Source organism: Agelaius phoeniceus, chromosome 3 (genome assembly GCF_051311805.1).
Source record: "Agelaius phoeniceus isolate bAgePho1 chromosome 3, bAgePho1.hap1, whole genome shotgun sequence".
Classification (NCBI taxonomy): domain Eukaryota; kingdom Metazoa; phylum Chordata; class Aves; order Passeriformes; family Icteridae; genus Agelaius; species Agelaius phoeniceus.
In genome coordinates, this window is record NC_135267.1 from 93,899,267 (window position 1) to 94,002,292 (window position 103,026).

At 40.9% G+C, this 103,026-nt stretch overlaps 2 protein-coding genes across 3 annotated transcripts in view; both read right to left on the bottom strand.

Moving 5' to 3' along the window:
- Positions 1–3,634, bottom strand: part of NEK2 (NIMA related kinase 2) — an 8,575-nt gene extending 4,941 nt beyond the window's left edge. The window contains exons 1-5 of the mRNA XM_054630347.2: positions 3,068–3,634; positions 2,694–2,911; positions 1,411–1,648; positions 650–732; positions 272–398 (exon numbers count right to left, since the gene is read on the bottom strand). Coding sequence (XP_054486322.2) covers positions 272–398; positions 650–732; positions 1,411–1,648; positions 2,694–2,911; positions 3,068–3,478 — 1,077 coding nt within the window. The 5' untranslated portion in view covers positions 3,479–3,634. The remainder of the gene's footprint in view (positions 1–271; positions 399–649; positions 733–1,410; positions 1,649–2,693; positions 2,912–3,067) is intronic.
- A 28,270-nt stretch (positions 3,635–31,904) lies between these two features.
- LPGAT1 (lysophosphatidylglycerol acyltransferase 1) lies at positions 31,905–92,970 on the bottom strand. Of its 2 annotated transcripts, XM_054630487.2 has the most exons (8): positions 92,840–92,970; positions 91,847–92,114; positions 64,963–65,081; positions 59,802–59,897; positions 57,447–57,720; positions 48,712–48,838; positions 41,383–41,489; positions 31,905–37,923 (listed from the first exon to the last, which is right to left on the bottom strand). In XM_054630487.2, exons 2-8 carry the CDS (start codon positions 92,082–92,084, stop codon positions 37,772–37,774), a joined length of 1,113 nt encoding a protein of 370 aa, XP_054486462.1. In that variant the 5' UTR covers positions 92,085–92,114; positions 92,840–92,970; the 3' UTR covers positions 31,905–37,771. The 2 variants fall into 2 exon arrangements, with proteins under 2 accessions (XP_054486462.1, XP_054486463.1); XM_054630488.2 differs by lacking the exons at positions 91,847–92,114; positions 92,840–92,970 and adding an exon at positions 90,759–90,953.
- Positions 92,971–103,026: the final 10,056 nt, after the last annotated feature.

Here is a 103,026-nt window from a genome sequence, read left to right on the forward strand (position 1 = left end):
AAGGCCTCAATAAGCATGCAATCAGGAAATCCCATGTAAGCCAATATTGAGGCCACCTTTTGGCATCCTGTGACCCTGGCATGACACTTGAGCTGCTGCCTCTGATGGACTCAGAGCAAACTCCTCCCTCCTTCCTCTACAAGTGACACTGCCAGTGACAAGGTGATAACTACCACTACTTCAGGTAGGCTTGTTTCATGATTGAGAAGAAAAACTAGTATTTCAATGCTAGCTCAAATCATAGGTGGGAAAATTAGTAATTGGTTCTTACCTTTACATTCAGCATGTCCTTGAGAAGGTCGTTCAGCTCCTCTGAGTAACGATACGGTATTCGCCTGACCCTTCCTTCCCTTATCTTTTCTGCCAGCTCCTTTTGGTTGAAAGCTGTAAATGGAGGCCTGAAGAAGAAAATTTTTCTTGGATTCTTTCAGTAGTTTTACAGGACTTATTTGCAGGGAAAAGAAAGTATCAGACTATGAAAAAAAACCTGCAGTCAAGGTTTGTTTTGACTATCTGATGTCAAGACCAATAGAGAAATAAAAATCTAGGACTAGTCTCTGAAAGCTTTAAGCTTTCATCTACACAAAGTATAATCACACCTACATTAGCAGTTATGTTTCCACATTTGTTACCACACTACCATACTTACGAGAGAGCACATAATTCATACACAATACATCCCAGCGACCAGATGTCAGATTTCTCATTGTATGACAAGTAGTTCATTTGTTCCTAAAGAAAGAGAACAATCTTGGGTTTATTAACAGAGACATGGTTCCACTATTGCAGGATAATCCATGGCTATTCAAACCTGAAATAAACTATTATATACTGGAGCAACTTCTAATATTCCATCTTAATTAATATCCATATCTACTCTTACTAGAAGGATTTTAACTATTAGTGGCACTGTAGAAGACTGAAGTGTTGCACCAATCTTTAATTGGTGCAACTCTCAGTCAACATTAATTTTTCCCACACAAAGTGCCCTGTATCAGGGAAAAAAGTAATTCCTGCTCATTTCCACTACAACTTAAAATCCTACCATTAGAAGGTAATTTAATAAGCTCTTTACCTTAACAGTATGAAGCATAAAAGCTCTCTAACTTCCCTGTTCCTTTTCAGGAACAATATACTCCAACACTTCTAGTGTCTGAAGAATATAACAAAACTTATACAGCAAAGAGCAACTGTTATTAGAAGGAAGCTGATTGTGTCGGGAAGAAAGGAGATGAAAATGACTGCAGAATACCCTTATCTCCAGAACACACATACTTTATGAAAAAAGTGACCTGCATTTAAGGCCAATAAGGATTCATTAAAACCTCCCAAATATTCATGGACTCTGAGACCAACCGAGCACACCTTGGAGGGGCAAAGGGAAGATAATGTATAGAAGGGAGGTCTTACTGGAGACATGTAATATGGAGTGCCAACAAACGTTGTGGCAAAGCTGGTGTCATGGTGCAATATCCTGGCCAGCCCAAAGTCTCCAAGTTTCACATTCTGTTGGCCATCTAGAAAGACATTTGCTGGTTTCAGGTCCCGGTGCACAGTGACCGCACCATCACTCCGTCTGTGACACTCCTTCAGGGCCAACGTTAACTGAGTCAGCACTCGGAGAACAAAGCTTTCATCCAAGAAATGCCTGGAAAAAGAACACATTGTTTAATGGATTTTCTGAACACACATCAGTTTGATTAGTCGCTGCCACTTTTAGTTTCATAACTTTTTTCATAGTACTATCATAAAACACCACTCAAATAAGCACAATCAGCAACAGGCATCTATGTATTCTACCTTTAAAACTGTTTTTTTTAATAAAAATCACTACAAATATATTAGATGACATTGAGGCTTTCATTGCAGAATCCCTGCAGTATTTTCTTCCTCCCCCATATCATCTAACAAACACATAGCATTTTCACTATTTACAAACATCAATTTGATGCTTTTGTGATGAGATCTGTCCCTTCGATTACTTAAGATAACAATATGTTGTCACTTGTTAATAATGAGCAACATACAGTAACAGCCAAACAGGGCTGATTGTTCAATACAAACTCCCTTAAATAAAAACAACGATGCTGGTAGGCAGCTGCACAACTGTTTTAGACTACCCTCAAAAAGTAATAGGTGGTGTCATGTACTTGTTTGACCTAAGAATGTGAAAACTGACACTATACTTAAGTAGGATGCTAAGTCTAAGATTAGACCAAGGTGAGGACTTATCAACTTGATGTCTCTCCAAGCTTTACATATAGGCAGACAAAATAGCTTTTCACAGTGCATGCAAAATCACTCCTCCCTTCCACATGCTTTGGCGTCCTCATAAATTCCAGGGTCCCAGGAGTTTTACTCATGGGGAGAACCATGCTGCCTGTCAAAAGGAGCTGTAACCTCCTGGCTTATGTTCTTAACCCCATTTATAGCCAGAAACCCCTCAACAGCTTCTGCCTCACAGAAGAGCTCGGGGTTTCTTACTACTTCAGCACCAACACCCAATCCGGTGATGCAGCCAATAGCACAGTTCCCATCGCTGCTTTAACTTTGTACAAAACCTTTCACATTTGAGAAGAGCTGTTGAGTCCAAAGTCTTAAACCCGAAACTGCTCAGAAGTTACAAAGTAAGTTTCCCTTCTCTCCGGGCTGCCCAAGCCCCATGCCAGACACTCCAAACACATTCCACATGCCTTTCTTTGGCGCACTTGGCGATGAGGCTGGCCAGGTCTCCCCCGTCGCAGTACTCCATGACGATGTACAGGGTGGTGCTGCTCCTGTCGATGATGCGATCGTAGTAGCGCACGATGTTCGGGTGCCGCAGCTCCCTCAGCAGGTTCACCTCCGACACGAGCATCTGCTTCTCCGACTCCGTCATCGCGCCATAGTCCAGCTCCTTCCATACCAAGATCTGCGGAGGCACAAACACCCTGGGGAGTGACCGGGACAGCGGCCAGGCCCGCGCGGCTACCAGAGCGGCTCGCGTGTCGCGGAGAGCCGCCAGCACCGGGCAGGGACGCACGGCAGCGGCAAAGCTGCGCTGCCGCCGGTTCCGCCTCCTGCTCACCTTGCCGTCGGCCTTGCGGCGCACCTTGCGGCACTTCCCATAGGAGCCGGCGCCGATGGTGAGCAGCACCTCGTAGTCGTCGGGGCGGCCGGGCATGGCGGGGAGCGCACGGACCGCGCCGGGCCGCGCGGGCCCCTGCGCTCGCGCCGCGCCGTTCAAACGCACCGCCCCGCCCGCCCATTGGCCGCACCGCCCTCGCGCCGCGCCCGCCCATTGGCTGCGCTGCCGTAAACAGCGCCCGCGAGGCCCGGCGGGTACGGCCGTTACCGCCGGGGGCGGGGCCAGCGCCCATCGCGAGACCGGGGCGGGGCCAGGCCGCCCCTCTGGCCCCGCCCCGCGGCCGAGGGAGACGCCCTCGGCTGCTTTGCCGGCTGATTCCTCTTCGTTTCCGTGACTTTTTCTCTTTTCCATTTTTCTTCCCTTTCCTTTCTTGTCCTTCCCTTCTTCCTGGTTAGAAAAATCACTGGGCCTGCAGGTATCAATAAGTCACATATTCATAGCTCCTCAGGAAGGGGCGGCATTTTTCCATCAAAAATAACAGTAAATCATCACGTTTCCTAAAATGTTTATATTTGTTGGATAGATAATGATAGATAATTTCAATATTCAGAAATGCTAAAAAAACCCTTAAGCTGTTTAAAATAATGTAAATCTAGTCTGAGTTACATTACTTACTGATTTATTGCAGTCTACAGCTTCTTCGTGAGGGGAAGAGCAGGGGCAGGCACTGATCTCTGCTCTCTGGTGCCAGTGGCAGGACCTGAGGGAATGGCCTCGGCTGCTTTGCCGGCTGCTGCCCTTTCTTTTCCTCGACTTTTTCCCTTCTCCATTTTTCTTCCTTTCCTTTCTTCTCCTTCCCTTCTTCCTGATTAGACAAATCACCGGGCCTGCAAGTATCAATAAGTCACATATTCATAGCTCCTCAGGAAAGGGTGGGTTTTTTCCATCAAAAATAACAGCAAATCATCGCCTTTCCTGAAATGCTTACATCTGTTAGATAGATAATGATAGATAATTTCGCTATTCAAAAATGCTAAAAAAAACTTAAGCTGTTTAAAATAATGTGAATCTAGTCTGGATTTATTGCAGTCTACAGCTTCTTCGTGAGGGGAAGAGCAGGGACAGGCACTGATCTCTGCTCTGTGGTGACAGCGACAGGACCTGAGGGAATGGCCTGAAGCTGTGTCAGGGGTGGTTTAGGCTGGGTATTAGAAAAAGGTTCTTCACCTATAGGGTTCCAGCTGGCCCCTGGAACAGGCTCCCAAGGGAAGTGGTCACAGCACCAGCCTGATGGAGCCCAAGAAGTGTTTGAGCAAAGCTCTGAGGCCCATGGTGTGACTTTTGGGTTGTCCTGTGCAGGGCCAGGAGTTGGACTCGAAGATCCTTGTGGGTCCCTTCCAACTCAGTATGTTCTGTAAAAATCATCCTTTAAAACTAGTGTGGAAAATTTCCTCAAAAAATTTTCTTCAAAAATTCACTGATTAATAACTACCAAAGTCATGGCAGCTCTCCTGTCCCACCACATATGAACAGCCATGCTACATCATACACAAACCACCTGCTGAAAACAAACCAAAGCATGTAATGACTTAAAATTTGGAAAATGCAAACTGTGGGTCCACATCCAAACTTTGAGCCAGCAAATACTATGGTTACCTTAAATGGCACTGAGTAACACCACAATCTACGAATGGCATTATATACATTTTAAGAAGAATGTAGTGTATTTTCTAGCATCATTCATGATAAGGAATGATACCAAGGTGCAGTTCTGGATGCAATTTAATCTCTATCCATGTGGCAGTAGCTGTGACTGGAACAGCAAAGCATAATTATCGTGGCCCGGGCTGGAAGGGACCCTGAAGATCATCTTGTTCTAGCTCCCTGCCATGGGCAGGGACATCTTTCCTGAATCAGGTGTGAAAGGGAACAGTTGTATGTCCTGACCTAGAAATTCAGCAATAGGACTGAGTAGTTCCTCATTTTGCATCTCCAAGTGGTCTCAATTATTCCCAATTTTGTTTCAGCTTTGAAATAGGTTTGAGTAGGTGTCATGCTATGACTGAATATTTATGAAATATTCTTCTATTAGTCTTTAGAAAAATCAAAACCTTTACTTTTGTCATCAGGAGGCACAAAAACTCCTGCTGGCCATTATAAAAATTGTATAGACTTCCATCTGTAAGAATAAATGGTCATTCCAGGAAAAAATGAGCAAATGAATTCTACAGTGTAAAGATATTTTGGTTTTGTAATTAATGAGTAACAGGGTAATCAAAAGGGTTCGTGTTTATTACTGATTTCAATTACCTTGAAAGAAAATCCTCACCTGCACCATTAGCATAGTGAATAAATTATGGCATTGCACAATAAAAGAGACAAGCAGTGCAGGATGTATTATTCAGGCTGTAAGCTTCATTACTGGTTTCAAATATCTCCATTTCCAACTTCTGTATGTTCAAATTAGCAAAAGGTCATCATGCATTCCCACTGGTATCAATGGGAGCCTTTCTATTTATATTTCAAAAGAAATAGAGTAGGATTTCAATACTGTGTTTTGTCTAGGCACTATCTTAAAAGTTTCTTTAGAAATGTTGGTTTGAATCAGAGAAATGTCAAAATGTCATGCTTCAAAAGCCAGCAGCAGAGCCATTTTATTTTTGGCTAATTTTGAGAAAAATGCATTTCTAAAAGTGGTTATTAGAATTTTTGACAGGGACTCCATTTTCTGTCTTTCTGATTTTCACGCTTATAAAAATAAGATTTTTTTCCTTTTTATATATGGACAAGTGAGCCTAGACACAGAATAATCCCAAAACTATGTCTCAAGTTCAAAATGGGGGCCTCTTTTGTCATGTTTTTTCAATTCTGGTCTCTAGTTCAGGAGCAACTCTCAGATTTCTAGTCCTGAAAATACATGTGCTGACTCCAGGCCCTCAAAAGCCACCAAATAGTTCTCAATAACATATTTATAATGTTGCTTCTAATATTATATCCTGCTTTTTAATTTTTTAACATCAAATTTCACAAATTATTTCCCAAAACTTAAACAAAATAAAAGTACTCTTTGGTAGTTGCCCACCAAAGTTTTCCAGTTTTGATGACATCTGTCCTTTGTGCTGTAAGGAGTACATTTTCTCTTTTTCCAGAACCTAGTTATCTGACAAAATACTAAGTGCTGAAGATAAATAGTATGGTAGGCAATTTGATTTTTCTCCAAAGATACTTTCTTTTTTGCACGTGGAAATGGGTAAAAATAAATGTGTAACACTTTGCTGTGAAAGTCCAACACAATATAATTATACAGACTGATAGTAAAAAAATTGTGGTAAAGTACTGAAGGAAATTAAGTTCTGTTTCTGGCAGTGTTTTTTTTGTTTGTTTGTTTGTTTTCCAATCAGAGAAGATTGCACAGATTCAGAAAGTGAAAATAAGCTCAATAGGAAAAGTGCTTAAAATGAAACCATAACAATTATTAATAATGAAAAATAAATGCACTTTATAAAAATAATTAGAAAAAACAACGAAGATAAATGTTGGCTTTTTTCTTTTCAAAGAGGTGAAAGACATGTAAAGTCATAGTCCAGGATCTCAGAAATGTACCAAAGTCTTCTAGCAAAAAAAGGAGGAGTTGAGTATTCAATATTAGATAGGTAAGAGAAATATTTTTACATGACAACAAGAGGACTTATAAATACTGGAGTGACTGAGACAATGAGTGTTTTGAGTTCATTTTCACCACAGAAGTAGTTTGGGGTTTTTAACATTCAGTTGCATTTGTTCTTACTTATCTTTATGCACATTGGGTTTTTCCCCCTCACTTTCTCTCATCTCTGTCCATGCCCAGACATTTTACATTTACCCAGGACTGTTGTACACAGATGACATAATTTTTTGGTGACATTATATTTACTGACTTTAACAACAAAAATCATCCACAAGATCAACAAAAACATATAAAATATTGGGATATTAGATAGAAACACTCTAAAAGGTACCAGAGGATAAAATTTCCCTCTATTGATTTATGAGGGGAACAAAGAACATGTTCATTGAAGAAATTCTGCACAACACAGCCATGGACAGGACAGCAAAGGACCAAATAGAGCAGCATTAATTCTGGTACTTGAGACCATGCTATTTTTCATCTTCTGTAAGGCTTGGATTCAAAGGCAACTGGGACTTGAGAGCAATGGGTGCAGCAAGGCAGGCTCCAGTGAGGGAGTTTGTTGCAGCAGCTCTACCTTGAAGGTTTTCCATTACAAACCCTTCAGATGGGAAAACATAAACCCCCATGAAATAAATTCAGCAGCAGGTCAAGTCTTTGCACAGAGGACTGTAAAACTGACAAGCTAAGAGGATGGGAAGCAATGAGGAGGAGACCGAGGAGGAAAGACACATTTTTGCATTTAGAGAGGGGAGCGTATGAATTCTACTGACTCCAGGTTTTAATATCCATTCCTTATGTTCTGTAAAGTAATATTTAAATAGAGTCCACGGCTGGACATTTTGAAAGTATGTAATTACTTACTCTCTTTCTTGTAATGAAACTAATAGCCCTATATGTTATGTATTCTTCATATATATGCTAATTTTCAAAATAGTATTCATTAACCTCAAGAACAGAAAGTGCTTGAATTGTCTTTAAGACCACTATTTAAACTGATTAAAAGACTGATTATTTGATGTGTATAGAACTTCAAAAATGAAATTACAGAGTCTTCTTAAATCCTTAATAAGTCAAAATTTAAAGACATGGGATTGTCTCTAAGGAAGGATTCCAGTATGATCATCCATGATTTCTGTTGGCTTGCTTACCAAGTCATTCCTAGGAAAGCAGAAAAGTTTAGGATCTGTGCCTCAATTTATCCTCTTTTGAAAGGGAAATTTTTCTGATTAAAATTCATATCTAGGAGCTCTCAAAATGCTCAAAAAATGCTTTAAGTGATACAGTAAGTAAATATTTTGCTTTAAGTGAAACAGTAAGTAAGTAAAGCTGCTTAATTTTTTTTAAAGCAACAATATTAGAGTTTCTTATTGTGGAACAGCTAGCCTCAAATGTTTTACCATGAATTTATTTGTACTTATAGTCCCTTCAAATATGTTGGGAGAATTTCAATATATTTCAAGAAAGTTTTTCAACCATCACCAGAATTCGATGCACCATTATTGTCACAGATATTTTCATTATGAGGTCAGTCACTATTTCTCTAACTCCCAATGTCTACAAACCCATGATATAATCCCAATAATAAGATTCCTCCCTGCCTTGTTTCTTCTTTGAGAGAAAAATGCACAGAATTCACATTAAAGTCACACCATGAGCAATGATGGCAGAATCTCTTCCAGGTTCTCTCCCAGGTCATCACACCTGCAAAATGTGGTGCAGCTCCAGCTTTCCCTGAATGCAGCACCTTTCTGTACACCCGGAAGGGATGGTCCCAAGGCAGTGTGGGAGTGTGCAGAGCCTCTGGGAACAGGTAACACACACAGGAGCTGATGGCAAATGTAGTCACCTACTTTTGCTGGGAGCTCTCACAACCATCCTGGGGGCAAGAGGCCTTCATTCTCAATCACATGATGATAAAGTTGAAAATACAGGCATAAAAAAATTATTGGAAAAAAATAAGTGGCTTGAGATTGTGAAATATTTTTTGAAAGTTTGAAATGTTGTGCTGATTATCCTGTCACCAAAATTCTGAGATAGATTGTAGCCAGGGAAATGTTAGGAATTTGACAGCTTGGGAAAATCACTGACATTTTATGCACTCTGCACGGTATTTTGCCTTTTACATTTTAACAAAAATGTGTACTTAGCTAAGGACTATTCTCCTTGCTTCCATAAGTGGCAGAGCAGTGTCAGGGAGACTGTCATCAGGGTTTTGTTTACAGTAAACAAAGACTGATATTCATCCTTCTGTTACTCTCTTCTCCCTCTCAGAATCGTCTAGTTTGAAGAGTCTTTTCCACTATGCTGTTTCTGTTATTAAGCTTCCAAATGAATTGTTGTATTCATCAGTGGGAGGCTTTATAAATAAAAGAGAGAAGAGTAGGAGGAACAAAAAACGAAAGAAAGCTTTCTAGCATTTTTATGTTGATAACCTATGTTTTCAGGAAAGTACATAGTAAATGAAGACTTACACTGCATAAAATCCACAAAAACTCTGTGGGTTTCCTAAACCAAAATGTTGTTAAATCAAAAATCTGTCATGTACCTCAGTAGTGTGCAGAAAACCATGCTGTGAAAGGCCAGTGTCCGCAAAGGAGACAGAGGAGCCCTGCAAGGATCTGCCTTGCCTTGCCTTGCACTCGGGAAAAGGTAAGCCACAGTCATGACAATCAGATCATGAGACCTCTTCAGATGGCAAAGATTTATATCCATGGATTCAAAGTCACAGGGGAATCTGGGCTGCTTATTTCTTAAGTCTGAAGTTCTGCTTTGCAGTCAGTGAGTTTTGAGGTGGGAGAAGAAAGAAGGATTTCTTACAGATTCTTTTTTTTGACTGTATAAATAAGGATATTTTAATGTATGTGAATATAGTCATTCTTTTTTCAGTTGTGTTGAGGACCTTGAGATCTGTGACACAAGGGATTCTCTCTTAAACTCAGGGACTGACAAAATATTGGGACAGGACAAGAGGAAGTGGCTTTAAACTGAAAGAAGTCAGGTTTAGATTAGCTGTTGGGAAGAAATTCTCTACTGTGGCAGTGGTAGGGCACTGGCACTGGTTGCCCAGAAAAGCTGGGGATGCCTCATCCCTGGAAGTGTTAAAGGCCAGGATGGATGGAGCTCTAAGTGACCTGATCTAGTGAAAGGTGTCCCTGCCCATGTCAGGGGGGTTGGAACTGGATGATCTTTAAGCTCCCCTTCCAACTCAAAGTGTCCTGTGATTCTGACAGGATTGTTTGGGTGAGTAACACTGAGCTCACAAGCCAGAAGTTCAGCACTGTCAGTACAGGGACGTTTGGTCAGAGCTCTCAGATGCATTCCCTGCTCTCTTGGGGAAATCCCCAAAGGGACCTTGGCACCTCTGATGAACAGAGCTAAAAGTACATCCTCTGCATGAGTTGGTGGCAGTGGCACCAAGTGTGCATCCCTGTGTCTGCTGGCAAGAGAAACTGAAGTGCCTTAACAGTGCTGATACTCACAGGGCTTCCAGTCACCTGCAAGAGGAGTGGGGCAGCTTGCCCCTCTCTGAGCCACCTTCAGTCTGTGGGATCTCAGGAAACCTTCTTACCACAGTGACACAATAGTTCTAATTCTATTTTGCTAGTCTCTTTGTCAAAACATATATTTTTCATTTTTTAATGCTTTCTGTGGGAGTTGTTTAACAATGACAGCTGTCTAGGAAGTCTTAAAATGGTGCACTGTTGGAGACTATGGCAAATGAGCCACATCAGTACATCAGTAAGTTCAGAGTCTTCACAGAAGAGCTGTGGCTTCTGAGAATGAAGGAGACTTTTTCTTCTGCAGCTATATTCACTGCTTTTTAAGCTGGCTTCACAGTTAACCAGGATTTCTCTATCTCAAAACCTATTTCATGACGCTGGGTTTCTAGGACTTTCTGATTTTTAAGACACTTAGAGACTTTCTGGGTCAGAAGACCAGTCCCAGCTTTATCACACTGCAATACTGGATGTGGTAAAAATCCCTAAAACCGTAAGTGAAAAAAACAAAACAAAAAAACCCCACTCATCAGATAAAGCAAAGGAAAAAAAATTTGATTTACAATCTGCTTCTGCAGAAGGCCTCATTAATCCTATATGTGTAATTAATTATTCAAATAACTTGTTGAAAATTGATATAATTATTTCTAATTATTCTTGGTTAGAGTCCTAGAATTATGTGATTACATCTAGATGCATGCATTATAAATGCAGAAGGTACAGCCTAGATGAGGAGGAAATGTCATTTTATTTTTCAGTTTATTCGTTTTTACTAGATAAAAAATTCACAGTTTAATTTTCATAATCATAAACAGAGGTTCACTGAACTTATCTTTATTACATTTGTTTTGGTAAGTTAAGTGGTAGAACCTCTGCAGGTATGGAGGCAAAATTCACTGTTTTTTTAATATTTAGGAAGGTTAAAAGCACCTTAGAGTTGAGTGATGGACATGGAAGTAATGTGATTGTGTGTTTCCTTTCTACAAAACCAAGCCTGTAGTGTTAAGATAAGTAGGTTATTCCTAGGAGAATATCACTGGAGAAGCAGCAGTTGATTCAAAGTTAGTTTGTTTTTAATCCATCTCAGTCTTTGCCTTTCTCTCATGACACACATTTGAATTTGACATTTCTTTCTACGGTAAATTCAGCTATGTTCTTATGATTGTCTTGCACAGGTGCTTAGTAGGTTTCAATAGGTATCAGATAAGCATCTGAACTTGATTTTTTTTTACGTCTTTATTAAAAGCCATGACAAAGCTCTTTGATCTCATTCTGCAACAGCAGAGTAGTGTAGGCTAGGATTGACTGCTGAAGTGAAATCATTCTGCAAGCAAAGTGCAAAATTGATTGTAAAGGTCTTTAATTAAGACCACATTTATTAAAAATGTGCATTAAGTTTACTTGTGTTGTGTCTAAGAAGATTCTGTCTTCTTATGTGAGGGAATGCTACATCTAAACAAAATGGGTCCTGTCCACCAGCAGCTTGCACAACTGGATAAATTCCTACTGAAGCAAGTAGAAACTCCCTGTCAGTTTAAGTCCAGGTAGGAAGTATGTTTTCTGGAGATGAATACCAGTTCTACATATGTTCTGATGCCAGAGGATCACCAAGTGAACAGTGAAAAAGATTTCAACATGCTGGAAAATAGGGGCATGACATCTGGTGGCTGAGGAAAGTTCTCAGCAGATTTTCATGCTCAGAGCAATAATACCTCAGCTGTAAAGCACTTTCTGCCATGAGACTGCTCACTAACTCATGCTAAGCAAGAGGACAGAGCATCCATTTGTGAAATCTCTCATTCTCTTCAAGTTACTGAAGAACCTCAGACACAAATTTTAAAGCCTCATCTGGAGATACCACATCAAGCCCAAATCACATCAATACCATTATTCTTTTTCCTATCTAAATGACAGCAAATACTGTTAGACACAGCAAAAAGTGTCTCTGAAGTAAGGCAAGCCACAGAAACACAATCTGTAATTTATGTATGGCCATTAAATAACAATGGAGGAGAGTTCCAGCTCCTTTTGGCACAATTTTCTAAAGTCTTTGATACAAAGCAGCCCAAACTTAACAAGACACTGTTCTGGTCCTGATGTACCTGAAGATGAGAAATGTTCCCAAATAACCCCAGTGAAAGAGGCTGCACAAGAAGAGCCAGACAGAATGACAGCAAGATCCTCTTGTCTTATTGTAAAATCGTCTAACAGTGTTCAGAAATTTTGAAATCACTCACCAGTACCAAGAATAAGGATTATAAGAATATGTTAATACTTTCATCTCTCAGTCTTATTGGAGAGCAAATGGAAATTCCTGTCTTTAAGGGAAGTGCTCTGATTATCTTTAATGGTCAAGTCTACCTTCTGTATGTAATGAGACATGAAGATTTGTCAGCAGAAATGGAAATAGCTGGCCACCACATGTTGCTTATGAAGACCATGGCTTGGCTCAATCCATGTGGTAATCTAACAATATCTGTAATCTAACTTTCTAAGTTCCACATCCAGTGCTGTCAGGGGAGGATGCTGTGAAGCAGAACATAAAATGTCTTACAACCTGTGCTACCTACACACACCAGGAGAAAGCATCAAATGAAACATATTTCTCTTCACAAAGGATAACTGCCATCTCTCAGCCCAAGGATTGGTCATATATTTTTAAAAAACAGCTGCCAGCAGAGACTCAGTGTGACTCCTATTCCTATTGTTTGGACAACATCCAAGTTCAGTCCTCATCAGTCCTACATTTTGCTTACTTAGGAGCAAAAGGAGAAGAGAAAATGATACTTATCTATTACAAGTAGAATACCTGTTTCAGGTGTGGTTTAAACTTTTATGAGCAAGCAAGAGGTGGGCAGTGAGGCTTGTAGGACATTGTCATCAATGGAAATAATAGAAGGGAAGGGCATCTAACTCTTTAGGAAACTCACTGCCTCATCCCTCCTGTAAGGCAGGACCCATCTATGCCTCTAGAACATTTCCACTTGACAGATACATTTTAGCAAATTTTGCTTTCATGTTCATATGAATTAGATATTTTCAGCTGTCCTGATTTGAAGCAATCAGCAAACACTGTGGGTAGACATAAGTATTTAAAGAGGAAGGTGGCCACCTTCCTTCTTTTTTCTCACAGTTTTTAAGCTTTATTTCTTTAGGAGGCTTCCAGGAAGACACTTAATGACATCAATATAACCTCTTGCCTAGGTAGCAAGGGAAGCACCAGCTTTTGAGGGGAACTCATTATAGAAAAGATAGGCACAATACATTCAGGTTAATAGGAGAAAGCAGGGAGCCAGCAATTGTAGGACTGGTACAGCCAATATAAAGCTTGTCCTTTGCTTCACATTTTGTTCATATAGAAATACTTTGAGAAGGGAATTTCAAAACCAGAAGTATATACATACATACTTACATATATCATTTTTATATATATAATTTTTTTAAGACTGTTTCTTAAATCTAGCAGAGCCCTTTACTGAAGGAGTCTCCAATAGGCTCAGTGTATTTGCCTGTTCTGTATTTCACCCATGATCCTGAATGCCATTCTGTAGCACAGCCTGATTTATCCCCTCAGAGCCCACACAGATGTGCTGACTGGACACACATTACCCTCACTGCAGAGGAGAGGTGTGAGGCTGGGACTGGGAAAGCAGGCTCAGAATGCTTCAGTGAGTGAGCTAAGGACACCTATGATCAGAGATGAGGAACTTTTGCAGTTCCTGTGTAGCCACAGGCACCAGGCGGGCTCAGCACTAAGGTCACAGCACTGTGCCATGGTGCCTGTCAAAACGTGCCAAACACTGAGACTCAGCTGCTGGTGGCAGCACAGGAACTTCAAGGCTGATCTTCCAAGTGGAAGAGAAGAAATAGATCATGATTTTACAGGTCACTGAAGCTGTTCCTGTCATGTTCAAAGGGGAGTTATTCTGGCACTCAGTGAATCCAGCAACAGAAAATGTCAAAAGCCGCTTGGAAATATCTGGGACCAGAGGGAGAACCTGTGCATGGAAGATCTCTACTCAGGATTTTCCAGGGGAATTACCTGTCAGTTGGATTATTTGCCCTCTGTGACAGCTCATAGAGGGAAAAAAAGTCACTGCAATAGAGGGTAGTTCTATATTTTTATCTGGCTATCTTTTGTCAGGCTTTCCTGGAAAGGCTGAACTGCACTATCAGAAATTAAAGGCACCTCAGAGTGCTTAAGGAAAATGCCCAATAGGAACAGAACTCAGTTACAGGTTATGGCTATGCTTCACTTGTCTGTGCACAGAGTGGACCCTCAAACAAAGCAAGGGCACCTATAAAATGAGCAGGAGTGCCTAAAGAGGTTAAATGCATCAGGAATGACTCTGAATTTTGAGAGAGGACATGCTCCTAACACAGCAGCCTAAACCAACATCAGTCCTTGTCATTCAGGGCTTAATGTTTGAGAGAGCATTATGTCAGAATCATATCTGATTGTTACACACATTCCAAACCCACTGCCAAGGACGACTGAGAAACATGAACAGCAGTTCTGGTCTGGCTGACTGTGCCTTGAGCCAGCAGCACTCTGGGGTATGAACAACCACTTGCTGATGGTTTTGGTCTCATGGTGTTTGCCAAGGCTTTTCCTAAAGGATCTGCAGATCTCCTTCCTGAGTCAGACTAACTGCACTGCAGGCCCCTTCTGCAGTTTGCATGGCTGGCACTCCATCAGAAGTTGACTTGATGGGATCTGTGGTTATTGTCACAACCCAAGCTCTTTCCCACAAGAAAGAGTGGGGCACAGCAAAATGCTTTTGCAAGACACCTAAGACATTTCTATTTCCAGGGTAACAATTTCTGAAAACTTCTGCAAAGCACAGTTTAAAATAGTCCTTAAAATGAGGGAAAGAGAGAGTGGGAAGGAAGGACAGAAGGAAGGATGGAGAGAGGAGAGGAGAGGAGAGGAGAGGAGAGGAGAGGAGAGGAGAGGAGAGGAGAGGAGAGGAGAGGAGAGGAGAGGAGAGGAGAGGAGAGGAGAGGAGGGGAGAGGAGGGGAGGGGAGGGGAGGGGAGGGGAGGGGAGGGGAGGGGAGGGGAGGGGAGGGGAGGGGAGGGGAGGGGAGAGGGGAGGGGAGGGGAGAGGGGAGGGGAGGGGAGGGGAGGGGAGAGGGGAGGGGAGGGGAGAGGGGAGGGGAGGGGAGGGGAGGGAGAGAGAGAGAGAGAGAGAGAAAGAAAGAAAGAAAGAAAGAAAGAAAGAAAGAAAGAAAGAAAGAAAGAAAGAAAGAAAGAAAGAAAGAAAGAAAGAAAGAAAGAAAGAAAGAAAGAAAGAAAGAAAGAAAGAAAGAAAGAAAGAAAGAAAGAAAGAAAGAAAGAAAGAAAGAAAGAAAGAAAGAAAGAAAGAAAGAAAGAAAGAAAGAAAGAAAGAAAGAAAGAAAGAAAGAAAGAAAGAAAGAAAAAGAAAGGAAGGAAGGAAGTCCCTGTCCTTGGGGGAATTTCATCCCATTTAAGTAGTCTTATTGCTGGAAAAATTGATTAGTATTTCTTTTATCAGGATTATTTCATGGCCTGGCAGAGTCCCTTTAAATGCTAGCAGTAATTCTTCATTGCCCTTGCTGTCTGCCACCTCCAAAATACTCATCAGCAAGTGCAGCTACCTATCAGCTGTTACACAACCATCTGTGCAGCTTTTGATTATGTTTTTTTTTTTCTTCCAGATCCAGATCCTTCTGGAAAGAGAGAAAGAGACAAAATGTTACAGTGATGCTACACAACAGGGCGATACATTGTGAGTAGATACAGTATACATGAGACAGTTTAGGGTACTGGCTGCTGACACCTCAGGCAGTCCACAGCCCCCAGGTCTGCAAAATTAGGGTGATAACAATTATTGTGATATAGGGTGATGCCAATTATTGTGGCATGTGACAAACAAATTCCTAAATCCATGGAGAACTGCTCTTTCTCAATGTGAAATCTGATTTCTGTGGTACTTCATTCAGTTCTGGAGGGGCTGAAGATCAGAATCTGAGACTATTTTGTTTCCATCTTGGTGATTTCAGTATCATCTTGAATTTACCTTGAAGCCTGGAAATGTGTAATAAAAATCTAGATTGGAATGAATTTTATGGATTACACCGATCTGTAATTGCCCTCTCTTTTTTATTTAAAAATAGAAAGAAAACTTTACTTGTATTGTTGGGTAAAACTAATTTCAAACACCCTGATTACTTCTGTCTATCTTTCTGCTAGAAGTTTATCTCATCAATAAAAAGTATGAAGAATTTTGTAGAAAATAGATGCAGAGTTTCAATGAGAAAAAGATGCAACCCTGATGTAGGTTTGCAAAGCCAGCTAAAAATAACATAACATTTTTGTGGTCAAATGCATGTTTAGCTAATTAGATCATTTGATTCACAGAATATTAGTTTGAATAAATACAGGGCTCCAGAGCTCTCTGGAGCTCATTCCCTTTTGTCCTCAGGGAAGTACCCACATGGTGTAATCCTAGTGAAGACAGCAGCTTTGCCTGGGTCCCTGGGGCATGGTGCTCATCCCTCAGCACACTTGAGTGCATGAAGCCCCTCACTGGCTGCCATCCTGAGAATCTGCTAATTCAATTTCTCAGCGACTTCCAGCATTCTCTCTGATCCTGTAAGTCCTGAGAGTGCAGGGAGTTAATGTGTTCTCTGCAAGAGGTGATTATTGTATTAATTAGTCACGCTCCAGAGCTTTATATGGATGAGACTGAAGCATTTAAAAGTCAAAAGTTACAATGCTACTTCCTAGAATTATGTCTAAGTGACCCCACAAAAAAAATCTTCACTGGGATTGCTCAGGAAAAGCAATTCTCCCTCTGGCCACAGGGAGCCACACGGCCACCGCTGTGAGCCCAGGAAAGAAAGCAAGGGAGAAGGCAAAATCTGTCGAGTCTGTAAAGTCCCTGCCAGAGGAGTTTGCAACAGGGGTTGTTCTCTCCTTGAGATTACCCCACCAGTTACACCTGCTTTCTCACCAGCACCTGCTGGGACCTTGCACTGTTGTTAGCCTGGCACACAGAATGCATGGATAGCAAAATACTTGCACACAAACAGAGTAATTAGTGCAGACTGTTGTTGTAACTTCTAAGTTCATTTTTGACTGCAATTTTAAGGTCACTTTGCAAGATGGAGAACGACCACTAATCTGTGAAGCCCTAAGTAACAGCAGCAGTTGCTTGACCCCAGAGAATAATCCAGATTTTGTGTGATCACCCCAAGTATACGACTCTTAAACATCTAATTCTCTCTGTACCAGTAGCATTCTCACCAGTAACATCACAGATCAGAAGGCCTGGTCATTATTTCACACTCCATACATCTAGAGTAGTTCTGGAATTAATGTACAGTTCTGGTAGCACTCAGCTTCATTGTGCTTCCTAGACAAGAGCGTCACATTCAGCTCCTTCAGCACCCTCAGCTTCTTTTTCAAGATGTCTACCTGGCTCTCAGAGACAGACTTGCACTGCACCTTCCCAGTGTCTTCCTCAATGTGTTTCCACAAAATTTCAATTTGGTAAGCCTGGAGATTCAAGAAAAGCTGCTGTAGATCTTTTCTTGTGAGGGAAGGAAAAAACCTTAAGTGACAACTCAACAGAAAAGCATCCAGGGAATTGTTCAGGTCCACTGAGGGATCAGTTTCCCTTGTTTTCAGCCTGTCCTTATCTTTTCCTTTCTCTAGACACAGTACATGCACTACAAAGGTAGAAACAAACTTCTTTGAGGATTTAAATTCTAACTAGGCATCTAAATAGATAATATTTAATTTATTCAGGTCCTTAACACTCATTGTCATGCAATCTCAGTTCCCAGAGTGTGTAAACATGTGGAGATATTGCCTAAGAGTTCAAATATTGAGATAGTTGGTTTGGACTGGAAGGTCCGCTGCACTGATTCTCACTGTGCCAGATCAGAGGAGGAGCACTGATAATGCCATGGACCTGCCCAGTGTCACATGCCAAGTTAATTGTTGATCCAGAAACTGAGCCTGCTAATGCTGAATATCAGTCTGGTTTTCCATCTAGTGTTCTTTGCTGCTCTCAAGGCAGAAGTCTAGCTGCTTGGAGGTGCAGATTTGACCTGTAAAATCAAATTACATTGTCTTAGTCCAAACATAGCCTCAATTCCAAATATCCCCAGCTTTGTCTGAAAGCTGATACTTCCTAAATAAAGAGTTCCCTCTGTTTCATATATCTAGTGAGGATAAAGTGTATCCTCCTTGGACTCTTCCTTGGAGGACTTTAGAAATGCTCTCTGACCAAATGACATTTGACATTTCCTTTACCACTTTGCAAGGCTCCTTGGAGGGCTGAGCTACTCTTATTTCTGCCATGGAGGCAAAGCCACCATTTCACTGCCTTCAAGCTAAACAGTGTATGATGGGCAACAATTCAGAATTAATTTGACAGTAATGGAGTTGACAACTATTACTGTGAGGTATTTCTGCTATGAACATTGTCATCCTGTCCTCATTTCACACATACCCCACATCCCCCCCCCACCAAGTTTTGGAATCTCTGAGCAGCAGACAACCCTAATGCATTCACATATACCCAGGCACACCAGCAACTTTGGTCTTGGCTTCTTTGGATACAGCAGATGTAGCTTGGAGGTACAAAACAGCCCCATCAGCAAGGGGCTTTAAAGTACAGAACACACACAGGTACATGGGAAGGGGCAATTCCTTCTAAACAGGAGTCAGGCCTAGAATCATAAACTAATTTTGGCTGGAATGATTTTTGGAGCTCCTGTGGTCCAACACCTTGCTAAAATCATAGAATATCTTAGGCAAAAATGCTTATTATTTTCTTTCTGTCTCTCTTTCTAATTAAAATGCCCAAAAGAAACTGGCAGTGGAAGGATGCATTTTGGGTACATGACTAGAAAAAACAGTGCAGGTTTAATTTAAAGTATGTGCAATTCCTTTCTTTCTAACACAGGTATCTGTGCAGAAAGAATAGCACTGAGGCCAATATAATTATAAAACCAGACACAACCGGCTGCAATCACTACACAGTATCAGAGTGGTTCCTCTCCCTATCTGCAATGATTTGATGCATTAACACCCACATTGTAATTTGGGCCTTGCAACTCTGAGAATGAAGGCAAAATCCTGAAATAATGAATGGCATAGGGCGACAAAAACTGAGCAGCAGTCTCTTTGTACTGCACTCAAAAGCACTTCACTTCCCTTGGACTTCGCTTTCGATTTCTCAAATGAAATGTGATTCCAACGTGCCTTGTGGGAGCTTGGCTCCTGCCATGCCGGATATCCCTGCTCAGCAGAGGGCTGCATTGCCCCCAGGCTGCAGCACTTACCACAGGAAGCACGGCACAGAGCTGCTCCAGGCTCACTGCCAGTGACTCGGACATGGCCTCTCCTTGATCCCAACCTGCTGGACATAATGAGTTTGTGCCCTGCTTGTGGAGAGCCAGGCTAAAGACAGATGCTGGAGCTGGTCACTGAAGAAACCCAAACATGGCAAAAATGCCAAGATGTGTGAGGACAGGCATTGAAAGCAAGGACAGGTTCCTGTCCAGCTGATGAAAGAAATTTCCTTATCTTTTAATGTCCCAGCAGCTAAATTTGTAAAATCAGTACTTAGTGTTCTACTAAAGTATTAACACAAAGTCTCAGCTCCATTTAAGTCAATAAGAGCCTCTTTTCTGACTTCACTCTGAATAGCTGGTGTAGATTTATTTTAGTAACTAGCCCTGTACCACAGCAACTATCATAAGAAGATATCATGTATAACCATCAGTTTTGTGATTTTTATCAGTATGATACCTGGAAAACTTCAGGAAACAAGATGATTCCAGGAGAGTTCTGTAAATGTAATTTCTACAAGAATAATAACACCGCCTACTTGGTCTAATCTAATAATGTTTGCTAGTTCCAGGTAGCAAATATCTCAGTAGACTCAAACAGAGCACAGTCAAGTAAGTCTTTCCTTTGCTTTAAACACAGACAACAGGAACATCAGTTATCCCACATGCTGCTGATAAAAATGAGGTGGTTTGTTTTTACTGAAACCCTCCCTGCTGGTTTCCTGTGTTGCCATGGGCAAGGCAGGCACAGGGGCTGTGTGTCACTTCTGCTTCTCTGAAATGAAATGAGCTCTGCTACCAACTTCTCAGGAGACAGGTAATGATCAAGATTTTGATCTTTTGATAAGCTGCAGCATAGAAGAGCAAGATGCTTTCATTATTAATATTCTCATACATTTATCCTGTAGTAATTTATTGCACAAGCCAAGAATTATTCCTCAAAGAAGTGTAGAAGATAAATCCTCTCAAGCTGTTCTATGAGTGAGAGAACCAGGGAATGCTGGATTCCTGCAGATTTGAGTTGTCTCCTGAACTCTGCTTCCTCCTCCCTTAATAGCAGCTCTGCTGCATGTTCCCTGCAACACCCACTGGGTATGGAGAGCACACGCTGCAGTCACCACAGCCATCACAGACTGGCCAGCTGACCAGGTTAAATAAAATGCCTGTATTCTGCCCACTTTTTCCTCACATGGGGGTTGTTAAGCTGGAGAGTCTGCCCTCTGTGTAGCTATTATTTTTTTTCAGGAAAAAGCCCTCTTAGGATCACACTTGTAGGATTTAAAAGAAGCCAAGGATGGCCAGTATGTCTGAAATCTGTGAGGCAGAGTAACAACAGATTAATCAACCACAAAAATCTTCTCCTTTTAGGAAACTGAGGGTGTTTCTCCCACCCCTCATGTGTGGGATGGAAATGCAATATCAATACTCCCAGACAACCCTGTTTTATGGCAATAAAGTGCAATACAATCAGCTGAGGGCATTTTCATATTTTAAAGATAATTTCCATGTGTTGTCATGATAGGGTTAAATCCTTTTTCATGCTCTAGATAAGCATTTAACAATCTTGTATCTCAATATAATCATAGATTTTCAAACATCTTGGTTGGGGGATAATTCTTATAGCATATTTTATTGAAAACTGCTAGTGTGATGGAGTGAATAGACTGTAATTTTGTCTAAAATTTCAGAAGGGAAAATGTCACATATGGATAGTTTATTATAGACATTTCTAATGCCTTGAAAATATAAAGTATTGAGCCTGATCCTAAAGCTGTCCGTTTTACAATGGAATTCAACTTTTTGGCCTTAAGATCTGTATTCATTAAGTCACAGGCTGAAGAAAGATGTGTAGGTAATAGGAGAAGTAGCAGCCTGTTCTTTGGCCTGGCTAACTGCAGACAGTCCAAATAGTTATTTTAATACATCTTACTCTGTTAGGAGTATTACAGTATCATTTATTTGTGCTCACAGCACTAGCACCAGCAAGGTCATTGGTAAGCTCAGTTTTTTATTTGAGTGTGGTTTTACCTAAGCTAACAGGAGCAGCCAGGAAAGATCACAGCTGTAAGGACACCAACTATATTGTAACTACATGGACATGACTCAACCAAGATTGGATGAGGAGACTTTTCTTATTCTGTTCAGAAAATACAGTTCTTTTCCCAAAAGGCCTTCCCTAATGTCTTTAATGGAAAAACATACTACATAATTATGTGACTCCTAATTAACAAGAGCTGGCTCTGAATTCTTGTTTAAGATATGCTGGCCTGCACAGTTCTAAACTGACAGCTTTAACTCAGTATCTTCAGTAAGGGTGTGACCGTGTGCTCTGTGCTTCTCAGTGGTTCAGATCACTGACTTTGCACAGCCCCTGTGATACCCATCAATCCTGTCTCCTGGTGGCTCACACAGACAGCTTAGTCAGCTCCATGAAAGGTTTCATTTTTTAAATGAAAAATTCAGATGAAGATTGCTGCTGTCTGTGATTCAACTGCCTGTGAAAAATAGCAATGTCCTCTAATATTCATTGTTTGAATAGTGCTGGTGTACTGGAATGATAATCAAAGTAAAATCAATTGTAATTTTGGCTGCAAATAAGGTCTCTGTGATTAGATGATCTGAGGACAGAGTTTGTGGTTGCATGAGACATCCAGAAGAAAAGAGGAAGCTTAGAAGACATACCACAAGGTGCAGGACCCCAATTTAAACCTCATTTGAAAGGGAGTTGTTAGTCCTGTGTTTCTGAGGTGAAAGTCATGTTGGTCACATCCAGTGGGAAATGCTGACCCATTACCTAACCTCTGTAGTTTCACTTTAGACAGAATCACAGAATCTGGTGTCTCTTTGATCCCACCACAAGCTAATTTGGCATATTGTGCTGGCAGAAAATAGCTAGCTTTGGTTTGGGTGGGCCTAAAGTTTGTGTCAGTGCTATTCAGTGCAGAACACAAAACCACAGGGAGGCAAAGTGACTTGGCAGGCCAGAGGGGAATGCCTTCCAATGCTTTTCCAAGGCCAGTCCAGTAGAGAGACCACAAGGCTTCATGTGTTGCTTAAAATACTGAAATGGCCTCCAACATTTCAGTGTCAAAATCAATAGCATTCTGATGAATTGGGACATTCATTTTCTTCCCCCTCCCCCCTTCCCATATTTTTAATCTCTTTCTCTCTGCTGGTATACTAAATTTGTTTTGAGGTTTCAGACAAATTTGGAACATTTTAGCTTTTAATTTTAATTAGTAGACACAAGAGGACCTGACCCTTTTTATAATAACTGGAAGGGTTGAATAATCAAAGCCTGAGTAGTCAAGGTCAAAATGTGTTTCTTACTGTACATTTTAGAGTTCTATAATACCAACTCTATACACCACAGATGTTAATCGACAAAATCTTCAGAACCCAAATATTTGGGTTCTTTCTGTGAACAAATTAAACAAGACACAGTTTTTATAATGAAAATTATTAATGTCACAGTTGCCTAACATTGCATGTAGTAGCAGTGCATCTGTCTGTGTTTAGGTCTGTTCCCATCAGCAATAATACTTAGGATAAAGCTGCTTCTGTCTTTAATACAGGATCTGTAATGTCACAGGAGGTTCAATGTCTGCACCACAAGCACAATTACATAATGATGCATCACCCACAGCATCTATTGCTGTGCATTTGTCAACAAGGACGAGAGGCATATGCTTAGAGGGATCAATGTTCCTGTTAACACATTGCATCAGAGGGATGAGCAGACACCTCCATGGAAATGGATCCCAGGAGCAGGTAGCCTGGGTTTCTTAAGACATTGTTCTCATTCTTCCTGAAAGCAAGAACAAAATCATCTCTGCTTGGTTATGCTAATCTGTTTTCAAAGCTTGACACAATTTGTCAGAACAGGCTATTTCACCATTAAAAAAATTCTGAACTCGGGTGCTACTCCTGCAGCAATGGATTTAGGAGAGAAAAGGGAGAAATTGGCCTACACACAGAGCTACACAGCAGCTCCAGTTCATGGCAGTGCTTACAACACTCCAACTGGTGCACTTGGAGACCTAGGAGGAAGCTAACTAAATGTGCTTGCACATGCCTGAGCCAATTAACTAAACCATGGAAAGCCTGTATGTAAGTACACAAGATCTTTTCCAGCCTTAATGATTCTGTGGTAATTACTTCTACAAAGCTGCTTCCTATGTCTAACATTCAAAATAACTGCTTCAGCCAAGTAATTCTTCAGCTTTCTGGAAAGAGTAACCTAGAAGTAAGGTGCTTATATCAGAAAAGAATAAAAGGCAGGAAGAGATTCTAATTTTAATAAAAATACTGAGTCCCCTAACAAGGAACAGTTCAAAAGAGGGTAGGGTGGGGCATTTAATTGCTGCTAAATGTACCACCAATCCCCATCAGGGTGAATGCTGAGTACTTGTCCCATAAGTTCATCTTCAGTGGTGAGCTCACCAGACCCTCATCCTAAAGTCTGTTTCTTTCCCTGAACTTTCCTCCCCCTCCTCTAGCTCTGGAAACCTCCCAGAGCAGTGCTGTGAGATCTAATGAGCACTATTAGCCAGCACTCTGCTGCCTTGGTTCTTGGCCTGGTGTGTTCACGCAGACTGAAATCAAAGCCTGGCCAAACCAATAAGCCACACTCTGGATGGAACATCTGAATGCAGAACAACCACCTACACTTTCTAATGTAGTGGTCACCACTGGCAGAGAAACTGAGAGGTGTAGGAGGCAAGCTCTGCATCTGCCACAAATAAATCAGGAAATGACCATGAATTAAGACCCCCAGTGCTCCCATCCTTTGGGAAGCCTGGGAGAGCCAGTACTGCAGACTGGAGAGACACTGCTATGAGGAGGTAGCTCCAGAGGCTGCTTTTCATGGACTGCATGCAGCACTGGGAGCTGACTGCAGGTTGTGTTTTGAACAGTCCCCAGCAGTGTTGATGTGACTGGGTTTGAGAGATTGTGCTTGAGCAGTTCTCTTCCACAGGGTATCTCACCTCAGTGAGGCAATCATCTGGTCCAGCTGCAGCCTCAGGCATTTACTTAGTAATTCGCTCCCTCCAATAAAAAGATAAAAATTCATGTTTTATAAAGCTGGAAGAAAAGACTTTCTAGTACAGTGCAAAAATGTAGTGCATCCCTCTCATCTTGTCTACTTATCATTATAAATGCCACTTCTCTTTTTGATTTTGACACATATGCACTTACTGCCTTTTCTTTCCACTTTTGTCTAAATGTTAAAGAAAATTTCAACTTTTAAATATCATTTTAAGTCTTTGTTGTAGGTCTGTGACTCAGCTGAATAGAAGCACCTTCCAGCCTCTTTATTTTCTGTGTTTTAGGGTGCAGTCCTGAGAGATAAATAAGTGAGCTTTCTCATCATTTGAGGCTTAAGTGTAAGCCATTACTCAGCTAAAAATCCAGGTGGAATGTTGTCAGCAGAGTTCTGACCCAGCTCTGGGACAACAGGTGAGCAGGAAGAAAGTAAAGCTGAGAAGAGAGCAGCATCTCACTGGCTATTTAGCTGAAACATTTATTGTAAAATATCTCAGTCACTGCTTGAGCAGAAGCTCATGATTCCACAGATCTTGGCCTGAGAAATTCCTATTTGGGCCAGCACAGCCCAGCAAGTGGTACCAATGCTAAGCCCAGGCCTTCCTAGTTAATCTCTTTGGTAGTCAGTTTATCAAACACCTGATACCTACCAGGGATCAGGGGGATGCAACATGATTAGTAATCTGCTGCATCACCAGAGAAAACTGAGGACAGCAACCAGTTTGGCAGATCTTATATAACAAACAAGTTGGGTCCAAAAATCTCAGCACAGATGTAATAATCCTCTTATTTATATATCTCCTTTTGGAGGGGATGAAGGACTCTTAACATTTCTGTACTGGAAACTTCCACTAATGCAAGTGATGCACGTTGGAAGAAAGAGAGTGTCCTGAAGGACTGAAGAAGCTGAGCCTCTGCAGAACCACAGCAGGACAGGTAACACTGTCAGGCTGCACTACCAGACAAAAAGGCACTGAGCAATCCAGGTGCAGCTGGTGCCTATGGGATGTTCTTTGGGAAATGTTCTCCAGCCTTCAAGTGGAAGTTAGATAGTAACAGCACATTTCTCTCTAGCTGTGGCAGATAATTTCTGGAAGGACTTTGCGTTTGGGATGTGTTCAGCAGAGATTTATTATCTTAAGGAAACTGGACTTTTCCCAAGGTCAAGACAGGATGGCCTGTGCAATTGTTTGTGGCAAATCCTTAAACTGCAAAGAACAAAAAAAGTGAGCAGCCCAAAGCCTTGTACAAGCTGAAACATTCATTTTATCCTTTACATTAAACTCTAGTTTCTCTAGGTGTTCTTAAACTTGGTTTCAACCTAAAACAGGATCCTGGGCATGAAGTAGCAATCCAAAAGTTAAATCACCTAGTGATTTTTAGTACCATGGGAATTTACTCAACTAAGAGCAGCACAGCACAGTTTAAATCAGACACCCAAGTTAAGTTTTTCTGACATTAATGTTAAATTCTGATATGGGAAAAATCCTGTTCTATGTCCTATCTGAAAAATTCTAAATTATCAACTGTTAATACAAATTCCAATAGGATACCGTGACTCACCCTACCTTCCCAATTAATCACCAGAAAATATTGTGTCCACAGCAATGTTTGTATTTCAAATTGTTCAAACAGCTCATGTAGGATAATGGGGTGCACTTCATTATCTTTTCAACTCTCTGGAAAATGTGCTGGAATACAGAGACCTACCAGAGTGTGCCAGTTTGTTGAATTACATATCTGGGGAGATGGTACACTCATGAGATCTGGTCATTATAGAAATACATGTGGCTTTGATCAGGTGGAGATAAATGCAGTGGCAAAAATTGTGAAAAGTTTTACTATGGTTTGGAAGGACAGGAGAAAGTGTCACACTTTAGTTTTCTGAACCCAATCCTGGACACTTTCAAGGGCAGGTGTAAAGCTGACAAAGTGCAAATGCACTTAAGTGCCTACCCACTTAACCTGAGTGGGTTGCAGGTTCCAGGCTAGGCTGCATTTAGAGAGAGCCCAGTGGGAGAAACAAGCTGGCTTTCTATCCCCATCCTTTTCTGATTCTGATTTAATGATCCTTTAAATGTCCTGTGTCCCCTTTCCCATCTCCCAAGATGTAGAAAGTTGTTTTGACTTTCCCACTGATTTGGTTTTGTTTGCCTCCAGCCTTGCAGCAATGCAGATGTGTTCCTGGTAAAAGGAGACCCCACCTTTGATGTTTAACTACCAGCAGCCAGTGCACAAGGCAGGAAAGAGAGTAAGCAAATCCCAGTGCAGAGACTTTGCATACAGAGAACATATATTTTACATATGCATCTAAGTCAACTCCTACTCCTTATGGAAACCTCGTCCCAAGAGCTCCTTTTGCTGTTATTTTTTTCCCCTTTTAACAGTTTTAGCCTTCTTAGCCTTCAATAGCAGATGATGCAGCAATTAAAAGAAATAAGTATGATTAACCACTAGAAAAATTAGTATTTTCTCTTCCTTCTGACTTGCAAACACCAAGGTGATAAAAAAACAACTAACAACTTTTGTCATACTAACTTCTGAGGTGGGTACTATGCTTGTACTTCACCTTGTCAGTGTAACACATACTTTTGGTACCAAGTAAGGGTTATTGCCCTGACCTGGAGACTTCCATGCAGTGCTCTAAGTAAGGAATGTTTTGTTCCTGCAGTTTTGATAATTTAGCTGCAGCTCTGGCCTGTCTTACTATGCAGCTTATTCCTGATTCATCTTCTGAGCTTAGAAAATACGAGATAAAAATAGATTATTGTTCTATCTAAATTCCCATAATCCTTGTGCTCATTAAAAATAAAGTCATGTAACTGTTCTTAGTCAGGATTGCACTAATTAGTACAACTGGCACTTCTGACCTTGTGATTTCTACCCTTAATACAGCCAGGTTGGCTGTGCTGCCTGCATTAACATACTCAGGATATATAATACCTCCTTACACAACAAAGTGCTGCAGAGAGAAATGCAAACCAGAAAATAAAGGTCAGGAGCCTGTATGGAGTTTCTCCACATCTTTATCCTTTGGCTTCATTGAATATTTTTGTATTTATTTCCATATAACAAATTAGAAATTCACAAATAAAAATCAGCGGCCAACTTTTCATAGATCCTTTAGGAGACAGGGCAGCTCCCCAGAGTGCTCTTGATCAGTGGCTTTGGTTCAGGTTAGCAGTTTGTTGGTTTCTGTAACAGCTCCTGGGATCTCAAAAATTTTGGGGAAATAGCAGCACAATCTTATTAAACTTGACCTCATTTGACTGGGGTTTTTTTATTTTTAAAAGAAAGACAGATTAATATGAAGGAAGCAACTTCCCTGTTCTCACTTCACCTTAGGGAACAACTTTATCTTTTTAGCCTTCACAATGCAATAAAATTAAATGTGGGTATTTTTGTGTAGGAAATTAAAAACTGTTGGCAGCAAAATTTTGTTCTGCAGCTGCTGATTTATGTATTGTTTGATTTATATGTGTCACTGGAGTCAGGAAATTACTAATCCATTAATCAATCTAATCCTTTCACCATCAAGCTATATGGATAAGTATTTAAATAAATTATACTGATAGGACAATCAATTCTCTGAATGTTGTAATAAAAAGCAGAAGGAACTTAACTATGCAGGTGATGGATCTACCACAATGAGAACAGGAATTTAAATAGTTCAGAGAAATACTCAGTCGTGGTAGACTGACAGGGGATATAAAAGCAGGAAAGGTAGAGAGGAAAAAACTCCATCAGAGTTTGGTTTTTTCTTTTAAATCTCTCATAACACAAGAGGAAAGGAGGAATCAATGCAAACGCAGAAGATTTATAAAGAATGAAACTTTTTCTGAAAAAAGTGCATTTCTGACAGAGTTTCCAAGTGGCCTGCAGGACTCATTAACCTTCCCAAGCTCAGAAATCATCAGGTCAACAAAATAAAACCAAAAACTAAACCAACAAACCCTGACAGCGGGGAGGTAAAGTGAACGTAAACCAAAACAGGGATGTAAATTTCAGTGGACCAGGACATAAACCAACTTCTAGTGGAAGGATTAGGAAGAAAATTCCTATATATAGCAAGGTTATTTGGTGCTTGTCCCCTCCAGGGATCCTTAAAATTTTCTCTGAGGCAGTTGTCCTGACTATTCTGGTGTGAGGATAATGGCTCAGACATATCTGGGGCCTGATTCTCTATGCAGCTCTCTATGCTTTCTATGCATCTGTGCTTATATAAGAAAGGAAGATATTTTAAGTTACTCCAGAGATGCAAATGATTAATCTGAAAAATTAGCATTGTATTTATTGCTATTTCTTGCAGAATTGGGGGTTGTAAGCCTGGAGCAGAAAGCAGAAATGTTGCATTGAGAAGGTAAAAGCATAAAAAAAGAATTTGACATCTAGCTGCTAATAAAATTCTAAGCTTCACAGACGTTTGGGCCAAAGCCCATGAATTATTTATTCTTGTTACCTGCATAATGTAGGTCACAACCTCCCTCTGTAATTAGGCTAAACAGTACCTACTTCTATTTCAGCTCTGTAATAAAACATTTAAGGCAACAGTTCTGATTTCAGGACTTGAAGGATGGAGAACTGAAAACATGCCCAAGCTGGGGCTTTCCCTCCCTTCCTCATCCCGAGCTCAGCTCATTCTATTCTGCATGGAACTGCTGCCTCCTCAACCTTTTTTTTTTCCAGCCTGGAGTCCATGACTGACAGCACCTGCTGAGTACTTGTACATAGCAAAGTGGTATTTTACTTAACCCTTGGATAAGCTAAGCAGACAAGACTTCCTTCTTTCTAAGATTTTGCAGATTAACTTTGTAGCTTTGATTGCCTCTGCCTGGGGTCTTTTAGGGGTTGTGTTGGTACAGCTTCACTTCATGTGTGTAAGGCTTTTTCAAAGATTAATGCTAAAAATCAATCTTGACTTAGACCCTTCCCTCAGCAAACAGAGAGACTTGGGTAAGGGCCTCACAGGAGCAGGTGTTAGAGGCAACCTTTGGTGACTGTTCTCACCTACAGGTGCTTCTGCCCACTTAGCAAATCCTTAGCTGCCTGTTCTGAACTTTAGGGATCAGCTCTGGTACAAACATGGAATATCAAACTGCATCTTGTGAGTATTTCCCATGGGCAATGGCTGGAGTAAGAAAACCCATCAGTTACTGCCTTAAGTGACAGTGGAATCAACACTTAATATTGGAATACACAGAAGTGGGGGAAAATTTTTTTGACAGAAATTAATCTAGTGCCACCTAAGCAACATTGCTTCAGCAAATATTACTGCAGGCCTGTGGGCAATTAACAGAGCTTACTAAATGTTAAATATTATTCACAACTGTTTTTGTCATCAGCTTTGGATAAGGAATCTCCTGAAAAAGCAACCCCACCCACCTTATAGGATACAAGGTTCAGCCCTGAAGTGCTTGTCCACAAGGTCCTGTAAATTGTTTGGCCATGGTGTAACAGAGCAGAGCATTGCACATAAAATGTTCCCCTGCTTTTGCCAGCTGCAAGAGAGTATTTTGTCAGAGCAGTGGCAAAAAACAAAACAAAATCCAACCAAACTCAAAACCAAAAAGCAAACCAAACCATCACTTCTGTTCTAACAGATTCTAAGTTTGGCATTTTCATTGCAGGAAAATGACTGTCTCATCCAGCAAAGGGAGCTTTTTCTCATCTCTTTTTGTCAGGCATCTTTCTGACATCTTGTGCACGTCAACACAGAAGGTGCAGCACAGCCCCCATCTAACAGCTCTGGGTTTCTCCCCTTTAAATCCTTGCTGATGAGGAAGACCCAGTGCGTCTGCCTAAGAGAAATGCAGAGAGAAGGGAACACAAGAACAGTGTCAGAAGCATCTTCAGTGTTGCCAAAAGCACAGGAGTAGAAAAGCCAACAGCTTCACTTTGGGGGAAAACACTGACAGGCTCTTCTTTTCTGTCTTGCCTTGCCACTTTGAGTCAATATTCAATATATGGTCTCACTAATGTTGCAGAGGGAAATCCTACTACCCTCTGCTCCTATTTGGTCTATCTGCTCAAAGGGTCAAATCTTCCCTTTTATTTACTTCTATGTATTTACAGCAGAAATGCCACTGCAGCCCTCAGTTGCCAGAATTTCTCAACTCTTGTGTTTTCTGGTTAATTTCTCTTCCTGGAAGACATCTGTTCCTAGTGGCTAGATGACCTTCCTTTTTTCAGCATCAAACATAAACTGCATTCAGTGACTCGGACCATTCAGCAACTTGTCCTCCTTAATAACAATCAGTAATAAAAAGTGCTTTATTTAATATAATTTATGAAAATATTGTACACAGTTGAGCAGATCTGCAGAATTATACTAGCTAACTGCAAATGAAAAAAATCTCATCTTCAAAAGTAATTCAGTAAAAATTGACCTTTTAGTTTTTCTCCTTCAGTTTCTCAAGTGAGATTATAAAACACCAACTCTATTGTGGCAGATAATAATGAGCCACGTTTGCCATCTGATTTAGTCTTGTAGTTCTGTTGAGCAAGACCAGTGTTGCTTTTTCCCAAAGCCACACAGAAGAGCTGTACTGAGGTTACCTTATTATTTACTCTTTGTATAGACCCAGAGTTTGATCTTATTGACCCCTTTCACAACACCCACTTTTTTGGAACTTCCAGTTTCCCAAGACATGCTACCTTTAATCCAGTAAATATCTGTTCTTAGCAGCCTTTAATACTTACACAATAACACCATTTACAACAAACTTGATGACTTATTTTTAAGCAAAAATATTGGCAGCCTTTTTATTCAGCTGCACCAGATCCCAGCACTAGCTGCTCTGAAACTCCTGATGCATCACTTCTCCAAGCCCATGGAGAAGTCTTAGCCAAACCTGGTACAAAACCAGATTGACATTAGAAAGGACAATAGATCCAAGAGACTTCTTCCTTATTCCAGAGAGAGCTCAAGGACATATGGAAAGTTTAAGTTAACAGATTCTCGCTATAGAAGGTACTGACCAGAAAACCTCCTTTTTTCTCCCCCAGGAGACACCTTTTCTTTGCCTTTGAGATCAAAGTAACTGCAGCATGTAACACCTGACCACCCCAGGGGCCTGGTCTTTTACCTGTAGCCTTTCATTATTTTTCACAAGATGATTTTTTTTTTTTTGTTAAATCAAGACAAAAATGTGGTTTTTTGTAAACCAGAGTAAGCACTCATGACATTTACACACATTTTTTATTTGCTGTTTCTGCTGAAATTAGTGATCTTTAAAAATTAAGAGTATCCTTTCAGAAAAGCTGACAGTTACGAGAACAGCAAAAATGACAATAGAGTCCTGAGAGATAAAAATTTATTTATCTGATCAGCATGTCATGATATGGTCACAACTCATACAGCTGACATTCTTATAGCCAAGAGGGATGTTTTTTCTTTTTAAAAATACATTTTTCTTTCCAGCAGGAAGGATTTTTTAAAAACAAACATTTCATACTAGGCAGGAATTAAAAACAATGGCTTTTTCAATATGACAACACGGCTGGTAAGCACTGGATACCCCACCAGTGTCTTAATATTCAGATTTCAAGTTTTCCCTCCCACTCCCCAGTTCCCCCCACCCCACACAGAAAAACACCACACAAAAAAACCAAGACAAAACCCAGATGGGAAACAAAGAGGTAGACATCACTACAACTACGGCGCTGTTTTGGAAATTGTGCGAGATGTCTCATGGTGCTCCAAGGAGTTCCTTTTCCCTTCATTAGACATTGCAGAACTGGGCCCCAGCAGTGAACTCCAGAGGTGACAGGAGCCAAGAGGTGCCAGAGCTGCAGAATAGGTGGGGCTGTCCCACCTGGCACATTGCTCTGCCCAGCTGGAGTTGCTTAAAATCAGATCCCTCTTTAAAACTATGGATCTCACAATGACAACACCCTTTCCCCAACAAGGCTGGAGTCACATCCTTCTAGGAGGCAAACCAGGCTCAAGGGGGCTCAGGTTCTGCTCTTGGCACGCCCTCAGCTCTCAGAAACTTTCAGAAGACTCATTGCTACAGTGACTTGCAGAGGAACTCTGCAGCTGGGCACTGGCACAGCTTCCTAGTGGGTGCTGCAGTGAGGGCTGCAGAAGCTGCTGCCCCTCTCTCCCCTACTGCTCCACTCCTCCTCTTGCCACCTCTGGCACTGAAACATTTGTCTCTGTATCCTTCCTAATAAGCAATGTTATCTGTCACAAATTAACACTGCAGCTGTACAGTGAACCAAAGAGTTATTTTACTATTTGTTGTGTTTACGGTAAGCACAGTAAAGGTTGTGTATCCATTAGTTATAAGCACAATAAATACAATCATCAAAGAAAATCTTCTCATCTGTTAAGGATCAGAAGCATATGAAATAGTCTTGAAAAAAAAATCAACTCTATTTTTGCCACAGCAAAAAAAACAAAACAAAAAAACCAAAAAAAAACCAAAACCAAACCAAACAAAAACCCCCCTACAACAACAAAACCCCCAAAAAACAAAACAAAAAACCCCCCAAAAAACCCAAACAACAACAAAAACAAAAAACCAAAACCAAACAAACAAAACCCCCAAACAAACAAAAACAACAAAAAACAACAACAACAAAAAACCAAAAACAAAACAAAACAAACAAACAAACAAAAAAACCCCACCAAACCAAAACCAAATAAAAAGAACCCCAGCCCAGGGAAAAGAAAGAGAAATGCTGCTTCTGGTATCTGTCTACATTTCTGAAAGACATCTTGGCTGCTGGAAAGATTTTATAAAAAAATATGCAATGAAATAAATTCAGCAAAATAATTCCAAACATCACCAGTCCTTCGCAAAACCACTGACAGTCACATCAGGTTTCCACATTTTATCACACAAAACAAAAATGCAGGTAACAGTGAAGGGAAGGAGAAAACTGGAGGTGAAGATAACTGCTATAAAAAAACCCTCTTCATCATACAGTATGAACATCATGGTGGAGTAATTTTAAGTAACTAACTCATTTTAATAGGACAGTTGTTCAGTGAATAATTACTTCATTATCTCATGATAAAATAAAAGGTCTAACTTTAAAATGCATAAAGTCCTTCCAATGACAACTTCTATCACAGCCAGGCAGTCTACAGCTCTTATAGAAAAAGCAGAGCTGCTCAGAAGCATTTCTAATGTATGCAGACATTTTAAACCAGAGTATGGTTTCCATTTTGCTCTTCCCATTTATTTTTAAAAGAAGTGTAAAAACTATCAAGTATGCAATTTTGCAAAATAACCCTTTATTTCATATGGCTCCATTATTTCCAAAAAATACAGAACCCCAGATGTATAACTGTTTTGTGTGATTGTATCAGATCACCACAAAATCTTCAGCTGACTGTCAAGAGAATGTATCCAAGCCTGGGCTCATGGTTTGGAAATCCCAGTTTTAGGTACCTTTGGTCCCAAAATTTATGTCAAGGCAAAGCGGAGCAGTTGAATCCTGTCACACACAGTGATCGGTATCTGTTATTATCTTGTACAAACAGGTGAGAAAAGTTAACAGCACTTTATGGCAGTGTCACACAAAGAAAAGTTCTATCATCTGCAAGCCAAGTGAACAAGAACAGTACCACAGTGATCGCTTTATTTTTACTGCAAAGAGATGCACCTTATTTGTGACGCTGGGGGAGGAGGGAGAGGGAAGCTTTTCATTTCCAGGAAATCAAGGTAAACTGAAATTTCACTTTTCAACATCTGGTGATAGCAACTTTAAAATAGGAAAAAAAAAAAAAAAGAAAGAAGAAAAAGGGACACCACTGTTGCAAGATTCAACAGAACCACACGTGGAACCCAAGTGAGACTGAAATGATGGCGCACTCACCTCAGGGCACTGAGGAAACTGCTTGGTGTGGATGGACAGGTGCTCTTCACATCATGGGATTCACAGAGCAGCAAAGCTAAACCGTGAGGACCGACACAACTTCAACTCTAATAACTTCTTTATGAACAATTAAACATAGAAATGTGGAGATGCTTTTTGGGCAACCCTGGCAGAGAACCATCTTTATTCTTATTATTCTTATTATCTGCAATGCACTCAAATTGCTCTGCTCTCACTTCTGTGTGCAACAGCTTTCAGTTGGAATTTTTTCTGTGAATTTTTCATTTTTGATAATTTTACACATTTTTCCATTATTTTTCCCCTAATACAAATTCAATGTGATATTAATTTGTGATCAACTGTACAGTTCATTAATGTTTCTATCAAAACACATTTTGAACTCTCCAGAGGCGGCAACCCATGGATGGTGCAGCAAAATGCCCAGAACAGCCAACTGCCAGAAGGTAGAACCAAATTGCAGCAGACAGAAATTTGTGTTTTACAGACTCACCTGCTAAGCTCCAGACAGTCTGGACCAGCATGGTATTTTTAGCACTGAATTTCCTACATATTATATCCATTTTACATTCTTCCCTTCATAGCAAAACTTATTTTATCCAATTTATTATCTTTCATGAAGCAGCATCTGAGATCATGCTGGGAGGCTCCTCTGGTGTTGCTTTCCAACAGTTTCATTCCGGTGTCACCCACAGCAACTCGGCCGTACAGAGCTGCGGTGCCAGGCGCTCTTCACATTTCCCAGTGCAGGCAGGAGAGAAGCCTGGGACATGACACTGTTTCCACACCCTACTGAAACAACAACCAGTGCTTGGAAACAAACCTCTTGTAAGAGTAAGAACTACAGAGGAACAAAGTGAAAATGAACAGGACCAGATCAATCAAACACTTGTCTGAAACATTACTGCACAGTAATTTCTTGAGGCAGCACGTGAACACTTGCTATTGACTGCAACCCACTGGGAAAATAAAAATACTGCATTTGACAAAACAAGATGCTCTTACATGGAGTTCACAGGGTCTATAAGGAACAATCTCCTGATGTGAGCAACTGCTGTGCATTCTGCTTACATAAACTTCCCTTTTTCCATCAGTCCAGTCTGTCCTAGCTCAAAATAAAATGAGCTGTACTCTGGGCATCTCTGTGGTTCTGATCAAACTACATGGGGGAGGACAGCAAGTGAGTAGCTTGCCACCTGCCTTTTGGAGTTGAAGGAGTCAGTCCCATGGGCAGCAGAATAACCACTTACACATAACAGTGCTGGGCTGCCCCAACACCCCCCTGTCGAATGGCAGATTAAATACATTCATTCCATCAGCTGAACTTTAGCAAGAACAACATGAAACAACAAATACTCCACGGACTCCCTTCCTATCAAGGCATACCTACCTCTTTTTAATGGTTACACCAGAATTCAGGTGCAGAGATGGTATTTATAAACAGCATCCTGCCTCAAACATGAAGCTATTGGTGACCACTGTACTTTGCCTCCAGCCTCCTGTGGAGTCAGGGAGGGAACACACACTTCAGGGGACCTTACTGTGGTGCCATTTTGCATCCATCCCCACTGAGCAACCACTGCTGCATGGGGAGGGGCAGGGATGGCATATTTGACAAAGTATTTTTCCACAAAGCAAGGGGAAATTGGCACTGCCTCGTGCTTTGGTATGCTCTTTGCCCTCCCCACAGAAAGAGAACACTGGCAAGGTTTTGTATTCTGCACACCACCTCCTGTGATTCATGTAGCAGCAGAGGGAGACAGAAGGGGAATCAATATTGCTAGCTCAGAGCCAAAACCACTGAGGGCTTACTTTGTTCTCAACAAAATTACTCTGTAGAAGGCAGTATGCCAACATCTGAAGTTCTGGCTACCCTGCCTGTATTTAGAGAGATTAGTTTTATTTTAGGAACCGTTCTCGCAAATCTGTGCATAATCACATAAACACAATGCCAACCAGACCTGCCAGAAGTAAGGCTGTACATCACTGACATCCTTTCAAAAGGATCCTGCACTACACATCTGAAAGTGTCCTCTGTTCCAATCTGCCCTTCAGTTCAACCCCTCCTTATTCCAGTAAGATTTTAGCAGTAAGATTTTAGTGGTGAGCTAATTAATACTGCCCTCCATGTAGTTATTCAGAATATTTATTTTTTCAGTAGTATCTTCCTACAGATTTATGATAGCAATTATACCTATTTTTTTTCTTTTTACGAAACTAGTTTTTCTTCTATTACTCCTTAGCAAAACATTAAGATGGTTGGCATTTAATTATTCAAACTCTCCCACAAGTATATTTAGCACTGTTGCAACCAGCAGGGAGAAAAAGGCCTCTATAAACCACTCCAAGGTCACCTTGGTTGGACTGCAGTATACAAAATACAAAGGTGGCTAAAAATCACCAGCAGCACCAGCAGACCTTCAGAAACAGCTAGAATTGCTCTGCCTTCCAACGTGTGACAAACAAAGTTTCCCTCTGTTCCATGTCTTTCCTTCACTGACTTTTCACCTTTGAAAGTGCATTTTCAAAACTGATGATGAGGGTTTAGCTGCATTCTGAACAAAAAGGGAATTTAACCAAGTGACTTTGTATTTTCCAAGTTTCCCTGTAACACGAGACACTGGTAGCACATGGAACTCGGAGAGCTGATGGCAAGACCACAGCAGGGATGGGCTGATTCATCCCACGTGGACAGCTTTTAATCACACTGTGATGCTGCAATGCTTGTTTGAGGACCAGTGCCTCAGAGGACAGACCTGACACCAGATCTTGTTTGGGTGTTGGGTTCAGATCGATGTGTCTGCTACAACAACTGCTGACTGCGTAGCCACAAAGACACCTCCACAGCTCTGCTGAGGATTCTGACTCCAGCACAATGAGCTGCAGTAAAGTACACGTTGTGCAAATGAGGAATCTCTACCACACCAATGCTGTACACACTACTGAAGAGACAAGTTGCTGAATTTTCTGAGCTCTAACTACAATGCCAAGAAATACTTGTGGTGACAAAGCTTTCTTGTCACAGACATTCTTCTACGGTGGTTGTACGATTGCACCTTTTGTCCAAATGCTGAATTTGCTTAAGTGTGGGTGAGAGTATACATTTTTAAAAATACAGACAATTCTTAAAATAATACATCATCAGGTCACTATGTTACTGATCTTCACTTTTAGTGGAGTTTAAAATTCCCCCAAAGAGAGGTAAAAGTCCATCCAGTATTTTCCTTTACTCTTGAATATTCACATTTGCACATACAACATGATACTCATTTGCAAGAGCCTGGATTCCCATTGTGTCCTCAGGTCCCATTCCACTTTTAAAATAGGCAATGGTACAAATACTGAAAGAGGCAGTACCACATCCCTCCTGACAAAAATGCAAATGATTGTATGGCAACCAGCCACAGGTTACTGAGGGTCATCTCCCGAGAAATCGCTTTTGTCTGACCCTGGGGTGGTGGAAAAGCTCCTGCAAGAGAAAAGAAAACACACTTAATGCTTTGCCCAGGGATGACAGCCTTAATGCACCACTTTATTGCTTCTCTACTGCTTGTCCCAGCAATGGTGCCCACGCAGAATTAACTGGGTACTGCTCTATGCTCTAATGCTGTCAAATTTATGACAGATTTTCCAGAAGCCTTCAAAAAAACAAAAAACCCCATATCAAAACACAACCCCTTACTTAATAAGAGCAATTTTGATTTCCTTATAAACTTTAAGCATAAACCTGAAAGCATTCCTTAGAAGCTGCTATCACTGTACTCAACCTTTGCAGAGAGATCCAACTGTCAATTAAGTTTTGTGTTATTTCTGAAGTTTTATTAGTACCTCCATGATCAAATTGAATGGATTCCATATTAAACTCTACAGCTGTTTGGTGGTGATACTGTATACTGTGAAGAAGCAACACACATAAGTTCTTGAGGTTCCTCTTGAAAATGTAATTACACACACAACACCCCTTCTTTAAAGAACAGTTTCCACATATTGTTTGAACACTCAGTCATACTGACTAAGGAAACACTGTCATTTGCCACAGAGCTTTCCAGAAATTCTTTACTGAAATCCTTGCTTAGATGGGAAAGACTGGAAGAGATTCATCTGACAATAAAATTTGGTTTTTCCATACTTTGACTTTTTCTGACTTGCAACACTAAATTAAATGTGCCTGAATACGTCAGAGCTTTATGGCTGTAAGCAAACTATTTGCATATATTTACATCAGCATATTAAATCATCTGCATTACACTGTACTGAGATGCACAAAGACTTGATGACACAAAGCACTTTTATTGCTGTTAATCCTGAACAGGGGGTATAAAACTCTGAATTACACCAGAGAAGATGATGAACTTGCTGCAGCATTATGGAGTCTCAACTTCTCTCAGAAGAAAATGAAATTAATGATTCAAAGAGTAAAGATGCAGCAATGTCAATTTTTAATCTTGGGAACCACACAATTTGGGCAATTAGATACCATCAGCAGCTTATCTCTGTGCTTCACATTTGCAATCACTGGAGGATCTGCAATCAAGCATTTGAGACAAAGCTTTTCTTCCTGCATGAATGCTCTTAATTAAAAAAAAAAAAAAAGTAAACAAGGAAAAAGCCTAAAAACATCCTTGATGAGCCCCATCCACCTCTCCCTGACAGGTATTTCACACTTGGGCAGATTTGCTACATCATTATTCCCCAGTAACTCACAGCTAAGCTTCTATCTGTCCACTCTAGGCTAGATTTGTTCTTCCATGGCCCATTTGTTTTTCTGTACTAACACTGACCTCTGCTTTAAACACCTTTTCTTTTTCCCTTGTCGGTACAGAGAGCTGTCTCCCTCTCTCCCTCCCAAGCCAGCTCTGACTCTTCCCTTTCCCACCTGAGACAAGCCAAGTACTTTTAGTTGTCCTTAACAGAAATGATGCCACCTTCCCTCAATCTCAGCTCTGATTATCTGTCCCTCTTCCCAGTTCAATCTGTATTCCCTGACAGGGAGAATGGACTGTATGCAGGATTTCCAGATGAGGTTTCTGATCTGGCACAACAAGGAGTGTTTCCATAGCATTAGGGAAGCCATTCCTTACTTTTTTCATCACCTCACACCATTTGGCTTCTGAGCACAGGGAATGAGGAGCACAATGCCTTCAGTATGCCATCACTCTTTTCCAACTGCTCCTAGTTATGGTTGGGGTTTTTTCCTTAATCGGTCCCCGAGTGTTTTTGTCCTGCTAAATGCAATCTCACTTGTGTTACTAAGGGCTTCAAGGTTGTCTTGCTGAAGAGTTCAGAGAAATCAAGAACTTGCCAATATAAGTTTTCCACTAACTGCCTAAAACAGGAGTCTGTTACCTACAGCTATTAACTTGAAATGGTTCTAATTTTATAAATGAAATGTGTAAAATGCACCTGTAAAAAATTATGGGATTAGCTTCATATCAAATTTTAGGCATACTTTTCTTTTGGTTTGGATTTCCAGAGGTCTAATATTACAGATGATCTAAGTTCTTGACACTTAAGAGTACAGCAAAATGAAGAAAGGTGCTCTGGGCTTTGTTTCTTTCTCTTCCCAAATAAAAATAAGCCAAGAAATGAATTCTTGGCTTAGTCAATGCAACCTTTTAAAGTTTCATGGAGCATTAAATGTTACCCCAGCTTTTTGAAGTAAGCTTTATTAAGAGAGAGAAGTTCCTAAGCAGTGTGTATTGTAGAATAATATAATGATGATTATGATAACAATAATAATGATTAATTATAACAGAAACAGCCCTAAGTCTTAAAACCACACCCTCCTGTGACCATGTGCCAGGTGAGTACAAAGCTGGCTCTTGAGCAGCCTCAGGGACTCCCCTCAGAGTCAACCTCAGGACCTTTCCAAGGGGTTTCAAAAAACTGCAGCAGCACTTTTTCAGTAGGCCAACTAAAGCAATGCAACCAAGTTCTCAAAAAGTATAAATGGCAGTAACTTTAAATTATACTAATTTATGCCTAATAAGGTCCTATGTCACAGCATTTACATTTAAAACATGTCTTTATTAATTCATACTGATTGCACTGGCAAATTATTACCAATTATGCTATTTTGGAAGTGCATTTTAATGAATAAATCTGATTATATTAATTATACTCTAAGAATTCTAGACTAGTTAGATTTTCTAGGTATGACTTATTTCAACAGCATAAAATAATGTCACACACCCATGAATTCTTTACAATGTATTTGCCACACGTGTATTTTAAAAGATACTCACAAAGTTATTTGTCTAATAAAGTCCAATATGTGCATTTGGATGTGATTTATGTAGCAGAGTCTGAACCCTGCCATCAATGGTGGCTAAGTGACAGCAACATTTCATAAAACAAAATACAACTGTGGGTTGTTAAAGAATTCTATTAATCTCTTTAAGCACTTGGATTGATAAATTAAGTACTCAAAACTAGATTAAAGCAGGCTTTGCAATAAATCACCTCACAGAAGAAGCATCTTCATTTAACACAGTCCCCAGGAATACTAAACTCAGCTGATTTGAGACACTGAACATTTCCCATCAACAACTGTGATGCACAGGGCTGCAGATCACAGCTCCAGAGAATGTGTGCCATGTAATTCTCACAGGTCCTTCCAATCATACTTCAATCATGGAGCTTTGCCATGAAATCCCAGAGCAGCACGTTTCACAGCTGAACTGTGTGTCACTTTTTTGACAGCTCCCAACACTATCCTACTTCTAGTGTTGCCCAGGTAATTTACCTATCCTAGGTAATTCTTTAATCATAGATAATTCTTTAATCATTTTTGCCACTTAAAAAGCAGTAATAATAGCAATAATTGTACCACACATGTGAAGGAATTACACATTCCTGCACCATTCTGAGATCCTTGTAAGGAAAGCCATTAGCAAAGCACAGCTCTCTCTGCTAGGTAGCATCCTACCTGTTTCATAGAAATGTGTCAAGAGGTCCTCCTTTTCAATGAATCGTTGATACAGCCAGTTTGTGAGAGCTTCAGGCTCTGCAGGTACATCCTTCACTGGAAAAATCCTATCAAAGAAACAAACACAAATTAAACCTAGCAATGTGGAGAACAAAACTCTTCTGCCCCAGCCCACCACAAAACAGAGACAACAAGACTTTTGTATAAATCTAACTGCATGACCTGCACTCTCTCCAACTCAGATCACAGAGGCATTAAGGGTACAAGAGTGGGAAACTCCAGGCTGCCATCCAGAACCACAAAGAGACATTGGCATCAGTCTCCACCAAATGCTGTACTACAGCTTTTGATAAAAACTACTAAGGCACTGGTTTGTTCTTTTTTTAATAGAATACCACCACACTATATTACTATTCCCTAAGAAGAATACAAACCAAGTGGAATGAAAGAAATAAAAAAATGAGAAAGTTAATTCATAGCTTTGAAGAAACAATACAGCGGGCAGAAGCCACATAATGACATCACTAAGCACCAACAGCTCTTCCACATCCCAGAAAACAAGCCCTCTGTGCTTTTCAAAGGATGCTGGCAGCTTTCTTTGAAATTTACAAGGCACATTTTACACTGAAAACTGACCCTGTACTCAAATATTGCTGCTCTGTTTTAAAAAAACACCAACGGGAGAATTGCTAGGATTTTGGTACTTATTTGCTGAATATTAGATGACCTAGAAAAACAGACACCCAGAGCAGAATTCACTGTGGTACACACATCCTGAAACTCCCAAATAATCCACCATACCTCACTGGATTATTTCAAAATCGAATTTCCAATCTTAGAGTAAGTGTGAAACCTCCTCAGCAGACCCTCAGTGCCTTTTGATGTATAAACAAGAACTTACACATCCAGTGTGCTGTACTGGCAGGCCAAGGTAGGAGAGATTTGTGTATCAGGCTAACCTGGAAAATTCACACTCTGAAATGCAAGGCCTTTACTGTAGGTTTCTCTTTCCAGGTGAGCTCCCACTTAGCTTCTCATTTACACCATGCTTCTATTTTCATTAGTGAATTTCCATTTCATTTTCAACACAGTCTTTCTCAACTAATCATACTGCAAAGAATTGGAAGTAACACGACAATCATCTGGGAATGTCAGAGTAAGAAAATAAGGCCCTTCTGAAGAATGCTTTTGTTGCTGTTATAATTTCAACATCTTTGCCAGCTTTGTTCATTTGTCATTTGTCCTTCCTCTTTTCAGTCTGATGCATGGAAAAATAAGCTGGAAGTGGGGGAGTCAAGCAGCAAGCATTGCTCTAAGGAGTGAATTACAAACCACAGTGCTTTGGCATACAGAGACAACTTCAATATAAGGAGATGAACGACTTTATTTACACACTATGGTATCACCATGAAGTCAGCTATGTCTGTAGCCTTTGGAGTAACTCTACCTACACCCTCCTGGCACTGTGGAGTTCTCTATGCTCCAGTAAAGCCAGTCCTGGTAACCAGAAATTAGCAACTGTTATCTCAGATAAAACAGAGTTTGAAGGAAAGTCTTTGCCCAAAGACAAATGTTATAAAATGGTGCTTCAGTAATCAGCTCAAGTATTCAGTCTGCAAATCAGGAACAAAGACAAACAATAAAGAACTATTTTATCTTGAAGCCCAGATACTGTACAGCAGGTTAAAATTAAACCACCTAGCAGCAAGTAAAAAACACACCCACAGAGCAAGGACCATTTTGCTGAGGGCAAAACACTTAAGACTTACTCTGTGTCCCCAAACACAACTGGGCTGCCAAGCACTATTTTTACTCTCTTCTGCCAATCTGCTGTAAAGAGATAAAAGGCTCAGCAACTGAATACTGTGTTTCACAGAGTATTTTTGAAGGACAGATGCTTTACCCAGGTTTTAAGAGGGTTCACAACTAAGAGAACGTGTGCTGTCTCAGGACAGAAGTGTAGGGTTACCTGGCTTCACGTGCAGTCTCCATTGTAGACTGTAAGATATTCTTCACCTCTGCCTTCACTTCTCCCTGACCTAATGGGTAACAACTCTGTTTTGTCAAGAACATTCCTCCTAATCTGGAAACATCATAGGATCTTGCAAGATACCTGTTAAAAACAATTTCTGAGCTGGCACTTTAATGGAGCAGTGCAGTAGCACAGGTGATAGCAGCTCTGTGAGAGACTAATGGAAGCACTGCACACCACTTCCCTGCTTGAATCCATCCAGGCTCTTGTGTGGATCAATAATGCTGCCAGAATGCTTGAATCTCTGGAGATAAATTCTGCTGCTTTGAAGTCTGAGAAGCAGCCACTGCTACACCCAGATTGAACAAACATTAACAGACTGAAAAACAACTGGTTTTCCAGTAATGCTACACTAGCTGCCACAACTCGGCAATGGTAAGTGCTGGTGTATTTAGAAGCATTTTCAAATGTATTTTTAGATTATCCAGAGTTATTTTTACCAGCAGAACATTCTTACTAATGACTGATCTAAATTAGAGATTAAATATTAAAAAAAAATCCTCGAACTCTGGAAAGAAGCCCTTTCTGTACTCAATAAGGCAAAGCTAAACCCCCCTATATTTAAACTAAACATACTGCTAATGCCATGGTTCTCTGCCCATCAGATGGCTCAGCTGGCATCTGTGTTTCACAGGAACACTCTCTTGAAGGAGACTGGGTTCAGGAAGGTGAGTGAGCAAGTCTACTGTTACAAAACTCCCCACACAGGCAATCCAAAACAACAGCAGAAAGCCACTGCTCTGACAGGAACAGGGTCAAACCCAACCGCAGGATGCTGGCATCTGCCAGGTCCGGTGTTAAAAGATGCAGAAAAAAGTTCCTTATTTTCAGTGAGATATGTAAACAGGTGTCCATGTGGTCAGGCATGAGCATCACCTTGGCTCTACCCCACCTTTGGGTATGCAGGATCAGGAATGCCATTGGAAGCAAACAGTTTGCTCATCTCCTCAGGGGAATAAAGTATCATTGCACAGAACTGCCAAGGCAAGGAATAAGGTCAACATGTAACATCTGGAGCTCCTGGAGTCTCTGGGGCACTTGGATCTTTCTAGCTTTTGGGCAAAACTAACTTCACATTCATTAAAATAAGAGCATCTTTAGTCCTGGTGTGGCAAACAAGGAATTTAATAGACTGGATAAGAATTTGACCGGAACATTCAAGCAGAATGGAAATACCTTTTTTGCTCCTCATCACAGGAGCAGCTGATTTTCCTGTCCCCAGGAAAAGTGGGGAAGGGGCTAAAAGCAGTGGCAGCATAGGCTGCACCCTGGGAAGTGAAAAGTGGTGGTGGAAATAAAGACACATTTCAATGGGAGTCTGCAAAGAATCTTTTTCCAGTAATGAAGCATTACCCTGCAGCTGGAGGTGGCAGCAGCTGCAGGGACAGTCTGGGTACCTGACTGAGGGATGGCCACTTCTTAAACTGCTACACACATTTGTGTCCATGTCCCAAACCAGATTATATTACAATAAATGACAGTCCAGAAAAAAAAAAGTATTTTAAAAACCAGGAGATCTAACTGCCAAAGACATGCTGGTATATGTGAGAATTGTGGAGAATTAGCTACTGATAGGCTGTTTCTCAGAAGACACCACAGGATTTTCTGAAATATTGCATGCTTAGAAACATTTTTCTCTTTTAAGTTGTCGTTACTGGAGAAACAACTGCTGATTCTGTATTTAAATTCTGAAATTCATGGCTACCACTATAAGTACTAACTGCCTTTTATCACCTGTCCTGCCCTGAACTGAAGTCCTGTATTACTTGCTACTCCATTTAAGTCATGATATTATTTGCTGCTTCAATGGCTCTAAATAAATCCAGGACAGTGGAGGCTGTTGGTAGATGTCAGGCATGACCAAAAATAAAGTTACTTGCGTATAAAAGTGTATTAAAATACACTGCCAAACGGGATGCCCTTCTGCAACATTCATTCAGCAACCACAATGCATCTCATCTTATTTATAGCTCGGAGCCTGGCTTATTTCAATAGATCTGTATCAATGCAGACACAAAAATAGAACTTGCTCAGCAGCTGACAGCTTGTTCCAGCAGTGGCACAGCAAAGGCTGGCGGGGAGGCAAGGGGACAGGGCTGGAGCAGCCTGTGTGACACTGCCATGCACGGCCAGCCCTGCGTCACAGCTGACTCAGGCTGCCTCTGACGTCAGGGCTGCTGCACACAGCCACTGTCACACAGCCCAAACGTGGCATGGGAGCATCCAAGGGCATCACCCTGCAAGGAAACCAAGGCAAGAAACCCACCTCACACCACCCCTGACTGAGGGGATGCTAAGCACCGAGCCAGCTTCACAGCCAGGGGGTTTATATTTGCAAGTCTCAGGTTCTGCCAACAGAACTGCGGCACACAAGAAATTATTGCTGGAGAAACCTGGGGTTCAGCTAAGAAACACCAAGCCAATCAAACTAAACAAGTGCCTGGTGTGAAATGAAAAGAAACAAACCCCAAACTCGACTCATGGCACAGAAATGGTGGGAGCTGAGAACAGCAGCCAGTCTGTGGCCTTGCTACATGGACACCAAAGCACTCAGCTTATTTCTGCTGAGAGCAATCGTAGTGAGTCTGGATTTACAGGCAACACACAGCACACAATGAGCCAAGCATAAACCTAAACTCTGTGAGAAGAGCAAGCAAACCTTTCCAACAGACTCATTACAAGGCAGGTCTTACAGTGATGCCTCTAGTTTGGCATGCTTTGCATGCATTGACATCTCCCACAAAAATCCCAGTGCTGTTTGGCCTGGAGGAAATTCATTAGATATTTTCTTGAGTATTATATTTTAGATAGCAAACTGAGTTTTGCAGCACTTTCCAGTAAGTTATGAGGAAAGTCAGTCAGGGTCAAAAAGCTATTCAATAGATGGATAACGTTCTCACACCTTGTGTTTTTAGATCCAAATGTGGTAATTGTTCTTTTTTCTAGGGAGGTTTCTTTTGACATTCTGAGGAAAATCAGGCCACAGCTTAGCCTAATTATGAACTTCTGAAAATTGTGTCATTTGTACTGAAAATTGAAGTTTGAAAAGCAAGGCTCAACTCATTATCAAAATTGAGCTTTCAAAAAAAAAAGATTACTGGATTAAACCAAGCCTTCTCTGCCATTTCCACCAGCCAGAAAAGCACCTAAAAATTGTAACGTAAGCATCCTTGCTGTGTTCTCTTCTGTTGCTCCCTGAGCAGGATGAAAAAGAAATAATCCTGCAGCAAAGGCCCAGGCTATGAGAAAAGGCAACCACCAGATTTTAAAGTCTGTAAGGCAGAAAGAGACAGGTGGTGATCCAGGGGCACAGCAGAAGGAAGGGACTGACTGAGCCACCAGAACAAAAGCAGCTCTGCAGTCTCTTCTGCTCCAGTTTGAGTGGCACAGAAAATGTTCCTTTTTTCCCTTCTGCTGTCAGACATCAAAACCTCAACTCTGGACTACTCTAAAAGGGAATAAGCATGTTTAAATCCTGATTCTTCTTTCATACAACAGAGATGGCATTTGGACAAAACTATTCTTCGCTTTTTCCAAAGGGGTGCTTTTTTCCCCCCCTATAACTCAGTTAAAAGAAACTACATGAGAAACTATTGTGCTCTCTTCCCAGTTATTTCAAAAATACCCTTAAAATTTATTTCAAATGTTATCTCCCAAGACATTCCAAATTACAAAAAATGAGCAAGACTTTATTGCACTAAATGCAGGAAAATATAACACCAGTACAGACAGATTTGATATACATTTAAAGAAAATTTCAGAGGATATCCATGTGCCCACCTGCACCCACCTCAGAGTGCAGGGGCCATGTGCCTCAAGGACTACCAGGACTGGAAGACAGAATGAGCTCCAGGCAAACCCAAGACACTCTGGGCTCATTTCAGAGCCATCACACACCCTGTGCTTGGTCAGGGAGAGATACTGCATGGCTTTCCATTTGGGACACACTTCAACTGCTCTTACAGGGTCAGCCATGACAAACAGAGGTTATTAAAATACAGAAAGCAGTCAAACAGAAAGGTTGGGCTTGCCCCTGTTTAACCCAGTGAATTAGACCTTACACCCCCCCAAAATTTATGTTTTTCTTAGAATTTCAGTACTACAAGAACTTAAACATTCAAGTTCAATGCAAAAAAGGTTGCATCATATTTATGCTTGTGATCAAAGATAGGTCTGAATATACATTTAGAAGCAGGAAATTAATTCAATTTACATTATCTTACTGTTGTTTTCAAAGAAAGTATTTTTGGAAATATTTTTCAGAAGAATTCTAAATTCTAAATAATTCAACTTGCAATTATCCCAGAGATCTGAGAGAGTACTAAGGTGACCTGAATAAAGGACAACAGATATAATGCCATCTTATATAAATTAGGGTGTAAGTATGTTCACCTTCAGGGGAACTTGGAAGGCAGCTTTCTATAAAAAGTAAGGACAGATTTAAACACGGCTGTGGAAAGGAGCTCCTGTACTCTGCATCACACAACACTGACACAGCTGTGATGATGGAGAAGGTCATTCCCACTTAAACTGCCACCCAGGGGATCCACACAAGACTCCTTGAAAGCTTTCTATAATAAAAAGCTCTCCAAATCATCAAGAGGGAGTAAGACAAAATAATGTGATTTTGGGATAAAATGCAACAATTTACTTAGTATAGGAAGTGTTAAAATACTCCTGGAGTGAGCTGGAATTCACTGTAAACTAAAAGCAAAATTCAACTTCTCTCCATCAGTTTAGGTCTTGAGACAAAGAACTGCTGAGGAGAAAAGTTTTAATAGTCTCCCATCCCAGCTGTCAATGAGAGCTGCAACTTTTTCAAGCTGCTTTTTCCAGCTGTTTGCTCAACTACTTAAAGTATTCTTTGAGTGAAAAAGCTGGCCTTTCTTTGTCAGAAAGTTAAATAGAATATTTTATTAGGAAATCTGTTTATTTAACAACAGTGATTTTTAATTAGTTGCATTACTAAAAACAAAATTTAAAAAAGTTGGGTTTAGCAGCACCTTAACACTAAAGTGAAAAAGATGATTACCATCATTATACCTGATGCCTTCAGGTATATTCCCCACAACTCTACTCAACCACAGGACACTAGTCCAAAACTTAAATGTCTGTCCTAAGATACAGAATAGTCACCAAACTTCAAAAAGAAAGATTGATTGTGTTTAAATAATATGAGTTGCCCACCCGTGTGAGACACAAAAAACCCACTCCCACTGCTCCTGATTTCCCCCATCCTGAAATGACACAAGTGATTTGTGAATCCTTGAGCTCAGTGTAGGAGGAGCATTTCCTACCTGTAATGCACGTGTGTCACTGCTGGTTGTCGGTAGCCAAGAATCCAGGTCTGGATGTCTAGAGGTTCACCTTTGGGATATGCAATGGTTGTATCTATCACCCACTGGAGGCCTTTGGATTTGCTCTCTAGGAATAAAAAAGAAAATTCCATGTCACTTATTTGAGAGTTATGCAGTTTTTATATCACTTCCTGAGGTATGAGGCACAAATAAGACCATCAAAAATCAAATCCAGATTTCATTACAGGGCACAGAAACACCCTTACTAACATCAGCTGGACCTACATTTTATTTCATGGTTATTTCTGCTGTCCTTAGATACTGTGGTACACAGAATAGAACAAGTTCACTCACCAGGTCTGAGTACAGTCACAGGACATCTTGGCTCCAAGGTCAGGTGCTTCCCCCCATTCACCAAAAGAAAAAATCCCAAAATAAACATCCAAGCTTCTTGGTCTGCACTTCAAGCACATGTGCACCTGGGCCTTTCTAAAAGATCACTGATGGAGCAGCAGCCATTTAGATCTCTCAAAAGTTCTTAAAAATGTGAGTTGCAGGATGAAGAAGAAAAGCTTCACTATCAGGGTGTACTCAGGGTAAGAAAGCAAGGAACAGAAGCTGGTCAGTTTTCAGAGAGGGGAAGATACTGCACCCACAGGGTTCCCGGAGAGGCTGACACCAGTACATGCTCATATGCTGCTCAGCCCACTTAGAAACTGAAAAAAGGATCAAAGGAGGTGAAAATATTTGCTATTAAGATAAGTAAAGAGAATCAAATCTGTGGGTCCCTTCCAACTAAGAATATTCCATGACTCTATTAAAATCTGAATATGAGTTACAACCAGCAACAGTCCAGGTCATAAATCAATGACCCCTCTCTGGTCTTCAATTCACAGGTTTGCTCAGAGGAGAGCAGCAGATCTGTAGAGCAAACCAAGAAGGAAGGCCACACTGCCAAGATGGCACTTGGAGGTTAGCCTGTGAGTTTTCTCTTTGTTCTGGAGCTGTCCTGTGTCTGAGGTCCCATTCTGCCCCAGCCAGCAGAGTAATGCTCACTTACTGCCTGACAGTACAACAGGCTCACACCACATCAGGCAGTATCTCTAAGGATTTAAAAAGCTGACTATCACAAACAGCCACCCATGGGCAAGAGCATGTAAGGAGTGTTAGCTTTTAGTACAAAGTACAATACTCCTCAAGCCTGCAGCTGAGAAAGCTACAAAAGAAATGTAACAGAGGCTGACAAGAGCATTGGCAGCACCAAGAACATGTACTGGGATTGACTGTTCACCATCCTTCCCTATACAAGGACAGACACTCAAAATTCAGCCAAGAGGAAAAGTTTTCATAACAAACAGAAAAATGATTCTCTGTGCAGAGGGGGGAAAAATAAATTTTGGGAATCTCTTGCTAAAGGGTGCCAAGGATGGCAGGAGCTGGGATCAAGAGGGAACTGAATAACCATGGAGGATTAACTAACCAGGCAGAAATCCCCACCTAGCTTGGGAAACCCACCACACAGGAAACTGTCAGAAGCTTGGAGAATATGTGGGAGAAGTGTGATGCTTCCTTGCTGTGTTCTCACTCTGTAATTTCCTTGGAGTCCTGGACAAGTTGCTGGGCTAGAGTGTGGCCTTGCCCAGAGCAGCCACTCTGATTTTAGAGATCCACCACACACCTGAAGAAATCTGCAGCACTGAGTGTGAGCAGCACCCTGAGCCACAGTTGCTGACTCCAGCTAGAATGTGCATGCAAGGACTGGCTTGCAAGTTTCTACCTGCATTTAATTTAATTTCATTTGCATTTAATTTAATTAAGTGTGAAAATTACAGCAATGCTGTCACATGTATCTATCAATTATTTTAACAAGCAGACAGTGTTTTCTTGCTGTCTGCTCATCAGTGGAGTTGTACTGCTTCATTAAAAATGCACTACTCCAACAGGGCTAGGCACATTTCCTAAAATTTAGATTATGAGTTCTTAGCAGCATGCAACATATTATTCCAAAACTTGACCCAGGGCAAGCTGCATAGGTCATGCTGAAGCATTCAGTGTTACCTTCTGGAAATACAGTATTTTAGAGCCCTGACAGACACATGAAATGAGAACTGGAGGCTACAGGCTTGCCAGCATCATGACAGAGTGCTTGTCAAGTCTCTCTTAAGAAAAGCACTAACTACAGAGTGCTTCATTTTAAAAGTAGCAATGAATCAGAGAAGAGCCAATATGAAATTAATATTAAATCAACAGAAGTATTAATTTAGAAATAGATTTTGAAACAAAGTCATTCAAGTTATTATTTTCCCAGATGTAAAGCAAGAATGGATAAAGGCAAGTAAATTGCCAAAGTTAAATTGCCTAAGTGAGTAAGCAACAAAGATCATTAATTGCAGTGAAAAAGTGCCAGATGAATATGGGCACATTTTCTAATTATTTACAGTAAAGTGTTTCAAAATAATTTATTCAATATTTAGCTATATTTAAAGCTGTTCTTTCAGTGGATAATGGTTTGCACTTCATTAAGGGAAGACTCCTGCAGTCCTCTGCTGTGCTGATTTCCTACCTTCTGCTTCTGTGGAGAGAGCTGCTGCAGCAGCACTGGATTCCTCAGTCCAGCTCCAAACTCCCCTCCAACCCTTGTCAGGGCAGGGTGAGGGAAAAAAACAGACAGCCCACCAGAAACCCCAGGCCAGGAAAAAAAAGTTCTGTCAGCAACATCAGCCTCTAGAGAGCTCCTTTTAGAGCAAGCAGGTGTTAGTGCAGCTACCTCCATGTGCTCTCCAATCACAGTATTGGTGCATGCTCTGCTTTAAAATAAGCCTTACATAATCATCCAAGATATATGACTGCCAAAAAAACCTACATCACCAAGGATTTAGGAAAATTAATTTTGCAATACATCTTGAATTTTTTTTGGGGGGGGGGGAGGGGTTATACTGTGTTGCAACCTGCTCATAAACAAATTTATTTTAAAGTCCAGGAGCTCTGACAGATCCTGAAACTGGAAAAGAAACTGACAACTGCACAAAACACAAAGGAGTGGTACCTAAGTATCTCCAAGGATGCTGCTTTCAGGTGTAAGCACACCTCTGACCAAGAATAGACCCTATTATTTTTTAAATGGAGCACATTAACAGGAGCTCAAACCAAAGCCTGTGCATTAGTTGTAACAGTGTGAATCTCAGGTCTGGCATTTGCACCTGAGCAATCAGGGAGCTGCATGTACCTGTGCTAAAGAACTCCTCTCACCCAGCTTGCCTTGGCCAACTCAGCCACACCTTTCTGACAGCCAAACTCTTCCAACTTTCTGCCTACCATTGAAAGGCACCCTTATCTTTCATTTCTAGTACTTGCTGAAAGCTTGAGCAGCCTGGCTGTCAGAGGCTCCAGCAGAAGAAGCTGCTGCACAGACCATACTTCAGCTGATCTCTCCAAGCACTGGTTTTTCTGCTGTGCTGTCAGTCTGCCTACCACTTCCAGCACAAGATATGGATTTTTCAAACTGCTTGAAAATGTTAACACTCTGATTTTTTTAAAATGCCACATAAACCTTCTGAACATGCCCACAGGCACCTGCCCTGCACAACAACACCCAAACCCTGCAGCAGTGAGGCACCTTAGTGTGAATGGTACATACTTGTCTTATGAGTGCTAAGCCAAAACTGAACAATCTAAGGAACAGCAGCTTTCTGGCCTAGACAAAAAAAATCAAAAGTAAAATTTAAACAGCTTCCTAATTTGTTTGTTGTTTGGGGTTTTGGGCTTTTTTCCAAGTCATCAGCAGAGGCAAATCTTCACAACTATTTTCTTCACTGTGGATTCAAGGGTATTCAGTTGCTCCCTATCTACTTAGAAGCAACTCATCATCAGAGTCTTTAAGGCACTCAACCTGTCATCCTCTGAAGTCCTTTCACAACTTGACTGTGTACAATCACAAATTTATGGGGGTTCAGAGCTTCTCTTCATTCCCCCTCTTTGTCCTCCCTGGGGGTGCTATTTCTTGGGGTCAACTCATGCTAAACACCAGATCAGATGATGCACAGATGATGCCTCAAACCGACCAGCAGACTGCCAGCGTTTGCCACTGAGAAAAAGAATAAATCATAGATTTCAGCAGGAAAGCTTGCCTCCAGCTGAGCTCTGGCTGGTGTCACACTGCCAGACTGGATTCAGAGTGGAAGGAATGCAGCAGCCAGGTGTGCACCTGAGGACTGCACCTTGCACTTGGAAAAGAGAGTATTTGTTAGCATTCCCCAGTATGCAGGTGTGGTTTCCTGAACACTTGCACCACTCTGAATGCAGCCAAAGAGGCTGCTGGCTCTTCCTGCACAGCAATCTGTTCTGGTAGCTTGTCCCTTGTTCTCTACTTGTCCTTGTGTGATCAGCTGGATCAATGGCCCCAGAATTAACTTTTTTCTCCAAAGATTAACTCTCAGACTGAACATACTACTCATCATTCCAAGATTTTGATGCAACAAACCACCTGGAACAAAACAAGAAGTCTTTTTTTCCAGGGGGAAGAAAAACAACAATCAAAAGCTTTCTCACATGTTATTCAAGTCACGTTCCTCAGGTAACAGTGAATGGAAAAGTTTGATTTTTAAAAAAATCAATTATGTAGTTCAATTTACAGCCCTGCAGAAGTGAAAATTTAATTTCTCTGAGAGAAACAGCGTCAGAACTGAATGTACTCTGCTGCATTTGAAAACAGTAAGGTAAGATTTCAGTATGGCTCTAACTATAGTAACCTCTTATCAGACAAAAAAATTGCTGCATGGTAAAATAAAACCATTTTTATTTTTAAAATGATTTTTAAAAACACACTAGAGCAAGTTTGATCAAAAATAAGCTCTGGAATGTGCATCTTTGAAGAACAATAGCTCCAAACTCCTTTGAATTGTCAGCTTTTGGCATTTAGAACATTTTGATAGTTCTGAAACTCACAAAATCAATTCTTATCAAGTGAAGAAACAGTGTATTTGCAACCATGTCAAAGAGTAAGTGTTGTGCTAAAAAAAATTCAAAAAGCTGTAAAATACCCCTGTGAACACACCCTGGGTCACTACTGGGTTAGGGTGATGATGGCTGCTCATCAAGTGTTTTTATACTGCCCATTTTCTATTCTGCACTAAAACCTTCTTCTGGGATGCAGGTGCTGGCACATCTGTCCCACCTGGAGGCTTTTATCAGACATCAGAAGTACCTTGAACTCTCTTTTCAGGGACAGACATCACTTACCTACATTGTCTGCATTATTCAGCTTCAACAGCGGTCATGCTATCAGACTGCACAACCTTTCCTATGTTTTCCATCCTTCTATCAATTTAGGAATACAACTACATAATTTTGTTAAACTAAAAAAGAGTTTCAAAAGGCAGCAAAAGCAATAAGCATTTCAGTAACTTAATTTAGTATTTACCAGCAATAAGTTAAAATTCACTCCGATGAAGGTTGGTACTTGGGTTTTTAAATATGAAAGAAAACTGTTAAGAAGAAAAAATTAAGACAATAGAGGCTTCTTGTCCTGGAAAAGCCCCTGATAAAGAACTGATCACTTTAAGTACAACAATTATCAAACAGTATATTAATATAATGTTTTATATATATATATGTAGTACAGCTCAGGAACATATGATTTGTTCTTCCTGTCACTTTACAGAAGAAGAATCAGCTCCTAAACTGTGAGAAGTTCATTACTAGCATAAAAATAAATTGAAAAGGAGATTGGATAGTAAGATCATAATTAAGACTAATGAATTTTTGGGGAGGTTACTGAACCTTGCACTTCTCAGCATAAACCCACCTCTACCAAAGGGATGCCATAAATCAGATTAGAGACCTTGGAGCAGGACAGATGATGCAGCACTGAGCTACAATTAGCTCAAATCTTGAACTACAACTTGAAGGCCACAGCTTTGGTGACATGTGACATACAAAAGCCAGCTGGGCTGAGGAGCTGGGCTGTGACACAATCAAACAACTCTGTCTGACTTGGTTTGTGTCAAACTGTGATAACAGTGCATTAAGCACAAACCACCTTTTATTCTAGTTTCCTTTGTCATCTTTTCTTCTTTCACCCAGTTTTACACATCTCTCCAACTGAGAAAGTAGAATGGCATCAAATTTACAACAGTATAAAAGCTACAAGGATCATTTAAAATGAATTAAGTACTAATAAAATGACAGCAATGAAGAACAGAACTGTGTATCATGACTCAACATTAAAACAGCTACCAAGGAAACTCAACAGGAAGGGGACATAATTTTTGATGAGGAAAACTCTTAATCTATAAACTAATTGAAATAAAATCATGTGGGAGAGGAAGGTGAATTACCATGAGTATCAATAAAGCTTGGTGGAAACAAAAAAACAGGGAGAATAATAAATGATGAAGTAGAAAGCTTATTATAGTAAAGTGAATAATTTGGCAAGCCAGGACTCCAGGAACATTGTTAAGATAGCACAGAGCACAAGAAGTGTTGCAGATGAAAAATGTGTCCAGCAAACCATGAAGTGTTTGCTTCTGTGATGCTTCTGATAAAGAATCCACTTTCCAAGCAAAGGAGAAGAGTTATAATGTACAAAAGCTTTGCAGGCAGTCTCTATGCCAGCCCCTGGCTAAACCTTTACTCTGTGCACTACACCTGGCTCCAGCACCCACAGCTCAACTATGGCCACCTGAATAGGAGGGAAGCTTGATTTCACTGACATGGGTTTTCATGGGATTAGGGAAAAAAAAGGGAAAAGAGAGGAAAGATTAAAAGTAAAGATATCCACTAACTTTGTTAGACTTCTAACTTTATAATATAACCATAGCAATTTATAGAATTATATTTCATTCAACTGAACAAACATTTTCTGACATGGTAAGAGACCAATAAAAGCATTCAGAAAGCAACAGATGAGAGGAAGACTCTTTTATACAAGATACAATCAGGAACTAATATTTCATACATCTCTGAAAGGCAAGTTTTACAATGCTGGAAATATTTTTGTAAGCTTAAAAGAAGAGAGGACATAAAATACCTCAGTGTCACTATGTATCAAATACTACTTTTTCCTAGCATATAAAATTTATTTTCACTTTTCTTTTTCATCTCTTTTAGTACGTTTTCAAGTCCATTACTATGAAAGAGTGACAGCTAAACCCACGCATTTCATTCCTATTTTTGCCCAATTATCTTTTCTTGAGTAGGATGGACAATATGGTTCCATTTTATTCCTGAGAGAATTCCTTTATTTTAGTACCATTTTAGGTCCACTACTATCAAATGCTCATTTCTCTAGAGTCTGAATGATGCCACTCAAAGAGGGGAAAAAAAGGAAGCCAAGTTCAATGTTCAGCTAAGTTGACAGCAACCTAAGAATAGGGAAATATAAAATTGGTATTTGACAAGCACTTGCAGCCTCCCTCCAGAACCAGACAACTTATAATTAATTTGGGGAAATTCTTACTCTCCATACCTTTTTAAGATAGCAAGAAATAGAACAGGAACAGGCCAAACTTTTCTCCTCAGAAAAACCTCAACTTTTTAACAAGGACCAGGGTATTCAGTTTCTCTCTTTTAAACCTAAGATATTTTATGACAAGAGCTTTCTTCAGCCTTTCTTTGCTGAATGTAGCCTGACAGGAAACACTCTGGTGAATTCCACAGCTTGATTTTTCAGCTCATTTTAAATCCTACCTTCACCTCTCCAAGAACATCATCTCAATTTATTTCCTCTGTTGACAAGAATAACTTCAAAACTAAAAATCTGGAAGCAATTTCTGTACAAGGGTTCTTGCTAACCCTGAGATTTGAACTTCAGACAGAAAATAATTCCAAGTCTTTTGCTTATGTGGCTTCATTAGTAAGGATCTTTGTTTCAAATGGTTAAATGATTATCAAAATTTGGCTGTGAAACACCAGCCCCACCCATCAATAAGAAACTACCACAACTCCCCAAGCCATTGTTTCTATAATAAGTAACAGAAATCCACAAGAAAGTTAAGAAAGATCTAACCGTGCTCTTGAACATGCCAAGAAGTTAGTTTTAAAAAACAAGAGACTAAAGCACCATGTCCCATAACCACAGGTATTATTTATATCCCAGCTATACCCTCCCCTATAGCCCAGGCACCCAGAACAATAATGCTGCAGGAATATTCTTATTCCCTCATAACTCTTCTGACATGACAGCCAAAACAATCCTTCAAATCTAGTGATCAATGACAGTTAACTCCAGCAACAATGGAGACAGGCAACACAATGGTCTGTACAGAACAGAAGAACCTGAACTCAGTGGAAAAGAGTTCAAGAAGAGGAATAAAGTAAACAGCAGTGGATGCAAAGAAACTTCTAAAGCCTGGAATAAAAATATGAACACAGCTAGCATATTCCAGAAATACTTTTACTATAGTTCCATGCTGTCACAAACCAGTGCAAACCACCAATCCTGCCAAAGGAGTAGATCATGTTCTTGCTCACTCTGGGTGCTTATTCCAGTATCTGTTTCACCCATCATGTGAGCCAAGCCAAGCACTCAGGCAGCCATACCACAAACTAAACCAAATTAAAACTAAGGTGGTTTCTTTTGTCTCAACATCAAAAATAAAGTTAGCAGAACTAAAACTATTATGAAAACATTTAAACAATGTATTTGATATTTAAAGAGCCCAATTCTACACAAAGTTTTTTTTAACTCAAGTCTGACATTCATGTGCTTTATACCCATAGAGTGAAGTGATCTTTACCTTTTCTCGCAGCATCTCCACCCGATGGAGTTCCATTTTCTTGCGGCGCTACAAGTGTCTTCAGAATGACTTGTGTTGCCCCAAGTCTTGGCAGGGTGACATGCTTAAGAAATGGCAAATTGTTTTTCTTGGCAAATGCCTGGCTTGTTTCTCTTCTTTTTCTAAGAAAGCCACCCTCTGGAAATAAAACAATCCATTTCCTATTGCGGCTCCTGTAATATTTTTCTAGATGATCTTTGAGTAACACGAGCTGCTGGTCACGGTGTGCTCTCCCCTGTAAGGATAAAACATTATTGAATAAAATGATTGCTTAGAAGAGGTAATATCAGACATAATAATTAAGGATTAATTCTAAGGATTTTATCTTTTCAGAGATAAAAATAAAAATACAATAAAAAGCAATGTTCTCCTTGGAGTACCTGCTGGAGGCCCATAGACCAGGCCTCAGCTGGGTTAGCACAGCAGAACCACAGACCTCACTCAGATCTGCACTGCTCCAACATCCACTCATTTCTCCTCTTTGGTGCATTAGGACAACTTCTTCATTTATGAACAGTAAGATACAGCCTTAATTACTGCACAAATATCTTCAGGAAGAATCTTTGCTCTTCCCATCTCTGCATGCACCAAGCTATCCAAATTTTCAGAGGAATCTCTTTACATTAATTAGCAGTTTTGAGTGTTTCAAAGTGACCTTGTCAAATCGCTCAAAAGACACAGGAGGGAAAAATTAAAGCTCTCCTCAGCAGAGGTGATTTTAATTCTCTGAAATGTCAACAAAACTGCCACAAACATTGCACTGGTGGTTAGTTGGGTTTTTTGGTCAGAGGAAGGAAGAGGGAGTTTGTGGGGTTAAATGAAAGACAGTATTTTATCAAAAGTGAGTTTTGTGAAAGTGCTTCTCCTACATTTAAGTCTCCCCATGTTGCAATTACTTCCACCTTAGCACAAAAGGGAAGGAAAAGGCTCTCCCTGCTCATATTAATGCAATTATAAAGCAATATAAAAGTCCTCAGTTAAGCCAGTCCTTTCTTATCAGACCTCCAGGATAGCACAGTAGTTAAGAAAAGAGCAGTGAACAATAACCATCCAAATATTACTAGAGTTAGGCAAAGGACTATTACTCCCTCAAATGAAGTATTTTGCCACACCCAAAGGCTAACAGCCTAGAAACATTATATTTTCAATTGGCTTATCTTTAGACTCACAATGACATCATTGTATCTGTGATGCTGTCTATGTCAGCCACTTGACAAAAATGAGGAAAAGCCTTTGTTTTTGCAGCTCAGTGATGGTTTGGTTTTGTGACTGGAATTGCAACCCCACACTCAGAAATTGTAACTAACAAGGTGACAGCTTTGTGTACCTCAAAATGTGCATATTGTAAATTCTACCTATTGAAAGAATTTACATTTTACAAAGCATCCAGCCCTGGTCCTTCCATCCATCCTCTCCCAATACACAGCTGTGTGCCTCTAGAGACCTTTGTTTTCTAACTATGCCTCTAGTGTTAGTGAATCTCACTTCAGCTGTGTATTGCTGTGTATTGTGCATTTCTTTATTTCATTCTGAGTAAATTAACTTCTTCTCTGGAATGTGAAAATTCATTAATTCTCTCTGGCTCTCTACACATTTTATGTTCAGAAAAAGGAATAAGGAGAGGAAAGAAACATGTACGATGGATATTGCAGTTCATGTAACTGGAAACAGGTTCATGCTTTTCATTGGCCTCCTGAGTTTCTGCTCAGAGAGTGCAGTTTGATCAACAGCCACCAAACAACAAAAAACCCTACCCAAGCTGTATGAAATAATCTGAAGGTCTCATTCATTAATATTTCAGATGTTGAGCTCAACAGACATTCTTTCCTAATGCTCAAATACTAACTAACCTTCAAGAACCAATTAATTACTATTTACACCACCTTAAATTGATCCACTGCTATGTCACCATCAAAAGGGACAGTTCTGCTTGTCCTAATTTGAAACTTTGCAGCCAGAAGAGTGACCTAAGCAGACAGACTCCCTGCATGGCTTCAAGGTCACTAAGGAAAGATGAGAGGTGTGCTCAGAAACAGAGATAAAAAGGACTGCCCATGCATTTTACTTGTACGCCTCTCTCATAAGAGGCTCTCTTCACAACTGGATTCCATCATCATTTGTATCTATGCAAATAATAAAACCAGCTTGGAAAATAAAATAGCTTCAGAACAAAGAAATATACACTCCTCAAATATACACTTCACAGCAAAGCTATTTCATTGTGCAAACCAACCACAAGGTGGTAAGGAAGTCCTGTAACACCATGAAGTTCCAAATGTAAGTATAAATCAAAGTAGTTTATGTGTTTCCATTTACCTGTCTTATAAAGAAGTCTCCATGGATTAGAGACACAATGCCAAAGTTTGTATACTTAAAAATATGGTCCATCAGCCACATCATCTGACGGACAACCTGAAAAGTAAAAATACATTTTAAAAATAAGTGAATTATCAAGTGCAGAGAATGATGAATTATGTACATGCTGGTCACATTCTTGTCATTCTTACAGCAATAAAAAACTAGCAAATAAATAGAATAAGGTCCTTTATGCCCAAAATATAAAGCAGCACAGGTGCTATGCTTCTCCCTCGAGAGTAGGATTAAATGGCTTTTTGTTATGTAATACACAGCTCTACAGCATTAGCCATGGCAGAGCAGCCACTTGTATTCCTGAGAATTTAAATCCTGCTTCTTGTCCCAGTCAAGCAGCACAGTGGGAAGGCAAAACCAGCAAGGCTGAACTGATCAATTCACTTGACCATTGCTTCTTACAGGACAGTGAAGGCAGCTACTTTACCTGTTCAGTCCTTTGAGATTTAAAATAGGAGAATTACTCCCAAAAAAGTAAACAACAGAAGGGAAAAGCTTCTTTTCTCACAAGGGCTTTTTCCTCTATCTCTCCTACATGTAGTTTTTGAGAGGGATAGGAAGTGGTTCCCCAAAACTGCAACACCCAGTGTCTCTTACATGCTCCCAATCATGGGCTAAGCTGCCTTTTCTCTTCCCTGGGTTATGAGCCCACATCACAACTGACACAAGTTCAGGGAACCTGAAGTCATGTACCATTTACCACTTCCATTTACCACTATCAAGAAAGATTATGAAGGACTGACATTTCTCTGGTGGTCAGATGATCGTGCAAGCACCTTCTGCTTTGCATCTTTCTCATGCACTTTGGGGCAAACACAGAAGAAAGCAGCCTAAGAAATCAAGATAACATGCTATACTATCCCTTCCTGTCTGCCAGTGGTATTCCTTACTAGATGCTACACGTCCAAAGGACCAAAGGCACACTATGTATTTGTGAGTGATAAAAGAAAAATCAGTTCCTAGATCCAATGCCTTACTTGAGACTAATATTGGTGAAATAGTCTATCCTACAGTGATCTCCAGGCTATGTTAAATTAAAGTGAGGATCTTAAAGCCAAATTCTTCTCTGCAGACATTAACATTCTTTCCATTTCAGTAAACTAAAAAGCTTTATGCAAAAAAAAACAAGAAAGAAGGGTGTGCCCTAAGGACGAGAATCATAAAAAGCATCACTCAGAGGTGTTACTGCTCATCAAGGCACTACAATAAACTCATGCCCATGCATCACCCAAAGGGGACAGGCTGCTGTAGGGAACCACATCCTTTGATAGAAACACCACCAAAATTTCACTAATGATGATTTAGCCTGCAGCAGTATGCAGGCCTGCCAGTGTTCATCTACTGCTTTGGCATTCTGACAACTACCTTCTATTGTATCAGGCAGAAGGTAAACCAACACAATCTATTTTACTGGAGGAGATAAGCAAGCTTAATACTCTGCTTTGCTGGAAAGAAAATGTGTCTTTTGAGGAGTCAGCACTGGTCCCAGATGTTCCATGGCATTCCTGGATGAGGAACTCTTGCCCAGCAGTGCTCCAGCTTCTCCCCTGCCATACCATCTGATGCTGTCTTTAGGTAATGGTAGATTTATCCTGCAAGTTGATCACTGCTCTTCAAAGTCTGAAGTCCATCTCACCTTGTTTCAGGTGCCACAGGGCTTCCAACTAGCATCCCTAAGCTTTCCCAGTCTTTCTGAGGAGGGATGAGATTTTGTCAAAGATAAGTGTGACAGACAAATTACAACAGACACACACAGTCTGCAGTGTGGGCTACAAAGAGACAAACTTCAGAGCCCAGTGATCATAAATTTGCCTGTAAGCCTAGGCAATGGTAAGAAGTACAAAGAAAAAGTATTTTTATGTATGAAATAATATATATACACATACTAACATACCAAATCAAAAAGCAGTTCAAAGAATAGGACACAGTTATCTTGCCTGCACTCAAAAGGCAAATGAGATTAATGGATATGCATTTTATTCTGCTAGCAAGGGCAGAATAGAAGACACTGCAAAATTTTGTTGGTAACTCTTCTAGGTACTGACTCCTCTACTTAGTATCCTCAGGAATAAAGCAACACTTATGAGATGAGCATCTTATCACTTGCATTTCAAGGAGGTTTAAACAAAGACATTTAGAACACAATTTATAGTTGTGAACTATATATTCTGAACACAATGTAATAGGTGTTGATGTCTTCAAAGAACTTTTGGTTGCCACTTCAGGTCCTTTTTCCTTCATGCTTCCTGGTTAAGTAAGTTCAGAAGCTAGAAAAAGCTTTTTCCAACTATATAAAAAAAACAATCTAAGCGCCTTCTATTCACAGGCCCACTTGAGTCTACACAGATTTCATAACAAAGCAACCTGGACAGACTGACTTTAATCTTTCAAGCACCTGTAACTTAACAATGAAACCTGAGAAGGCATGACTTGAAATCTGCACACAAACCACTGCAAGCTGCACTTTTGTCCCCACTACACCCTTCCTGGCACTGCTTTCTGTTCCAAATCAGAAAAAAATCCCACATTTATCAGTCCTGATCCAGTCAGAAAGCAGTAATAGCAGCATTTTAACCTACTTCTTTGCGTTAAACACATAACCTTCAATATTTATGAAAACACAACTTACTTACTGAATTTTTTTAACTCTTACTTTCACAAAGAAATTAGAACAATTTCTCAAACTTTAAAAAAAGTGTAATTAGGTCACTTCTGGTTGCCCTGAAATGTTGCTGTTTGGCTTATATTATGGTACAATGTATTAATCAAACAATGCCAATCCAGTCCTTCCACTAAAATTCTAATTTTTAGCTCAAATTCCCCTTCTCTAATCAGAGATCATTCTTTTCTTATTCATGTAAGTTAATCTAGAAAACCAGAAATATCTCAGCACATGTATTTTATCTTACTGCTTTGTGAGATTAAATTTACTTAAAACAGATAGGCTATGCTCTCATTGGTATAAAAGGATTTATAAAATACTGGAAAAAATTACCATCATGGCTCCTGACACCACCCTTGGGAAACACTGTCAAGTTACAAGACTGTCTCATGAGTTTTCCTCACTACATAGAAAAATCCAGAACTTTAAATTGAACACTTCTGATGTCTTGCATGAACTTTTTTTTAAAGCAGCATTAAACTATGAGTGCTTGCAGATTACATCTGATTTTGGTCTGTACTGGCTGGTAAAGCAAGCAAAAGAAGTTCTGGACTAGCACAAGCTTAACACTCCTAAACAACAACAAAAAAAATTATTGAAAATTACAATCTTGCTGATAGATTAGTATCAAGCTTGTGAAGGACTCTATGTTAAGTTTAAACTGGATTTAAGGAAAGCTGACTAATTTAAGCATTTGCATACTGTACAATGATTATTTCTGGACAGGTAGGTTTATTTTTTTTTTCCTTCCAGTACTTTCACAGTCACACTAAGTAAGGACAATTCTCTTTAGAAATATGAAGCATGCTATTTTAAAGCACCTGATCCAGCAAGCTCTAGCAAACATGAACTATCCTGATCTTTCTCATTATTTTCAGCCACTTGTACTACTCATGCTGTATTTTAAGCATGTATTGAAACTCTTCTTTATATTACTTCTTTATTAGCTAAAAACATCAAAGCCATACTAAGCTGTGGACATGCACATTCCAAGAGCAATGACTGCAACTACTTGAGGGAAAAAACAGTGATTTTAGGGATTTTCTGCCTTTTTGAATAATTTCCATGGTGAAGATTATTTGTGATCTCAATGCCTTCCTTCATTTTTAGCATCTCCTACATTCACTGAAACTTACTCTGTCGTGACTGAAGTTTTTAAGCTATGGGGTCAAATGGGATAAGCATGACTTAGATTTGTATCTGTAAACCACTGGTTAGGAATATATGCCATACACATCCACAGGACTACACCCTCACAGTCACATCTTTACCATAAGATTGTCCTATGTACAATTTTGATGAGGGAAATTAAAGAGTTTATTCCATCATTCTACATTGGGTACAGCACAGAATACCATCTATACCAAATTCCCTCAATTCCAAAAGAAATGAAAGCAATCAAAAGTACTTTTACAACAGCCTGCTCTAGACTAGAGTATAAAGAAAGGTCTCTGCTCCATCTTGAGTACCATTTTCATACTTTGTGAGGTGGGGTTGTTTAAAAGGTATTTTAATTGGTTGGTTTGGTTTTTTTGAATCAACTTTGCTGTCATAAGCAAGATTTGGAAAACTTTCTAAAAAATGGTAAATCACTGATAAAGGTAAGCATACCCATAACTATATTAATTTGCACTAAGAAAAACAGTGCCAGGTACAAATTGTGCAGATGCAACAAAAATCAGTTCTTGTTTCCTTGTTTCTTCAGGGTATGATGAAGGAAGCAACACTAAGACACTTAAAGAAAGAAGGCAACACTAAGACAGATACAGCTGATGCATTTTTTTCAGCTTGACAGGTATGCCTCCTGCTCTTTGTAGCCTAATCAGGCACACATGCCCTTCTTCCTGATTTGTACAGAAATCTGATCTCCTGTTTAGATCCTATACTCTGGTTTCCACTCCTTACACATGAATTTTCTGAACAGCAATGCACGGAACAATTAACATTAGTTAAACTTCTCACCAAGAAATCCTTAAGGGCTTGTGAAATAAGAGTTCAAGTAATTTGGACCTTAGCTAGGTAGCTTTGGCATGCTCTCATCCTACCAAAATCCCATACACGTCTCACTCTAACTTTGAGAAAAATTCCATGCTGGAATAAAGTAACCAAGAAGCTCGACCTGTGCTGGTCTGAGCAAATTTGGCTTGAGTTGCACAAAGGCATGAGGTAAGAGGAAAAAGTCAAATACATGGTTGCTTGTGAGGAGATCTGCTTCCCTCTGTGTTAACCTTGACTGGATGCACAGTGACTCAGCTCACAGCTCACCTTCTCCAAAGAGTGTCCAGGGTCTACACCTGCTCCAAGCTCCTGGCTCTCACTCTGGAGCAAATCCAAACAGAAAGCTCCCTACTGAGATGACCTGCTGGGTTACTGTGAGCCACTAGGGCTGCACAGGGATGTGAGCAGGGAGCCCAGCAGCCACCCCCTGCCCCGGCTGTAGCCTACCGTGCCTTTGTCCTGCAGGCACATCATCAGCGTGCAGACGTCACCCGTCGCTTGGTGGTTCACCAGCACCATGGCTTCATCTTCTGACACTGCCTTGACATCATCACCCCATTCCACTACTATCAATAAAAAAAAAAAAAAGGTAAATTTAACAATGAGAACGTAGACATTTTTCTATCAACAAAATTACCCCACACCCAGACTACAATCATAAAGAAACCTACATGCTACAAGTCAATTTATATTGGCACTTAGCATAGGGCAGGAATATTAGCAAGAGTGTTTATCCAAGCAGGGGGTATCCAGCTCAGTTTGAAACTGCATGCACAGAATAAGAACAAAACAAAAATACTCCACCAGAACATGTGCACAGAGATTGATCTTTTTGTGTCATTACACCATTCTATATTTAGGGTCTGAAAATTACATAAGCTTTCTGACCCAGCTTTCATATTCATCTATCTCACCTCATTAGATTAAAAAGAAAATTATATTGTCAACTCTGGGTTTTGCTGGCTGGGCTTGGTTGTTTTTTTTTCTTAATTTAGCAAGTTTTTTTCATTTCTACACTCACTATTATTATTCTACTCCAGTAAAAGCAAAACAAAAAATCTGTATTTGGATCATTGGGTTTAAAATGCTACGTCAAACAAACTCATTCATTCAAATCTAAACAAGTTAGCTAAAGGCAAAGAAGTGGGTTCAGAAAATGCTGCTCAGATGACAGAAACTATTAGTTAATACTTCATAGACCAGATGCTCCAGTGGCAAGAATGATGTCAGAAGGAAGACACAGTTGATTATCACCCAACACTTACACTGACTATCAAAACCATGCTGAGATAAGGAAGAGGGGTTAAAATTGATAGTTCCATCACATGAAGAAAGTAAGTGGAGAAAGAGAAGACTGTCTCCCAAAGAACACAGGATGGGATACCAGTTTACAGTGTGCTGTAAACTAAAGACCAGAATATGTCTAATGCTGCTACTGGGGCAAAGAGACAAGGGAATAGAGTCTGTCTTTCTTCAGTGAGAGCGATGGACACTGCAATAATGGACACTGCAATAATGGACACTGCAGTGCAGGGTTAAGGGAAAGGATGGAGACAGGCAGAGGAGCTCTGTGAAGTTCCAAAAGAAAAATAAGATGCATTGCCCGTGCATGTAGGACATAGCTTTTTCTGTGTTTGTTCTGTACCTTCAGAGGTTCCTACTGGCTATAATTTTCAGTTCTGACAACAAACAGAATATTTCACCTGCACTACTGACTCTTTTGTACTGTTAAAAGTTCTTCAGGCAGTGAAAAACTCTCAGCACAGGCTAATTACTGTCTTTTAAAAGATGGTTTATCTGATGCAAAGGTAATAGGCTACGCACTGAAGACAAGAAGCAATAATCCATGCAGAGCTTCCCTGTCCTTGAAGAAATCAATTAGTATCACACTTTAAAAAACTGCCACTTTATTACTTTCTAACAGCTCCCAAATTTGTACTGAATTGAGACTTGAACACAAAATAAAAAAAGAAAATGCTGTGTTTGGTCACAAATAGATGAAATCAGGCTAGAGACAAGAGGGTGAAGAGAACTATCCATTCCATAATGTTCAATCTCCTTTCCTTTCCCTGGGAAAGCTAAGCACAGATCTTTTCTTATTTGTCTCACCATGAACTGGGAAGAGCCCCTTTATCCCTCCTCCCCACTATGTGCACATTCCCTGCAATGCCCTCTCTCACTCCATGAACACTGGAAAATGCCTGGCCATGGCAGCTGGAGTTGACGTGCACCTTCCTTATCAAGTGTTGCACATATCTCACCATGGCAGTGTCCCACAGAGCAAGAAATTAAGATGAAAGAGAATTGTTTTAAAGGGAAATGAATCAACCACATACCAACTTTGAAATTATTACATCAGTGTTTCTATTAAGCAGCCAATATACAATAGTCCTACTGAACTGTGGCTTTCTAAAAGTAATAAAACCTAAGTACTAAATATATCAAGTATCTACAAAATCACATTTCTCAAAAGTAGCTAATTGTTTCCAAATAAAACTGTTTTATTTCTAGATCACTCAGAGAAAATAAATGCATTTCCTTACTATAAATATTTCCCTGGAACATAGCAATTTAATACTAATAATTTAAATTGTAGAACAGTTTAAAATTAAGCTCTCCAAAAATGATTCAGAAATCTAACTTCACAATGGATTAAAATGAAGGTCATGACTGAAAAATACAAGCCATGAGAAGCAGCATACAGTTGAAAACAGCTAAAGAGGAGAACTTAGGAAGCTCAATTTGCTATAAAAAAGTACACTTTTAACATACTAGTGAAGACTAATGTTTGACTTTGAAACTTTCAGATAGGCCCAGTCAAAGAAATACAGGGGAAAAAACCTCTCATTACCAATTTTACCTACTGTTGTTAAATACAAGGGGGTATAAAACAAACAAGCAGCTCACAATGCACTAACAGGCTTCAGCTGAGAAGCAAGAAAAAGGTGAGCTCTGTGATCCCACTCCAAACACAAGGTGAAGAAAAATGAAGTTAGATTTAATTCTTCAAGCTGATTGACTCCACTCATTGCACCTATCAAGCAGCCAAGCCAAGAGCTCAGCTGACAGGTAGTGGGTTATTAAATCCCAGGGTACCAGCTGGCCTCCCTCTTGCTTCTTCCCCCTCTGTCACTACTCCTCAGGCAACCAGGCTGTCTCTTGTGCTTAATAATGCTTTATGGTCAATTGATTGACCTGATTATCAAGGAGAACAGAATCACTTGGTCCAAGTCCTTCACAGAGCATTTCTGGATTGAAAAGAGAACAGCAAACCACAGAAGTGTGCAGAAAAACCACTGCCACTGCTACAGTTTTATAAAGAAGAAAAAACCAAACCCTCAAATCTCTAGAGTTTTAAGTTCACTGTGTCCCTTTAAATTCTGTGGGGGGAATAAATGCTCATTTTCAATTTTCTCCCCACACAAAGAAGAACCTTTTGCTTTAAGAAATACTTGCACTATTACATTCCTCCACTGCAGCTGGAAACATTGAAATCAAAACCTCAGCTGCATGGCAGCAGAACCAACAACACTGCTTTGCTCCACTGTAAGAAGACAAAAAACAGCTCAAAGGCAAATATTTGTTACTTGAGGTCCTGAGATCCAGCAAACTTTCCTCCACAGCTTCTTTCTACTGCCAGAGCACATTTCTTAAGACAGCAATTCTGTGTCTACAGGCTGACAATAGTTACAATTTCTGCAAATGCAGTTTAACATAGTAAAATAACATAAAGGGAGTAAAGAGCAGGAAATCATTTTAATGTGGCAAGACAAGTGATTTAGCTTAAAGAGACTTCACTTGTGACTTCAGGTTGTGAGCAAAAGGCTTCACCAGAAAAGGATGAAGACAAATCTACTTGCAATTACATGAGCCCCAGGACAGAAATATTTATCCTTCTCTCATAAAAAGAAGTGCGAGATGTACAACATCAAGAAAATATTTCATTTAATGATCTGCAGACTTAGCTCTTTATGAGCTAATTCTTATAGAGCTCCAAGAAGAGAACAAAAGTAATACAATTTTCCATATTTTTACTGAACTATTACTAGTTATTTCAGGTTCTCAGAACACTTGGCTATTTTGTAATCATGTCCTTAATGTAACTGTCTGCATGCAAGTGATGCTATGAATAAATATTCAAGCACTTCAATTACAGTATGTCATGAGGCTGAGCAAAGGACTACTAACCTAACTAACCATTCATTAGATTTATTTTTTAGTTTTGAATATACCTGGAAGAATGGCACTCTACTTATTTGTGCAATTGCTCAGACATTAATATGAACAACTTCTTTCTGCATACTGTATTTTAAAACTTAAAAAATGCTCTGAAACTTTCAGCATCTCTTCTTTGTTATAGACAGTAGTTTCACTACAGTGTCCCCCAAGAATTGGCATAGATCTCCTTGGCCTCATAACAACTTAAGTCCTAATTTATTATTTCAAAAAGCCCTGAGTTTTAAAGACTGACATTTTATGGCAAGGTCAGGGAAGTCACTTTAAGCATTCCAGTCACAACTACTAAAACACAAATCACCTAAAAGTTACAATATACGTAAACATGTAACTGATTTGGATATCCACTTTATTCGCTATTTAGGCTTGAGTCCACGCAACATTCACAACTTTCTCTAGAAGCTGGAAGAAGTTAAGAACTTCCACACCAGAACTTTCCACAGAATCACAGAATGGTTAAGGTTGGAAGGAACCACAGTGACTGATGCAGCTCAACCTCCCTGCTCAAGCAGGCCCATCCCAGAGCACACGGCACAGGATTGCATCCACACAGTTCTTGAATATCTCCAGTGAGGGAGACTCTCCACAACTTCTCTGGACAACCTATTCCAGTGCTTGGTCACTGTGCAGTAAAGTTCTTCCTCATATTCAGGTGGAAATTCCTATGCATCAGTTTCTGCACATTGTCCTTGTCCTACTGCCTGGCACCACTGAGCAGAGCCTGGTCCATCCTCTGACATCTCCCTTCAGACACCTAAGAATTTGATTGATGAGGTCCCCTCTCAGTCACCTCTCTCATCTTTTCCTCCTAAGAGAGATGCTCCAGTCCCTGCATCGTCTTTGCAGACCTCCACTGGACCAGCTCTGGTAGCTCCACATCTCTCTTGTACTGAGGAGCCCAGAACTGGACACAGCACTCCACATGCAGCCTCACTGAAGCAGAGCTGAGGGGCAGGATCACCTCCCCTGACCTGCTGGCAATGCTGTCCCCAGTGCACCCCAGGACACTGCTGGCCTTCTTGGCACAAGGTGTGATGGCTCACGGACAGCTCTGGTATCCACCAGGACTTACAGGTCATTCTCACAGAGCTGCTCTCCAGCAGGCCAGCTCCCAGACTGTGCTGCTGGTGCACAGGGTTATTCCTCCCCAGGTACAGGACCCTGCCTTTTTAGACCCCTCCATCGTTTATTTTCCCTTCTCATCACTTGCATCCATTTCACAAGACTTCATGAAAACTGGTTCCAAGAAGCTGCAGACTGGCAACTGTTAGAACGGAACAGATCCACCTTTAGGAGATTGCTTGGAAACCTCCAGCAACAAATAAACAGCATTACTGAGGAACAGCCTTCCTCAAAAGCTATCTAGCAGAAAGAATGTTATTGTTAGGTATTGAGCAGTGACTAATGCCTGACAACCAGGTTTCTATCTTTTAAACATTTCCCCTCTTAGTCAAGCATTTATGTCTGGCAAGTTGCAATCCTGCTTTACTGTTATTCACGAACAACTCAAAGCATGTTTCAACTGGAGCAACCATGTAGAGTTGTTCAACTCATTTGTCTCTCCTTAATAGATGGCATTCTTTGATAGCTGACATTACGAAATCCCAGAAGTGATGCCAAAGGTTAAATACTACTTAGATGTTTTTTACCCTTCACAAAAAGGTTAAGGTATTTATCTCTGAGCACTGGTTGTCTACAGTGAAAAAAAGGAAAACAAAAAATGGACTAAGCTAATTACTGTACAGTTAGTCTTTTACACTTATTAAGCATGTATTTTAGGGTCAGAATGTATTTCAAAACACCTACATAAAATCAGACATATACTACTTCAAAGAGAAAAACAGCTCTTCTTATCCCACCCATTCCTTCCAAAATTCCAACTGCCAAGGAAGGTTTTTAATAACACACAAGAGGTACAGATGATGAATAAAAATACAGCACAGAAAAGGAAGAACATACATACAATATCATATCTCATTAAACATAGCTTCACTTCATATACTGTCCTTCTTCTATTAAAGAATATACCCTTTCTAACAGAAGTATTGTTGACTTCAAGGCTACCACAATATCCATATCTTTAGGTGGTAAACATGCAATCTCAAACCAGATTTTGCTAACAAAAAGAGCATCCTTTACAGATAACTTGATTCAGATTTTTATGATGACAAACTGACTGCACTGACAATTTTCCCCTTTATTTCAATCAAGAAAAACACTTGACATGGAAAATTCAGAGTAGGAACAGAAGCTAGGGAAGGGAAGGCTGCAAATAAAGGGAGGTTATTCCTACAATATATGTTAATAAGCCAAGGCTGGGTTTAAGATGTCCCAGTCACCATCTTTGGTTTTTTTGTGACCAACCATTTTGCACACCTCTATGCTTCATTGTATGAAACAACACAAATTTCTTTTTGCTCTCAGTTCTTCTTAGCTTCTGTTCCCTCCTCCTGCAGTTTAAAGTCAGATGTGCTTTGTGGACAAGAGCACTTCATAGTCACAATATTTATCCCCTAAGTCAACCCACCCTCTTACTTCAATTAACCAACAGTCAGAAGTGTTAAAAACAGGAGACAATTACAACAGAGATGCCCTGGCTCTGTCACCTTTCTAACCAAGCCAAGAACCAGGTTTTTCCCAAAGCACAGCAGTTCCTTTTAGAAATAGGCTCTAGCAATGACTGCTTTTGAAGACTGACTTAATTTTCCTGGAGTGCACGTTCAAGACCTCAAGGGTACAGTTTACTTGAGTTCTATAATTCACTGGCACAAGAGATGACGCTTGTGGCTGAAGAGAAGGCTCCTTTTACCCATATGTGAATGAGAATCAATAATCAGCAAAACCTTAGCTCACCTTCAAGGAAGCAAACTTCTTCCACTGACTTAAGCACTGGCAATACCATTTCAAGAGCTTCAGCATTTCGCAGTTGTATTAGGCAAGCAGTTTACATGATGAGAAAACTTTTAAAATTAAAAGATCCTGTGAGAATACACAAGCTATGACCACAGCAGATATTTAAGGAAGAGTTCCAATATATCTTAAGAATTACAAGAACACATCTTGCACTGGACATACCCCCCACATTTTCTGGAGGTCTCAGGTGTTTCATGCTGCTCTCACAACACTGCCTGACATGTAGAGGCACCCAAATCCTACATCTCATAGTTTTGATCATCCAAATTGAAAGCCCAGCTATAGATGGTGGTGCCTGCTCCCAAGGAGCAGTACAAGTCACAGTGTTTGCAGCCCCACAGGTAAACAGGAACTGTGAGATGTGAAGGTTGATGTCAACTTTCATGCCTACAGTAGTAATGAACTGTAGCAGCTGAGAAGGAACCCCGCTGTCTGTTTTGCTGCTTCTATTCTTAGAAAAGCAACTGCAAGACTGAAGAAGGAGATGGAGTGCTGAAATCCTTTTGAAGCACCTCGCGCTCATGAGTCACAGCACTCGCAGAAGGAGCGAGCTGAGCAGCACATTCCTCCCCAGTGACAGATAAAATACATTAACCACTCAGAAGAACATCAATGCATTCATGAAGTAATATCCTAAAGCTTTAATACCTTACAGACTGCAGATGGTATAATGGCCAGGAGAAAAAAAATAGTTTGTTTGAAGTCTAGAAGGAGAAGCGAAACAGTGGGGTAGTCTAGCAAGTTTTCTCACCATTAAAGAATATTTCAAAATAAAAAAATCAGCACAAGGTAAGGTTATTAAGGGATACTGCAATTAAATGATCAGGCCTAAAAGTTGAAAATTATCCTGACAAGTTTTAAAGTACGCACACAAAAAATTACCTAGTTAGAAGCACACTGTCACCAGGGCCCTAAACAGGCAGATGAATCTGAGCCAAGAGTAAACACAGTTCAGATTAACTGCCACCACTTCAGTTTATGTGCAAAGCTGACATCCTGTACCATTCTGGTCATTCCCAGTTACAGTGTGGAAAGAAATAATGTTCAAAAACATCTATTTCCAACAAGAAATAGAGACTAATTTTACAGGACTGTCTTTAAGATTACCATAAACCAAAAAAAAGGATGTAAGCTAAAGATGAACTTCTGCCTTTTCCTGGTCAAAAGCCTCTAAACGCTGGGGATGACCAAAAAGTTGTAATGCCATAAGTGATGGAAGCAAAGAATCATATTTTCATAAATCAATTTTTAAAAAGGTTCTGAATAGAAGGATCTCAGCTAAGTTGTTACATAGTGCTAAGACAAGATTTGCAGCTTACTAAGGCTGCACAATGGAAGTAACCTCATTTGACAATCACTGATCACAAGATCTATTGTATGAAAAAAATGTCACATGGAATTTTGGTCCAGAGATGTTTTACTACTCCTTAAACAGAGAGTATGGATTTGAAAATTTTAAGAGACAGCCAAGACATACAATTTTTTTTTACCATTCTGCACTTTGTGATTCAAGTCCAAGGTCAGAGAAGATGATGGAAACAGCACAGACTACCTCCAGTCACAGAGGTCAGCACTTACTTAACTAGACCTGTTGTCAGACAAGGCTGTGGGTCTTGTATTTTGGTCTGTTTATCCACAGGAATAATTTTTACAAGTGAAAAAGGATTTTCACCAATTAAGCACACGACTTTAAATACTGAATCCACATAATACTTTTCCATTGTTTTAAAATGCAAGAGTCAACATTTCAGGGTTTCACTTGTAACACTGATGTCTGCTTTTAACAAGAGGCAAATTTGATGCTGGACTACCCTAAGTGGATACCTTAGAAGTCCTTTTCAGTGTACTGTATATTCAAATGACAGTAATTTAACTATGGTTACAATGCAAACCATATCCTAATTGCAAAGAAAACTCTATCTGTAAGGCTGCTTTATGAAAAACAGCCTGGCTTTTCTAGAATTAAAAAGAAAAGTTACTTTGAAAGCAGCAATTCTGGAATACAACACCACTACAACATTCCCAGCATGCTTTTTTGCAAAAGCTTAAGTACTACAGAGGAGCGAGAGAGAAGGAAAGAGTGTTGGTTTTCTCTGGTAAAACAACATCCCAGTGCTGCTGGGTAAGGAAAATATGCTATGAATACAAAGTTTCCTATTATTGTTACCCTTATCACCCTTTCAAGCAAACAGCAGTCGGCTGAGGCTCTGTATTTTTAATAACTTGAACCCAGCAGGTTGCTATAGCACTTTACCCATGCTCATCTGCGCCATCACTGCTGTGCCACTAAGCAAGCAGGAACAGAGCTGACAAACAGGCTCTGACTCAGCAAACACCGACAGGAATAGAAGTGCTACGGCACTTTTCTCTTTATTTTCCCTTTAAAAACTACTGTTACCTTATAAAAATGACCCATCTGCTGCATGAGTGGAGAACTTGTTCCCTCCTGGGTTCAAGTTAGAAAATACCATAGGACTTCCTGCTCAGTATATGAAGTGGGGGGAAGAGGGAAGAAGCAGGATGTTTGCAGGGATGGTGCTTGTCTTCCCCAGCAAACACTTGTGTGATGGAGCCCTGCTTTCCCAGGGATGGAATGGCTGAACACCTGCCTGCCATGGGAACTGCAAAAAGATTTCCTTGCTTTGCTTTGCTTGTGTGCCCACCTTTTGCTTTCCCCATTAAACTTGGCTTCAACCCATGGGTTTTCTCACTTTTACTTTCAATTCTCTGCAGATCCTGCTAGCGGGGGAGTGACCCAGCAGCTGTGTGGGGCTTGGGGGGTGGCTGGGGTTAAACCACAACAAAGAGCCACTGAGATGATGAAGGAACCAGAGCATCTTCATAGGAGGAGAGGCTGAGGGAGCTGGGACTGTTCAGATGGAAGAACAAAAAGCTTCAGAGGGAAAATCATGCCCATGTATCAGTATCTGAGAGAGACCCAGAGAGAAGTGTAAAGATGGCTTATCCAGACTCCTCCCTGCAGTGTCCAGTGACAGGCTGAGAGGTAACAGGGACAAATAAAAAATATAGGATACCCCACTTCAACACAAGGCAAAAAACCCCCACAACAACCACACCACCAAAGCATCTTTACTATTGTATGTTTCCAGGTTGCACAATGAGGTTGTGAAATGTCTGTTCAAACCCTGACAGGACATGAACCTGTGCAACCTGTACAACTAACCTGGCTTTGAGCTATATGATCCTCAAAGTCCTTTCCAATCTAAACAGTTCTAACAGCCTGATACCAGGAGGAAAAACACAGTGTTAACAGAACTCTCTCTTAGTGGATACGTGCAGCTACAACAAAACCTACAACTTCATCCTGCAGCATGAGAAGAAGCAGCTTTTACAATCACAAAGCACATATTGCAAATAAAAACTGGCAACGTTTTTCTGTCTTACTGCTGCAGAACTGCAGCAAAGATAAATCTGAAAGATAGTTCAAATCTTAATATGAAAGAAGCAGAGTATGATTCATCTGGGATCATCAAACTCAGGAAAAAAAGTGGGACCAACCCCAGGAGCTGGAGGCAACAATGCATTTTAGCCATTCAGAATAAGCCATTGTGTTCACTGCTAGGAAGTCCTGATATTTTCATCTGAAGATCTTCATTTAGATATTTTTCTCTTTAGCTATAGTATGGAAAAGTGAACTCCTCTATGGACACTGTTTTGTCTGCATGACAAACATAACACATGAAAGCAGCAAGACTGAAACTGAACTACTTTAGGTTACTGGAACACCAAGATACTCAAATTACTATTTAATGCTCAGATACAGCTAGTGACACCTACTCAAACACAAAACTTAAGAGTAATAACAAGTAAACAAAAAACCCCAACATGTAAAGTGGGAAGGCCCCAGTTATTTCCCACATTATCTTTATCCAAGATATTTATCTAAAATAGTTACCTAAGCTGCTCTTATACTTGAGAAGCAGAAGAGAGTCACTGCAACATCACAGGACAATCTGTGCTGGTGGGAAAAAAAAAACCAAAACTAGAAGGGGCAAGCCAGCACAATCAGGGCTATCAGGAGATGGCATGATGGGGCAGCAAGCCCCAGCTGAACCAGGATGAATCCTTACAGAACTGTGGCTGGCCACGCTGGAAGACCTGCTGGGCAAGTCTGGTTGGGCCAACGAGAAAAGCATAACCAGGACAAGTCACCCAGGTTACCTTCAAAATTGCTGTGAATTTCTTTCTGAAACAAACTTGTTTGGCATGTTGTGGTCTCTAAAGCATAGCAAGTGTAGAATTTTGTTCTTTTAAAGAACATGTTTAGAACATGCTGAAAACCTGCATCCTCCCCACGCTTTTTTGTAGGCTGATGTACAAGATAAAGTAAAACATCCTTGGTACAAAATTTCTGTAGCCATATGTCACAGAGATACGGAGCCACTACTTAGGAGGCAGGGACAGGGTGACAGCTGCTTAATTTTTAGTGGGCTTGGGATTTGTTTGGGGAAAGCAAAACAAAGAAAAAATCTTCTCCCCAAGAGAGCAGTCTGAAAGCACACCCCCTGTCACAGTTAAAGTACTGCATCCCAGCAATAACCTGAGCTGCCTTTGCAGAAGCAAGTGACTAGGCAGCAGAAATCACCCAGAGGCTGTACCAAAAACTACAGTACCATTACTACGGTTTCCTTTTGAGTCACTAGCAATGGTATGCATTACTAATCTGATCCTGCTGCTTGTCTTTCCAGATGTGAAACTCCCCTGATGCCAAAAAGACTCATTCAGAAGGTACTGCACTTGCCTCAACTGCTAAGGTGGCTCAGAAAGTACAGCTCACACATCGTACAGCCTTAACAAGCTAATAGATAAAGGGATAAGGCAGTCAGACAAAACCCAGTCAGGGTCTGGGGGAGACAATGCCCAGAAAAGAGAGCCAATTTTCAGCCCTAGAGCAAAGGGATGCATCTCAGATTGTGCCATCAACACCAAAAAAGAGTACACTAACCCAAATGTGTGAAAAACCCCATTAGGATAATGGTCTCTCCTCCAGACAGAGCTCTCTCTTTCAGAGTGGGGGTAAGGCTGAAACCTGCTTTGCAGTCTCAGTGTTCACTCTGGGAATCCTGATGTAAACTGGCCAGCCTAGAACAAGCTGGCCAAAACTAATAACCAACAAGTCACTGCCCAGGAAGACAGCACTCCCACAGCTCCCATTCACCTATTCAGATGCTTCTGCAGAGGTGCATGCTGTTTGAGATCAAATTTTCCTCTTTATATGACAGAAACAGGGTCTGCACTGTGTAGTCCAGAATAATGTAAATAATGGGGAAACTGGATAAACTGGATAAAGACTCACTGAAAAAGAATGCACTTCCAAGGCAAAAACAAGGCTTTAAATAAATAATTGGAAAAAATCTGTAATGCTGTTCCAAGAAGAAAATAAAACATGAGCTGTTTTATGGCTATAAAGTCTGATGGCTATAAAGAAATAAAGGTAAGAATCATCTATTATCATAGATAGGTAAATAGGTGGATGCAATCCACACTTGATTTTTCTGCTTTTGAAGTGGACAGATTCAAGCCCTGGTTGCTTCTGAGAGCAATACATAAGACTTGAAAGAATTTATTACAGAAACTTTAAGTATATTCTGCTGATAACTGCTGAGGTGCTCAAAGTCAAATCCTGATAAAGACTGCAGAAGATGTTCATTGTTACTTTTGAAGGAGCAAGCTCTACCACTACAAAGTTCTGCAAAAATTGCTGTTTTACTCTTTAGAGGGGAAAAAAAAAGTGTTGAGGTATTTTGAAAGCCACAGTTCCAGCCATACAGAAAATTCTGCTCTCACTTAGTCCAGATCCTCCAGTAAATTAAAAGTAGGGCTTTAAAGAGCAAGTAACTGGTGGCAGATAGCAATGAAATGGCCCAGGAAGAGATGGCCAGTTCCTCTCCTTTTCAGGTTTGCAGATTGCAAGCTTCCAATATAATAACAAGGAAACCAGGGCATCTTGAAGCTTTTCAGATGTTTTTCCCAAAAAACACAGCTGCAGAAATGACACGACATATGCGACAATTTTCCAACAAATATCCCAAGGCCATGCTATACCAAGTCTTTCTGGGAACAGCAGAAGAACTCAGCCAAATTTAGTTATTACATCCTGCATGGGGACTGGAAAGGGTGGCCAGCAATGAAAACACACTTGTTGTAAGTCTCGTTCACATTTTTCACTGAAAGTTTTAAGTTACTGTATGATTTGGGGCTACAAACTTTTCAGAGCACTACCCAAGAGGCTCTTGGAGGTAAAAGGCATGCAGAATGCTGGAAACTGTCACTGCTTTCTCCTTTCTTGCAACCCAATTTCTCACAGGAAACTGATAAAACACAGCTATTCTAGAGCACTTACATAATAGTTAGAGAGGTAACTCACCAAGGGTTTTCTGGTACCCATGAAAATCTCTGAAGTGCCTTGAGGTTTATGAAACACAGGAACCAGAAAACTGCAATCAGACTGGAAGTGAGCAAACATTGCTTTTCTTTATACAAGATGTGGAACTTGCCTGAACTCCAAGTGAGAGTTTGCCTTCATCTCTCCCTACGTAGAAACCCTAATTAATAGCATGGTGAAAAGACCTGATCAGCCCCAAGCATTAAACTGCTTAGCTCTGAACTGCACCACTGGGATCAGGGGCAGGCAAGGGTTACAACAAGAGGGCACACAGCAAGAAAAGCTGCCAGAGTGACAACAGTTAAGGACTAAGACTGTGCTCTTCAAAATACAAGCTATGTTAAAAAAAAATCTAATTACACTACTAAGAAAGGAAACCATTTCCTCAGTGTTCAAGTCAACTGGGCTCAGAAAAACATGGTATTTCATCTATCCTTTAAATAAGTCATATTGATTAAAGACAAACAAACAAAAGCAGGTCTTAATCTGCTTTTCCTCCCCAGGGAAACAAATTGCATGACTTTAATCACTGGCTGAAGGTTCAAGTCAAGAAAACAATACTATTAGTGGAAGTCAAGATTTCTACCTGTGGTAAGACCACCCCTATATCCCAGCTTGATCATTACCTTCTGTTTGCCTAAACCAAGTTGACACCTTGCAGTTACCTCTTCATATTCTTCAGTTCTTGCCTAAGTTACCACAACAAGATGTGATGATGTCTTGTTTTACAGCCAGTGTTTCTCAGCCCAGCTCACTGTCCAGTACAAATAATCACCACATAAAAGCAGTGCCAGGAAAACCCTTTACTTTTAGATTACTTTGGTCAAACAGCCTACATGGGAAAGGCAAAAGGTCCTTTTCTGCATTTATTTGTGGTCTCCTTACAGTGACCATTTAAATCTTTTCAACTTGTCAAGTCTGGACAGAAAAAACACATACTGAGCACCTGAATGATCACAAGAACACTGAGAATGCAGATGTAGCATAATCTGAAAATCAATATCCTCAAGCCATAAAGCTGGCTGCTAATCAGCAGCTGCAGCATTACTCTCCTCTCCACCCACACACCTCTGTGCCCTCCTCCAGCTGCAGCAGGACAGTGTGGCCATGTGCCACAGAACACAGCCAGGCACTGGACATGCTCAACCTGCAGCACGGAGGGGCGCGCTTCAAAATGAAAGGCCTGCAAAGAATCAAAAAATAACTAGATTCAAATGCAAGAGAAAAGGATAAACCTTTTAGGAGAAGTGTTAAATGTTTCCATCATTATGTTTCAAGGACTTTAAAAAACTTCTCATCTAAAAATAGTCTTTACCACAAGGAAGTTGTAACATGAACTGTGAAAAGACTGTCCCTTGGACCTGTAAGATACCAGGGTAATTTTTTCCAAATAATGGATTTTATAAAGGTTGGGGGAAATGATGTTCAGTTACCACAAATTTAATGAAATAAATTAAATAATGAAATAATTAATCACAAACCAATTAGAAGCTAATGATGCAAATAAATATAATAGCAAATGCCTATATTTAGTTTTATGTTTCTGTTTATGAAAATTCCATTATGAAAACAAGAGGCCACAGTAAGTTTGTAAAGCATGCTGGAATGTGTATGATACCTATTCTAGCTGGAAACTTAAGTATTACTTTTGTTGGTATGACACAACAAATGAGAACAAAACCTCTTATTAAATTTGCCCCAGGTTATCCTATACCAGTTCAGTGACTTTTAAGAATTAAGTGTGTGGCCAGGTTTCAGGTTGACAGTAAGCAGAAGCCCATCATAACATCAGAAATACCTTTGATGGCATAGTCAGGCTATCACAAATTAAGCAATTAGCAGGAAAAAACAGCCTCTCTCATTATATTATTCTAGCTGATGTACCTCAAAGCAGCAGCAGAAAGTTTACTGTTCCTAATTTTACAAAAAGTTTAGCATATGTTACTATTACAAAACAAATAATCCCCTTACACCTGCTGACAACTGCAAGAAGCACCTTGGATTTGTGGCCAACAGACACTACTTGGAAGTACTTCAGCAATACCTTTTACTAACATAAAATAGTCAATCTCTAGAAACAAATTTATTGAAACATTCTGAGCAGATGATTCCAACACCTATCCTTCATGCTCGGTGCACAAACCAGTACTGAATGCACCTTTCAATGAAATGCTCAGGCTCAAATTGTGAAATATGCTACTGCAATGACAGTAATTGAGGCTTCTCTTTTTCTCTCTCTTTTCACTGCTCACATTAAAGAAAAATTCTACAGCTCAAATAAAAAAAGTTTCAATAGATTTAGAACAAATGGTGAAAATGACAGCAGAAAAAATGTTAGGGAACAAAAGAAGAAAAAGAACAGACTTTAGAGTAGTTCAGTTAAAAACTACTTTAGTGCAGAGCAGTTTCTCTGGAGAGCACCCATAAAGGGGTTGAACAACAGAGCTGTGAAAGAGACTGTGGAAATAAGCTTTTCCATTTCAAATATAGAAGGGTGCCACAAATGAAAGAAGATATGAGGACTCTCAAACTTCTGCTCTACAATTAAATGATTAATGTGAATATTTTTAAGTCTGTGTGTAGCAATGGGCACTGTAAGCACTTTAAATGCACCTTTTTATGACTTGTGGCTACTAGTGCCTTGGCATATCCTACTCCTTAAACTCTTGCCAGAAGTCTTACAAATGACTTTTTCTTCAAACAAAAAGAAAACTAGGAAAAAAGAATTAAACAAAATTAGGTTACAGAAGTCTAGCACTCCCACAGAGTAAGAAATTTGGTCAGTACCATTCAAACACAAAATTCTACCTACCCAACCAAATCCTCCATGCTTTGCTCAAAGAAAATGCCTCAGATCAAACCAGGGAGTGACCAGACAGCCAGATTTACATTTACAACACAGTTCTTGCAAAGTATCAGGAAAGGGTGGTAATGGGACTGGAAAAGAAGGGAGGAGGCCACCTGCTAGTGTTCCTTCCCACAGCAGCCACCCAGAATAACCCTTTGCCTTCCTACAGTGACACACAGGGACACCGCTCGTGCTTACATGAACTCAGTGCTGCATTTCAGCTTTTAAAGTTCAGTGGGATGTTAAAAATAATCAGAGCAGGTGAGCAACAAAGGAAAAAAAAAAGTATGTTTCAGTATTTTCTACCTCTGAAGGAGAGGAGGAACAGAAGCGCTCCTCTAGCCTGCAAAAATCTCGTCAAACTTGACAAGCCCAAGATAGGCATCAAATCATCTTGAGAGTTTTGAGATGTGTTAACCAAGACAACAGAATTATCTAGGCAAAGACCTTGCTGTTGTCCCATTCCTTTCCTCTGTTACTGCATTAGAAGACCAAAGTATCAGGTTTGATAATACAAACAGAAGAGCTCCAAACACAAAAAATACTCGTCTGTTCATTTTCACATCATCCACTCCATGCAAGAGGTTTAACAGACATTTATATTAACCATGCCTGCATCTGGAAACATTTTTACAAATGTAAACTGAACCTCACAGGTCCTTAATTTTCTATTAATGTATACACAGGCTATGGTTCTATTTATTTCCAAGTAATGCTGTTGACAGGAGCAACAACAACTGAATTTCATGCCAGAGACAACCACAGGAAATAAAAATGGGTAAGAATGAAGAATGCATTTGGAAAGCAAACTGGCAGCTATTGGAGTTGGAGATTTGCCAGGCCATCTATATATATTTATGCATATCAAAATAGGACAGGCTCAGGTACATAACTCCAGAGGCCACACTTCTAACGTGATGCCTTCCAGAGTGGTGCAACAGTGGTACAGAACCCTTCCTGACAGACTCTCATGCTCCTCACAACCCACACCATTGCTCTCTCCCTTGTTTTCCCAAATATACTCAAATATGCCTTGACCTTCAGGTTTCTACATGTCCCTGGGTCAGATTCACAACTGACTTTTTTTTTTACTCTGACCTACCTACAGGAATCTGAGCATTACTGCTCTTTCTTGAGAGCTTGATGTGGTTTTAAGAGGAAAATTAACACCATCCTAGCCAAAATCAGGATGGAGTTTCAGTCAGGTTGATATCCTTCCAGTCCTCTTTTTAGGAGGCTACATGAACTTCTGTAAAAAGAAGTTAGTAGAAGGTATTAAAAGCTCAATATATTAAGTTCTTTTACCAGTTAACCTTTTTCCTAATATTAGGAGTAAAGAGTTTTCTGCATATGCCTTTTGGACCTAAAATACTATGATAAGCAAGGTGTACCAAACCCCACAGGAAAGGATGCTGCTTCCAGCACCATCTGCCACTGCCAGGTTAATGTGCTGCTCCAGAAGCAGAAGTAACAAATGCTGATTTCCCAAAAACCCACTGTCTAACCTCCTTCTCCCCAACAGGGTGGACAAGATATGCTGGCACTGTGGCAAACCCTGAGTCATTGATGCACTGTTTGAACAAGCAGCAGATGTCAAGTAAGACATACAATGGCTGAGTCTGCCTGCAGCACCCTCAGCTGAGGCACAAACTTGGGTCTCTCTCCTCTGCTCAGCTGTCAATTTTCACAAAACTCATGGGAACACAATTATGCCTGAAATCCGAACCATCTGGTCAATTGCAGACAGATTTGCAAGGAAGCAAATCAGAAGTGTGGGAGAGCTGAGAGAAAGAATAGCTGTTAAACAAGTAGCTGAATCTCATCAGGAAACTATACTTAAACATGGTCACATTTATCTACAGGGGTAATAAACACCCAAGTCAGAAAATTACATTAAAATGGTGTTTGATGGCCCACCTTAAACACCACACTCAAACATAACTGATGCTTAAATTAACCAAAAGTATGTGTTCTTAATATTGATAGGGCTTTTTCTCCCCCATTTCTGGCAAACAAACATAGACACTATGGACTTTCACAGAAACTCCACATGCTTGTAACCACAGGATGCTAGAAAACGAATTAAACTAAATTTTAAGAGAAGTCAGACAAAGTCCTCCCTTTTGCCACCAAAAAAGCCCCAAATCCACAAGCACTCACGCCACTGTCCTAAAGAGTCAACTCTCCTGAAGCCATGTCCTCCCAAACAGCAGCAGCTCTGCTCCTTGCTCTTAGAACACCACTTCTATTTTTAGTTCCACACAAGTGAGAAGCAGTAATAAAGCTATTCATCTTCCTCTCCTCCTTTACTTAAATTACAAAACTGAGGTGAATCTCTAATCTATGAACTATTAAACTCCTTAAAAAAGGACAATTCCTTACCTTTGGAACTGTAACATTTGAACAAGAAGTTTTACGGTTATGTTGTATGAATCAAAAAAAGAAGAACACCACTGGCATTATCTGGCAAAGCATTTGTGAAAAGGTATAATGGAAGTATTTAAGGAAAAAATTAAACATAACCTCCAGGTACTGCTGTCTTATTAAATCTCACACGACTTGCAATGTTCTACCTTTTAATGGGGACACTAAAAATTACCTTCTCCTTTACACAGAGTCAAGGAGATTGACTCTTTTCCATTCTGCCCAGGAAGCAGAATCACTGAGTTGTCCAGTTTGGTTCTGCTTTGAGTTCAGCTGTGAGTGAAATGGTTCTGGTTTGATTTCAGCCCGCACTAATGAGGCTGGTGACCCTCTTAGAGAGGTCTTAATTCTTCAATAGCTTTAGAACAACTGAGATCAAACTACTGGACTGTGAAGGTGAACCACTGATATTTTTTAGTATTATTCTCCATTCTGCTCTTTACAAGTTTTGTAACTGAAGGTATAGCTGTTCACTGGGACAAAACTTTCCCTAAGCTCTCCACCATGATACTCATCTATTTCCTAAACTGCTACTTCACTTAAATGTTTATTACTTTATATTGTTGAACATCAAACAACTTCTGCGTTGTTTTGGCTATTCATGCAGCTTAAGTACTTTTGAAGTTTTCTACAACTGTCTCTGTAGCTGACAAATTCAAATAGTACACATATAAAACTTAAGAGAAACCCCATTGCTGAGCTTGCATCAGAACCATCACCAGAACTTATTTCTTTATGAACTAGTTTTCAGTTTATCCTAGTCCTTCGTTCTCACCCTAGGCTTAGTTTTCTTCTCTAAAAGAATTTGGCAGAAGGCACTCTTCCAGTCTAAACAACATCAACCAGTTAAGAAAATAGTAAGAAAAGATGAAGAAATCTACTTCAGTGACATTCACATACTAAAGCCCTGACCTGCATGGGACTGCTCTCTTGAATTGAGGCCATAAGCAGTAGTTTAAAAAATACACTAAAGCTGGTGCTGCCACCAAAAGATGCATTTCCTTCCTCTTTCTCTCTGCTGTTTGTACCTACTTTCTCTCACCACACCCACAAAAGGAACTGGGTTAGGGACTGTGTCTTCTATGTCACCCAGCAAAAAAAAGGGGTGGATGTGTAGTGTTAGCAGAGGCCAGAGCTGGCTGTGGTCCAGACCACCATACATCATTAAATATTTGGCCAATAAAACTGAAGCAGTGGTAGGATGAGTCTGAAAGGCTGGGATGGATTTCTGCTGTGGCACTTCCTGCTTGAAATGCTTTGTGTGGGGAGAGGAAAAGGCCAGAACAGCCCCATACACAGCATCCCTCACTGGTGTCATGGAGCATTTTTGGGAATGCAAGCGTACTAGCTTTATTTATTTCAGTAAGAGCACCCACAGGTGGCTGGACTGAGCCGTGTGGCTGCAAGAGCAGGGCACTTCTGTGCCTACACAATCCCGCATCGGACGCGTCATCCCCAGCAGCAGAGCTGACACCCCACTCCAACACACACCAGATTACATATCTTGGAGCTGTACTTTGGCTCAGTTCACCCTGCAGAGTTACAGCACTATGATTATATCCCATAAAGGATTTACTAACTACCCTGTCTAATTAGGGTTGCACAACTCTTCCATTTTTCACCACCATCAAACCTTGCCAAACTAACCTTTGGCAAGACTTTTCTGTCCCTCTCACACGCATGACAGAAAAATGGAAAGTGATGTATTCTGTTAATCTGTTTGAGCCTCATTCTCAAAAAGTAATTTCCCAGAACAAAACTTTAGAGAAAAAGAGCTTTCTTCTCCACATTAAAATTTTAATTTTATTTTCCTGCAGCTTTCTTGAAAATCTCTAAAACTTCCATGCTTTAGTTACATTAAATGAGAGTGAGAAATTGCATCTTTGACATAAAGGCATAATTTCTCACGTTTCAATACACATGATGACACTGTTCAAGTGCAAAAAAAATTCACTGCAAAGAATTTGTGGACAAAGTATTTAACTCTCTAAGATTATGCTTGTCCAAATCAGAGCTGGAGAAAAGCTTTCCTCTATTTATTTCACATGGTTCCTAAAAGCCTACATCAAGGAAAAGAACAGCAAAAGGTAAAGAGAACAGAGACACATCTCTCAGGTATTCTTAGTCATATCCCCTCAGTAATGAAGGGAGAAGTAAGAAGACTAATGTGAATAGATATGCTAAAAACAAAGGCCCAGATGAAGTAGGGGGGATAAAAACACATGCTAAAAATAGCAAACTCAGCTATAAGGAAGAATGGAACCCAGAATTGCTAAAACTTCACTTTCCTTTGGCTGTGAGCATATGAGCTAATTTAGAAGCATTCCACAGCCATTGCTGGACTTCAAATTATATAATCATACCTTTCTGTATATGTATTCATCAATAATTTCATCTTTACTATGCTTTGGTAGGCTTGCAATAGTTCTTGTATTATCCACAGTAGGTGAAACAGGAACAGAGACTAACCTGCTGTAAAAAAAGGGGGGGAAAAAGGAAAAAAACCCAAACAAACAAGAAATTTAAAAAGGACTTAAATAACAACAAACAACAAGAACAAGTGTGAGCTTTTACTCCAAGCTTTGTGCCAGGAGACAGCAGCTTTCTGAAAAAAAAAATCAACTCAGAGAATATTTCATTATCTAATCTTTTGGAATGACCCTTTACAGTGAAATGATACAATAGAAAAATGAATTACAAGCTTTACTGCTCCTGACACATTAGATTACATTTGCTGGCATTAGAAGAAGTACAAAGAAGTATGGTAACTGTAACCCATGTCCCCAGAAGGAGATATGGGGATTTTCTGATGTGATTTCTCATGCCATTAGAAAAGGACAAGGGTCTTTGTACAGCATTCTGTACAGACACATGACTTGTACAAAGAAGATGACACCAAGTTCAGTGCACACCTTTCCTCCTCTTACGCAAAGCTGCCTTTGAGATGGGCCTTTGCTCTGAGGCCACAGTGGAAACAGCTCCAATGTCCCCAGCTCATCCAACTGTGACCTTTTCTTATCCAGACAGCTCCAAAGGTTAACACAAACTTCCTCTTACAAACAGCAAAATGAATGCAAAAATTCCTGCTTGATCTCAGCATTTGCACATCTCAGGTACTTGTGCATATTCTAAGAAAACGTTATCAAGAACCATTTTCCTTCTCCATTTCACACACTGCCTGACCTCAAAACAGAAGTTGTTTCCCTGTGCCTCTCCCTGTCCAGTCCTCAGAGTGGTGACCAGACCCAAAAGCAAAACACTGCCAGAGAAAAATCACACTGTAGGAACTGAGGAGAGCAGAACCAATGGCAGGGTTAGAGGCACAGACAGGTCTCCTGAAATAACACTGCCTGCCTTGTATGGGACAAAAAATTTACTTTATCTCATCTGCTGTCCTTCAGCTTCTGCTGCTCTTCCTGCCCAAGGAGAGGGGCCAACCTGTCAGGAGAAGCAGCACAGACAGCACATGTTGTCTGCACCAAGGAAGTGTTGTCACAGCAACTCCACCTGTGGTCTTTTACAGCTCTGGAAGACAAAAATATTTGCATTCTTAGACGATTAGAGGAATTAAGGCTGTTGGCTGATAAAACGTAAACAAGATTTTGCATTAGAAGGAAAAAAAAGGTATGACTGCTGAAAAAATTATAGAGTGGTCTCATTCTAATCCCTTGTATAAATCAGCCAATAAAAGCTAAATGACTTGCAAGGAGAAGAGATGGGGACAACTAAAAATCAAAATCTCAGTCTTAGCTTTTTTTTACTTGGCTGAACAGAGAAGGAAAGAGAAATTCTCCTCACTTAACAAAACCTGAAAATTCTTACAGACACTCTTTAAAATTAGTCACCATCCTGGCTGACATAGAACAGTAACACCATAGGACTGGTCCACTTTTAATTAAGCACTGCATCATTATACCAGCAAGCACAGTCAGAGCACTCATAGTTTTTAGCGTGTGGTCACAGGTGTATTACTCCATTCCACCTGCCCACAGCCCACTGACCTACCCAATACTGCTCTGTGTGTCACTGAGAGGCTGAAACACAAGTTTTTGTCAAGGTGTCCTCTCTGCTGCTGGAATATGAAATAGTCCAGGCACTGATCTGAAGAAACCCCCTGCCCAGGTGCACACAAGCCTGCAGAGCCCACAGCTTCTCTGTCCTGGTGCTGACACAAGAGCTGATGACTGCTGCAGCCAGAGGACACTCGCTGTGATGGTGTTCGCAGGGGTCTTAGCATGAGGGAAGAGACGAGAATGCTGACTTTGTATTTCAGAAGGCTTGATTTATTATTTTATGATATATATTATATTAAAACTACACTAAAATAATAGAAGAAAAGATTTCATCAGAAAGCTAGCTAAGAATAGAAAAAGAATGATGATAAAATCTTGTGACTGACCAAGACAGTCCAGACAGCTGGACTGTGATTGGCCATTAATTAGAAACAACCACATGAGACCAATCACAGATCCACCTGTTGCATTCCACAGCAGCAGATAATTATTGTTTACATTTTGTTCTTAAGGCTTCTCAGCTTCTCAAGAGAAAAAATCTTAAGGAAAAGATTTTTCGGAAAATATCATAGCTACAATTCACCCTGCCAGCCCCTCCCCAGCCCCAGCCAGAGGCACCAGCCCTGCTCCCCACGGTAGGATGAGCTGTGTGGAACACACTGGAGCAGAACATCAGCATCCCCAGTGTCAGGGCTGCACTGCCAGCTGATTGCTCTGAGTCCCAGAGACTCCTCATTGCAACACTGCAACAACACCATCATGGGCTCTGACCAGCTCCTGCATTCCGACTGCACAGAGGCAACCAAACAGTTCCTCTGTGTGTAATTAATTAAGCAAGCTTCTCTCTGGCAGTCCTATTTTTGGTGATTTGATTAAGTACATGGATATTACACTTAGTCTGCAATACTTGACCAAAGAAGATGAAATCACTCAGATAATTGCTTTAAAACTAGTTTTGTAGGTGAGCAAAAGATCGTCAGAAATTCACCACCACAGATATGCTCCATCTCCCTCCCATCTACCACACTATTTAGTGCTATCTGGCATACTCATATATTAAATGACAAATTGTAGTACAGGGGAAAAAGGTACTTGCCAATGAAGGATCAAGCACTCTTGAGTTGGCTTTTTTTAGAATGCATCTTCCAACAAATGCAGGAAAATATTTAGAAGTATTATTCAAAGGTGCCTTTCAAATCATGCTAATATGCAGATTCCAAGTGCCCTGGCTGAACAGCTCCTACAAGAGCAACACACTTATTTTGAAGGCAAAAAAATGCCCTTAAAAAAGGAGATTTAGAAGAGTAATAAGAATGCCTTTCTGAAATAATATAAAAATAAAATAACATTGCTAGACTGTCTGTACACTCTTCATAAAAAGATATCCATTTTTCATTTTTGTAAGAACCCTCTGGAGCTCAAGAGAACAACAGAGATATTTATCAAACTCTGCCCTTTAAAAATCAAAGTAAACCAATTATGCACAAGTTCTCTCTCATACTTGCATCTTAAGAAGAAAAAGATTAGGGAGAGGACAGTGACCTTTACAATTTCTCTTCCCAGTCCCTTCTTTAATTTGCTTGTGCAGTCATCATATGCTATTTCTTTACATAATATCAAGTGCATCTGCAAACAGAAAACACCTACATTTATCAAAAAGCACAGATTAGAGCTACTGATACAGACACAGATCAGGTAATTTCTGTGATCATAAATCCTCTATGTTCCTAAGAAAAACCCCCAGGTTTAGACAGGGTGAGGAAGAGAAGGGCAGACATGATTCAGGAGTCCTTCCTCAGCTCTTCCAGCTATATTCAATAAAATATACTGACAATTATGCAACAGCAGCAAAGCCCAGAAGGGTAAGCTAGCACTCACCATATTCTCTTCATTTGGTGTTGAGCTTTCTCCTACACATTACACACAAATTATGGGAGCAAAAAAAGTCTGCCCTGAATCTATTCTGGAGGCTGAGTTTAAGTCCTTAATTACAAATTATTTATGTCACTTCTTACCCAAGAGACTACCCAAGCTTGGAAAGGGAAAAAATAAATAAACAAAAGAACTAAAACATACTTGCAACACAACTGAAACAGACTACTCCCTCCAACTAAAAGACAAGCGAACTTATTTATCTGGTTACCCTCTTAAAGACAAACCAACAAAAAAACCATCACCAACTACTCTGCTACTCAAAAGACAAAAACTTTAATCTTTTCCATGAACCCATGCATATCTACTGTCTTGTATTTACTTTTGCAAAGATAGGACATACTGAAGCCTACCCTTGACTTAGTTTTTTTGAATTTAGAACAGAAGAATTCTGGAGCAATGTCACTTTCAGATGCACCACTGCAAGTCTTGGACACCAACTCTAATAAAGCAGTATTTCAGTTCTGAGTTAGTTATGTCATACTGTATAAATAACAGGGAACCTAGTGGCAGGTTTTTAAAAAACTATTAATCTGGAAAAGGACACAGATTACTCTGTTTGCATATGTTGAAGCCAGATACACTTTCCAGGTTTGTTCTGCAAGTGGTAGAGAGCACTGATGAGATTAAAGAAAGGACAAAGAAATAAACTGTTCTTGCTAATTCATATAATTTCAGTATAAAACACACTAACGCCTTAATGTCAAATAAAATGCATTTAAACTAAACTTTCATACAAGCATTTGCTCAAAATCCTCCCCAAAAGCCATGCTTCATAGTGAAAAGCAAAAAGAAGGGCCTCCTTACCCATACACCATCCCTTAAAACACTTCTGCATAGCAGTCTGTAAATACTTCAAACAAATATACTGAGACATTTCAAAACTGTAAAACAAATTATTTCAAATTGTGAAGATACATCAGCAACACCAACCAACAGATGCTTCAGGAAGATTCTAGGATATGCAGATCATGCTAAGACCACCTTCCAAGCAATAGGCAAAAGAAACCACACAGTTCTGCAGTCAGCAGTGAAACTACCCTGAGGAAATGGCTTTCAAAAATTGTCATGGGACAATGAATTTTAACCACCACATTCAGTACACACAGTTAATCCTCGGGGTCACAAGCTGAATGACTTTAACATCACCATTATGGCCATAAACTTTCCCATTTCCAATTAATAGTACATGAGACATCTCGAAAGTCAGTCCTTCCTCCTGGAAGACCCGTGTGCTTTATGACATAAAGCAGACTTTTACAAGTGTACCTGCCACTGCAAACACCATGTGGACTTCTTTTAATGAGCAAACATATAAAAAGGTCTTTAAACAGCATCTCTGGATAAGCTTGAGCTGTACCAGGCAAGGCAGTTTTGAAGCAGTGCAACGCTGTGACAGTTCTAGCCCGACAGATCAGAGTCCAGCTTGCTGCTGCTGCCACCATGTCCTTAAAAAGCAAGGGAAGCTCACCTAGAGTATCCACAGAACCTTTGTGCATCTTGGAAAGGCACAGGACAGGGTACCAAAAGCCACACTGGCACTGAGGCGTCAGCTCTCGTTGCCTAACAAGCCTCCGTCTGGGCCAACACTGACTTTCTGACTAATCAGGAGTCTGACCAGACTCCAGAGCTGTCTGCTGCCATTCCTTGTTTTTCTTGTTTACACAAGACCTGCAGATGCAGCCTGGGCAGAAGAGAAGGAAAGAATTTTAGGAGGGCTGCTCACACTTTGCACTCAATAGATTCATTTCTTCCCTTTCCAAAGCTCATACAAAGAACTGATGGCTGGTTTTTTGCATGAAGTGCAGTAGCCAGATGAAAATCAGTGCATTCGAGGACAAGACCAGAGCCTTCCTTAATATTTCAGTTCAGTCCATCACCTTGATGAGCCTATGAATACTAAACGAGCAAAAACAAGTTCAGTAATAACCACAAAGCAAGCATGCAGAGGGAAAACCCCTACAGATACTGTAATTAGCTCTGCTAACAGTAAATGAAGAGTCATACGGTTGAGAAACATTCCGCATCACTACTTGAATGAAAGAGGTTCCCTCTGCTTCCCTCCCTTCTGAGACGGCACAAAAGACAGTCGCTGTTGCAAGGAGCAGAAGACCTACTCTTCTGACACGAGCTTCGTGTCAAACTTCTTAGCCTGGGCTCCTGATGTTTCTAAGGGGAGATGATTTAGAGATGCACACACTTAATATAAGAAAAGTTTTAGTTCTACTAGCGACGTGCATAGTTCGAATCAACTCTCTTCTGAGATGTATCTTTTTCGTGAAACACTAAACATGATCAAGATACTACGGAGAAGTCGTATTTCCCAGTTCACTAGCACAAAATACTGACTGCAAACCTCTTAAAACATATAAAGTTCCTAGCTATAACTTAGAAAATGTTTCAGTACACAGCATCTCAACCCAGAAACACATCTGTGTAAGACAACTGAAAGAAGAACATCCTGCATATCTACTACAGTCAAATATTCCCCTATACCTCCCCTTATGAAAACAGTCTTTTAACAAATTAGTATGTTTTAAATTAATAAGACATTCTTACCTGTGTATCCTGCCCACCAGCCCCAGGAAGCCACCATAGCTAAAAGCCATTTAAATAACACTCCTTCGATATACCAGAAGCTTTTGCTGTCCAATATTCGGAGAGGCTGCAGTACAATTAAGTACAAGACGTAGGACGGAATAGCAACCAGGTTATTGGCGACCATAAAAGCGAACCTGAGGAGTGCTTTCAGGCAGGTGTAGCCCAACTTCTGGGCCTGCTCTAGAGTCACGGCCATGCTCTTCACAGCGGAGGGCGCGGGACCGTCCTGCGGAGAGAGGGAGAGCAAGGTGGCACAGGGAGCGCTCCCTGAGTGGGGACAGCAAAAACACGGCGGCACAGGGAGCGCTCCCTGAGTGGGGACAGCAAAAACACGGCGGCACAGGGAGCGCTCCCTGAGTGGGGACAGCAAAAACACGGCGGCACAGGGAGCACTCCCTGAGTGGGGACAGCAAAAACACGGCGGCACAGGGAGCGCTCCCTGAGTGGGGACAGTAACACCCCGGTGGCACAGGGAGCGCTCCCTGAGTGGGGACAGTAACACCCCGGTGGCACAGGGAGCGCTCCCTGAGTGGGGACAGTAACACCCCGGTGGCACAGGGAGCGCTCCCTGAGTGGGGACAGCAAAAACACGGCGGCACAGGGAGCGGTGTCCGAGGGGGCGAGGCGCGGGTGTCCCCGGCCCGGCCCCGGCCCGCTCCCGCGCCGGCCGTGGGTCCCCGGGCAGGCAGCGACCCCCGCCCCGGGGCAGGCACGAAGGCTCCGGCGCGACCTCCGGCCGGCGCCGCCTCCGTGCCCGGGCTGCGGGGGAGCCCAGCCCGCACTCCCGGCCCGGGGCACTCACGCGTGCTCCCGGCCGCCCTCCGGCTCCCCCTCCCCGGAAAGGCGGCGGGCGCTCCGGCGGCTGCCGGCGGCCTCTCTCCCGGCCCGGCGCGGCTGACAGGAGCCCGGGCCCGCGGGGCGGGGAGGCGGCGGCCCGGCCCCGGGACTCACCTCCGGCGGGGCGGCGGAGCGGCGGCGGAAGCGGCGGGGCTGGGGGAGCTGGGCCCGGCGGCGGCGGCGGTCTGGGCTGGCGGCGGCGGCTGGCGGCGGCTCATGGACCCGGCGGGGGCTGGCCCGGCCGCGGCAGCGCTGCTCGCCCTGCGGCTCCCTGCGGAGGGAGAGGGGGGCGGGCGGCGTGAGCGCGGGGGAGGCGGGAGCGCCGGGCCGGGCGGGCGGGCAGGCGCAGACCGCGGGTTCACCTCGGTTCTCCCGCGCCCGCGGCCGGGCCTGGCACGCTTCGCTTTGCTTCGCTTTGCGTTCCCTTCCCCTCCCCTCGCTTACCCTTCCCCTCCCTGCCGGCTCGGCGCTCCGCGGGCGGGACCGCGCCGAGCCCCGGCCCCGCAAGGGCAGGCGGTGCCGCGGGCGGGAGGAGGACCCTGCACCTGCCGGGGGCGGGGGTTCGTACCTCGGCACCGCCGCCGCCTCCGAGCTCCCGCCGCGGGTTCATGCCGGGCGCTGGGGCCGCGCTCCCCGCCCCCGCCGCGTCCGCCCTGACCGCCCGGCAGCGGGGCTGGCGCTGCAGCGAGCGCCGCCCCCGCCGGGCAGCGCACAGCCCTTGCACCCTCCCGCTCTCACCGACACACACACACCCAGACAGACAGACAGACAGACACCGTGACGGGTGCCGCAGCGCATCCCGGGCTAGCCCGCGCACACCCGCGCTCCGCGGAGGGGGCACAGGCAGGGGCTGCCCTCAGCGCCCGTCCCGGTGCCGGGCTGGGCGACACGGGGACGAACCGGGGAATGGCCTGAATCTGTGTCAAGGGAGGTTTTAGGTGGATCTCAGGAAAAGGTTCTTCACCCAGAGGGTGTTTGGGCACTGGAACGAGCTCCCCAGGGCAGTGGTCACAGCACCAAGCCTGGCAGAGCTCAAGGAGAGTTTGGACCACACTGCCAGGCAGGCACACGGTGTGACTCCTGGGGGTGTCCTGGGCAGGACACGGGGCTGGATGGGATAACCAGTGCTGTCCATCCCGTATAACTGTGGTTCTATGAGCAGGGAGCAGTATGGCTCGGCCCCACCACTCCCCCTCACCCTTGGGTTTTGGTTAAAGTTGGGCAGTCAGGGAAGGCAGAAGAGGATGCTCCACAGGTTCCCTCAGCACTGCCAGAAAGACCCTTTGGGCCCAGACAGCAACAGTGCATTTTGTCTTGTCCTTGTAGTCTATGTCCCTGGTGTGTGCTTTTTATAGCTCAGCTTCTCCAGTCTTCTGCCTTCTCTCTCATCCCTGCCCAGCAGCCACAAACATCATCCACCTCCAAACCAACTCCGTGATGGTCTCCAGCCTACAGAGACACCTGATGCCCGCACAGAAGCAGCTGAGGGCAGAGACCCGACAGCCCCATCCAGAGAGCCTGCACCTTTACAAAACCACTCCAGGGTGAGGATGTTTTGCCTTCTGTGTAACTGCATCTTCCCTTGTGGTGATACAGGACTGTTGCCTCTTGTCTGTTCACTGTGCCTGTCAGACACAGGTCTGCTCCTGCCCTCTCTGTAACCCCTGAAGGGGCCATGGAAGAGCGCTGCCAGACTTCCATCAGCTCTCTCTGGCCTGACCAGGCTGCTCCCTCTGCTTACTTGAGCTGTTAAAACACTTGCACTGAGCAGAATGGCTTTGCAAATGATTTTAACTCTGCTTGCGTTGCTAAGGAAGAGCAGCAGCTGAAACCACCTTAACAAGGAGATGTGCTAGAAGGTCTTTTGTGCTGAAAAAAGAAAAAAAAAAGTTCAAATTGTAATATGGGGACTGAAAAACATATCGGTTTCCCATACGAACCATGCCATGTGTAAAGTTAGTCGACTGTTTCCTAGACAATGAGGCTTCAGGGATGACTGTACCATCAACAAAATTAAATCCCAACCTCTATTCCAGGAAGCAAACAAAGTTGTTATTGCAGTTAAATTTAATTTGAGAACTTAAAAATGCAAACAACCAAATAATACCATCATATTCTACTTGAGCAAAACAAAACACTAAACTTCTGACCTTTTTGACAAAAAGGACACATCTTGCATAAGTGTTTCCAAGTCTGGGCGTTTTTCTGCCTGTGTTATTTTTATTCCTAGGTTAAACCTGACAGTTGTGCTCAGTAATCATTATGCAGTCAGCTTGAGCTCTTCTGAAGTGCTACCAGCATCAGTAGAACTCGAGTTTTATGTTGGTTTGGGGTTTTTTTCTCATATATCTCATACAAACAACTCTGGGCATACACTTGAGGTTATTCTCAGCAAAATTTTGCTCCAAAATTCTCAGGTAGGAAAAGGACAATTTTTAGGCCGTTATTAAGAATACATTTTAGTTTTTTACATCAAACAGCAAAATGAAGCTTAGTTTATGTATCATTCCAAGATTTAGAATATTTATTATAATAAATTTTTAGAAAATTTAAAGTCTCTTAATTTTATTCCCACTGCACAGTTTGGAACACTATTCTGAAGCCTGGTGCATCCAATGAGGTACTGCAGAAATGATGTTAGACAAGTAATGAATTAGGCAATTTATCCTGCAGAAAGGAATTGCACATGGGGAAGCAGCTGTACAAAGCATTCATTCTTTGTCAGTGACTGCCTTGGAGCTTAGGAAGCTGTGGTTTAGCATTCTGCTGAATGAGCTCCTAGCAAAGACCCACCCCTATTCCTCATTTCCTGGCCTTCCCATGGACAGCCCAGTGCTAGGAAGTGTGCACAATGAAATAACCCCACTGCTCTGGAGAAGCCAGCTGTGCCACCCAGTCTGAGCCTCTGAAGAATCCTTTCTGGTACCAAGTTACATGTGTGCCATTACTGCAAACAAAAAGAAGGAGACAACTAAAAGCAGCAAATTTTTATTAGGTCAATAACTCTGAAGCCCAGAAGTATCACAAGTGATTTTTGGTTTCGATTTTAAGAAAATAAATTCCATTTTCTGGAAGCCATTCCTCAATCTCTGAGCTTTCATTATATATAGTTTGTCTTTTTACTACTATAAATGCAAAAAAAAAAAAAGGCTAAGTATTAATACAAGCAGCTCTCACTTTATGGCCTTTTAAATAATTTCTCTAAAGTTTACATGTTTTTTGACTGAATACCCCCCCATAACTTCCTCTTTTCAGCCTCACAGAAATACTGACAGGGATGTCACTACTGATCATTGTAAAAATACTTTTAAATGTGCTTATTAACTGGTAGCTACGGATATGAACATTGGTAAAATTAGGTCATTAACCAATGTCAGTGATTGCTGGAGCAGATAAATAAATATTGGAGTTGTCTCCCACTTACCTTCATAAAACCCACAGGCCACAAACACAGGGGAAGGATGGGCTTGTTCCTGCCCATGAGAAGGGAGCACATGTTAGAGGGGTGAAGGGGACACAGTAATAAACAAACATCTGTTGTATTTGGCTGCTTTAACAATTGTCCAGAGGAGCACCCAGCTTACTGCACAGGCTGGACCTGAGCTCTGGCTCTGATTCCAGCCAGGTGTCAGCCCAAACTCCTCAGAGGCCTTTTGAAGAAGGTAACGCGTCCCCTGGCTGGCTGCACTGTCAGAAGTGACTGAGCTGCTGTCATTGTCACACTGTGCCCTTCAGTGGCACATCTTTGCAGCCCAGCCTGGCTGCAGGGTTAGGGGGGACAACAAAAGGAGGAGAAATGGCAGCACAGCCATCCAGGCAGTCCTCGAGGCACAGCCATAATGGAATCCAGGCTGGGAGCTGCCAATGCCAGCCAGCTGAAGGATTGCTTTCTGGAGTTAGGAAACAGCAAGTTTTGGAATGCTTGTGAACCTCACTCTGGGTCAAAGATTGGCAAAACAGAAGCTGCTCATTTGTCACGACCAGATTCAGTCAGCTCTCCCTGCTTGCTCTCCTTGCAGCAAACTGAAATCTTTTCCATGCAGATGCCATGTGGTTGGAGCAGAAAGGGTTAGGAGGATGCACTCATGTGCTGACAACAGTAAAAACAAAATGGCATTTTACAAATCATAATCTCTGTCATACAGAGAGCAAGGACAAGAAACTAAATTTTCTGAGAAATCTCAGAAATTCTACAGAGCAGAAAACAACTACTGCTTCCAGCCTCTCAGAAAAAAAAACAACTGGCTACTTGGGGAATTATCTAAAATTTTATTTTAAAAAGAGAGCATGATAGAAAACATGGAAGAAGACTAAACTGCCATGAGGAACTACAGAGATGGGAACATGCAGAGCATGGGCTGCTGAAAGATGCATAATATGAAATGGGGAATATACTCAGGGGAACATAAATACAGAAAGCATCTCAAGTGAATTAAGTAGTTAGCATTAGATTTGGAAAAGTCATAGTTTGAAGAAGCATCAAGAACATATGTTTTCTATAATCTGCAATGAAAAAGGGGGAAAAAAGATAAACCCACACCAAAACACAAAAGGGAGGAAGTTTTAGGATATGGAAAAAAATAAATTACATTTAACCTTCAATTCTGAGCTGCTTTGCAGTGTCAAATACCCCAGTGTGAGGGATTTTTGCATTACTGTCTTTAGAACATTTAACATTTTCATTACAACAGTTAAACCTTCCAAAATACTCTGTAACAGTAGTTTCTACTGCAACCTCTGTAAGAAAGACAAAATTCCTTCCATTCTCCAAGTAGATTCTCAGATTTAAAGGGCAGTATCAGTTACTCCATCTCCACCAGCTGCACCTCAGGAGGAACCGTGCTTGTCCGAGTCCCTTGAACTTCAGTGGCAAGCTGATCCCATGTTCTTTCCTGCAGTCATCCAATATCAGCCATGCTTTTTACAAGATCTATTTTCAGTAATCTTTCAGACACACAAGTTCCTTTGAAGGCTCACCTTCATTTATCACACACAAAACATAAAACCCAGGCCACTTGCCTTTTGTCAGGAAGTAAATGTTATCAGCCTATTTGACCTTTTAGTCAAAGATGCTTTTGTTTGCACTTTAATTCTTATAATAATTTAAGGACACTTCAGGGTAACATGAAGCAGCAGTTAAAAAGGAAGTAAATTGTGGCATTGACTTTAACACTTGTCACATTCCTGAATTTATGTAAAAAGGCTTTAACTGAACCTCAGCCCCCTGACAAGTTTCCTTCCCTTGCTCGCACCTCCAGATCCTTCACCAAGACGAGCCAGCTGCAGCCTTGCCAGGTCCCCTGGCTCTAGCAAACAGAGTTGTCATTTTTGCTCATTTTCTCTAATATTTAAACCTTTGGATGAAAGGCTAAGTTTTTTCACGTTAAAAAAACTATAGACCTCAGAGGAAACATCACAAGCATTACCAAAACTTTCAGGCTCCAGATAAATGCACACTTTTCTTCTCCCTTCTACTAGCTTCAGCTGACATCAGATCTTAGACAGTGCTCATTTAACAAGACTGCAGGATGCCCAGTTAAGGTCTCGAGTTGTTTTAGGGCCATTTTTTTATCACTAGTGCAAGACAGACTAAACTAAATATATTTTTTCCTGAGTAAATAAAAGGTTGAAGCATTGAAATAGCAGCATTTGACCTGAAATGGGTTTTGGATGTTGTTTGTTTGGCTGTTTGGTTTTTTTAACCAGGAATCATTAAATATGATGCAAGTTGGAATGTTACATAGCTCTTTAAGTTAATATTTCATTCCAAAATTTTTGTAAGCCTAAATGAGACCAAGTAAACATTTTATAACCAGGCATTATTGCATTTGTAATTTTGCCCAAGGGAATTTTATACAGTTAGACACAGACAGAAGAAGAAACTCTGGCTCCAGTGAGGCAATTCCAGTGCAATGCTTGAAGTTCTGTCCAACACAAAGTAAAAAATAAAGTTTGACACACAGCTTCTGGGGTGTTCTCAGAGCAAACCAAGCCAAGGAGGCCATGCAACATGGAAGACAAAGCTACACAAAATCAGGATACTAAAATACCAGTGTGCAAAAGTACTGGGGAAGAGAGAAGACTGCTCATGTCTAATGCTGGGGCTGGCTGTGGTCCCATCACTCCATCTACTGAGTCCTGCGTCAAACGGGTCTTTATATAGTGAGATTGTCAAGAACGTGTACTGCATCCTCCCTGCTCTGCATTTCAGATGGAGCTCATCTGGTGGGTTGCTGCTGCTCAATTTAATTGGCCAGCATAGTTGGGCTTTCTCTAAGGGAAGGCATTTTTGTCCCATTTAATACCTAATTTTTATTTATCATGTGCTTTCCAATTGTTTGCTGAGTCCGAGGCAGTGTCAAAATAGATTTACTGGGTATGGACACATAAAAAGTGATAGTTCATAAACTTTTTCAGGTGTGGATTATGTTCTAATATTTAGAAGTACTCTGTTATTTAGGATTTGTCAAGGGTTTGTTTTTAACTGGTTTTGGATGCATTTATTTCCTTTGTGTGTGATAACCAGCATCTGTATTACTTCCACCACAGAGAATCTAAAGTCACTCTAAGGATAAGCTGCTGAGGGGGACAAAGCCAGATGATGCTTCAGTGAAGGCTATCTTGATCTCCCAAAAGAATCTGGGTACATTAATATCTGAATGTACTTATTCTTTCTGCAGCATAACAGGAGCAAATCAAGGAATTTTGGAGCTGTTAAGAACAGTGCAGTCATCTTCTTCATGACCTTCACCATTTGTAAGACAGCAAAACCCAGAATATATCCCATTTTCCAATATCCAACTTGCCAGCTAGTCAAGACTAGCAGAAGATGAGGCAGATGTAGCCATTGCTCCCTTTCTTCTACCAGCTCTATGCAAATTTCATAATTTTCCTCTTAGGCAGAGCTTGTTAACCTTCACACAATGCCACTCTTGGATTTTCCATTTCAATCTGTTTTACGTAAGATGTACACATCATATTTATAATTTTTTGGGTTACTCTTGGTCCACCATATGATTAATATAAGGCCTCTTATTGCAGCTACATGTTCTGTAACTCATATGCAGATCTGGTAAGGTTACTCAATGTATTTCACAGTTGGCCAAATCAATATAATCTTAAAAACCAGAGAGGTTGTTCCTGCTATTACAATGCCTTTTCATACTGTAATACAATCTCCATACCAGCCCCTGTCATTGTGAGCTGAATAATTCAGGTGTTTTGAGGTGTCTGATTTCACATTAAAGCAAAACTGAAGACTTTGACAGAGGCCTCTTATTAAAGGTGGGTAACAGATACAGCACAATGCAGCCAGGTGGCCAGTGAGCAGCACTCCCTTTGCTGCTCTATGGAGTGTTTTTAACCTTGCTCCCTGTGTGTCAGTCACTGGGCAGCTTTGACAGCAAAACTGGGTCCCCAACTCAGTTCCATGGGTGTTTTCTTCACCCCATTGACACTGCTGTCATCAAGGTAAGCTTGAGCCAAGGGTTTGCTTTTGATTTTTGTGGCATCTTGTGTTGGTTTGTTGGCATTTTTGAAAGAAAGGAGCTCTAGAGTTACTCCAACTAATTAATCTTTAACCTCTTTGTTTGCTTGGTTATGAAATCTTTTGTCCATAACATTGATTTAATTCAATCCCATCTACAGAATCTTACTACTCCAGGCAATGATAACATGCTGATTATAGATAAGCTTGCACTTTGCAAGATTTTTTTGTAAGCCCATTAAGTTTGCATAAGGAAGCCTGCTACGAACACAGAGATGAAGCCAACCTGTTTTAGGCAGATGGGACTCCTAACATTTTCTAGTTATCACACTGTTTTGTGATTAGCCATTTTTAAAAATATATATATAGAAAAAAACAGGAATTTGACAGCCCTGAATTAATCTCTAATATTTCTCTCCATCTGTACTGACAAACTAAGCACGATGCTGTATGGTCCTGATCATAAAGTTCATATGTTGCATAAAGATCAGATGAAGCTCTTATTGTCACTCAAGTTCACTTCAAGTCAGCATTTACCAGACTGACCTTCTTGGGTTTTGGTAAACTCTTAATACCAAGTCAGTGTTTGTAGATCAAACCATAAATACAAGAGAACTAAATAAATACCTATCACTGTTATTAAATGTGATTATCACACTTCAATCCCTAGTGAACAGCTTGTTACAAAATAAAAGAGTTATTCACACTACTTTATCCTTATTATGTTTGTTGAATTCTATATCGGTACAATCTAAAATTGATATTGATGTTTCAGGAAAGTGGTGATTTTTGAGTTGAAAAAGAAAGTAGAGAGTCCAATGTAACAACAACAGCTACCTTTGTGGGGGAGTCTGTTTGTCCATGTGCTGAATTCCAGTGATTTCAAACAGCAATGGCCAAAGTGCAAAGATTCATCCTATCTGAGCTGACTGAAGACCTGGGGACAAACTAATAGGTCTGATCCAAGGTCCACTGTACATTTCCAGGAAGCCAGTATTGTAAAATAAATACCATCACTGAAATCTGATGAGGACAGAGATCTATTGAAATACTCCTCATCTTCCCTCCCCCAGTTTAGCACAGCATGCAACCTCCTTGTCTTATGATGCCATATGCAGCTTTGCAACTGTTTGCTGAGCTTCCTCAAGACTATGTTTAACTTGGTTACCCAAAGAAGGTCATGAACACATCCATGGTGCAAGCTGCTTAGACAGTTTTTGCAGAAGCTCAAGGAAATCCAAAAGGAGAAGTCACACCATGATTTGCATTCAAGCTGCCCACATCCTCTGCAGCCTCACTACCTGCCTGAAAAACACAGTTGCACTCTCTCTGCTGAATGCAGAATACTGATGTCCAGTGTTAACAGCAATTAAGCATTTCTTTGGGAAAACTTCAGTTAAAGATACTCTTGGCACTGGTTAATGAGTAATCATTAATTAAGGTAGACAACACTGTCAGTTAAGCATTAAAAGGTATCCTGTTTTGGTTTTTTGTTTGTTTGTTGTTTTATTTTTTCCCTACAGGGAAAGATCATAGAATCACAGAATGGCTTTGGTTGGAAGGGACCTTAAAGACCATTTAGTCCAACCCTCCTGCTCTGTGCAGAGACCTCTCCCACTAGACCAGGCTGCTCAGAGCCCCATCCAACCTGGCCTTGAACACTTCCAGGGATGGGGCATCCACAGCTTCTCTGGGCAACCTGTGCCAGTGCCTCACAACCCTCACAGTAAAAAATTCCCTCCTAATATCCCATCTAAACCTACTTTCTTTAGTTTGAATCCTTTCCCTCTTGTCCTGTCACTACATGCCCTTGTAAAAAGTCCCTCTCCATCTTTCTCACAGGCTCCCTTCAGGTACTGCAAGGCCACAATTAGGTCCTAACTGAAGCCTTCTTTTGTCCATGGATGCAGGAGAAGGTTGAATTCCAGAAAACCCTTATACATCTTAGCTGTAGTTTCATATTAAGTTTATCATCCTAAGCCAGGGGCAGGCCCAATGTGCTCAGCAGGAGAGGAAGGGAGGAGGCACCACGCCCTGTCCTATGACTGGCATCAACAATAAAGCCATTCCTGTCCTCCCTACAGCCAATCCAAACCACTTCATCCTGATTTACAGCAGCCAACAGCACAGACTTGGGCAACAGTCATCAGTCAAAGAGGAGCTTTTATCTAGATGATAGAAATGCTGTTATGTGTTTTTTACCACAGACATCCAAGACCAGTTCCCTTAAGTCTGTGCCACTAACATGTTTGTAAGGCACAATTACTTCCTATTTTCATGCCACACAGTCATGTGCTGCCCAGAAGCTCCATAGGTTGGCATGTGCAGTAAGAGCTGGAAATTGTTCTTCCTGAAATACCACAATTGTTTATCATTAGTACTATTGATGCATTTCAACTTAATAAAATGTTGTAAAACCCATTACACCATTGTTAACTGTGGCTAAGAAAAGCAATCCTAATGGCATGGATGAATCCACAAGGGATTACACAGTTTGATTTGTTCAGCCTAAATCAACAAAAAGGAACAAAGAAACTAAAGTAAGGTTTCAAAATCATACAGTTTCCTAATGATAGCTATAACTGTAATACTATTTTTGTAATACTATGTATTTCGAAAAAAAAATATTGAGGAAAGTAAAAGCATAACAGAAACTCCCTTTGTCAAACAGAAGTGATGCAAGTGGAAGATAAAAACCCTTTCAACTATCTGCTCAACTCTTACCCCTTTTTCTCCATATGGAAATATCAGTAGTCCCAGTTCCACTGAGCTTCACACCCCCTTGACAAACCAATGTGGCCCAGGCTGAGGCTGA

Excerpts from the sequence above, each read along its gene's own strand:
- LPGAT1 (XM_054630487.2), bottom strand. The coding sequence starts at position 92,084 with ATGGCCGTGACTCTAGAGCAGGCCCAGAAGTTGGGCTACACCTGCCTG. Across the intron at positions 65,082-91,846 it reads CTGGTGGGCAGGATACACAG|TAGTGGAATGGGGTGATGAT; the intron begins GTAAGAATGTCT and ends TTTTATTGATAG. Across the intron at positions 48,839-57,446 it reads TGGAGATGCTGCGAGAAAAG|AGAGCAAATCCAAAGGCCTC; the intron begins GTAAAGATCACT and ends TTTTATTCCTAG.